Source organism: Ostrinia furnacalis, unplaced genomic scaffold, assembly GCF_004193835.3.
Source record: "Ostrinia furnacalis isolate ACB-3 unplaced genomic scaffold, ASM419383v2 OfSCF3546, whole genome shotgun sequence".
NCBI classification, from domain to species: domain Eukaryota; kingdom Metazoa; phylum Arthropoda; class Insecta; order Lepidoptera; family Crambidae; genus Ostrinia; species Ostrinia furnacalis.
In genome coordinates, this window is record NW_021133785.1 from 637,052 (window position 1) to 781,230 (window position 144,179).

Below are 144,179 nucleotides of genomic sequence, written 5' to 3' on the forward strand. Positions count from 1 at the left end.
TGCGTTTACACCAAACAGTAGCCAATAGCAATGATTAGTCTCGGAGGCTATTGTAAGACTTTGTCTTTGAAAGGGATGAATTGAAATGTGTTCTTTTTGTACTTTCTTTGTTTTACGGGTGTCCCAGTTCTTAATTGTATATTTGACAGTTGAAACAATTGGTTTATTTTTGTTTTTGATACTCTATTACTTTGCACCTACTTGTGTATTTTCCAACTAAAGTCCGAGTAATAATACATGTTATATTATTATTATGTAGATACCTATATGTTACTGCTTAAAGAAATTGTTTTTACTGCAAATTCGGGTCATTTCCATCGTTTCCCTTTACGCAATTTCCATAATTAACTAATCCCGGGAATGAAAATGTTAACCTCCCAGCCAAATCATTAAGAAACAAAACTTTTGTTATTTTTTGTTCAAACTAATTTCTAAGAACTTCATAAAAGCCAATTCTACACTATCTAGCTTACAAAAGAAAAACTCGTATAATTGTTCTAATATAGCAATTCCACAGCCCAAAGCCAAGCTTGCTTATAAGCCCACCCTGTATAACCCAAAACGTCGTAACTGCATGTAAAAACTCCGCACGAAAAACCTTTTCGGTTGCACCGCCACGTCGCTTACGCCATTCTCATTTTCCCGCCCATAAAGAACGCGGCGCGAACAATTTGTTTTAGCCAATCAGACGTAGCGTAGTTTTTCGAAGCCAATGGGGGTTGGAGATAAGGGCTAAATTCGCTCGCGAAAAGCGCCCGGAGTTTTCCGCTTGCTCCCGCAGCGTTTACGCCATTTTGGACCGTATTATATTGTATAATCAGCCATCATGGAAAGCTGCGGCGATCCATGAGTGGTGTTCTGCAGCGAAGGGACTTAGCTCGCTGTGTTTTGTTCTATGCGTGCGAGAGAGATGCTGATATGGTTTTGTTTAGGACAGAAAAGGAGGAAAATACATGGCGGTTAAGACTTTATAGAATTGGAGGTGGGTAGAGTAATTTTCCAGCTTTTATTCGAGGCAGCGCGGCTCTACAATGTAACGGAGCCTGGATAATGTGCGTTTAGAACTAAAATGTTTCACTACGTACCCCTTTTTATTGGGTACTCATAATGTACATTCTTGTGTTTAGTGGTGTCATGAGTTACAATAATAGGATCGGAAACGTAGTTTGGCTCAGAAGCAGCCTCTTTATAGGCCATTTTTGCAGGAATTTCTATATATTTTCAGGGGATTCTTGAATAAGTTCATTAAATTAGTAAAATGTCGAATGAGTTGTAATATAAATGCTCAAATGCAGATTCATTTTATGAAAAACGTGCTGAAATAATTGCATATAAATGTTCTTTATTTCTTTTTCTTTTTACTTAGTTATGAGACTTGTCATATTTGTCAGATGTTCACAAATAGGAAATCCTTTAAAGGTATGCTTTTCATGTGCTTACCAGTTAGTTAGTTTTGCTTAACTATGTTAACTATAAACATTCTATTAACGATTTGCTAAAGTCAAGTAAAAAAAGTGTATTTCTGTTATAAATTGTCTATTTTGTGTGGTGTAAAATAAAGTCTCTATCTATCTACCTCTTCATATGTTGCAGCATTATTTTCGCCAAACATTTCGTAACATTTTAAACCCAACGCGCAAATAACGTTCTCTCGCCGTTTAACAAGAATAATAAACAAGCCCGGCTCGCTGATGGCCGTTTATCCGCGCCCAACGCCGTGGTTCGCGGGCATAGACAATTTAATTGTCTGTGGGCAAGTCTGCGCAAGGAGTATTTATCCGTTGTATGTAGTAATATTCTGGTTTATTTTGTAGATAAAACTGTAACCCCCTTACTAATAAAAGTTACACGTTCGTTGAACACTTTTTTAAAGAGTCGTTTAGTATGGAATTTAAACTCGTAGCTAAAAAAGAATTTTTTTTAGTAGTGGAGTGCAGACTACAGATTCATTCTTGAACGTCGTTTTAGAATTCTTTCATCACAAAATAGGGGCAATATTTCGCATTTCATCTGCAATAATTGTCATTTTAGTGTCGCAGCATAAATTCCTAAAATTCATTTCAAATTTTACGACTGGCCAGAAAGAAATTGTTCTAATTTCTACTAAAAATTTCTTCCCTTTCATGCTCCCTCATAAAAGTTTTATAACGCAGGCATAATGACGATTAAACAAAGCCGCAGCCGTGAAAAAAAAACAAAAGCGCGGGAAACATTTTGACGTTTCTTTTTTTTATGGTTGCGTCCGAATCGGTCTGTAATTGTTCAAAAAGGTTTTTAGCCTGAGAGTAATAATGGGTGGTATCCCGCTGGTCCACCTTGTTATGGGGCTACCAGTAGCAAATGATTAGTTTCGGTCGCCATTCTGAAATGTAAATAATCTTGTATGGGGTTCTAAAGACTTGTTTATGGTGTAGGTGACGATGACGAAACATATTTGTCACGGACAGAGTCACTGTAAATAGTTTGACAGAAGCTTTTTAACATCTTTCTTGGGTCTGGACATGTTGAAGAAATTATGGAAATTTTTATAGAGTTTTTGTCGTTGTGTGGTACAATAAAATGAGTCATAAACCTTTTCAAATGCTCACTTTTGCAGAATGTTGTTCAAAAAGTTTCTCTGGTTTTCTTTGCTGGAATATCTGCAACGAAATACAAACAAAGCTGTAAGGAGGAAACCCTCGGAAATAAACTATACATTAAGCAGTTTTCCCAACGGACCGACGCCATATTTTCCCGGGAAAAAATGGAGGGGATGGCGGGATGATCGCGCCGGTATATCCGTGATCCGCCGCGGAACGACTGCGTTGGCCACAAGTTTAGATTTTGTAGGAATTATTCCGATAAAAATAAACAAAACAAAAACAGCTCAACATTTAATTTGTTAATAGAAAAATGCTTTTGGCGCATTTCTGCAGCGGGAAAATAGTTTTTGACTACAAGACTACTAAGCAGCTTCTCCCTAACGTTGTAGCTCAGTCGTCAGTCATAGTTTAGTTAGAGTCCTGGCTCTATTTCTTATTCTGGTATCTTGCTTTGGGTGAGAGGGATGAATAAATTTGATATTCTATATATATTTTTTTAATTCAAATTCTAAGTCCCAATGTTACTGGCCAGTCTGTCTTTTTACTCATAGGCTGGGTTAGCTAACTTTATCTTTAACAAACGTCAAAAGTCACGGTTAAAATAATATAGTGGTGCAACTCAGCCTTAAACTACCGAATTTCTCCTTCTCGTCCGCATAACCGTTGAGAGTGGACGTGCTATTCGTTTCGCTGGCGAAATCCTGTGGACCGCGCGCGCGATTTTGCTGCTTATGGCTCAGTATACGTACACACATTTCAACTAAAGTTCCGCGAGTGCATTGTGAGTGGTTGTGACTAAGCAAGCACGGTCACCTCGCAGCGGCCGCGCGGGACGCCCCGCTGCACCCCCGCTACGATAAGAGACAGCTGACATAATTGCCTTCTTGCTCCGGCGCCGCGTCTCGCGATCGCGCTCGGCCCCGCTCGGCGCTCGCTCGCTGTGTGCTCGCTGCTACAGCTGTCTGCTTTGGCTCCGCCCACCACACAACCGGTTCGCTAAGTTATCGAATCATCATGGATTGCGCCGCTTGTCAGTCAACTATAAAAGACTGCGATTGCTTGGAATGCAACTTTTGCTCATCATCATATCATGGCTTGTGTGTTGGTATATCACCGTCCGATCTTAAGAAGCTTACTCACGACGCTAAAGCGGGCTGGCTGTGTCCGGAATGTCGCAATAGAAAACCGCGAGGTGACAACACAAATACGCCGGTCCGCCCGACAACACCGCATTGCGCGGGCGCTAGCGCGAATGTAACTTTAACCCGAGGGTCGCGGGGCAACTCTAAAAAGCCGGGCGCGGCGGCGGCGGCGGCGGCGCCCTCATCGACGGGCTGCTCCGGCTCGTGCGTATCTCGCTCTGAGCTGCGTACCATTATGCGTGAGGAGCTTCAAGGATTAATTGTGAAGGAGTGCGTCAAGGAGCTAAGGGTGGACATAAACCGAGAATTAAAGGCGTTTAGGGCAGGGCCGGATTAAGCTTCTCGGGGCCCTTAGGCACAGCTCGTTTCGGGCCCCCCCTTTTTCATACCACAACAACGCAATTTGGAAATGTATACTGTCTACATTACGAAATAGAATGAAGGTACCATCATCATCAACAACAGGCTTCAGTCATCACATTACAAAGGTATACGCCCCTAGTCCTTCAGTGAAAAGACTTTCGCCACAATCTACAGGACGAAGTATCGGAGTCATTTAAAAATGAAACAAAGAATAGGAAAATCTTGCATATTTTTATAAAACTAACATAAACATTAAAAAATTAAAATGTACATTATAGTCATGTAAACCAAAGCAGTAATGCCAACCAGGCCAGTAGAGTAAGACATGAAAATCAATCAAATCGGAAATAATTGTTACAAAAGGTTTTATTGTTTTAACTAGCTTTTGCCCGCGACTTCACCCGCGTGAAATTTCCTTTGTCACCGATCGTCATATATTATAGCATATGTTATTCTGGGTTTAAAACAATATAACTTTAAAGTTTCATAAAAATCCATTGAGTAGTTTTTGCGTGAAAGAGTAACAAACATCCAGACATCCAAACTTTCGCATTTATAATATTAGTACTCGTAGGATGGCTTCATTTGTTGCTCTTTAAGACTATCCTAGGTTTTCGACTTTGACGGAGGTGTGCTTAAGTGGTGGGAAATTTTTGCGGTTTTACGGATATACCGTGTAAAGGACTTGCAGTATCGAAAACTGATCTTCATGACGATTGAAGGGCATTTAATTCTGCATTGAATAATACCAAATTCATATATTTTGGACAAACCGTTCCCGTGCCTATCTTCGACAAAGTAGAAAATATGGTATCCTTCATCCAATATGGTATCCTTCCGTTTGGCCAAATTACTTTTCGCCAAATTTCACTTCGCAAACAACTTATCGCCAAAGTTTCATTTCCCAAATGAACTTTTAGCAACTGTACTTTTCGCAACTAATTCATTTGGTCAAATTATCATTTGGCAAAATTTCCCTTGGCAAATGTTTACATAGCAAATGTTTTATTTTGCCAAATATTATATCCCAAATAATATGTGCATCTTAATTAATTAAAAATCATACATTTTAATTACAAAATGAAGATAAATTCATAAATGGACTGCATGCAATAGTCCGTGATCTTACAAAACTCGACGAAATAGGACCTCACTGTACCTCTAGCATGAACAACTTTCGTCTTCGAATCGTTTGCGTATTCGACAAAATTCGATACTCAACCTTCGAATTAAACGACAACGTGACAATAATTTTGATTCTCAAAATAAGTTTCATGCAACCATTTCTCATACTAAGTTCACTTTACGACACGTTCATAGGGGCGCTGTTGTAGTTTTCGTACTAAATCTTTTGATGGCGATTCGAATACGCAAACGATTCGAACTCGAAAGGTTTTCGTGCTAGCCGTACTTTTCGTGCTAGCCGTATTGTACTAATCTGAGGTACTAATTTAGAAAAGGGTCTACTATACTAAGTCACATGCATTGTGGCCCCGCTTGTATTATTTCACCACAAACTGATATTGAAACCGCAATTTCAATCACATTACTTAAATTGAGTTTTAGATGAAATCATTTGTAAGTGGGTATTAATTACGTGTAAATGGGCATTAATTACCTACTCTATCTTAAGACGCCAACTTGGCTCATGAAGTGTGAAACGTAGGTTGATGGCCTTCATAACAGAATATAGTGTTATTAATCAATTATTTATTAAGATGTATTAAATTTTTACAGATTAATAACTTACAATCTTACACAAGTTATCGAATCATCATGGATTGCGCCGCTTGTCAGTCAACTATAAAAGACTGCGATTGCTTGGAATGCAACTTTTGCTCATCATCATATCATGGCTTGTGTGTTGGTATATCGCCGTCCGATCTTAAGAAGCTTACTCGCGACGCTAAAGCGGGCTGGCTGTGTCCGGAATGTCGCAACAGAAAACCGCGAGGTGACAACACAAATACGCCGGTCCGCCCGACAACACCGCATTGCGCGGGCGCTAGCGCGAATGTAACTTTAACCCGAGGGTCGCGGGGCAACTCTAAAAAGCCGGGCGCGGCGGCGGCGGCGGCGGCGGCGGCGGCGGCGGCGCCCTCATCAACGGGCTGCTCCGGCTCGTGCGTATCTCGCTCTGAGCTGCGTACCATTATGCGTGAGGAGCTTCAAGGATTTGTGAAGGAGTGCGTCAAGGAGCTGAGGGAGGACATAAACCGAGAATTAAAGGCGTTTAGGGATGAGGTAGTTTCTTTAAAGGAATCAGTCAATTTCATGAGTGAGTCTTTTGATAAACTGACATCCGATGTAAACACTTGCAAAACTAAAATAGAAAATATAATCAAGGAGAAAGATTCACTTCGAAACGATATTAATGTCATCACCAATCGTTTTAATCAACTTGAACAGATTTCCCGGGCTACAAATCTCGAAATACAATGCGTTCCTGAGCGAAAATCTGAAAACCTGCTTTCACTAATTAAACAACTGGGTAAAACAGTATCCTGTCCTGTAAACGAGTCTGAAGTCTTTTATTGCTCGCGCATTGCAAAAAGGAATCCGGATAGCAACAGACCCCGCTCAATCCTAATAAAACTCAACAACCCTCGCATGCGTGACACGCTCTTGGCTGCCACAATAAAATATAATAAAAATCACCCTCAAGACAGACTGAACACGGGACACCTCGGCATCGACTCCGAGAGGAGAACAGCTATTTTTGTTACCGAAAATCTTACGCCGGATAATAAGGTTCTTCATGCGGCGGCGCGTGCGCGGGCTAAAGAGCTCCAATATAAACATGTGTGGGTTCGTGGAGGTCGCATTTATATGCGAAAAACGGACACATCGGAGTACGTTCTGGTGCGCAACTCTATGACATTGGAAGCTCTAACATAGAATAAGTTACAATTAACTTACAATTTATCTTATTTTAAGTGTACTATTTTTAAGGCTCAAAATTCTTCAAGTTAAAAATTTATTTTCAAAACGTACGAGGTCTTCGTACAAAGACTTCAGATTTTTACAAAAATGTTTTATGTTTCGATTACGATGTGATTGTCCTGTGCGAGACTTGGCTAAGTAGTACTATTTTCGATGGGGAGCTGTTTAGTGACCAGTATGTTGTGTACAGGCGCGACCGAGAGACCAGCAAATTTCATTCCGGGAAGATTGGTGGCGGGGTACTAATTGCGGTTTCTAAGCGCATTTGTTCTCGTAGGTTACCCCATTATGAAAGTGGCTGTGAGGATTTGTGGGTGGAACTAGATACAAACGGTAAGAGCAACTGCATGAATAGGTTGTTGTTGTGTGGAGTTTATCTCCCTCCACCCATTCAGAAACATATTCTGGAGCATTATGCCGATAATACGAGTCGTGTGTTGGGATCTAATACTAGGGCTCTAATTTTGGGCGACTTCAATTTAAGTAACATAGCATGGAACAATAATGATACTTCTTTGTCACCTAATTATATAGCAAATAGCGCATTGGACAATATCTTATTAGATTTTATAGCGTTTAACAACTTCACACAGCATAATAATGTACAAAATCATAAAGGTAAAATTTTAGACCTCATTCTCTCTAATGTTGCCCTCAAGGTTAAACAAAGTGACCAGCTCTTAAGTATCCTAGACCCGTACCACCCACCCTTAGAGTTATCTGTCCCATTTAGCGATCCCCCTAGGTTGCCGCACGTCATCCCAAACCACAGATTTAACTTCTACAAAGCTGATTATGAGAAAATAATAGCCGATCTGAGCTCTGTGTCCTGGGAATACGAGCTGGCATCTTGTTCCACTATAGATTCAATGGTGGAGCTATTCTATAGTTTAATAAGAAACTCAATTACCAAAAATGTCCCAAAATTAAAGCCACCTTCAAAAAAATTTCCGGTCTGGTATAGTAAGGAACTTATTCGTCTTTTGAACAATAAACACAAGCTGCGAATTCGATACCGTAAATATAAAAATCCGTTAGATGACCTTGCGCTGTGCACACTCAAGAAAAGATGCTCGGAGCTGATAGAGATATGTTATAAAAAATATATCCAGAATTTGGAGCTATCGCTGGCTGAAAATCCAAAACTGTTCTGGACACATCTGAAAAATAAGAAACGAAACAGTAATGCCTATCCAGCAACCATGACTTTTGGCGATAATAGGGCTGAAAATGGTGACAGCATTAGTAACCTCTTTGCCTCATTTTTCTCATCTGTCTATAAAACTAGCTCCATCGTGCAGACAGGCAGTGATGATAAAATTATCACCACAAATTACCTAAGTAGCATCCAGTTTTCACAGGAAGATGTGCATAGAACTCTAAAGGCCCTAGATCGAACGAAGGGAGCCGGACCAGATGGTGTGCCCCCCCTATATGCGATAAAGTGCAGCAAAGTATTGTCATTGCCTTTATCAATCATTTTCAACTCCTCTCTAAGGGCAGNCCTGGGCCGGGTCATTGGACGGGATTCTACGTGCTCACCGGACCAGGCTTTAGATCGATCGTTTCATCCACGAAGACGCGCCACACCATTCTTCTGCTAATGAGTGTTATCGGTACACTCTAAATTATCCATAAGTGCACACGCACACTACAATAATGACGCTCGGATCAAACTTCTCGCACCCCGTGCTTCCCTCGACAAAAAATTGGTTGGGCGCGTCTTCGTACATGAAACGATCTATACTATCGACTGAAGAGGACGAGGGTTGACCGCCGGATTCGGCGACATCATCAATTTGGTAGCACTATTTTCTCGCGCGGCATTATTATTTAATTGCGGTGTGATGTCGATCCAAGAGTAAATAGGTAAATCCGAAGCGAGTGCAACTCACCATGCAGATTGTTGGTCTCGGCAGCGTCGACGCGGAGGTCGTACAGCTCCCACTCCGGCCGGTAGTAGTACTGCTTCAGCGTCTTGTACCACGGCAGCGGCTGCTTGCCGCGCGTGCGGTTCAGGATATCCTAAGCATTACACTTTCAGTTTAGGTATGTCAAGTGAGGGTAACAAAAAACATTTATAGATAATCGTTATTATCGTGACTTATATTTGCTTATGGTAAGTTATGGTCTTGTCACCTATTCGCGTTCAAACTTCGTTTGTAGATAGTGAACGCGAGTAAGGCTCTAGTTTTGACAACGCCTGCAAGCAAAGAATATGAATAGTACCTGGAAGGTGGGCGAGACGTAGAGGTCCTGGTCGATGGGGAAGGGCATGGCGAAGTTGAGGTTGTGCACGAGCTTGTGGCGGCGCGTGCGCACGCCGCGCATCGGGTAGTACATCGTCACCTCGTGGTGCGTCTGCGACAGGAACACCGCCTCGTCCGCCGACGGCGCGGGCTCTGCCGACCAGCCAATACATTATTATCTAGCAGAGACTACTTATAGGGTTATGAAGAGATCAAAATAAGGTAGGAATTGTGAAAATGTTAACGAATAATTATTGAGACTGACCCTTCTCCAATATAGGCAGCAAACTCTTCGGCTGGTCGGGCCCCCAGATCTCGTTGCTTTGCACCTCGTCTCTTGCGATCCCGAACCAGTCCAGCACCGTGGGCATGAGGTCCAGCAGGCTGACCATGGCGCCCGAGGCCTGGTTGCGGCGCGCCGTGGCCTCCGGGGACACCATGATCAGCGGCTCCCTGACCCCGGGGTCGTAGAAGTTGGTCCGCCCGGAGGGGAACGGTATGCCGTTGTCTGAAGTGTATATGATGAGCGTGTCGTCGCCGTGCCCGGCAGCTTCTAACTCCTTCAGGATAAGAGCGACGCCTGGTATAGGACGTTGATTCAGCATTAGATCAATGGTAAAGAGAACTACTTATTCTAACAAAGTGCTAATAGCTGGTACTTACCCTGATCCAGCCTAGACATCGTGGTGTACTGTGCCGCCACATCTCTCCTGGCCGCTTCCGTGTCCTGTAGGCATAATGTGAATATCACTTATTCACTACCTTAGTAGCATTAATTTCTAGGTCCGCTGTGAAATCAACTTTCTATTTTAACAAACATTTTATTCAAAGATTATTGGGTCTAAGTGCAATGGTTTTTAAATCTTTACGTTTTTAATTACTTTATGTACCTACCTGTATATGGAAGGGCAGCTGCACCTCGTCCCACTGGTAGTACCAGGGCTTCCAGTCGGGGATGAGCCCCATGCCCGGCTCGCCCGAGCCGAAGCGCTCGCAGAAGGGCCCGTACTGCGGCTCGCCGTGGCCGCAGCGGTGCGGGTCGTGGAAACCCACGTAGAGAAAGAAAGGCCTAAGAAGATAGACGTTACTTTTAAGATAAAAATGGAGGCACATACCTAATTTCCTACGGCATTTTTGTTGTACATTTTAAACTTGTGGGTAGGAGCACATTGACAAAATAGATTAAAAGACAAAAAAACTGACTTGTTTTTGGCATTGGCGTCAGCCAGGAACTCCCTGGCGAGCAGCTTGATGTGCGTGATGTTGCGGCCGACCTGGTCGATGTGGTTGTTCTCCTCAGTCTGCTCGTAGTCGAAGCGGTACACGTCGGCGGGGCCCACGTGCTTCTTGCCGATGATGCCTATGATGCATTCGTTCAATTCAAGTTCTTGCATATGTCAGACATACACAATAAAAGACAAAAGCTAGTGAAACAATAGCTACCGGTCATAACGCCGTGCTCGCGCAGCACGGCGGGCAGGCTGGACACGTTGTCGAAGGAGGAGAAGTGGTGCACGCCGTGGTGCAGCCCGTACATGCCATTCTGGTGGCTCGGGGTCCCCGTGAGCAGCGCCGCACGGCTTCGAAAATTACCGCAAATTATTATTTTATGAACCTTCTAAAACTAAATGCTTACTTTACTGCTGACCAAGTAATATAATTATTATCACAGGAGGCTAAATGTAGGTAGGCATTTTTAGTTTCTACGCCATGTATTATACGATACCTTGGCGAACAGCTGCTTACGGATGTAAATGCGTTGTTGAATATCACGCCCCTTCGTGCCAGGCCGTCTATATTCGGAGTCTGGCATATTTTGTTCATATATGCTCCGATTTCAAAGCCACCATCATCCGCTGTAAATACAACCAAAAAATACAAATTTTAAACTACCCATCTACTTCCAATAAAATTAATTAATCTGAGCTACTTACAACACACCTCTTTACAGCCCACCCAATGAACCAAAAATTAAATTACGAATTACGCGAACTTGTACAAAACTACAAACTACCCACCACAACTCCGCAAGTTTAGTCACAAGCATTTCTCTATGGTCACAAGTAAAAATGCATAATTTTTTTTCTTTAAAGACGTCACAAAATAATGTTTTAGAATGAAAGAAATAAAATATTTTTATTACAATTCGATACGATATGAATAGTATGTAAAATAATTTACTTAGGACAAAACGGAACGGTAGAAGACAAACAAAAAAAAACTGTGAAAGAACTGTCAAAATGATAACATTGACGTGAACTGACGTCGCCAAAAAAACCAACCGGATTTTCTAGCGATAAAGCTTTGATAACAGAATAAAAGTGTCAATAATTACGTATACGTACCTAATAATAACAACACATTTTTTGCCTTATTCGATAGTACTGTTTCTGTAACTATAATCAAAATCAAAAATAAAACAGTGGCCGGTGCTCGAGCCATGTTGTTAGCAGTGTTTTGAACTTTTGATTCAACGAGTGACGTGTCGGCGTGAAGTGTTGGCACTGCCGAGCTGAGTGCCGCTGCCCCTGCCAGTGTCGGTGCTCCAGTTATTGACCGCTCCCACTTTGCCTCCAAAATTCAAATAACGCCGCGAATTACAAAGTTATTGAAGATGTCGAGCCGGAAAAACGTGTTATTTTTGTTCGATGTGGATGGTACGCTGACCAAGCCTCGCCAAGTGATCTCAGAGGATTTAAAGTCATTTATACTTGAGCAAGTAAAAGCCCGAGTGGCGGTGGGCCTCGTAAGCGGGTCTGATTATGTCAAAATTGTAGAGCAAATGAGTGGAGAGCAAGTGACTAATCAGTTTGACTACGTATTTTGCGAAAATGGCGTGATGCAATACAGAAATGGGGAACTGAAGAGCACCCAGAGCATTCTCAAACATGTAGGTGAAACAAGATTACAAAAGCTTATAAACTTTGCTCTTGGTTATATGTCTAAACTAGAATTGCCTGCAAAAAGAGGCAATTTTATTGAATTCCGGTCTAGCATGATAAACATCTGCCCCGTGGGCCGGTCTTGCTCACAAGTAGAAAGGGATCAATTTTCAAAGTATGACATAGAGCATAAAGTGAGGCAAACATTTGTGGATGCACTGAAACAGCAGTTCCCTGACTATGGCTTGACATTTGCCCTCGGGGGGCAGATAAGTGTAGATGTGTTCCCCACAGGATGGGACAAAACGTATTGCCTGGATCATGTGGCTGATGCAAACTATGATGAAATACACTTCTTTGGTGACAAAACTGACATTGGGGGAAACGATTATGAAATCTACAACGATGCAAGAACTATTGGGCACAAAGTTACCTCTCCTGATGACACCAAAGAACAATTAAGAAAGTGTCTTAATATTGCATAAATGAGTTAAATAAATGCTTATTGTAAGAGCTTCATACAAAGAATAATAATATTGATAAGGATTGTCTAATTTCACAATGCTGGTTAGTGTGTTTAGTTCAATGGAGTTAACAAATAATATATAAATATGTAAATGTACAATTCTAATGTAAATACTTGTGTAGGTGTAACCTACTGTCTACAATACTTTACTATCAAGATAAGGAAACAAGTTTTTATATTACTAAGTCATTATTTATTATGCATTTTATATTAAATATTAATAAAGTATATTAAAGTAAAAAAATATTTTTAAACCCTCATACAGAAAATGGCATCCAAAAATATCAAAATATAAATTGGAACAATTTTATAACAACATTGTGATAAGATTACCACATAACAACAGCCACAGAAACCATTTTAATATTATCTACACAGGCCTATCTTATTACATAATGTTGATGTGTACAGTAGTAGTAATAATAAGGCAACCCTGGTTCCTCAGTAACCCTCATAAACAGGTTTCCTTTTTTCTATAAAAGAGATCATCCCCTCCTGTCTATCCTTGGTTGGAATGTTGACCTCATAGAACTTCTGCTCCACCTCATAACCGTCTTTGATCGTGAGCTGGATGCCCTCATTAATAGCTTGCTTGGCACACCGCAGTGCTATAGGTGCATTAGGAATGATCTCCCTCGCTAAACTGAGTGCCTTTTCAAAAGCAGCATTATTGTTGCTGTTCTGTGGCACAACATGGTTCACTAACCCTGAAATTATGATAAAATATGCAAATTAAACTTACAAAAATGTACTTCATGTATGCTTAATATGCAAATAAATAAATATTCAAATACTTCTTTTCAGCTAGACATTAAAATGATAACTTACCATATTCTTTTGCTTCTTTGCCATTAACTACTCTCGATGTAAATATTAATTCTTTGGCAATATTGAGATGGACAGTTCTGGGTAACCTTTGAGTGCCACCTGCACCAGGAATGAGTCCCCTGCCGGTCTCCACGAGGCCCAGCTTGGCAGTGTCGGCCGCCACCCGGATGTCGCAGGCCAGCGCCAGCTCCAGCCCGCCCCCTACGGCGACTCCTTCTACTGCTGCGATGGTGGGCATTGGGAGATCTTCCACTTCAATGAAAGTGCCTCGAAGGCCACGCACAAATGATGCCACCTCCTCATCGGACATTTTGAACCTCTCCTTCAAATTTGCACCTAGTCGAATAAGATTAAATTAGTATGATAGTAAATAAGTCACAATGTTTAGGTCTCTCTATCACTAACTTCCAATAACTCACCAGCACAAAATATCCCTGGTACAAAACTGTGCAGTATAACGACAGATATCTTAGTATCCTCGCGTAGCAATTGATTCACTTCCTTCATAGCCTTGATCAAGTCGAACCCTAAGGCGTTCCGGTCCTTGGGACTGTTGAGGCCGTAGACGGCGATGCCGCGGTCGGCCCCGGTCAGCTTTTGGAATACCACAAGCCCCGTGCTATCCAGCTGCGGCGTGGATTGCGTAGCCAGTAACCGAGCACTTACATTTTTTACCAAAACTCCTAAGCGAGGTAATCTAGAGGACAACATTTTTGTTGATTTTTTACCTCTGCCTTAATTATTTTTAATCAGTGTAGTATATCGACAAGGCTTCTCAAGAATAATCTTATCAGTACCTAGTCAACAGCAGGCAAGCAAAGGCAAGATAACAAACAACTTCACACAAAAAGATACTTAAAAATTAAGTAAACAAACTTCAGCTGAGTGTGCGGCACACAAACACACACATTCATATATTTTTGACAGTTTAGTTTGACAAGCAAGCCATGTTTTTTCTTCTGAGGCCAAGGTAACCTTACCTATACTGCATTCAATTCCTTTGAAAATATAGTTCCAAAATACTTGACTGTCCTGTCGATGACATTGACAGTGGGGCGCCACCGTCAATACCGGATCGCTGGTTCCGATTTTTGCCATGTTGGAAACCATATAGTTGAACGATGGTAGCGCCCCCCTGTCATTGAGTTTGGTGGGACAGTTCAACGTGGGTCATCTATACTTTAGTTGGTTCTCGATGTTTTGTTTTTTTTGACGTGAAGTCGTGAATTGTCAAAAAAATAACCAAACAAAACTTGCTACAAATCAAATAAATCGATTTTAATTACTGAATACTAGTCATTATCAGTTCATATTCGTAAGAAATAATGGAAGAAAGCAAGCGCAGTGCAGCAGATCTCCAAGAAAACTGTTCGAAATATCAACAACCAATAGACCAAGTGATAGAAGACTCTGTGAGGATACAATGCATATTTCCATTAGATTTGTAACTTAATTCGTAATTAATGATTATTTTCACAATGTTCTTTTACAGTTAAAAAAACAAGTTTATCTGTGCAAACTAGACCCAGAAAGTGGTGTAACTCTTCATGTTCACCTTTTCAAGAACGTTCGGAATGTCGAAGATATACGGATGAACATATTGAAAGGTACCTGGAAATGTGCAATAATAAAGCCCGCCCTAATATTAGACCCATTGCAAATTGCCGTTGCTGCCAATAAAGCGGTGATCTCAGAGCAGCGCAATGCAATGACTACCAGAAATGTGTACACTGAAGTATTGTTCAACTTGTCTATCACCAAAAACATTGGACAGAGTCTGAACAAGTTTGGAATAGAGAAAGATACTGACATGCTAGTGTGCTTCTTGATAGCATCGGAAGACAACAGTGCTGAAATCTTATCAAAAATTGAGGGTGAAAGATGTCCTATTAGCAGCCTTATTGAATTTAGGGACTTAAGGAAAATAAAAAATGTGTACAAGTTTAATGGTTTAAAATGTGATGTTGATTTGCAAGAGATGTTAAACATTATTATTAGTAGAATGGTTACTAAAAATATAGTCTCATATTAAACAAAATAAATTAGTTATTTTATTTCTCAAACTTTTTATTAGAATTATAAAACTTAGGCTCGAGTTGCACCACCTTAAGAGCGTTTACGCCGTTTGGCGCAAAAACAGTACTTTTTCAACTCGTTACAATCATTAACCAGTAATACTACAAATATGTTATAGGCATAAATAGTTAGGCAATTTCGTCGTCTAAATAGTTAATTGAGAAAATATTGCGATTAGTTTAGCATTTAAGAATTCTATCCAGATAAGTCCACACAGGTTTTGTAAATTTCCACTTTAGTGTCAGTTTACAAGCTGAAATTTTTATAAAAATACTGTGAAAACGATTTAACAAACATATATATCCTATAGCATAGATCCTTGGGAAAATAGTTATCTGAGAAAATTTTTAGATTTAAGCATTTTACACTAAGAAATCACAAATTAAAAGAACGTGAAATACCCAAAAATCTAAGTGATTTTTTCACCAATATTCTTCCTTTATTCAACACAAAAATAGCTTAATACGCGATAAAGTTTTTCTGTGACAGACAAAATTCCACGCGGGCGAAGCCGCGGGCGGAAAGCTAGTTGTTTATAAACCAGATTAACATAATTATAGGCTATAATTTATGACGATACTAGCTTTCCGCCCGCGGCTTCGCCCGCGTGGAATTTTGTCTGTCACAGAAAAACTTTATCGCGCGCGTCCCTGTTTCAAAAACCGGGATAAAAACTATCCTATGTTCTTTCCCGGGACTCAAACTATCTCTATGCCAAATTTCATCAAAATCGGTTGCGAGGTTTAAGCGGGAAAGCGTAACAGACAGACAGACAGACAGACAGACAGAGTTACTTTCGCATTTATAATATTAAGTTGGGATGTGACAAATAAATTTCAATAAATAAATAAGACGTGTCTAAAAGCGCAATCTATCGTCATTAGTTAAAATCTACAGCGCTGGACAAACTACTGTTTTTGACGTTCGTGAATATTCATGCGGGGGAAGCCGTGAAACGCCATCTATCAACATGATATCAAACAACAGATTTTACGAACTAAGAAGTAAAACGAGGTCCACGCGTACGAATCTATATACAACGTGTCCCAAAATTCAAGGATAAGCCGGCGCCGCAGTTTGGACATAGTCATGACTACTTTAGGAAAAATAAGAAAAAAAATCTATCTCAATTATTTTTTAAGTTACACAATAAATTATGAAATTAGTCGAAAATTGACACCCCTTATGATATTTTACATTACCACGCCCACAATTTTTCAAATACTTCTGTTTTTTTGTTTGTATCGGCAACTTAAGTAGTGCTGCTGTCCACTGCAATTCTTAAAACCCTCATAATCCTTGCAGTTTTTACACAAAAGTTAATCAAAATATGATATTTCCTTAAAATTTTGAACGATTTTTACTTTCACTCCACTTTGACTCGTCGTTTTGTAAAAAAACAGTATGAACACTACTGCGGCAAGTTTTTTATAAAGTTGACGCAACTATCCAAGATTCCAAAATGGTATAATACTCTAAGAAAACTAGTCGCAAAAAAGATATGCGTACCATTTTTACAAGCATTTCGCTTGTTAGTTATTATGGGATAAATCTTGCAATTAAATTTAAAACCAGTTCTCCTTAACCAATTGAGCTGAAATTTGGTATACTTATGTAAGTACGATGACATTGCAATATTATGGTATCATTGAGCTGGATAGAGTGTGGAGGTGGCCATAGGAACTTCTAAACGAAATGGCGGAATCGCATTTAGTTTGGGTTCGTTGGATATCTTTTCGAGCACTTTAGTTCTAGATGATGTCCAGGGTCCTGATGATGAAGTCAAGAGGTGGCCAGGAGCTGGCCAAAGGAACTCCTAATCGAAATGGCGGAAGAATATCGAGTTTGGGTTCGTTGGATTTGACTTCCCGAGCACTTGGACCATGAGATTGAGAAACAACTAAAAAGTGTAATAGTGTATGAAGTCAATTATAATTTTCAAACGAAGTCAATCTTGTTTTTAAAAAAGTTTTTTTTTATTACAACTTTATTTTAAACTTTTTAGTTGTTTCTCAATCTCATGGCCCAAGTGCTCGGGAAGACAAATCCAATGAACCCAAACTCGATAAGCTTCCGCCGTTTCGTTTATAAGTTCCTATGGCCACTTCCAAACTCCATCCAGCTCAATGATACCATAATATTGCATTTTCATCGTACTTACATAAGTATACCAAATTTCAGCTCAATTGGTTGAGGAGAACTGGTTTTAAATTTAGTTGCAAGATNTAGTGCTGCTGTCCACTCCAATTCTTAAAACCCCCAGAATCCTTGCAGTTTTTACACAAAAGTTAATCAAAATATGATATTTCCTTAAAATTTTGAACGATTTTTACTTTCACTCCACTTTGACTCGTCGTTTTGTAAAAAAAAAGTATGAACACTACTGCGGCAAGTTTTTTATAAAGTTGACGCAACTATCCAAAATTCCAAAATGGTATAATACTCTAAGAAAACTAGTCGCAAAAAAGATATGCGTACCATTTTTACAAGCACTTCGCTTGTTAGTTAGTGTGGGACAAATCTTGCAACTGAATTTAAGACCAGTTCTCCTCAACCGATTGAGCTGAAATTTGGTTACATTGTGTAAGTACGATGACGATGCATTATTATGGTACCATTGAGCTGGATGGAGTCTGGAGGTGACCATAGGAACTTCTTAACGAAACGGCGGAATCGCATCTAGTTTGGGTTCGTTGGATTTGTCTTTTCGAGCACTTTAGTGCTAGATGATATCCAGGATCCTGATAATGAGTCAAGAGGTGGCCAGGAGCTGGCCAAAGGAACTCCTAAACGAAATGTCGGAAGCTTATCGAATTTAGGTTCGTTGGATTTGACTTCCCGAGCACTTGGACCATAAAATTGAGAAACAACTAAAAAGTATAAAATAAAGTTATAATAAAAAAAACTTTTTTAAAAACAAGCATTAATGCGAAATTTTAAGAAAGAATTTAACGATAAAAATAAATGTATGCAAGATTCAAATAATTTCGAAAGCTTGTAGCGCAAACAGAAAAAAAGAGGAATAAATTCCATGCGCGATTATAACTTTATTTTAAACTTTTTAGTTGTTTCTCAATCTCATGGCCTAAGTGCCCGGGAAGACAAATCCAACGAACCCAAATTCGATAAGCTTCCGCTGTTTCGTTTAGGAGTTCCTATGGCCAGCTCCTGGCCACCTCTTGACTTCATCATCAGCACTCTGGACATCATCTAGCACTAAAGTGCACGAAAAGACAAATCCAACGAACCTAAACTAGATGAAATTCCGCCGTTTCGTTTAGAAGTTCCTATGGCCACCTCCAGACTCCATCCAGCTCAATGATACCATAATATTGCATTGTCATCGTACTTACATAAGTATACCAAATTTCAGCTCAATTGGTTGAGGAGAACTGGTTTAAAATTCAGTTGCAAGATTTATCCCATACTAACTAACAAGCGAAGTGCTTGTAAAAATGGTACGCATATCTTTTTTGCGACTAGTTTTCTTAGAGTATTATACCATTTTGGAATCTTGGATAGTTGCGTCAACTTTATAAAAAACTTGCCGCAGTAGTGTTTGTACGTTTTTTTTACAAAACGACGAGTCAAAGTTGAGTGAAAGTAAAAATCGTTTAAAATTTTAAAGAAATATCATATTTTGATTAACTTTTGTGTAAAAATTGCAAGGATTCTGGGGGTTTTAAGGATTGGGGTGGACAGCAACACTACTTAGGTTGCCGATACAAACAAAAAAACAGAAGTACTTGAAAAATTGTGGCCGTGGTAATGTAAAATATCATAAGGGGTGTCAATTTTCGACGAATTTCATTATTTGTTGTGTAACTTAAAAAATAATTGAGATAGATTTTTTTTCTTATTTTTCCTAAAGTACCCATGACTATGTCCGCCCTGTGGCGCCGAGTTATCGTTGAATTTTGGGACACGTTGTATTTATATATAGATTATAATTTGTGCTTACTGTGTCCAATAAAGTCTATTTCTTTCTTTCTTTCTTTCTATCGATGATTTTAAATACATGCATCGAGTATTNCTCTTAACTTTAATGGTAACTAGGTATGACATTAACCGGTGTTTTTGTATGAAGTTTGACAGATTTTTGACATTTGTTAATGTTAAAGTAAGATGGTGCAATCCAGCCTAATAAGTTTGGTCCCAATGATAAATGTTTTGGTAGCAAAGTAAACACTGCAATGTTTATCATATTTTATTTTAACAACAACAATTATTATGTAAAATGTACATTTAAATTACACAGTAGGTATGTAAAAGCAAAACTAAATCCATTGATAGATAAGTGCCATAATGTGCACAAAAATGATCAAGTTTGTTCATAATTACATTAACACACTGTTACATGATTACATCAATTTATTTTTAGCCACAGTATTTTGACACTGCAGTCACAAATTGTATGGGTGTTTAATTCATTGGGTTAAAACCTTAATAATTTTATTTTTGTTCATATGAACAATACCTAACCAATTACTAATAATTACAGACTATTCATAATGTTAAATGCTCATTGTATCACTTAAACTAGACAGGTATAATAGCTGCATTTCATCATAATTGAAAATGTACATGTTCTGATTGATCATCATAATAATTAAAAGTTGAAAATAATTTCTTCGGTTATACTCATGCACCTACTTTCTACCTAATTATAAATAAAAACAAATAAAATACAGTGAACACAAAATTGGCCACTTAAATATAATGAACGAAACCCTATTTAAATTAAAATGGCATCTAATATTTATTAAGTCTTAGGAACTTTCAGTAAATCAGCAATCACAAAAAATATTTCAAACAAAAAAATATTGTTTTCTTGTACAAAAACTAAGTACCTTTTTAGTTTTTACAGCTGGTGTGTTTTATTACACGGTGGTTACTTTAGCAATCTTTGAGATAAAAAATCTCAAATTGAACCTTAACTAGGAATATGTTTGCTGCCGCCTCGCCGCGGCGCGGGCGAGCAGGCGACGTGTCCCGACCTAGCACCGTTTGAACACTTCATTGATGGCATGTGCTAGTTTTACGTAGTCCTATTCTAATTAGTATACGCTCACACCATCTGTATTTTGTAACGATACGTATTGCGTGACAATGTTAAAAATCTTGAGTAGTACAATAAAGTGTAGTGATTACTCGGAAGCGTTTCTAGTCTGAAAATTCTGCAATGTCAAATTCATGTTTCAAGATGCTGTAGCATCATGAAATTCATAACTTTAATACACAGATATAAAATATTATATTTTTAACATTGGTCGCGCAAGCAAGTGCAAGTTAACTCATCTCATCGGTCGACGTAATAAGCGTCGAGTATAATACACTGCGAAATAAATAATCATAAATATTGTACAGTCGACAGCATATCAGCATATATACATTTTTGCTGCAAAATAGGCCATATCATTGTAACGACATAAGACGCATGCCAGTGTTTAGCTCGATGTGCTGTCGTTTGTACCACTGGTAAAGTACACAGCAGTGTCGGTTAGATCACTATTTGAAAAGTACATACTTAAAGCGATATATTTGTGAATATTATTGTATAACATAGGTTTTTGGCTATATTAGCAATGATATTTGCATTGTCAGCGTCCCCTCGGAGTTCGAGGGCACAGTACATCGATGGATCCGTGTGAGCGCGACCGCCGCGCTGAAGGCGAAACGTAGCAGCCGTCCGAACGATCGACGCACCACCGTCGGCCCACCTCACATCCTCAGAGCGGAGGAACGGTCTCGCTCACGGGCGATCACGTCAGTGTCAATTCTGTCAACGAAGTCGCGCGGAGTCACGCGCCAGTATACGGTAGCACCAAACGTGACGTGCACGCTCGCCTCCACAAACGTCACCGGGCTCCCTGTCGCCGATCTATAGCGTTCTAGTGACAAAACGAAAGTATAAAAAATCATTAAAGAGTTCGCGAGTCAAAATAATTGTAATTGATCAACGACAGGCGATACAGGCGTCCGCCCCACCCAGCCAGGCCTCCGGCGGAGTGCGGGGGCTGCGGGCGCGGGGAGCCACGAGCACGTTCAGGGGCGGGGCCTCGCGCCCGCTGCCGCCCGCGCGGAGCTGCGGGGAGAACATCAAACGTCAGCATCGCAATAGGAACTTTTGACAATTTGGTAGGGTATAGCTCGTTTCATCTACGAAGACGCGCCCCACCATCTGTTAAGAGTTAGTTTAAAGTTCGTTCTTTGTTCTATTACTAGATGGCACCACCTGTAATGTTTGTGTTTGTTTACATAGTTTTACCAATAGATGACACTTGTATTTTATATGCAAAATATTAGCCCGCGGTGTCCAGATTTTTTGCCCGGCCGGACGCAATAAAGCATTGAATTCAGTTGACCTCAAGACAGTGTTTCATTCACTAGTAGTTAGTAGTACCCAGTCAGTGGTAGGTAGGAGTGAGTGATAGCGCCTAGGAAGTGCGCAGGGTGAGGGAATTCCACCCTCCTCTATGGGAGGGTTAAACACCATCCTTCCGCTAATGTTTGAGTGTTATCGGTACACGCTAAATCATTCATGAGTGCACACGCACACTACAATAATGACGCTCGGATCGCTCGGATCAAAATCCCCGCACCCGCGCTTCCCTCGACCAAAGATTGTTGGGGCGCATCTTCGTGGATGAAACGACGTATGATGCAGGGTCATTGTCGCTTTGTACCTGGGCTGCAGCGCTCACTGGTGGAAGGGCAGCGGCAGCGCGAGGCTGTAGAGCGAGGGTCACCGGCGCGCCTCCGCCACGTACACGCACACGGACGAGTCCTTGGAGCCCACGCCCAGCGCCACCCTGTGCGACCCACCGTTCACATTACTTCATAAAATATAAGGCATGATTCAATTACATATTAAGAGTATCCTAATGAAAAAGGGATATTATAAGGTAGATGATTATTTATTAGACAAAAATGTATGGAATTAAAACTGCCTAGCTTACACCAGTACATGTAAGCAATATAATCTTGTAAAATCTATAAATAGAGGCTGACAATAGTGACTAAGTTTCTTGCGCTGCTTCTTCTCAGCTCTGACCCATGTTACTGGCTCGAAGTAGTGGTAGACGTGTAAACTAAAGTGTGCTCTTTGTCTACTTGCGTAATTAAACAATGAGGGCTATCGTTTTAGCGCTCACCAGTTAGCGCCACTGTAGAGTAAGGTCCTGTCACTTGCTAGTAGCGAAGACAGTGGCACCAACTGGTGAGCGCTTAAGTGGTAGGAGGACTATCGCATTTGCACTCATCAAGATGGCTCTACTGTATAGTAAGGTCCTGTCAATCGCCAGGGGTGCCAACTGTTAAGTATAAAAACGATAGCCCTCATTAGAATGTTTCCCATTGGCGCGTCACGTGCGAAGTATGGGGAAAGAGCTACGCACCGGAGCGGGTGGAAGGCGAGGCAGGCGACGGGCCCGATGCGCGCGCCCATGAAGCCCTCGTGGTGCTTGATGCTGTTCAGCAGCCCGCCCTTCAGGTCGAAGATGCTGATGCACTGGTTCACCGACCCGCTGCGCACACATCACAAGTTTACATTTTATGGGAAATAATGGGATTAAGAAGTTCAAAAGGTGTGAGTAATTACTTTAATGTATACGTAAACGACTAAAGGTCTTTAAATTCATTCAAAATCGTGTATTATTAAACATATTGCTGTATCGTGTTTTGGCGGCTTATAAAAAGAACATAAATTAATCGATGATGTCATGAATTTTTGTAATTTGATTTGACATGGTAAACTTAATTTATGACATGCATCTTTATGTAAAAGATAGTTCCAATCCATGTATAGAAGTTGGACTAAGTGCTGCCCTGAATAAAACCAAACTTAGGTAGGTTAGGTATTTTGTTCCTCAGGCCAACACTAATCTGTAAACTGGAGCGCACTAAAATCTATCCATGGAGTTAAATTATGTATGCGTTATGGACCTTTCTTTAAGCATGCATATTTCTGGTGATGAATAATTGGATTGATGTATGTATGGAGCGTGCACTGACCAGGCCATGACGTCGGCGAGCGGGTGCACGTCGGCGGCGGCCAGCGGGCCGGGCGCGCGCGCCGAGCACACGCACGCCGCCAGCTTGCGCGCGTCGTACACGCGCACGAAGCCTGAAGAGCTGCGGGGAAACAAACTCTATTACCTCTGCCGTTGGACTCATTTTACTTTGCGAGTTGAATCTGGGGCCACAACCCTAACGTTAAAGTTTAGTTAAGCATGGAATAATTTCTTACTCAAACGAATGGACAGATTCGAGTTTGCGAAGTTCCCTGACCAAATTAGGGACAATTAACACGTTCGTTTGTGTTTTAGGGATTACATTCTAGAGTTTCTAAGTAGGGGAACGATAATAAATTTATCAGGATCAATAATATCAGCTTCGTTAATATCCAGCGAATCCAGCGATATTTACTATTCTGGTGCAAGTTAGAAAACGTCGACGTGCGTCGAAGCATTCTCACGGCTGCCAACTTCTGTGTGGCTAGGATCTAAAGTATCATAATAAAAGTTAACCAGAAAACTATTCCCACCTCCCGTTCCCACCGCTGCAACTCCTGTGTAGCCTGTGTAGTAGTAAATTCTACAGCTTGACCGTCAATATAAACTCAACCAGCGAAGGTCAAGTTTTACCTTATGGCGACAAGATCGGTGTAGTAAAAGTTAGGGAGTGCTCCCGCTGCCGGCGCCAGTCGCTCATTCGGTAACCAGTGCCGGTCGCTGATTCGGTTGCCGTCTACCGGTTGGCGCTAACTAATGAGGAGCGTAGCAAAGCAGGCTGTAGCGCGCTCGTCCCAGCCGAGGACAGTACGAACTATTCCCACCTCTCGTTCCCACTGCTGCAACTCCTGTGTAACCAAGATTTACAGCTATACCGCCAATAAAAACTCAACCAGTGAAGGTCAAGTTTTACCTTGTGGCGACAAGATCAGTGTAGTAAAAGTTAGGGAGTGCCTACGCTGCCGGCGCCAGTCGCTCATTCGGTAACCGGTGCCGGTCGCTCATTCGGTAAGCGGTGCCGGTCGCTGATTCGGTTGCCGTCTACCGGTAGCGGCGCTAACCAGTGAGGAGCTTAGCAAAGCAGGCTGTAGCGCGCTCGTCCCAGCGAGGACAGCACGACCGGAGCAGCGGCGCGACTGACCAGACGGTGACTGACTAGACGCACGGGCGCGGCGTGGTGCTGCAGGCTGTAGCGCGCTCGTCCAGCGAGGACAGCACGACCGGAGCAGCGGCGCGACTGACCAGACGGTGACTGACTAGACGCACGGGCGCGGCGTGGTGCTGCAGGCTGTAGCGCGCTCGTCCAGCGAGGACAGCACGACCGGAGCAGCGGCGCGACTGACCAGACGGTGACTGACTAGACGCACGGGCGCGGCGTGGTGCTGCAGGCTGTAGCGCGCTCGTCCAGCGAGGACAGCACGACCGGAGCAGCGGCGCGACTGACCAGACGGTGACTGACTAGACGCACGGGCGCGGCGTGGTGCTGCAGGCTGTAGCGCGCTCGTCCAGCGAGGACAGCACGACCGGAGCAGCGGCGCGACTGACCAGACGGTGACTGACTAGACGCACGGGCGCGGCGTGGTGCTGCAGGCTGTAGCGCGCTCGTCCAGCGAGGACAGCACGACCGGAGCAGCGGCGCGACTGACCAGACGGTGACTGACTAGACGCACGGGCGCGGCGTGGTGCTGCAGGCTGTAGCGCGCTCGTCCAGCGAGGACAGCACGACCGGAGCAGCGGCGCGACTGACCAGACGGTGACTGACTAGACGCACGGGCGCGGCGTGGTGCTGCAGGCTGTAGCGCGCTCGTCCAGCGAGGACAGCACGAGCGGAGCAGCGGCGCGACTGACCAGACGGTGACGAGCGCGTGGCGGTCGTGCCTGGCGGCGGCGGCCAGCACGGGCGCGGCGTGGTGCTGCAGGCTGTAGGCGGGCGCGGCGGGCGCGCGCTCGTCCCAGGCGCGCACGCTGCCGTCCGCGAAGCCGCACACCAGCTCGTGCGCCGCCCCCCCGGACCCGCCGCCGCTGCCGTCGCTGCCGCGCCACAGTGACGTCACGCCCGCTTCGCACTCTGTAGGAACGATAGCGTTAATTAGCGACATCCAGATGTGAGACGCACTCGGACTCGCGAATCATGGCGAGTTATTTGAAGTGGTTTCGAGTGTCGTCAAACAGCGCGAAGAGCTCGAACTGAAGCGTCTTTGAGTATTCAACAAAAACTAACAAGGTATGGCTTTCAATCGCACGTTAATCCTCACGAGTCAGCTCAAGTCACGGCTACATTAGAAGAGACATTGCCATGCTAGGCCAGTTATTAACTAAAAACGCAGTAAAGACAGTGTCGACAAAGTGACATTTCAATTGCAAGATGTTGGCACCAGCATGCGTGTGACGTCACGGTACTCACGCGTGTCGATGTGCGCCTGCAGCAGCTCGACGTGCGCGTCCCACAGGCGCACGGCGGGCGCGGGCCCGGCCAGCGCCAGCGAGCGGCGCCGCCCGCACCAGCGCAGCAGCGTGGGCGGCGGCGTGGCGCTGTAGCCCGCGCTCGCACTGCTGCCGGAGCCCGTCGACATCACGCCGCCCGCCACCACTGCCACGCAAAACGATACTTTTGAAACGACCCATTGGTTACATCGCAGCGACAAAGTGCAAACCACTAACATTATAATCAGCGAGTGGAAAAACAGGCTCGAACAAAACTCATCAATAAAATGTTAATTTTGTCCTGTTATCTTTACTGACGTATGAGTGGTTCGCCCTTAACGACGCAGGTGACAAAAGATGCGCTCGATACGGCCGTTATAAAACTATGTACATGTAAAATTCTAACACCAATCTACACCAAAAAAAAAATTTACGATATAATTAAGCATTGATAAAATATTACAATAGCTATCGGAAATAATACAGAACTGAAATACGAATATCCCATGACAGTTTACATAAATGAACGATAACACAACAAGCGAACACGAAAATTAGTATGAGGGTGATTATGATCATGCAAATGAAGACATAAGCCAAATGATAATGAACACAGAAAATGCAAGCATTCTGAGGGCCGAAGTAGACGATATGTACTTTTGTCATTCTTCGAACGTAGCACGGGAGTGCCTCGCCCCGCTTTAACTCCGGCTCAGTACAACTGTGAATCTACTATTAACGAAATTCTAATCTGAAGCCGTTTGATCAGTTCCAACTCTTTAACCTTGCACTGTGTTGGAACAAATGTATCGGCAATGAGTGTCAAACATCGGTTCAAACATTCGTCTACTCCAGCCCCGTGGTTCGGGCAGCCGCATACTGCTACGAGGCGGCATGAAAGATGCGAGATGTAGGCGCGACTCACTGTCGGCGCCGGCGTGCCGCTGGCGCGCGCCGAGCCGCTCGTCGGCCGAGATGAACTGCTCCGACACCAGCTGCGCCAGACCTGCGCGCCACACACTACAGGCCCGGCCGCCCCGAGCTCCGAACACGAGGCGCGTTGTACGGGATGACGACACCGATCACGATCGCGACATAATACTTAGTCTGTTCGCCGAGAGTTGATAAATATTACGAAATGTCTTGCAATAGCGATTGTCGCTTAATTATCGCATTCTGTATGGCGGGCGTCGTTTGTCACAACGCGCACTGAGTACCATGGTACGAGCCACGCAGCTATCGTCAAGCGCCCCGGCCAGCCGGCGGGCCGCAATGTGTGAAACGGAATAGATTTATTTTGCATAAGACCGAAATGAATGGTATGACAGTGGGTAGCAACATTGGGATACACTATAAGCCACTTGATAATAATGAAATACTTTTTATTATTATCCAACACATGGACGCCACGTGTTTGATCCGTATCCCCACGTATGCCCTAACCGGAATAAATTGGTTTTCCGAATAAAATAAAATAAATAAAAATAATTCCCGTAAATTTAAAAGAGATAATAATGATAATCTACCAACTTTTTCATTATATCGACAAAAATAATTAGCGGGCCGCAATTTATAATGAGTTTAGAACCTCTGATATTTAATTTTTTTTATCAACTCTCGGCGAACAGACTTTAGTTACGGTTGATTCATTGGTGGTGTCGTCATCACATTATGTGCCCGGTGTTCGCAGCTCTAAGCGAAATTGTAGTGCAAAGATGGTGTACAACCGCGTCCATAGGCCCTCGATTATGTTGCGAATCCATTTAACTGGGTGAACGATTTGTTGGTCATTGGCTAAATGGCAAAAAATGGTCCACAAAAAGCACAGAGAAGTCCCACTTGACCAAACCAGACCATCCACATGGTTGACGCCGGGAAACTTTTTTTCCTACACAACTTTGTGAAGTAATTCTGATTTTTTTAAATGTCTAATATAGAAAATACATTAATTTAGTTATTTTTCAGGCGGGTGGCCAGAATTTTATTAAGATGTGAAAATAAGTAAACAGTAGTCATATGTTCTGTTTTTTATGTACGTTCAATACGACTGTTACACACAAAAATGATAATAATGTTCCATGAGTTTCATGCAGTAATGCCTGTTACATACACAATGACGCGGGGCGCTTTTTTGGTTAGACAACAATTCAAAAGCAATATGATGAATTTGAAGATTGTGGAATGTAATTGACTGAATTTCTCAAACATAGAGATGATGCGGGCGGGAGGAATATTTTTTTGGGAAGACAGACAAACAAATTGAGATAACATTATTTTAAATTGCTATTCAACAATGTAAGGTAGTCGTTATTAGATGTGCAATATGATTCCCGTTGCCAGTAATGTCTTTCTTAACAAAAGAGTAATAGTCTAAGATCCCGCTATACAAGGACCTTCACCGAGATGCTTATTTGATGAAACATATTTTATATTCAATATAACATGTCAATAATTATATTGCTTAAGGGTTGCCTAATAAATTTCAGTCCAGGATATGATTAATTAATCATTAAAAAAAGTTTTATTTTTAAATATTTCATCGGTTTGATTATTAAACAAACTCCATACCAATCGAAAGTATGAAGCCCATAGAATATGCAAACGTTAGGTTGCCTATTCTTTTCCAGTCATAACTCTCGGGTTGCCAGGTATAAACAGGTAAATTGATAGAGCATTTTGCATCGGTCTGATAATTTAATCAAATATAAATGAAAATAAAGATTATTTCATTATGAACACGGTGCAGGAGGCGTCATCCAAATTTTTGACCGGAAGTCGTTATTTCCACTTTCGACATTTTTGGACCAAATCTCCGAAAGCATGGCAACACTGGAGAAATTTCTTCACCCAAGCGACACCTCTTGACAAGACACACAAACGCCTCATACAACTCGTCTTTCCCAAATGTTGCCAACTACTCGAAAAATGTCACCTTTCAGTTTTAATTTCACTTTACAAAATTCGACAACCGTCATTCAGGACTGATTTTTCGCAGGCAACCCTATACCACCGTGTTCATAATGAAATAATCTTTATTTTCATTTATATTTGATTAAATTATCAGACCGATGCAAAATGCTCTATCAATTTACCTGTTTATACCTGGCAACCCGAGAGTTATGACTGGAAAAGAATAGGCAACCTAACGTTTGCATATTCTATGGGCTTCATACTTTCGATTGGTATGGAGTTTGTTTAATAATCAAACCGATGAAATATTTAAAAATAAAACTTTTTTTAATGATTAATTAATCATATCCTGGACTGAAATTTATTAGGCAACCCTTAAGCAATATAATTATTGACATGTTAAATTGAATATAAAATATGTTTCATCAAATAAGCATCTCGGTGAAGGTCCTTGTATAGCGGGATCTTATACTATAATATGAAAAAAATATTGAAGAAAGTCAACGATAATATGGTTCAACAAAAACGTTTGCTCAAGTATAGTGAACTCTTAGGCTGAGTTGCACCACCTAACTTTGACCGTAAATATGACGATAACCGGTGTATTTTGTATGGAGTTTGACAGATTTTTGACGTTTGTCAAAGTTGAAGTAAGATGGTGCAATTCCCACCCTTATTGATGTGGAATCATTCAAGTATATTTTATTTTACATTTTAATTATCCAACTTCAAAAAACAGGTCCTCATGTCGGTTGTTTTTTTGTGTTCAAAGAAGTCTTTTAGAAACCAATTTGTAAAATTATTTTAAAAATTGAAAACATAATATTTCTAGGTTGGTCCCATATTGAAATGTTGAAGGTTAGCAGTTGTCGTGTGTAGTAGCAGAGTAAATACAAATGAGTAGGTCATCTTCAAAAAACGCACCGAGCGCGGTTTGTATGTGAGCGCTCCAATATACGTATGCGGCGCGCACGCACACACTGACAAAATTCGGCGCAACCACTGCTAATCCCCGCTAAATTTTGTCAGTGCGTGCGTGCGCGCCGCATACGTGTTGGCGCGCTCACATACAAACCGCGCCCGTGCGTTTCTATGAAGATGAGCTACTCATTAGTATTTACTCTGGTAGTAGTGTGGTGGTGTGGTGTGTGCGGTACGTACTGATGAGCGGCTGCGCGGGCGGCGGGCGGTAGTCGGGCTGCGGCCGCACGTCCAGCGCGCGCCACGCCGCCACCAGCGTCGGCTCCGTTGTGCTGCTCGACGGCCTGCCACCACAACACCTCGTCAGCCAGTTACATAGGTGATGTGTGTACGGCCATTAATGGACTATGACAATGAGTCCAATAGACAGAATTCCAGGCGGGCTAGGATGCGCGCAGTGATAAAATCTTATCAATGACTTTAGACGACAAACGTATGGGCTAATGGGCTTATAGCGTAAAATCGATAAAATGGCGCGATAAAAGCTTATCGCAGCGCGCATCCTAAGCCTCAGGCCAAAATATTATTATGTAAGGCAGTCGAGGCCACGTTACAACCGACAGTAGACAGACATGTGCCTGCCATTAATCTTTCACCTCAATTTTTTTTATCATTTTTATAATTTTGGCTGCTTTTTCTAATTTCATTCTAGATGGCTGCATGACCTAATAACACGTACACGCCCATAAAGCATACTTCGTGGGTTCAATCCTCACGCTCGGTACTTTTAGGGTTCCGTAGCCAAATGGCATAAAACGGAACCCTTATAGATTCGTCATGTCTGTCTGCCCGTCCGTATGTCACAGCCATTTTTTGGAAGTGTAATTGTATGAAATGTGAAAGAAGCTTCCCGACCTGTAGACGGCGAGGTTGCCCTTGTGCGAGGCGACGGCCAGCAGCGCGTGGTCGTGCGCGTTGAGGTAGGCCAGCGCGCTGATGCGGCCCCACGCGCGCGCCCACGCGCCCACGCACAGCTTGGCCGCCGTGCCCCAGTCCCAGATGCTGCCGATAACAACACACATTAATAATATGTAAAGCCTGCTCCGTGAGCACGTAGAATCCCGTCCAATGAACCCAAGCTACCCGTCCTTATCGCTCGCGCGTAATTATATTGCTGTCGCGACTGTGCGACGCGCGCCCGCAGTGAGTGTGCGAGCGCGACAGCAACATAATTACGTGCGAGCGACAAGGATGGGCAGCTTGGGGTCATTGGACGGGATTCTACGTGCTCACGGACCAGTCTTTACTACATATTCTTCGCGGAGGTATTTAATAAATGTGTACTCAATGTTGTCAACAATATGGTGTAATTTAGCTTGTCTCAGTGCCGATCATAGAGATCTAGAGAGATGCCAATGCTGAGTTCGAAACCCAGTGTCGTATTTGAAATTCACACACCACAAGTACATCATGCACACATCGCATTGAGTGCGAATATTCGTTCGCATACCAGTTTGTTAGTAATGAACGTACAGCACCACTACATACACAGTGATGTGCGATTGAATGTATGATTGAATGTGCTCATTATCCACTGCGGTGTCAGTATTCAATGTTCGAATAATCTTTGGTACTACGCAAGCAATGTAAAGTGTTTACACATATAACGTCGCTGCTGTCATCATTGCTGTCGCGAGCAATGTGTTCTGTTTTTGGGCAAATCCCTGCAACACCTTTTCACATCTCCCTTTAGATTCTGTGGTACCGATGCAATAGGACTGACTGTAGCTAATGTGTCGCCATCTAGCGTGCATCGCCTTCGTCTCGCCTGTTCCCAGCCGCCGCAGCGCTAGACACAGAGTGCGGCCAGTGCTCGCTCACCCGAAGTTGTCCTTGGAGGCGACGGCGGCGTGCTGCTCGTAGGGGTGGAACAGCACGCAGGCGGGCGGCGCGAGTGGAAGCCTGTCTCCAGCCGCCGCGGCGCTAGACACAGAGTGCGGCCAGTGCTCGCTCACCCGAAGTTGTCCTTGGAGGCGACGGCGGCGTGCTGCTCGTAGGGGTGGAACAGCACGCAGGCGGGCGGCAGCGCGCAGCGCGAGTGGAACGCCTGGGTCTCCAGCCGGCCGCAGCGCGCGCCGCGCAGCGCTAAGGATAGAATACAAATTGGAGCAGGATTAGAAGAATAAATCGAAACCGACCTAGATAATACCGATTCTACTTTTAATTGAGAAAATTTAAAATAATTATGACGAAAGCATTTTGGATCGCTACATCTTCAATAAAGACTTTTATGCAACTAATATCCTAAACTGCATCTAGACTTAACATCAGGTGCGATTGTGGTCAAATACCTGCCTTGTTATGCATAAAAAAAATGTTAAATGAGTCAAAAGCGTTCAATGGAGGCAATATTACGAAGCTAGCCGCCACTAATGTACCCCCTCCCCCTTACTACTGTGTCACGTAACCTTCGCACTCCGACTCCTGCTGCGCTAGCGTGTGTTGGTTACCTCGTGCCTCGTGGCGCAGGCTGCGGCCGCGTCGCTCGCCGCGTTACCTCGTGCCTCGTGGCGCAGGCTGCGGTCGCGTCGCTCGCCGCGTTACCTCGTGCCTCGTGGCGCAGGCTGCGGCCGCGTCGCTCGCCGCGTTACCTCGTGCCTCGTGGCGCAGGCTGCGGTTGCGCGCGCACCGCCACACGCGCTCGTGGTGCGCGCGTGCCTCGGGGTCGCGCAGGCAGGCGGCCGCGTCGCTCGCCGCGTTACCTCGTGCCTCGTGGCGCAGGCTGCGGCCGCGTCGCTCGCCGCGTTACCTCGTGCCTCGTGGCGCAGGCTGCGGTTGCGCGCGCACCGCCACACGCGCTCGTGGTGCGCGCGCGCCTCGGGGTCGCGCAGGCAGGCGGCCGCGTCGCTCGCCGCGTTACCTCGTGCCTCGTGGCGCAGGCTGCGGTTGCGCGCGCACCGCCACACGCGCTCGTGGTGCGCGCGCGCCTCGGGGTCGCGCAGGCAGGCGGCCGCGTCGCTCGCCGCGTTACCTCGTGCCTCGTGGCGCAGGCTGCGGTTGCGCGCGCACCGCCACACGCGCTCGTGGTGCGCGCGCGCCTCGGGGTCGCGCAGGCAGGCGGCCGCGTCGCTCTGCCCGAACGTGGCCGCCGCCCACTCCACGAACGCCGTCTGCACTATCGCCGCCTTCTTGGCCGGTTGACCTGCACGCGATCGATGTTTGAAAGGTATACGATACAATTAAGTGGTACCTACGTGGTACAAAATTATGAATATGTTTCTAAACATAAAAAGTAAACAATAACTTACACAAAATAAATACTAAAGCCCGGTCTCCGAGCACGTAGAATTTTGTCCAATTGTGCTCGCACACTCGCTGCGGCCGCCCGTCGCACAATCGCGATAGCAACATAATTACGCGCGAGCGATAAGCATGGGTAGCTTGGGGTCGTTGGACGAAATTCTACGTGCTCAGCGACCAGACTATAGTAATGTGTGAGTGCATAAAATGATAAGTAATTTGAATGAAAAAAAATACTCACTAGAATTAGACGAGGTAGAATCGCGATCGCGAGTGGACTCGCGGTCTCGCTGAGCGACCGAATCTTCGGATATGGTATGTGGGAGGCCGGTCTTGGCGCGCCGGGATCCTACACAAAAATTTAATTGAAATTAAATTGACATTTAATTAAATTTAATTGACATTAATTTAATTATATATTGAATTTTAACGATATTTGGTTGGATAATCACTTTTTAACCTCATATTTTTACTTACATAAACATGAACATGAGATTTTTTATCTTGACAAATTAAAATAATCGGCCCGCCTAATGAAAGTACCTGGGTGCGGCAGCGTGCGTACATCGCTAGCATGCGCAAGCGGCGAGGGCCGCGTGTTGGGCGACGGCGGCAGGGACGCGCTGCTGCCCGCGCCGCTGCTGCTACGCAGCGGGGACTCCACCTCGCGCCCCACCGTGTCCGCCTGCGGAACCATACGCAATGAGGGCTATCGTTTTAGTGCTCACCAGTTGGCGCCACTGTAGAGTAAGGTCCTGTCACTTGCTAGTCGCGAAGACAGTGGCGCCAACTTGTGAGCGCTAAAGTGGTAGGAGGACTATCGCATTTGCACTCATCAAGATGGCGCCACTGTAGAGTAAGGTCCTGTCAATCGCCAGGGGTGCCAACTGTTAAGTATAAAAACGATAGCCCTCATTACATTACCAACCCACACATCAACGGAGTTGAACGAATGCACCTTAGATTAAAACAAAGAAGGAAGAAGGCATAAGCACCTCGAAAACGTGCCAAGAATATCCCAGAACAATTTTTGACAGGGCAGAATCGGTCTGACTTACGAAATACACGCGCGCAGAGCCTTCTTCTGTATTTAAAAAGTACGAACAATGTAAGAACTATAAAAGTTTACGGCAAAATACAATAAAAGATACAATGAGGGTTTTCGCGTATGAAAAATCCGCCAGATGGCAATACGTAGACGCAAGGTCCAAATGCTGCATGATTGGTTAATTTTGACATGACATTGACAGATATGTCAAAATCCACCAATCACGCAGCAGTCAGATCCCACATCCACGTCCCGCCATCTAGCGGATCTTTCATACGCGAAACCCCTCATTTCCACTCATTAACACTGACATTCGCTATGTTGTCAAGGCTTTGTTTTTACGTAAGCGTATGCTGTATCGTTCCCTTTTTATTATTTAATTTATTTAGTTATATTTTGTTTGGAAATAAATCATAATCTACGGAATGCAGTAATCAATTCCGCAATGTGATGAGGCTGTAAGGCTGTAAAGAGTGAGGGTGTGACCTGGTTGGCGATGTAGGCGATGATGTCGGCGGCCATCTGCCCCACCTGCGGGTGCGGCTCGCGCGACATGGCGCACAGCGTGCTCCACAGCTTCATGTACACCGACCCGAAGCCTGCGCACGAGGGACAAGGGACAACGAATTTAGTAACACTTTGGTGTCGAACTTCATGAGAAGACAGAAATGTGATCAGAACCACAGAATAATAATAAGTACTACATACAGAAGTTTTACTTCGCGAAGGTATTTAAAAAAATGTATGCTCAATGTCATTAACAATATAGTGTAATTTAGCCTGTCTCAAGAGCAAGCACCATTTTGTTGACAAACGTCAGTGATCGGCACTGCGCCGAAGCTATAGGGCTGACTTCGGTAAAATGATGTGACGTGAGGTGCCAAACTGCGGAAAATGGCGGAGGAAATACATGATTTAGCATGAATTATCATGAATAATTTTAACTACTTATTTATCTCTCAGTGTCTTGAGGCAACTTAAAAAAGTACATTCCGTGTTGTTATTATTATTATTTAGGCAGTTAAATACTGCACAGTATTTAGTACACCATTTTCTTTATTTTCTTCCATCATACACAAGAATACGCGTGCGTAAGTCAATGTTCGCTCGTATGTGAGGCCTTGTCAAATATTATCCTTTAGGTGGGCCATCGTGCGTGTTTTGTTTTCGATGTAAACTCGCGGAGATGAACAGGCCTGTCAGAACTGCGAGTTGACGCGAGCGAGAGTGAGATTAGGTACAGTCAGCGTCAAATAGTTTGTGACACCCAAAGTAGGTAGCCAAAAAGTTCGCAACACGTCATTTTTACGATCTTCTTCTTTTCGTGTTGACAACAAACTTATAGCCTGACCAGGAACATAAAAACCCTCGCCATGTTGCGGAAATCTAATGGTACTAATTTCTTTTAATGGCAACAATAACTAAAAACTTCATTGACATGTCACCTTGCATGTCAGTCTATTGCTGTCAAAGTGTAAACAAACTTTATTTTAAATGTGCGCAATTGATTTTGTGCATGAAATTGCTAAAATCTTTTTATAGTCGTGAAAGAAAAGTGGTTCACAATGTGTTAAAGTATTTGTCGAAGAGAAATACCTACCAAGGGTTCGGACAATATTTTCATTGAATAATGTTTCCAACAAAGGTTGTCAAATTGACTGACATGTTTATCGTATAGTACAGTCCACTATGAAAATTAGCTGTGGTTTGTTTCAACTACCGATTTTAAAGTTTTTTGTCACTTTCTAAGTGTTGAATTTTATGGAATTGGGAAAGAAGTACTGAGTTTGAAGCGTTCATGAGCAGACATTGCAGTTGAATATTTAAGTTCTGAATTTGATTATTGATGAATAATAAAATAAATCCTACTAGCTCGATTGATGGTTTCATTTAATTTATTTAAACCAGGTTCCTATAATAATATGTTTTCGTTAATTTATGACAATATTAAATTAGCCCGTAATCCTGAATCCTGATACATAAAGTTAGCCTATTAATTTAACACAGGTACGACTGTACTCAGTGTTGCACTATCAAATGCAATTGATGCGCCTCTATGCCAGGGTTTTTATGTTCCTGGTCAGGCTATACACAGTGTCAGCCCAAAACTCCGCCACAAGAGTGGCGTTGTCAATAGCACTCATTTTTACAATGGAATAAGGAAGGTTGTGTTGTCAAGGTTTTGGCCACTTTGGGTGTCGCGAACTACACTCAACATCAAATAAATCGCACCTCCCGCAACAAGCACTTACAAACGTATGCATCCCCACTTCCCACCAATATTAGCACCATTTAAAAGCCTAGTTCTAAGCTTCATTTCATTAAAGGAAAGGTTTTAACCCCAAAAATGTGTCTTTAGAAGGATCCAGTCACTTCTTCAAAAAATAGGCTATTACGCTTGAGCCAACTTTTATGGCTGTAAAACTGTTAAGTTGGGATTAATCGGTATCCATCTGTTAAAGAGGACACGTGTGATCATTATTTGGTTTTATAACCATAAAATTTGGTCTAATTGATCCCAGAGGTGAGCCCAAAGTGAGGTCTCTTTTCAAGTCACATTTATGGTTTAAGATAATCATTTATTTAGAAATTAAATGTGTTTTTCTTTAAGGATATTTATTGGGCTTTCAAATAACACCAATATTGTTGGGGCACTATGGTTGTGTCAGAAGAAAATCTTTAAAGTTCGCGTCGCGGAAGGTGCGGTTTATTTGATGTTGAGTGTATTTGTCGCTGTCTGTACAAAGTAGTTGTGTGATGTTTACCGATGGAGGGCAGCACGCACGCAGGCACGGAGGAGCGCGGCGAGCGCGTGCCCAGTGCCAGAGCATCCACGGCACGATCCAAGTCCATAGTCCGCTCCGGCCGCCGCGGGCGGGTGCCTTTGCTGTACACACCAAATAAAGTAAAAAATCGTATTCAGGATAATTAGCTGTATCGATAAGATCCGAACTTTTTAGATTATCTTACTTGAAATTTCTTCTGTCACGTTCCTGGAGATATACAGCTATGAAATACTGCTCGAACGAGAGAACCAACCACTGCAAGGCTGTAACAAAATATAATTTATAAAATCTGCCTTCCCGTTCAGGGGGCTTAGTGCGAGTTTACATCAAACGTTATCGCTAGCGACTTTTTCTTTTCAAGCACTAAATCTTCGTAGATTTTTTGACGCATTGGCTAGCAACTACGTCCAATGAAACACACATTAAATAAATAAATATCCTTGGACATTTTAAACTGCGCTTTTAGCCCCAAACTAAGCAAAGCTTGTACTATGGGTACTACATAACGGATATAAATATACTTACTTTTTTTTTTGTAAATTCATACTTATTATACATAGAAAACACCCAGTCTAATACAAACAAATATGTTCATGCACACAAATGTTTGTACTGTGCGGGAATCCAACCCGCTACCTCCGGAATAGTAGTCCGTTTCGAACCACTACACCAAACGGCCGACTTAAGCACAGTTCTTCATTTCAAATTTAAAAAATCAGAATAATAACTCACCGGCTAATATCTCCATGCGCACGAGCGCGGAGGCGTCGGCGGCGGCGCGCGCGGCCAGCTGCACGCCCACCTGCTGCTCCAGCGCGTTGCCGTGCTCCGTGCGCGCGCCGTGCCACAGCACGAACGAGCCCAGCGCGAACGCGCACGCCGCGCGCACCTGCAACGAGCCGAAGGTTAGCGGGGCACGCCAGGCTTCCGGCAATCGCTCGTAAGTACCTGCCGCTTACTGAGCGTTCGAAAGCAAAGTGAGAGGAATGCGACACGGACACGAAATCATAAAATAAAATTTTTGTATTTTATTTCATCGAACCGACCTTTGCGTTTTTTCACACCGGCGACACGTCATCGATCGTGCATCGTGCATGGGAATCGCTTCGTGACCTCGGGCGCGTCATCTTGTGGGGCAATGACGAATTTGTCACGCAGTAATCTGTACGCACCTTGGGCGCGTATTTGTCGTCTCGTAGGGCGGTGGTCTGTTACGTAGTAAGTCTTGAGCCGCGTCGTAGGCGCGCCACAGCCGGCCCGGCGCCGCGTCCGTCAGCCGGCAGTGCCGGGGCTGCCACAGGGGCCTCACCTCGGGCGCGTGGTCGAGCAGCAGCGGGTACAGCTTCTCGTGCGCGAGGTCGCGCGCGCCGGCCCAGCGCGCCGCGTCGTAGGCGCGCCACAGCCGGCCCGGCGCCGCGTCCGTCAGCCGGCAGTGCCGGGGCTGCCACAGGGGCCTCACCTCGGGCGCGTGGTCGAGCAGCAGCGGGTACAGCTTCTCGTGCGCGAGGTCGCGCGCGCCGGCCCAGCGCGCCGCGTCGTAGGCGCGCCACAGCCGGCCCAGCGCTATGCACGCCCACTGCCGCAGCGCCGGCGACGAGTCCGTCAGCTGCTCCAGGCAGATTGAGATCATGGATCCCTGCGGGCAGACAAACTGTTTACACGGGGGTTAATACTTCAGAAATACGCACACGAGTTACAAAAAGTACGCACACGACTTAAAATTAAAGCATACAAAAAAGAGGATAATATCCACTCTGCACCCTATAGCAAGACGTAAGTTGTGCTATGTACCTGTAAAGCTGCCTCTTGTCCTGCGGGATAATTGTCCACGATCCCTGCGAGCACATAAGCTGCTAGCGTTCTGTGTTCGCTCTGCGAACAAAAGACAATTGAAATAAGTATGTACACAATTTATTAATTACATTTTACGGTGAAGGTGTATACTTACGTCGACTGTGGGATCCGCGAGCACGGACAAGAAGTATTTGTGACCTTTCGCGTTCACCAGGTCGACCTGACAGCTCTGCAACCAAATTATTCATTTATTTTAGGTATAAGGATAAATTGTTGTGGCGTCTACATAAGTAAGGCGGTTATCACACTGCGCCGCGCTCCGCCGCGGAGCGCGGGGCGACAGATTTAATCATTGTATGCAAGTACCTCAGTTTGTATAGAAAACACGCGCGGCACTTCACACTGACAACGCGTCCGCGCGCGTGATTTTTTATATGAAATCACGCGCTCCGCGACGGAGCGCGGCGCAGTGTGATAACCGCCTAACGTAATACAAGTCGTTGTCGTGACAAATTATTTTGACATGTGGGATTGCGTAATGTTGTGTGGCAAGTGGATGGATACTGTGTAGTGTGGTGTAGTGTCGGGCACGCACCGGGTCCACGGCGACGATCTTGGCCCAGATGTAGACCATGGAGGCGCGCAGGTCGTGCGCGGAGGCCTGCAGCAGCTTCAGCATGTAGGGGAAGATGCCGACGGCCAGCACGGCGCGCGCCGCCCACGCGCCCAGCGCCAGGAAGCATAGTGTAGTGTGGTAGTGTAGTGTCGGCACGCACCGGGTCCACGGCGACGATCTTGGCCCAGATGTAGACCATGGAGGCGCGCAGGTCGTGCGCGGAGGCCTGCAGCAGCTTCAGCATGTAGGGGAAGATGCCGACGGCCAGCACGGCGCGCGCCGCCCACGCGCCCAGCGCCAGGAAGCGGCACAGCAGGCGCAGCGCGCGCACGCGGTGCAGCGTGCTCAGCAGCACCTGCAGCACCATCGGCAGCTGCGACGGCGGGCTGCGCGACGGCGAGCCTGCGACATCCCAACCCTTGCCTTAATTCATTGTTTACACTACATTTTGCCGCAGCACTAGTTGCTAATATAGATTTACACTTTTACAGATTGCGGTATAAATTTTCAGGTGCAACGCGACTGAATAACGAACGAAGATCAGCTGTTTGAAAAATCCCAATAATTTTTTTTATAGCTAGTTCAAACGAAGCTGTAACGTAAGCGGCGCGCAATTGCGTTTTTGCGTAAAAGCTGACAGAAAGCAGCTTAATTCCAAACGCAAGTCAAACGCTTCACGAACATTTGTCGTTTTATTAATTTTATTTCCAAAGATAAGGTGTTCCGATTTTTATTGGAAAGTGCATAAATGATGTCGCATTGCACATCATCATCATCTCAGCCATAGGCCGTCCACTGCTGAACATAGGCCTCAAAAGCATTGGGCGTTTCATGTTGCCCGGTTGGTAGCAGCCTCATCAATTGCACATCAGTTACAATGAAATAAAGCGCAAATGTATTGGAGACAATAAAAATTAGCGCAATCTGGACCCAAGTCTACCGCATAACTTAGTGCCTGAGGTATGAATGGGAGTGGCACAGAAGGGTGTTTTAGTGACTTCAAACGTCAGCGAGACTAGATGCGTTTCAGATTTGTGTGTCAGCGTGTGCTCCCACGCCGCCCACAGCGGGGCCGGCGGGCCTGCAGGTGTGACGTCACGCGCACTCACCGAGCTCCAGCCACACCTGGAAGGCGGTGAGCTGGTCGCGGAAGAAGGGCGAGTGGCGGTAGTCGGCGGGCGCGCGCTCGTCCAGCAGCGCCGGCAGCTGCGCCAGCGCCAGGTCCAGCGTGTGCTCCCACGCCGCCCACAGCGGGTGCCGCGCCAGCGACGGCAGCGCCGGCATCGACACTGGTGTGCAGTTGTACGACCTGCGCACGACAACCATATAACTAGCATAGGCGCAAACTCGATGCCCCCACGCGCCTAGCAATGATACTGCGTGTATAGCCTGACCAGGAACATAAAAACCCTGGCATAGAGGCGCTTCAATTGCATTTGATAGTGCAACACTGAGTACAGTCGTACATGTGTTAAATTAATAGGCTAAATTTATGTACCAGGATTCAGGATTACGGGCTAATTTGATATTTTCATAAATTAACGAAAAATATTATTGAAGGAAACCTGGTTTAAATAAATTAAATGAAACCATCAATCGAGCTAGTAGGATTTATTTTATTATTCATCAATAATCAAATTCAGAACTTGAATATTCAACTGCAATGTCTGCTCATGAACGCTTCAAACTCGGTACTTCTTTCCCAATTCCATAAAATTCAAAGCTAAGAAAGTGACAAAAACATTAAAATAGGTAGTTGAAACAGACTACAGCTAATTTTCATAGTGGACTGTACTATACGATAAACATGTCAGTCAATTTGACAACCTTTGTCGGAAGCATTATTCAATGAAAATATTGTCCGAATGCTTAGTATTTCTCTTCGACAAATACATTAACACATCGTGAACCACTTTTCTTTCACGACTATAAAAATATTTTAGCAATTTTATTCACAAAATCAATTGCAAACATTTAAAATAAAGTTTTGTTTACACTTTGACAACAATAGACTGACATGCAAGGTGACATGTCAATGAAGTTTTCAGTTACTGTTGCCATTAAAAGAAATTAGTACCATTAGTTTTCCGCAACATGGCGAGGGTTTTTATGTTCCTGGTCAGGCTATACAAGACATAATTATTTTTAGACACGCAGCATCACTGTTAGTTCGCGCGCGAATTCAATGCAGACTTTTTGACACATTCAGCTTCTGAAGCTCTGTACCAATGTGCAGAGCTTTAGGCGCTGAATGTGACGAACATCCTATGTCTCAATAGGCATACGAATTCATACGATGTTCGTCAGAGGTGCATATAAATATCGAACATTCCGGGCACATTGCGTGTATAGCAAAATGAATGTACACAAGCGTACTTCGAGAGATGACTTTTTACGGCCGGTTCACACATGTCTCCGTTTTACTGTTCCGATTTATCGTGTACGTTTTTTGTATGTATTACTGTATACAGAATACTGTGTCATGTGTAAGTCGCTCATACAACTACATACGCCATCGACGAAAAAAAACGTACACGATAAAACTGAACAGTAAAACAGAGACATGTGTGAACCGGCCGTTAGGTGCAAAACTCGAATTAGTCACAGTTAAGAATAGCTGTCCAGAGAAGTCGAGTAGCAGGCTTGTGTAGGTCATGACATCTGCTCGCATACCTCATGACGCGGTCGGCGAGCAGGAAGTTGCGGCACAGGCTGGCGGTGAGCAGGTCGGCGCGGAACAGCTGCTGGAACAGCTCGGCGGGCAGCGAGCTCCAGGCGATGGTGTGGGTGATGGTATCTGCTCGCATACCTCATGACGCGGTCGGCGAGCAGGAAGTTGCGGCACAGGCTGGCGGTGAGCAGGTCGGCGCGGAACAGCTGCTGGAACAGCTCGGCGGGCAGCGAGCTCCAGGCGATGGTGTGGGTGATGGTATCTGCTCGCATACCTCATGACGCGGTCGGCGAGCAGGAAGTTGCGGCACAGGCTGGCGGTGAGCAGGTCGGCGCGGAACAGCTGCTGGAACAGCTCGGCGGGCAGCGAGCTCCAGGCGATGGTGTGGGTGATGGTATCTGCTCGCATACCTCATGACGCGGTCGGCGAGCAGGAAGTTGCGGCACAGGCTGGCGGTGAGCAGGTCGGCGCGGAACAGCTGCTGGAACAGCTCGGCGGGCAGCGAGCTCCAGGCGATGGTGTCGGTGATGGCCGTGAAGATCCAGTTCAGCTCGCCCAGCATCGTGCGCCGGTCCGTCACCTGCCCGGGGATCCTGCGCATAGGGACAAGGAAATAGATCAAAGAATTTGTAGGGAGTCAAGCGTTGCGCGCGGCAGAGTGCAACCTGCTACGGCAGACGCAGTTCCGCGCGCATCTCCCGTGATTCGGCCAGTTATAACCGCAAGGTTGGCATGGCCATGGGTGGTGGTGGGTTGCCCGGGGATCCTGACCAAATACGTGAACATGATGATGAATGATCTACACTTAAATTACGCATTGTTTAGTGCCTAAAGAAGAAAGTACCCTACTTTTCCTACCCTATCCACTATCCATCCTAAGTTTTTAGCGCTACTTCTTCTTAGGGCTGGACCATTTTAAGTCCCGAAGCAGTGTGAGGGTTAATACTGGGACTTGTAAAATGTATTTAAAAGACCACTTGCAAAAATAAAATTAGTTTGATGACCTATGGATTCTGTTAATTTGTTGTTTTTGAGTCATCTTAAAAATGTAGAATGTTCTAAGTGGCAGCTGGTTTTAACTATTGAAAGACCGAAAAGCCTCGGCAAATGTAGTGTGGGCACTGGGCATCCTACATGAACTACTCGATGGACCGTACCTAAACGCTCTTTAGGATCGGTCGTGCTTTGTTTATTTATTTATTTAGAAAAACAAGGTTGTAGAGTTCGTTGCGAGCTGTAAACTGTATTCAACCGGGTTTAGACAGGTGTGCCGCGTAATGGAATGTGTCGTGTAATGTAACACGAATTCTACATGTGGACGGCACTACGAGGGTCGAGCATTACTTGTAAAGTGCTGTCCATACTATTTCCATTACATTACAGGATAACCGTCTGGAGCCGGTTGAATAACGCTGGTGTTTCTCACTTGTCGATGAGCTCGTTGACGATGTGCGGCGTGACGCGCGTGCGCGTGCGCAGCACGAACCACTTCATGGCCATCTTGACGGGCGTGGTGAGGCACGCCGTGAACAGGTCGGCGGGCAGCTCGGGGTTCATGGGCAGGCTCTGGCCCGCCGCGCACGCGCCCAGCTGGATGCAGTTGCGGTACGACACCGGCGCCGGCGCCGGGCCCTCGCCTGCGCCGCGCGAACTCAGCGCCGCCTGCCGGAGAAACGAAGCTTCATTCGTTCCTTTTTGACATTCTATTGGAGAGAATCGGACGGATTGCACACCTCCACCCCAAAATTGTTTTACAATTAATTAACGTGTGTCCAATGTGTCAATATACGCAATTTGAAATTTACCAAGTGTTTTCATGAACATACTCAATAGTTTATTGCTTCCATAATGTTTACAAAAGGTGACATTGGTAAGGTAAGATACAATTATTATTACTTATTGTTTGTGTTGACGTAAGTTAATGAGGGTTTTCGCGAATGGAAAATCCGCCCGATGGCATTACGTAGACGCGAGGTCCAAATGCTGCATGATTGGTTATTTTTGACATGACATTGACAGATATATCGAAATCCACCAATCACGCAGCAGTCAGACCCCACATCCACGTCCCGCCATCTAGCGGATCTATCATTCGCGAAAACCCTCATTAGAATGAGGATGTTTCTTGGGTAAAAAAAGCAAGAAAGTTTAAAAGACGAGGCCCGTGACGTCAAGGTGTGCTTAAAAGTGTAGCACGTTATGACATCACGCGAATCTTCAACGCACTGTAATTTCGTAATTACTTGTTGACGGTACTAATGGTGAAAAACGCTGTTTTAGCGTTCTCTCACGTGATCTGCGCGAGAAAATATAATGCTTTGCGGACCATTATTTCACCATCTAGGTAAATTGTATATTTGGGTATGAGAATACATTGATTGTTTTTAATATGTCCGATTCTAAATCTCAAGAGCACGAAGTAATGAAGTTATTTGTTAAAAAATCTATGTTGTCTATGTATCTATTAATAACCAATATCATAATTAAAGCAGAATAGTAATAACCGAGTATACAAAACACGTTAAATAACTTTAGTGATTTGTTATAATAGTAGTAACTGACCTCATACTCGCGCTCGTGCTGGTCGGCGAACTGCTTGAAGTTGTCGACGATGACGCCGGCGTTGGCGCAGTCGTAAACGTACAGCGACGGCGCGCCCATCCACGTCTGCAGGTCGTACATCGACAGCGGGATGTACTGCGTGTAGGCCTGCCCAACAACAACAACACTGTTACAGCCCGCGCGTATGGTTCAAGCGTGGTACAAATACAAAAGGTCTTCCCCATTATAACAAACAGGCACTGCGAGCAGTGCGCAGCAAAGTAGTAAAGCAAATATACGAAACAAGTGTGCACAAGGGCGCCTTCAAATTGACGCGTGAGGAAACGCTGCAGTGGCAGCACTGCGGCGCGCTTGCAACAAAGTTGCGCTTCTAGAAATTGAATACTAGTAAGTTCTTCCTCTTCCTATCGCTTTCTCACGCGTCTTAATTTGAAGGCGAATTGAAATTGAAGGTCCGTAACTAAACTACGTTGTACCTACCAAAGTTTAATGACAAGGCATTTAATCCTCACAGTTGAAAATTATTTTATTACTTGTAAAGTCGATAGCTCATCAAACCATGTTTTGCCTTTTCGCGTCGCAGTTCAAGCGCATTCACAGGCCTGGTTTCCTTCGTCTTGGTGGAAACCGGGCCTTCATGATAGCGAAAATACATTATCCGATATTATGGACACGTGATTAAGAAAGAAAGAAAGAAAATACATTTATTTGGCACACTAGAACAACAAGTAACCGGCTAACCGGCGCCGGGTACCCGGTCGTGAAATGTATGGGCATGCCGGATTAATTACGCCGGAACATGTGAAAGCTACGTACCATGCCCATACACTTCACCACCGGATACCCGGCGCCGGTTAGCCGGCAACCGGGACGTGTGAAAAGGGCCTATAGGAGGGCAGGCTCACCCGGTTGAAGACCCATATCTCGCCCTGCACGGTGGGCTTGGGCACGCCGTGGCCGTTGTAGTGGAATAGCACCCGCTCGTCCTTGGCGTTGCGCCGCAGCGAGCAGCATAGCTTCTTCACCTGCCAACAACATGAATAACCTTTTAAAAACACTGTTGGGAAAAGAAAGTGTTTTTCAAAAGCGAAGTGTTTTCCATTTTGGAATGACAATCTAACATGCAAACTCTGTGCAAGCACACTTTTTCAATTTCCATAGTCAGACAGTACGTCATAATTCGTCAGTTAAACTGCGAAAATAAAAGGTTAAGGCTGGCTTGCACCATCTTACTTTAACTTCGAGCAAATGTCAAGAATCTGTCAAACTACACCGGATATTGTTATAGTCAATGTTAAAAGTTGTGTTTGTATGTATAAATTAATAATATCATTCATTCTCACAAACTTTCATATTATAAGTAGGAGAAATATTCCTCAAAAACTTATAATATTGAAACACTGTCATGGCCACTATCGTAATTAATACATCTAAACCGAAAACACCTGTTATCTATCTCAAATATTCAGAAGTAGACCCAACTTCCATCAGTCACTTTAGTCAGCGTGTCAGATAGCCCTATCCCAAATAAGAGTGCGAATTCGCGATAAGTAGCTCGTCTGCGCCGCGCCAAGGTCAGCCCGCGGCGCGGTCGGCCGCGCCTGCTCCTAATTTATGCTCATTAAGCATTAATATAGCAATATAGNCAAAAGCTGAAAATCAGTGTAACCCTTTTGAGGGTAGTGTTTATACTGAGCTCTTTGCTTTTTGCATCGCTGCGGCACACATCACTCTGACGCAGGGAACTATTTGAAACGCTAGTCATCTTTATCTTATGTTGTTTTGTCACTTAGTGTGTTTCTTGACTAACTAACTTTATTTCGATATTGAATTGAATTTCAATAGCAACTATACATAATGTGTGTGTAAAATCATTAAAAAAAAGTGTGTTACAACAAATAAANACTGTCACAAACACCATTGGTGGAGAAAACTGGGTACCCCTAACACGAGACCAAAGCGAATCAAATATCACAGATAAATATACACATTCCTATAGTGAAGTATTGAAGAATGGTAATAAACCACGAGGTTCAGGCACCTACAACATAACAGGAAATCAAAATCCTCATATAACCCAATCGGGTCAAACCAGTAACCAAACACATAGTGAGTATGAGATCACTCTACTAGAAACAATTAATAGACAAGCTCTAAAAATTGACTTACTGTTACAACAAATGGGGACCCTAATAAACCTCATAACTACACTAGTCAGCAAGACGAAATGACTTCTATTCGTATTGGAGCATGGAATGCAAATGGACTAGCTCCAGTTAAAAACGATCTAAAAATAATATTAGAAACGAACAAAATAGATATTATGTTAATCTCTGAAACACACCTTAATGATAAAAAAATGTTTAAACTACAAAATTATGAAGTGCACTGTACCAACCACCCGGATGGCACCTGTCATGGAGGGACAGCAATCTTAATTAAAAATCACATCAAACATCACATTCATAGTAGGGTCATGGAGGATTACCTACAAGCTACTACAATCACACTGGAGGATAAGAATGGTTGCATAAATGTAAGTGCGGTTTATTGTCCACCACGGTTCAATACTAAGGAGGAAATATTCAGAGAATATTTTAAAGATCTTGGAAATAGATTCATCTGTGGAGGAGACTGGAACAGTAAACACACACACTGGGGGTCACGATTGACAACCACCCGAGGCAGGGAGCTGAAGAGATGTATGGACAACCTCGGAATATCATCATTATCTACTGGTGAGCCTACCTACTGGCCATCAGATCCGAATAAGATTCCTGATCTGTTGGACTTTTTCATCATAAAGGGCTTTTCCGACAACTATCTAGACATTGAAAGCTGCTGGGACACAACCTCTGATCACTCGCCTATAATATGCACCCTGAGCAGAACAATAATATACAGAGAAACACAGACAAGACTTTATAACCACAGAACCGATTGGGTGCTATTTGCCGATTATTTGGAGGCGGAAACAGAATTGAAAATAAAATTAAAAACTGAAGCTGACATAGATGATGCAACATTCTATATAACCAACCTAATACAGGAAGTTGCATGGCGATGTACACCACAATTGAAAACCATAAGTAAAACTACTAACATACCTCTGCAAATACGAGAAAAACTTGTGGAGAAAAGAAGACTTAGAAGAGTCTGGCAGCTGAGCAGACATTCGTATGATAGAAGACTCTATGAAAAAGCAGCTAAAGAACTGAGGGAAATGATAACAGAGAATGAGAACTATACATTTGAACAGAAACTGTCATCTTTATCTGCTAAAAGGTGTGATGATTACTCTTTATGGAAATTCACAAAGCAGTTCAAGAGACCACAACAATCAGTACCACCATTGAGAGCTCAGTCGGGAGCTTGGGCCAAAACTCCTAAAGAGAAAGCCGAGATCTTTGCTCAACATTTAAGTCAAGTGTTTGTACCAAACTCTTCAACAAGGAGTGATTTCGAAAAGGAGGTAAATGAATATCTCGAGAGCGATCAGCAGCTATCACCACCTATAAAACTTATAACACCAAGAGAACTACAAAGAGCAATAAGAATGTTGAGCAACAAAAAGGCTCCAGGATTTGACTTAATCACTGGTGAAATCCTTAAACATCTACCCAGAAAACCAGTCGTCTTCCTGACTATGCTGTTCAATGCCATAATGAGAATACAATACTTTCCTAGATTGTGGGGCGTCTCTCAAATATGCATGTTGCTGAAACCTGGAAAGGTGCCCACAGATCCGAGCTCATATAGGCCAATTAGTCTTTTGCCAGTACTATCAAAGTTATTTGAGAAAATATTCTTGCAAAGACTTAAACCAATATTAGAAGAAGAAGCCATAATACCAGATCACCAATTTGGGTTCAGGGAGCGACATAGCACAGTGGAACAAGTACATCGTATAGTGAACAAGATAAGACAATCACTGGAGCAGAAAGAATACTGTGCTGCGGTGTTCCTGGACATCCAGCAGGCATTCGATAGGGTTTGGCACAAAGGTCTTTTGTATAAGCTAAAAAGTTTTCTACCTAATTCATATTATATGGTGCTTAAGTCCTACCTACAAGACAGAAAGTTCCAAGTTAAATTTGGCGAAGAAGTATCCGTTCTGTATGATATTGGGGCGTCTGTGCCACAGGGATCTGTGCTCGGTCCTGTGCTATATTCTATATACACAGCGGACCTACCATGCAATACAGATGTAGTAACAGCGACATATGCAGATGACACCGCATGTCTTGCAAGTCATAAAGATCCGGCTTTGGCATCAGAAAAACTACAAAATCACCTGTATGAAATTGACGAATGGCTGGAAAAGTGGAGAATAAAGCCAAATGTTACTAAATCTCTACAAATAACGTTCACACTCCGCAAAGGAGACTGCCCAGCTGTAACGTTACGGGGGCAACAACTGCCTACAGAAAATTGTGTAAGATACCTGGGACTCCATCTAGACCGGAGGTTAACCTGGGCAACCCATATAAAAACAAAGAGAAAAGAAGCAGATTTACAATTTAAGAAGTTCTACTGGCTGATTGGGAGACAATCATCCCTCAGTTTAAACAACAAAATGCTGGTCTATAAATGCATAATAAAGCCTATATGGACTTATGGGATTCAACTCTGGGGATCTGCCAGTAATTCCAACCTTGAAATCCTCCAAAGGTTTCAGAATAAAACACTGAGGGCAATCTCAAATTCACCATGGTTCGCTAGAAATGTAGAGATACACGAGTACTTGGAGATGCCGACAGTCAGGGAGGAGGTGAGCAAATACTGTACCAAATATAAGGAAAGGCTAAAACATCACACAAACCAACTTGCTAGAGAAATTGTGGAACAAACCCACAAGACCACCACAAGACTGAAAAGATGGCAAATATTACAGTTGGACCAAAGATGCTAGTGGCTTGGACTGAATATTGGAAGGCTGGACTAGATTGCTACGTGAATTAGTAAAAACCGAGGGAGAGAATTTACTGGAATACCCCTCCTCATGAACACAAACAAAAAAGCAAGACAAAACATCTGATTATGACCTAAGTCGATTGCAGATATAAAAAGGGGGAAAAAAAAAAAAAAAAAAAAAATTAAGCATTAATGCATGTCCACCACTAATTAACTTATTCATCTTTTCACTTTGAACTTTAGGCGCACACTTGACGTCAAAGTCGCGAAATCCAAAATATTGAAATTGTCGGCCACAGCCTGTCGTCGTGACTAGTCGCTCATTCCAAGTTTTAATTGATACCATAATTACTTAAAGATGTTCTTTGACCGTAAAGTATGAAAATGAAAAAGTAACTAATAAGTAGTATTTTACAATGTAAGTAATTTATGTTAAGAGAGAATATGAGAAGACAAAATCAGTCAATTACAACTGCATGTATGTATGTATGTAAAACTGTAAATAAAAAAGTATTATACATTAAATAGAATATCAGTCTGCACATTTTTGTTGCAAAAGTACACATATACCTACCTACAATAAGGCGATTATCACACGGCACTGCGTTCTGGCGCAGGACGTATGCATAAGACGACGGTACCCGGTGCTATGTAAAAATTGCCTAATAACAAGACAATGTATAGTTAACATATCAAAAAATGTCATCACCCACCTCGTCACTGGTGGGGTCGAGGGACTGCTTGTAGCGGGCGCGCGGCTGCCAACGCTCGTACTGCAGCTGCAGCGAGTGCCCGATGCTCTCCAACGCTTTGCTCGGTGAAAGTGAGTTGGGGTCTGTTCAAAACCGCAGAATATTGTTGAAACAAGTAAACTTTAAGATGTTTAACCATTTTCATTAATGGTAGCAGTGTCAGTTGTTATTGCTCTTTTGTACTTACTACATTTTTTTTTTTCAATATTTGCACGACTAATTAAGTCAACATGTGGACATGCCAATTATTATCTTGTAAAACCATGTAAAAGCAAATAAATATTTCTGATTTCAGCACTAAGAACTGTCATAAAATAGTAAGAATAGAGAATAGAAGTACAAAATTTTTAATTGCTGATGGTATTCTTCCATATTAATTTTTCTTACCAAAAAAGACAAGGCAAAGCCAAAGGCAGGTAATTCAAGCTTACCTATCCAACACTCGAGCCGGGCACATGGCTGCGTCTTCACGATGTCTGGGGGATCTACTCCCACATTCAGGCACAGAACTAGTGCCACACAGTGTGTCTTGTACTGAAATGAGACCTTGTATTAACTTATAAGTTACATTTTAGAATTAGGTGTTTTTTGGCTTTATTAAACTTTGTAAGTTACGATCTAATAATCTAATTGAATTCAAATTAGTTGAGATAGTTACCACACCTATAAAAAAACATAAGTAAAAATACAATTTTTTACTGGTGAAGTTTTTACAACAAACATTACTTCACCATTCACCAATATTTTGCTACAGATATTTATCTCTAAAATTATTGTTGATACAGCAATGACAATCAAAATAAATCGTGTGACGTGCGACTGAATCTCGTAAACGAAAAAGAAGGTATAGATACACAATACTTTTACAATATATTATTGGGCATGAAATTTTACATAATTTTTTTGTTTTTGTATGGTAACAGCTATAAAATATCGTAAAAAATTCCACCCATGTGCGTTTGTTTTCATCACACCGCCCGATACGCAGTTACGGCTTCGCCCGTTTTCGAGCTCCGCGATAGCCTCTCACCTTTTCTTTCACCCTCCACGAGTGCTCCACGCGCTCGGCTCCTTTTATCACCTCAAGATGCCGGGGTTTATCGAAACTCAGGGGCAAATCCCAGTCATCTACGTCCGAAGAAGATTCACTGTCACTTTGTCCACTGTTCTTCTCCTCATCTTTTACGGCAAGATAAGGAGGCATGTCTGTCATTTTCTCTCTACACTTTCTCACAAAGTAGTCAGTTTCTCTTGTTCAACGTTTCAGGACACAACACGAAAACATTTTTAAAACCTCGTAAAATACGAAATCATGTGCGCGTCCATTTTTCAACACCACATGGGAATAAACAATAAATTAAGTTTCATTTCATGCATTATATGTTATGTGTTATCATTTTGGAATAAGTGGTTTTGAGAAACAAATACAGAAAAAATATTTTAAGAAATATCCGGTTTAAAATCATATCAATAAATAATATTCTTTTAATACCGAAATTGATTTTCAGCCGATTGTTTTGCTTCGAAAAATAACAATGTGTGTAAAGGAACACATTATATAAATTTTGTCTATGGTTGCATTGGATACCGCTGCTTTGGCCGTATGGATATGTATCCAAAGCCGTAAAACCTATATAGAAAAAAAAAAAAAAAGATACCGCTGCTGCACCACGAATGAGCTGCACTGTATGAACCATAGTATGAACTGCTGCAAGATTTTTTTCATTTTCATCTACTACCTACATTCTCTCTCTCCTCCACCAAATTTTAATTTAATATGGAATAAATAAACTATGAGCACTAGACTCGGACTGAAGGCTATCGTTTTACCTAGCGCTCACCAGTTGGCGCTACTGTAGAGTAAGGGTTTATTCCCGAAATCCCGACACTCTTGATTTGAGTAGGTACGATACGAGTAATTTTAGGGTTCCGTAGTCCTGACAAGGAACCCTTATAATTTTAAGGAGTGGCGACAACGGGAATAAACCGACTGGAGGAATATCGCCGCATTTAAAGCTAGTCTGAAACTGCCTTTATTCCCACAAGTTATTCCTACTCATTAGATAAATAGAGTAATACATTCGGTAATTGAAATCAAAAATATGCTTCATAGGCCAGTAGAATTAAACACAAAAATTGATTAAATCGGAAATAATTCCTACAAAAGATTTTTTGCTTTAATGGCTTCATTGGTTGCCCATTAAGACTCTCCTAAGTTTTCGACTTCGACCAGAGAGCAGAAATAACGCTCTCTGACTTCGACGGAGTTGTGCTTAAGTGGTGGGAGCCCCCGAAAGGGGCGCTTTTTCGGTTTTCCGGTTATACCGCGTAAAGGACTTACCCTATCGAAAAGTGGTCTTCATGACGGTTAAAGGGCACTTAATCTTGCATTGAATAAGACCAAATTCATATGTTTTGGACAAACCGTTCTCGCGCTAAAGTTCGGCATAGTAGAAAATATACGTATAATTAATGACCCTCTCCACGTCCAATGGCTTGTTCCCACATGCTTCCAAGCCTTGTAAAGGGTCGCCTTAACCAGTGTAACCCTAACAAGGCTCACGAGTTTGATTCGCTTATCCTTGTTCGTCCCAGCCGTCCCTTAACTGCGGTTGCTGCACCTCTTCCTGGCACTCTCCTGAACGACTCTGTGTTACCTAATGTGGCTGCCCCTCTTCCTTGTACCCTCCTGTACCATTTCATTGCTTAGCCATATGCCTGGTCCAAGGTTTGACGCCACAAAATCAACTTCGTACGAGTGAAAATAGTTTAAATACTATTTCCCGTGCTTGCAACATTTTTCTTTACTGCTTCGCCTCTATTAGTCGTAGAGTGATTGTATATATCCTATAGCCTTCCTCAATGTATGAGCTATTCAACACAAAAATAATGATTTCAATCAAACTAGTAATTCTTAAGATTAGCGCGTTCAAACAAACAAACAAAAAACTCTTCAGCGTTTTAATATGAACTTGTTGTTGTTGATTTTTGGCGTAGAACCTTAGACCAGGCATACGGCTAGGCAACGTAGTCATGCAGGAGGATACAAGGAAGAGGGGCAGCCACAGTAGGTAACACAGAGTCGTTCAGGTGAGTGCCAGGAAGAGGTGCAGCAACCGCAGTTAAGGAACGGCTGGGACGAACAAGGATAGGCGCATCAAGCTCGTAAGCCTTGATAGGGTTACACTGGTTGAGGTGGCCCTTTTCAAGACTTGGAAGCCTGTGGGTAACAAACCATTGGACATGGAGAGGGTCATTAATTATACGTATATTTTCTACTTTGCCGAACTTTAGCGCGAGAACGGTTTGTCCAAAACATATGAATTTGGTCTTATTCAATGCAGGATTAAGTGCCCTTCAACCGTCATGAAGACCACTTTTTGATAGGGTAAGTCCTTTACGCGGTATAACCGGAAAACCGAAAATATGCCCCTTTCGGGGGCCCCCACCACTTAAGCACAACTCCGTCGAAATCGAAAACTTAGGAGAGTCTTAATGGGCAACCAATGAAGCCATTAAAACAATAAAATCTTTTGTAGGAATTATTTCCGAATTAAAAGCTAATTCTACTGGACTATCATGAATTAATTAAAACAATAAGAGCTAACCCGCGAATAATTAACACTCTTGATCACCGCACACCCACTTCCTCCTTTGGGCCAGGAGCTGGGTATAGATATGGCAATACAATTTGATAATTTATTCATTAGTAGATAACTCTATTTCTCATTAAATGTAACGAGTATGTAAATAAAGGGCAGATAAAAACGATAGCTATGTAAATTATTATAGGGTTTTAATGATATTACCAGGAAAATAATACAAGCCACTTCATTACAAAAGCACCACAAAGTGATAACATTAAAAAGAACAATAATAATTGGCTGCTGATTAATACATACAGAATAGAATATTAACATTGCTTATTATATTATGTATAGGTATTTATTGTTTACATGGAAAAATATTGTTTAGAATTATATACAGTTACTATCTAATTCTATGCATACAATGATGAGTTGAGCTTTATAAAATATTGCTAGAAAGTGTCACATTTTGACGGCACTGCACACAGTGCAAGTGTTGCACTGCACACCGTCAGGGAGGCACTCTATGTGGAACGAATGTCGGCAATTATACACCTTCAAGTCGGAAGCATTCGACAAGTCTTTTATGATGATACGGCCTTGACACACGCAGCACAAGAAGTCATCTGTGACAGATATACCTCTCTGTTGGCCTATGATCAACTTTTCATGCAAGTCAAAGTAATTTCTCAGGGTAATAATCTTGCAAGCGTCCTGTACTGAGAGTTGAAGATGGTAGTCACACATCATTTTCGCAAGGGACTCCTTTAAGTCTTTTATTTCACACCCCGGCTGTATATTTTGTATTAGCATTCTAGGGTCAACATAATTTCCTATCCTCTTTAAGAGTAATGTAACATATTCTGGCTTGTTCACCGTTTGTTTGATAAGATCAGTCCACAGCTCCTTATCATTATGCTCTTGACAGAAGTTTATGGCCTGGTTTATATCATTCAACTGCTCTATTATTATTTGCAAAGCTTCTCTCGTATTCCCAATACGACCCAGAAGGAAAACCATTTCTGGATAAAAATTGTTACTCTGACAAACATCTAGTGCCTCTTGTATCGGATAACTGTCGCTGCATTTCAAGAATGGCAAAAGTTTATTTCTTGCATATTTAGCATACAGCCTCACTAATTTCCCATGATACCTCCCGTTGGGCTCAATCTTGCTGTAGGCGTCCAAGTACTTGTAGAGGAACATGTCGTGGCTGTCCAGCTGCCGCTCCACCACCTCCACCGGCACCTGCAGCTGCAGCGACACGACGGTCTTGTCCAGGAGAACGGAAATGGCTTTATCACAGTCTAGAGTCATCAAATCAAGGATTTTATCATGGATAACATCATACATATTGTGTTTGGTTATCAATGTGAATACATCTTTGTGTTGCAGTTTAAGGTATGTGTTCAGTGCTTTGTCATACTTCTTCTGATAGCAGTAAAGTAAAGCTAAAGCTTCTAAATAAATATTTTTGTCAGACTCTGGAGCATTTGTTTCTTTCAACCACAGTATATGGTCAAGTACAGTCTTGATTATCACACTGGTATTATACAGTTCTGGATTCCATTCTTTAACCAGTTTAAGGAATCCAGGGGGATCCACTTTCAAATATTCATAGAATATGAGTTCATAGATGTGTTTACTCAAAGCTTGCTCTGGGTTCTTGGGCACATAAGGACTGATGGTTCTAAGTTGATTGACTTCTGCAAACTTCATCAATTGAGATTCCCAAAGCGATTTATCTGACTTGCAAATTCTAGCACACAATATGGCAGCTTCTTCAAACAAATGCTCAGATAGTAAGTGGTCCAGGTATTGCTCACCAACCTTGACCACTGAGTGCTTGGAAGTCTTCCCACCAACTTCTTCTAGAACTGTGATAGCTTTCTCAAACCTGCCGTGCTCAGTCAGCCAGTTCACCCTGTCATCAATGTCATATGGGCTGGCAATCACTATGTCTTTTGGTGAGACAATAAAGAACCTGTTTTCTTCAATGAGCATATCTAAGTAATAGTCATTGCAGGAATATTCTTCATAGCCTCGTATGTTCAAACTATCAGTGGATACTTCACAAAACTCACAGTCTCTGTAATCTGCTACTGATAATACAGGTCTTTGGGCTTTTTTGGTTTTGGGGTCACATTCTTTTGGCACTCCTAGTAATACAAGTTGGTCATCCAGTGGTCCCAGGCCACTAATGAAGTAGTCAGTCTGAAATGTGTGTACTGGATCCACAAGATATTCCGTCACATCTCTTGTTTGCAGTTCCAACTGACTTCTTTTTCTTATAACACATATTCTAATGGTGTCTACCCAGCCAATCATTAATGTTTTGGGAGCTGACCAAAGGAGGTTACATCGGTAATCTTCAATGGACCTATTTGGGCTTTTTTCCCATTGAATAAGGCCAAGAGAACACCTTGCCACCAGATCGTAAACTCTTACTCCGACTTCACTGGCCCAGGCAACGAACCGGTCGTGCCAGGCCATGGCCTGGACGTATCCTTCACATTCACACAGGACTGTACTTCTTAGGCGATTCAAAAAGGTCTTCTCATACAGTGTCAACTTATTGTCACCTGAAAATAACAACATTTTCATATTAAGACGACGTAGTAACAAGGAAATTAAATAAAAATTAACAATTACCTTATGTGTCATAATGAGTAACAGTAAAATATTGTACAAATAATATTTAGTACGAAAATATCTTGTCTATTAGAATTTTGAAAACTATAGTGCTGTTAAATTAGGTACTATGTAATATAACAATACCTGTCAGGAACCTTCGCCCAGATCCAGACTTGAAGTAATAGGGGTCTAGGGCCACAGACTTCACTACCCTGCTCAGTGACAGGCTGTGAGTGTTGTCGTTGGAGTACAGGCCGTAGACGAGCACTTTGCCGTCGTCGGAGCAGCTCGCGATGTAGTCCCCGTTCACGTCCACGGAGATCTTGTTGACGGCGATCGCGTGAGCCTGCAGCTCCATGTCCTTCCCGTCCTGGGAGATGGGCACTGTGTTACCTTCGTGGTCCAGCAAGTGAATCACCCCCCACTGGGTGCCCAGGCAAATAAACTTCGTGTGCACACAGATACAGCTCACGGCATCTTTCATGAGGATATTCTGAACATCGTTGCCCATTCTATCGTATTTGAGTTTGGGCTCCTCATCAGGAGGCAGGCTATCACAACTTTCTACATTGAGGGCCATAGTTTTTGCTATATCACATTAACGCAATTAACGAAATCGAGAACACTGCATTTTACGTCTAATAAACACAAAATACAAAATAAATGTATCACTTTTTCCTTTTTGTTCCTATTTATTTTGATGACTTTGACATTTTGTTTTAATATATTGGCAACAACAGGCTAAGAAATATACAAAGTTCAAAATATTATTGTCTTTGGTATATTACGTAGAGAAAAAAAAAGTGCAATTGGCGGGAATTTTTAAAGAAACTTTGTAGCACTTACTTGAAGTCACTTGTTACAAGTTTGCGAATGCAAAATTATTTATCAAAATGAATAGTTCCTTCGACATAAATATCTACAAGAACAAACTGTCTTTGTTTGGTCAGAAGGTTTTGCGCGGTTTGGTGGAACAATGGCATGAAGGTAAGTTTAATAGGTTTCTTTAAATTCACATACGTACAGAATCAATTATTTTTAACTTCAAACTGAAGTGAAATATCTTTGTTTAGAAAAGGCGAGTATTTACAAAGGACATCATCGAAATGAGGTTATGCAGTCTAACCAAGCATTTAGGTAGGTAAAACTTACATGTAGTAAGTTATATTTAAAACTAATAATAACTACTGACTTTAACGACATTAACCTATCTACAAAGTAAAAGTAATAAAATAAATATTAACTTTGTTAATGTCTGGTTTATTTTATTTATTTAAAGACTTTATTGCACACACAACAATGTTCTGTACAAAAAGGCGAGCTTAATGCCATACGTCATTCTCTACCAGCTGAGTTTAGATATTTTTAGTCTGAATATCTTATAGTATTTAGGATTAAGGAATAGGTATATTGCAGGGATTCAAACAAAAGAGTCAAGAATTCAAACTACCAAAATGATTCGTTTGATTCATTTGAACAAACCGCCATTTCATACCATAGAAAAAAGTGCACATTGAAATTCCTTGAAAAAGAGAACCCGATTGCTTCTACTCCGTTTGAATTGTTGAACTACAAAGCAACGGTCGAGAAAAACGACACTATTCTTAGCAGGGACAATCTAGTGATGTCAGCAGTCGAATTTAATAATCATTCTACTCATACTTATTTCGATGGACAACCTGGATTGAAAATAATAACCGATCAGAATACTGTGGAAAAACGAGTGGACGCAATTCCAGTAGTAGATCTAGAGTCTCCTCGTGTATCGCCAATTAATATAAAAGACGTATCATGGAGTAATATGTTTGATACAGATTTATTTCAGGATAGCATTGATCAACTTCATAATAATGAAAGCAGTAAAGAATGCTTGACAGCTATTGGAGACAAGGAAGAAGTTATTTTGGTTGAACCAGAGACAGTCGTGGAAACATTTAAAAAACCTAACATCAAACGGAAGAAATCCGATAACTTAACTAAACCCAAACCTAAGAAAGAGAAAAAGCTTGCCGCATCTAATACCAAGAATATTAAAATTTCTAGAGAAGAAAACTTTAAGAAAGTGGTTAAGAATTGGTTAAACGACGTTGAAAGTAATTCGTTACTCAATATTGCTGAACCAGATACTACAGAGCCGATTCTAATAAACGATAAGGAAGAAAGTGACAAAGTTGTTCATCCTAAAATTAGTATATCCAAAGAAAAAACAAAGAAAAGGGTTGTTCAAGCACAGTTAGCGAATAAAGAGGGGAAGATGAAGTTCCGAAAACCAACAAATGAAAATGCCAATGACGACAAAGAAGATACTGCTATTGATGATAAGCGAGGCAAAGACTTCAAAGAGGTAATAAAAGAAAAAAAGAAGAGCAAGTTTGTGGCTCCAATAAAATCTCAAACTCCTGTTAAAGATCAGACTTACGAAATTCTCAGCTTAGATTCAAATAACTTGGAAATACACGCTAACACATTGACTGACATAGCAAATACTGACGTTTTCCTGGTGATAACTTATAGGTAAAGGATAATAAAGTAAGTTTATGTATTACTGACGCTCTTACAGCAATTCTAACTGAACCTTTATTAAACTATGCTTTCAGAAACGGTTTCTGCCAGTTGAACTGTAACTACACCGAAGATTCTTGTGTTTCCGAAGGGATACTAATTCATGCGAATGATGTCTTCTTCTTTTTTAAAACTTTTGATTCGATTCACTTACGGTTTGTATAATCAATAATTTCATACCTGCTGTTTGTCATTGGATTTATGTACGCCCCGGTATAAGTTGTGTAAGGCATCAATATTTTTTCAGAACGTTACTAGCAAAAGTTTTGGAAGCTAATACGATCGTCTGTTTTGATGGCAAGAGTGCTTTAATTTTCTTGTCTCTCCTGGATATCAATGTGAAGCCTTTAGCAATATGTGACACAAAGGTGAATACCTAAGTACCTACCTACTCAACCAAAATGCATTTGTTAATATTTATTGCCTAAATGAGTTTGAATGCATGAATAACCTTGGGCTGGTTACTTTTCTTTAGACACATAATATTTTTTCAGATTGGAGGAGCTCTCTTAGACCCCGACAATCCGCCCGAGTCGTTCGCGGACTTGCAGAAGCTGGTGTCTCACGCAGCCGAGTACACCATCGCCACCGACTGCGCCCTGCAGAAGGCAGCCTGGTACACGACGCTGCTGAGAGAAACCACTTCTAAGCTCAGAGATTTGCTGATCGAACACTCCTTGACGAATATCTTTGATAACGTGGAAATGCGATTATTGCCCATTATTGCGGGTAATTAACAATTTTTGAGAAAAAAACTTTTTTATCCTGTACGTAATTTTTATATACCCGATGTACGTAATTATATTGATATACGTTATGTTCAGGTATATTACTGTTAAGTCCACAAAACGTACGTCAGAAGGTTGGAACAGTAAAACATGTGATTTCTTTAAAGGTGTATTTGCGACTAAAATAAAACAGGCGGGCTCAGCCGCCGACACATACAAGGAACAGTATAACTATTGTTTTCTATTGTTAATTGTATTGGGCAATGATGTGGGAACGCAGGGCGCTACTCAATACGCTCTGTTCATTCATGGAGTTAATTTATTACTCTGATTAATGTGTACCTACATNAGTTGTCTCAGACTGAAATAAAATATTCAACTTATGATAGGGAATTGTTAGCTGTTTACATGGCCATCAAATATTTTAAGAATTTGTTGGAAGGTCGCGTCCTAACAATTTTTACTGACCATAAACCACTAGTATATGCGTTTTCTAAACTCAATAATAATGATAAGGAAAGTCCTAGACGAGTTAGACATCTTTCATATATTAGCGAGTTTACTACCGATATTCGCTATATTAGCGGACCGAATAACGTAGTGGCAGACGCATTATCACGTATAGAGACAGTAGATTGCAGGGCCGGATCTACCTATGGGCTGATTGGGCTGCAGCCCAGGGCCCCGGGGTTACAAGGGGCCCCCAGATCCCGCTAAAAAGTAGGCCATAATTTGAAAAAAAAAATAGTTGTCTGTAAAATCGGTTTACGGACGATATTTTTACGTGACAACGTCATAAGAAAATATTGATTAAAAATTGCATACTTTTATGTATGAATGTAGTTGAGGGGGAAATACGTGTAAAAGGTTGTTTTCATGCTGTTTTTCATTAATTTTTTAAAGTTAATAATGGCAACCCTGAGATCAATGAACCAATGTATGTGCGCGTCTATGGAACGGAACGGGGATTTCCCTGTATTTTTATCTAGTCGCAGAAAGATTTAAAAGGGACACGTTAAATGTTGCGTTGGATAAGCTAACTATGGACTTAAATAAAAGAAGCCAAGTCTATGAAATATGTAGCAAAATTTTAATTTTTTAATGGATTTGCAAGACAAAAATATCAAAAACATAGATTTGTAAAGTGCACGTCATATTATTGATTACTATCCAGATGACGTAGACGAGCATTTAGTGAATGAGTGCATTCAATTAAAATCATACGTACTCCAATCTAAGCTAGAGTCTTACAACTCTTGCAGTGACATTTTTATGATCATGTATGAAAATAAACTAATTGACGTGTTCCCTAATTGCTATACCATTGTAAAGATTTTTTTAACTTTACCAATAACTAGCTGTGAAGCAGAACGCTCTTTCTCAAAGATGTCCTATACAGTGTGAGTCACGATAAAGTGTACATATGAAATTAGATGAAACTAGACCTATTTTTATCGACAAAAAAGAGGTCAAAATTTTTTTTAGTTTTTTTTTTTATTTTTTATAGCTAGAATTTTTTTTCTTCCAATTACTTATTGTAAAGAAAACGTAATTACTTTTAAACTAAGAGGTATATCCTGATAAAATAAAAACAGTAATAATGCTAAATAACAGGCGATACTAAAAAAATATATAAAATACTCAGAAAATGCCAACAAATGATAAAAAATGATAATTTTTGAAAAAAATCTACTTCTAAATTCGTGTTTTTTTGATTATTTGATAAATTTCTCAAAATCCCCCTATAACAGGTAGTTTTTATTACTTTGTATTATTCTCTATCGTATCACCTTTGTAAAACCAAAAATCACATGTCTCTATCCCTGTCACAACGTTTGCAATAATCGTTTGAACTAAGCTAACGCTTCGTTAACAACGAAACTGAAAATGGCTCTAGATTTGTAATTTTGATAAAGACAAGTTAGATTTCAAATAAAAACAAAAGATTTCGAAGTAAAATAAGCATTTAAGTTTAAATTAAAATTGTCCCTACCTGTAGCGGAGAATAATGTTGTGGTAGGCCTTTGTTCAACCTATCATAGCAAATGTTGTGATAGGGATAGAGACATGCGATTTTTGGTTTTACAAAGCTAATACGATAGAGAATAATACAAAGTAATAAAAACCACCTGTTATAGTGTCATTTTTTGGAGAAATTTATCAAATAACCAAAAAAACACGAATTTAAAAGCAGATTTTTTTCAATAAGTATCTTTTTTTTTTGTTAACATTTTCTGAGTATTTTATGTATTTTTTTAGTATCGTTTATTATTTAGCATTAACCTTTAACTATGGACGTGAAAAAATAATCACACTCCCATGGACGTCGGGTCTCACAGACCCCTATCTAAAATTCTTCTTTTTTTCATATCTGAACCAATTTGAATTTATTAAAGAGTTGCGATATATCTAATAACTATTAATAAAGGATTTAGTAGTAAATGTTAATCAACTTTTAACCATCATTTAATTATTTTTTGCAAATTTAAATAACTTAGACATTTTTCAGTGTTCATTGACTTGCCATCACATATCGATACCTCTGGGCTCAAAGGTCGTAAAGGACAAAGTACGACTTTTCAGGAGAAGCAAAAAACGTTTTTTTATTTTTTTATTCGATAGTAACTTTTTTGTTTTTAGAGCTATTAAAATATGACCTAGGAAGAAAGTGCTTAGAATTCACAGCATTTTCCGAGGAGGTATTGAAAAACTGGACTAGAGCTATATTTACTNAAAATATTCAACTTATGATAGGGAATTGTTAGCTGTTTACATGGCCATCAAATATTTTAAGAATTTGTTGGAAGGTCGCGTCCTAACAATTTTTACTGACCATAAACCACTAGTATATGCGTTNTTTCATGTGAATTTCAGCTTGATACGTTCACGCGTTCTTGAGATAAAGGGTCTTGACAGATGGACGGACGGACAACAAAGTGATCCTATAAGGGTTCCGTTTTTTTCCTTTTGAGGTACGGAACCCTAAAAATTGAGAATTTACTTATAAACTACAGGTTTGTACGGAACCCTCGATGCGCGAGTCCGGGTCGCACCTTCCCGGTATTTTTTTTTTGGATGAATATTTGAATATGAATATTTTCCGTTCCCAGGTTCTGCCTTTTTGACGCGTTTCCTATTCCGAATAAAAACAAAAGTTAAAATTGCAGGAGTAATTTATTTTTGCCATTTTACAATCCTTCCTTTGCCGTGTGTTTAAACACTGACAACTCTGACATCATTTTTTTTTTTGTATATGTCATACTGAATAAACATAAATATTGTTTTCTTTCTTTCTTTATTTCAATACTGCCTACCTAGAAAAAGTAACATTTGTGACAGTTTTTATTTCCAATGTGCTTGCCACAACATAGTACAAAAAGACGTCAGAGCGAAGCGAATTCGGAATTACATCTGTCACTTTTGTAACTTTGTCTAGGGGGCTGGTGATCGTGCATGGTACCTACATGGACTGATACAGGGCAGTAGACATCTCATCATCATCATCATCATTTCAGCCATAGGACGTCCACTGCTGAACATAGGCCTCCCCCAATGCTTTCCATGTTGATTGTTGTTGAATGTAGACATCTGTCATGGTCTAAATCATCCTCCAAGATAATCTCTCTCAGACTCTGTTCAGAGTATCAGCTTGGTTCCCTGTTCACGACCATAGTGGGCACAATTTCACAAAATTTAACACTAGTACTTACTTAGGTCATGTTCTAACAACATCTCTTATTTTCAACAAAACATTTACAGAACTGTAGAAAAGTTTTTAGTGATGCTCCTTCGTTAGCGCGGCTATCGATGTATCATCATTATTAGTAGGTACGCCTATTATTTTACGATGTAGCTTATACCGACATTTTCCTTTCGATTTTCTCAAACCAAACAAGAGAAACAAAACTAGATCAAAATATATTCTAGAAATCCATAATTTTGGAGTCAGTGCCATTGAATAGGTCAACATTATGATTAATCTAATGTATGGACGCAAAGGCACCTCCAACAAAACACGGTGGCATCAGTAGTAGGTATTTTGCAATGAAAATTGTCACTCTAATCACTGAGCTACAGAAACAAAACAAACACTGCAGAACTGTTTGCAAAACGAAAATAAAACAAAGAAAAATTACGCAATCTCAGGAAATGGATTTTCTCAAGTGAAAAATCATGTTCGTTATCACAATGCATTCTATTATTTAAGTTGAATAGAATATCGACAATTTAAAATTTCCTCTCGAGTAGCATCACTATTTTCCATTCCGTTGCTTTTTATGGAACAGACAAAATCTAGCTCAGAATTTTCAGGGAATGCTTGTTACATTTCAGAGAACTCTTTTACAAAAAGGTCGATCCAGATCGTTTGCATTTCGGCTGGAATTGCTGAAGTATGTTCAAGTTTTTAAGGGTTCTTAAAAATGCTTGTTTGTTTTTTAAATATTACATTTGAGAGGTCTCATGACTTTGACTTCTCTAAAGTTCCATCATAGAGTAGGTAGGTACCTAAAACCATTTTAGTTTTTCTATTTCAGCTTATCATCATCATCTTCATTTAGACATGCTTTTATAGATTTTAGCTATAAAATAAATTAGTCCCTGAAAACACACCTTTTGTACAAAGGCCGCTTGTAAACATCCGTTTTTTTGACCGGACAACGGCCCGATTTTTTCACCGGATTTAGCGGTGGTGTATGGTTTATAATGAACGTGTGCACATGCATCGGACATAGGTCCGGCGAGAAAATTGACAGCAAACAAAGGATATCCGTTTTTTGACGGTCCGTCGTCCGGTGAAAAAACGGATGTCTACAAACGGCCTAAGCGAGAAAATACGAAAAAAAATTGTAGCGGAGACTGTTTTGTTAAAAAGAATATATGACAGTGAATGTTTGTTGTAATAAGTTTAAATTAACTTTTAAAAATTTTGCGTTGCTTTTAGAATACATAATACAGTTCTCGAGTGGCGTAGTGTAGGCAAGTCTCCCACTCGGTGGACCGACGATTTAGAAAAAAAATAGCTGGAAGGACCTGGATGCGGATTGCGCTGAATCTGTCTTTTGGGAAGGCTTTTGCCCAGCAGTGGGCGTCATTTCGTTGAAACTAATAAATGAACGAACAAATTCTAAGAATACTAAGGTATCCCGAAAACTATTTTGTTTGGAAAAAGCCTCTTGTTTGAGACCCTTATCTAATAAAGGCCCATATAAATTCCAAATACAGCCTATCGACAGTTCTGTCTGAATGCCTACTTCAACTTCTTTCTACCCTCAAGTAAGTCTAAACATCCTAAGTATTCATCCGCCAATTAGTTTTAGACCTTAGGCACTGATTACAAGATTCCAATTCATTCCACTACGAACACACTTAAAGCAAATTACCTCAGGGCAAAACGAAGGTGATTTTAAGACTGATTTTCGACCGTATACCTGTTGAAATAGGGATGAAATTGATTAGCTTGGATAGTGGTGTGCTTAGACCGACCTTGTCCCGTTTTGCAATTGTCCCACTTTTGATTATACTTTTTGAAACAACTTCGTTAAGCGTTGTTGCTCAAAGTAAGTAAAAAGGGTTAATGTACAAAGTTTTTAATGTTTTTGGGAATATTTTGATATTTTCTGTTTGGCTCTCTTTCTTTTGTTCTATAATTTATAGATTGCATCACCTCATTGCATTAATTAACTCTTTAAGATCATCAAATTAACAAGTTATCTGTATGGCTATCCATATAATCCTATAGTACTACATAGGAAAGTAGGTAAACGCTTCGCAAGATTTTTCTCAATTACTTCAGGTTCATTTCCAATTAAAGTCAACGAAACCCACAATGAATTTTGATTATTCAGAACACTATTACTATAGATGCTATTGTTTAGTATGTTGGCGTTTTTCGGTTAGTATAGTCGGTACACCTACCACGATGAGGTTTTTATTAAGTATGTCAAACCAGAAGGGTAGGCCTTCTGGTAGGAAGAGCCCCATTTAATCCAATAATTCTCTCGCGGCTAATAGGCAATTTCATACATTTCTTGACGATAAAAAAAAATATGGTCCGTGGTTACAATACTAACGGGACAAAAATAAATTAAGGCGCACCGAACATAGACATCCCACTAGGTGGACCGACGATCTGGTGAAGGTCGCGGGAGGTGCCTGAATGCGAGCGGCGCAGAACCGGTCTTTGTAGAAATCCTTGCGAGAGGCCTTTGTCCAGCAGTGGACGTCTTTCGGCTGAATGGAACGAAAATACCTAGACATCGGGACAGGTCCGTCCCATTCGTCCCACGCACGTCTCTACGAGAAGTCTTGAGATGAAGAGCCTATTGATTTTCACTCGCTTTCCCAATTTTATTAGAATCGAGGGTTTTTGATACAATGGCTCTATGCCGGCGAACCGTTAGAGGGCGCTCGAGTTGGCTAGCTTTTATTTTGCGAAACTCCGTTAAAATCATTTTAAAATGAAGAGCACTTGAAGCTGCAGGTATTTTGAAATTTTCTCGGATACACACGGGAATTTTCTAAATTCCAAAGAAACAAAATTGTTCCAACAATAAGATTTATCGCACTACTAGCTTTTGCCCGCGGCTTCACCCGCGTGAAATTTCTTTTGTCACAGATCGTCATAAATTATAACTTATATGTTATTCTGGGTTATAAACAATAATACTGTAAAGTTTCATCAAAATCCGTTCAGTAGTTTTTGCGTGAAAGAGTAACAGACATCCAAACTTTCGCATTTATAATATTAGTAGGATAGTAGGATTTAACATAGAAGTAAAATACAAATGTTGCTGATGTTGATGCTTGGTGTTTCTTTGCGAGATCTAATCAGAAATGAGGAAATCCGTAAACGAACTAAAGTCGCTGACATAGCCCGACGGATTAGCAAGCTGAAGTGGCAATGGGCAGGGCACATAGTGCGCAGAACTGACGGCCGATGGGGCAGCAAGGTTCTGGAATGGAGGCCGCGTACCGGAAGGCGCAGCGTGGGACGTCCACCTACAAGGTGGACCGACGACATCGTAAAGGTAGCAGGGAAGCGCTGGATGCAGGCCGCTACCAATCGATCAACGTGGAAAGCATTAGGGGAGGCCTATGTTCAGCAGTGGACGTCCTATGGCTGACATGATGATGATGATGATGATGAAAATACAAATAAAAATAATATTGGTTTCCCATAAAATAAGTAGCCGGTGAGCGCTACATACAATACAAAGAAGTATGTGTATAAACATAATATCTGGATATTTTCTATCCATACTTTATTTAATTTTCTAAAGCGGAACGGTTTATTTGTCCATTTGGTTGAATACGCTAATCTCATGAACTACCAGTTCAAATTCATTTTTCTTTATTGAATGAATGAGAAGAAGTGGAGCATCAACTATGTAGTAATGTTGCAAAAACGGGAAAAAATAATCAAACGATTTTCACGTGTGCCAACGAGTAACAGCTAGTTTTGCACCACCTTATTTTAACCGTGACTATAACTATAACCGGCGTTTTTTGTATGAAGTTTAACAGACTTGTTACGTTTGTTAAAGTTGAAATAAGATGGGGCAACCCGTCAAATACTCACAGCTGTAGATCAATAGCATACCTTTTAGAGTAGGCGCACACCGTTGATTTTTCGTCGGCCAATAGTTTAGTCGGGCAGTTGATCAGTATGGGCATGTATGGGAGTGCGCACACTACGCCGATTCGATTAAGCCGATTCTTCATACAAATTGAAATCGGGCACAACTATCGGCCAACTAAAAATCAACGGTGTGCGCCTACTCTAAAACTGTCAAATGTTTTTCTAGAACAAATTTTTCCTTCCTGAATCTCTCCCAAAATTGTCTGCCTAATTAGAGAAGGCACTTAACGAAAGTCGTGCGCATAGCAGGATCCTGCACTTTAGAACTTGCTGTAATAAGCCCCAATTATGGCAATCCACTTACTCATATTAATGTAATAGGCCATTAAATGTATGCTTTCGACAAATTGAATTAAGGAGGAACGTGTAAGTAGAGGGTATTATGATTTTGATGAAAGACAGCTCTTTTCAAGAACATTCATAATGGAAAACTTCTTATTATAGATCGTTTCATCCACGAAGACGCGCCCCACCATTCTTCCGCTAATTTTTGAGTGTTATCGGTAGACGCTAAATTATCCATGTGCGCACACCCACGCACACTACAATAATTACGCTCGGATTGCTCGGTCGGATCAAACTCCCCGCACCCCGCGCTTCCCTCGGCCATTTGGTGGGGCGCGTCTTCGTGGATGAAACGATCTATATGTTATCTGTTTTTGTAACCAAATATTTTTATCTCATCATCATCATTTCACCCGAATGACGTCCACTGCTGGACAAATGCTTCCCCCAAGGATTTCCACAAAGACTGGTCCTGCGCCGCCCGCATCCAGACACCTCCCGCTACCTTCACCAGATCGTCGGTTTACCTAGTGGGAGGCTTGCCCACACTACGTCTTCCGGCTCGTGGTCGCCACTCGAGAACTTTTCTGCCCCAGCGGCCATCAGCTCTGTGAGCTATGTGCTCCGCCCAATGCCACTTGTTATGGGGCTATGTCATTTACTTTAGTTCTCTTGCGGATCTCCTCGTTTCTGATTCGATCACGCAGGGAAACTCTGAGCATAGCACGCTCCATCGCCCTTTGGGTGACATTGAGCCAAATAAAAACTAATAAATATGTATACGATGACATTGTGTTATGAAAGAGATGCTTATTACGAAACTTGTGACTGGCCTGATATTATTGTCTTACATGTTGAGACATATTTCAGTTTATGTATCAGCTAAAAAGTCTTACCTGAAACAAAAAAACAACAAATTAATTCCATGCAAATCAAACTTTGTAAATAATATTTTAACATTTTTTCATAAGGTCCTCATTTAAGCTCTCACATCCCTTCAATCTAAAGAAGATTTTCCACAATTTACAATATACTAATAGGTACTAAAGTCTACAGTAAATATTCCGTGATTTTTGTGCGAGTTTATTCATTTCCATTTTCTTCGGATCCCTGAAAGATCTTGATACTTTATCGCTATATTCCGAAAGCTGGGCATGTTGTATCTTGATCACGCTGCCAATCGGAAAGACTCGAGAGCTTAAAGGAAAAATAAAGTGAATAACCACTATTCAGGTTTGAGTCATAACATTCTTGGTATTTTTTACTATAGCATTTTTACTTATTTAGATAGTCGTTCCAATCTGCCTGTGCACAAAAAAGAAGAAAATAAGCTGTTGACAGTCTGTCTGTACTTATATCCCGAATTCTGCCTGTCCTAGTGTCCTATATTATGTAGTAACAAAGATGATGATGATCCATCCGACCGATTTCGGCCATGGCGACCACTCCGACTCCTAGCTGTCTTGGCGGCGCTGGTGTGCCCGAAGATGGCTTACGTAGCCTATTTTCGCGGTAAAATCCCTCACATTGAGGGCATCTGAGCACGCCGCCAACATAGTTATAGTGAATGGCGGCAGATGGACGGGCCTTCAAGTCATCGCGCTTCGCGTCGAGTTCAGTCGTACGCTGCACCTCGAACTCGTGGACTTGCGTTTTCACAATCTCCCGCCATTCTGGACGTTGTGCTGCCAAACCTTCCCACAGAGAGTAACAAAGAAAAAATGTGTATTATATCCATTGCCATTCCCATAATTACAAGCTTTGCTTACCTACTTTGAAACTAGCTGTGGCGGAGTGTAAAATTACATCCGTGTCCTATCTGGCAGCCGAACCCTGTATGACCAGTTTAAACGAATAGGCGTTTGTCCACCACTGAGATGCGGAGGCGTAGCACTAAATTAATTAATCTATGCAAAGAACTTTGACTCCGCGACTCTCGGAACTCGAAAAATATCCTGAAGAGATCAAAGAGTTTACATTCACCATCGGAAACGAGTTGGGAACTGCTGGCCACAATTGAAAACTACTTGTCCCGGAGGACACAACGGGGGCGGGAAACTTTTAAATTTCGTTTCACGAAAATTCAGCTGAAGGAAAACCGGTTTTTCAAATTTTTGATGCATTTATCATACAAATAGAAATATGTATAGTGGAGTTAGATTTTTCAAACGATCTTATGCGTTTGAAATCTCAAATGAAACAGAAACAATCAACATCGTAGAATATTATTGTTGTTTAGTTCGTTTCAATCAAATCAAATCAAAAGAAGTCCACTGCTGGACAAAATGTTGACCCAATGATTTATGGAACGACTGGTCTTGTGCTGCCCGCTAAGTAACTGTTTCTTTATTTAATTTTGTTTTTATTTTTTTAGTTAGTTAACTTACTATACTACTGACATCAAACCCTATACTTTTGCTTCTTCCCTTCAAACTCACTACAATTGGCTACATTATCAACCGGTGAATAATCCACCATGCCCAGCAGTTGATTTCATGCTTAAACTGGCAATATCATCGTTTTTTTTAATACAAAGATGTTTATACAAAACTTTATCAGCCATCTGTTTGTGGTATTTCATTACGGGTTAAATGCACTCTGCATTTTCATTCCAAACAATTAGGGGTTCCGTAATCCAAATTAGAGAGCTATCTTATCGCAGCCAACGTAAACTCTACGTACAAAAACCGTGTTATCTTTTGTAGAGAGCTTAACGGGATTACAACTATAATAAGAACGGTATACAGTAGGTTCTATTAGAGGCTGGTAGATCTGTTCTCATAAATAAAACACTGAATACTCAACTTTCACACTATATGGCCTTATTTTGAATACAATTTATCACATAGCATCAAAAGGGGAGTCGTCTCCGCGCGTCCATCTATTCTCACGTTTGATCCTAGTTTGACATTGACGTATTGTCAATGTCACACTATGACAACAGCTCATTGGCCACAAGATTTTAGAATTTTCACAATTAACAGTTCTTTCTTGTATAGCATGACTTGAAAAAGTAGAAGACACACCCAAAAATCTTTTGAAGCTACTGCATCTCTTTCTAATAATTACAACGCAAATTGTCGCCTCTAATTAACTAAGAGCCCTAAGGCCTCCCCAATTTCAGTTATGCGTGAAGTTTCCTACTAACACGTAAACATAATATCCCAACCTTTGGAAAGGTCACATCTTGGATATGATACCAGTATCATCAATATTAGATAGCAAAAGGAAATAAAAATGATCTATGGAGCCAAATTCTGTGCCTCTTTGAATGGCAGACAGCGTTTACAGAACAATATTAAACCTAGAAAAGAGTGATTTACCTACGTAAATAAAATGCAGTCAGAGAAATAAAACCAAATTAAGGTACCTTTATTAATAAATAAATTATAAGTAGAGATTATATAAAGACAAACATGATTTGAATGCTTTAACTACCTGCTTGCATCAATTATTTTAAACCTTTCTTTTCGTATCCACAATATTTGAGTGTGACTCATCTGAAAATCTAACCCAAAGCTATCTAACTACTGAAAGGCATGCAGATAGATGTTATGACGTAAGCATCCGCTAAGAAAGGATTTTACAGAACTCCACTTACTCCACCCCTAAGGGGGTAAAACGGGATCCACGCGTACGAAGTCGCGGATGGCCGCTAGTTAAAAATAAGACCCGTATGTCCTTAACAATTTGGTTGCCTAACCCACATTTTAATGAAAAGCACGTGTAAGCTCAAACAAGTATAACGGGATGTCGCATGTAATCAACTTAATCAAGTAAAATCTAGGCCAGGCCAATCTTCAGGCCTTGCCAAATTACATTAATAGCATAACTTGCTTACGACATGCACGGTTCATTAAGCACAACAGTATGACAACTTACAAAGTTGTAAAAGTGGGACTTTTCTAACATTTTCTATTTGTTTATACAGGATGTCCCAAAAGAGTGTGCCAAACTAATGGATGAATGATAGATAGATGATCATCTTCTAGTCTATCATCTCCTTAAGTTTGGCATGCTGTATAATGCACCCTGTATATTGTCTGATAGATTTAAAACAATCGTAAAATTGTTCTGAGAAGAATTATGGTAGATCAACCTCACTGACCCGTCTGGCCAGCGTGAGATGTTTAGGCCAAATGCTCCATTTGTTTCTGGTAAATGAGAGAGGGTCGTGCTCCTGCAGTGGAGAATAAATGACCTGATGATCAGGGTAGAAGGAGAATTAAGCGAAAAACAGTTCTATTTTCGGCTCTACGAACACATTTTTACATCATAATATACATTAACTTACTCGGTTCATAAGGCATATCTCAGCCGTCAGCGAAAATATTTACTTTTCTGTGAATGCACGCTGAAATATTCATGGTTCCAGCGAGTAATATTAATAATTTTAACAATGGCCTGTTAGTTTACTTTACATGCATCACCCCTGAACTCGACGAGCGTATTTTTGTCTAAAAATCACCAGACAATAAAAACATCAAGGCAATTTTATACCAAGTGAATGCCCCAACGCGCTCACCTTATTTCGTTAGCAAAATACACGACTGGCGGGATACATCAGAAAAAGGATGGATATTACATTTTTAGAGAGGATTATGATAAAAATCCTGCTTAATTGGACGTAACATAAATGCGAAAGCCTTGGCTTACGTTATAAATCGCAAGCTCTATTATTTGGATGACGCTAATGATCTGAATCTGAACGCGTGGGTAGGTATCAAAAACATTTCGGAGAAAAGCACGTATCTTTAGATTCGCTCTATTTTTCAGAATTGCTTATTTGCTTTCAGTACATAACGTTTTTGTTATAATATAAGGAACAACGACCTTCATTGGCCTGCTTTTGTTTAGCAAAAACAGAGATTCGGGTACAGCAGTGGCCTAACATGGAAATATCTTAAATCGTAGTGAATTATGAAATGAAAACCTCTAGCAGAATATAAATATTTGTACTGTGACTAATTTGGCTAAACAGCAAATTTTGGCGCTCAATATAATTATGTTATAGTTTTAAGATCATTATCTTTACCCAAATTGAACAAGTTAATATTTGAATTTGAATGAGAGACTATTCCCATTTATCCATAGAGCTATTCCAACCTGTTGTTATGGCTATTCACCGAAGGTAGCTTAGCCAAATGGTTGGGGCTACACCCACCTGTCGTTACCATCACTAAAGTTGCGAAATATCGGAATAACAAATTTGTGAATTTATTTCACAAATTGCTAATAGTCCCGTTAGCCCCTCGTACTAAGCTAAATATGCTTGTATCTCGAGTGAACTCACCACAATAGTCTATTTACAGTTTGGCCACCAATGAAACTAAGCTAGTGAAGGTTGAGCAGCCCTTGGGAAAAGCTGACTATCCCTGACTGACATGTATGACTCGATTGTCGTAACGAACGAACTTTGTAAACCTTGCAGGTTTGTACGGAACCCTCGGTGAGCGAGTCCGACTCGCACTTGGCCGGTTTTTTTGTATGAAGTTTAACAGACTTGTTACGTTTGTTAAAGTTGAAATAAGATGGGGCAACCCGTCAAATACTCAAAGCTGTAGATCAATAGCATACCTTTTAAACTGTCAAATGTTTTTCTAGAACAAATTTTTCCTTCCTGAATCTCTCTCCCAAAATTGTCTGCCTAATTAGAGAAGGCACTTAACGAAAGTCGTGCGCATAGCAGGATCCTGCACTTTAGAACTTGCTCTAATAAGCCCCAATTATGGCAATCCACTTACTCATATTAATGTAATAGGCCATTAAATGTATGCTTTCGACAAATTGAATTAGGGAGGAACGTGTAGAGGGTATTATGACTTTGTTGAAAGACAGCTATCTTTAGAAATATACATTTTGTATGTATTCTTGTTCTCTGTAACGACCAAATACTTATGTAACTACTAAACAAGCTGTGCAGGGTTTCTGCGGGTTCAAAATACGGGAGAATTCCCACCTCTCGTTCCCACCGCTGCAACTCCTGTGAAGCCGGGATCTACAGCTTGACCGCCAATAAAAACTCAACCAGTGAAGGTAAAATTTGTCCCGGGGAAAGTTAAACTATCATTGGACCCGCAACGAAATTAATCAGAAGAACATAGGAGAGTTCGAAGTTAAGGTTCGACTTTCCATTGCAAAACGGATGACAGGTGGTGGTTCTTAACCTTTAAGAATAGATATGCACCATTGACAATAAATTCCAAGATCCCAGATAGTCAATATTATCCAAAAGAACTACTTAACCTTCACAGAATGGGTTTAATTGGCAGCCATGCTGTAGATCCTGGCTCATATCCTGCTACGACTGAGTTACACATGGGGTGGACATGAAAGGTAGGATCTTATAAGAAAATAGAAATTAGTCCTAGAAATTAGTCTGCCATAGTAATATTAATGCGTTGAAGCCTGGTAGGGGTATAGGGAAACAGGAATGTGTTATGGTAGAGGAGCTTAAAGACCGTAGCACATTTATCAACCCGGAAAGGGATCGTAACCGTATCAACTCGAGGCGGTCAGTATTCTTTGTATGAAACTCCATACTTCTAGGCACACTTATCCGCACCGTAACGTAAAGCAATGAGGGCTATCGTTTTTATACTTAACAGTTGGCACCCCTGGCGATTGACAGGACCTTACTCTACAGTGGGGCCATCTTGATGAGTGCAAATGCGATAGTCCTCCTACCACTTTAGCGCTCACCAGTTGGTGCCACTGTCTTCGCTACTAGCAAGTGACAGGACCTTACTCTACAGTGGCGCTAACTGGTGAGTGCTAAAACGATAGCCCTCATTGACAGCGCGCGAAAGGCGATGACAGCTCGCAAAAGGCGACCGTGTTGATCCATTTCCGAGGTAATATGTCTGCTATGACCATAATATACGTCTTGTTGTAACTGACCTGATACTGTCTCCTACACGTTGAGACACATTTCAGTTTATCATCAGCCAAAAAGTCTTACCTGAAACAAAAAGATAACAAATTAATTCCATGCAAATCAAACTTTGTAAATAATATTTTAACATTTGTTCATAAGGTCGTCATTTAAGCTCTCACAGCTCTCCCTTCAATCTAAAAGGAAGATTTTCCACAATTTACAATATACTAATAGGTACTAAAGTCTACAGTAAACATTCCGTGATTTTTGTTTGAGTTTATTCATTTCAATTTTCTTCGGAATACTTCGGATCCCTGAAAGATCTTGATACTTTATCGCTATATTCCGAAAGCTGGGCATGTTGTATCTTGATCACGCTGCCAATCGGGGAGACTCGAAAGCTTTAAAGAAAAATAAAGTGAATAACCACTATTCAGGCTTTCGTTCATAAAATTCTTGGTATTTTATTACAGCGTTTTTTTTTGTTTTATTAAAAAAGGTAGTTATTATTTAGTTATCTAGATAATATATTATACTCAGATGTTCGATAGCAACAACATAAATCTTCCAAAAAAGATGACAATAAATTCTTGTTTCTGTGGAGGTATACACGACAATTCATAAAACTAAAAACTGTGGCATTTTATAATGTATGTAGTTGTAATAGGCTATAATTGTATTGTTTTTTTTTTAATTATTTTTTAATTTTTATTGTAATTGTTATTTTTATTTTAATGTGAATTTTAATTAATTTAAATTTATTTTATAATATTTTTTTTGCCCCTGCGTACAAGGCACCCACTAAAAACCAGTGTCTTGGCACTTGGCAGTAAAATGTCAACTGTCAAGATAATACTGAGTGAGGGGGTGACCTCTTTGGCAACATTTTTTTTTCCTCCGCCTCGTTGTTTTTTGTGCTTTTTAGTTGTCAAATAAATCTTTTTTCTTTCTTTCTTTCTAACAGTGCTAGTTTTGTGATTTTGCCACAATGGCACAAAACACATCCAACTGCTGTTGACTATATTATATCTGGACCACTGCTTGATCTAGCTAGTGGATGGCATACAGAGTTATATGTATGTATTTACGAAGAAGTACTTAATACATTTTATACTCGTCTGCATAACCAAAGTAAAAGCTTTACGAAGTTGGGAACTAGATGACGTAGTGTCAAATATCTTAGATATAACAATAATTCAAGCCTATAATCTCATGCGCCGCAAGTGGAACTGGATTGGCCACACTCTCCGAAGGGATCCCGATCACATCCCCAAGTAGGCTCTGGATTGGAACCCCCAAGGAAAACGCAAACGTGGTCGCCCCAAGCAAACTTGGCGGCGCACTGTGGCAGACGAGGCGAAGAAAATCGGCAAGACTTGGAGCGAGATCAAACACATAGCTCAAGACCGAACGCGATGGACTGTTGTGGACGCCCTCTGCCCCATCGGAACTCCAAAAATATCCTGAAGAGATCAAAGAGTTTACATTCACCATCGGAAACGAGTTGGGAACTGCTGGCCACAATTGAAAACTACTTGTCCCGGAGGACACAACGGGGGCGAGAAACTTTTAAATTTCGTTTCACGAAACTTCAGCTGAAGGAAAACCGGTTTTTCAAATTTTTGATGTACACTTATCATACAAATAGAAAGGAATGCAGGTAGAAGTCGCATTATTCAACTAAGTATTTTATGCGTTTGAAATCGCAAATGAAACAGAAACAATCTACATCGTAAGAATATTATTGTTGTTTAGTTAGTTTCAATCTTCAATGATTTCCAGAACAACCTTTTTTATCCACAACGAGGAAGCTCTTGGCCTGTATCTCACGGTCACCTGATAGTAAGTGACGATCAGGCCGAAGGAATCAACAATCAAATTCAACCGGAACCCTCAACCACGGAGGAACTGGCTATCTTACCTCTAACTGCCGGAACACAACAATGCTGTTAACATTTTTGTTATGGCGACAGACTTAGGTAAGATGATGGTGGACCAACCAAACCGAACAGAAAAATCTGCCCCCACTGGGAATCGAACCCGGGACCTCTGCGTCTGAAGCAGGTGGTCTTACCACTAGACCACAGAGGCGGTGACTGGTCTTGTGCTGCTCACTAAGTAACTGTTTCTATATTATTATTTTTTTAGTACAACCAAGGTATACTTACTACTGAGATGAAACCCTGTACTTTTACTCCCTCCCTTCAAACCGTAGTTGGCTACATTATCAACCGGTGAATAATCCACCATGGCCAGCAGTTGATTTAATTCTTACACTGGCATCATCGTTTTTTCAATACAAAGATGTTTATACAAAACTTTATCTGCCATCTGTTTGTGGTATTTCATTACGGGTTAAATGCACTCTACATTTTCATCCCAAACAATTAGAGGTTCCGTAATCCAAATTAGAGAGCTATCTTATCGTAGCCAACGTAAACTCTACGTACAAAAACCGTGTTATCTTTTGTAGAGAGCTTAACGGGATTACAACTATAATAAGAACGGTATACAGTAGGCTCTATTAGAGGCTGGTAGATTTGTTCTCATAAATAAAATTTTCACACTATTTTATTTATGAGAACAAAACAATTATATATTTAAACACTGAATACTCAATTTTCACACTATATGGCCTTATTTTAAATACAATTTATCACATAGCATCAAAAGGGGAGTCGTCTCCGCGCGTCCCTCTATTCTCACGTTTGATCCTAGTTTGACATTGACGTATTGTCAATGTCACACTATGACAACAGCTCATTGGCCACAAGATTTTAGAATTTTCACAATTAACAGTTCTTTCTTGTATAGCATGACTTGAAAACGTAGAAGACACACCCAAAAAAAGTTTACTTGGCGCAACAGTGGTTCATCTCGAAAGTTTTATAAATTGAGTTGGACCCTTATTTATTTCGATCGGGGAAATATCATGGAGTAAAAAAAAGATACAGAAGCAAGATATCGTAAGAAAAACTCTTGCTCCATTTTGGAAATAATTAAAAAGCTTGAAGATATTATTGAAGAATTTTTAACCGTTCAATGTATTTTGAAGCTACTGCATCTCTTTCTAATAATTACAACGCAAATTGTCGCCTCTAATTAACTAAGAGCCCTAAGGCCTCCCCAATTTCAGTTATGCTTGAAGTTTCCTACTAACACGTAAACATAATATCCCAACCTTTGGAAAGGTCACATCTTGGATATGATACCAGTATATTAGTAATATTAGATAGCGAAAGGAAATAAAAATGATATATGGAGCTAAATTCTGTGCCTCTTTGAATGGCAGACAGCGTTTACAGAACAAATCAAACCTAGAAAAAAAGTGATTTTTCTACGTAAATTCAATCAGAGAAATAAAAACAAACTTTAAAAAAGAAATTATAAGTAGAGATTATACTAAAGACAAACGTCATGATTTGAATGCTTTAACTACCTGCTTGCATCAATTATTTTAATCCTTTTAAAATTTGTTGAAAATAGTAGTGACTGATGAGTTCCTCGCAAATAATCTTTCTTTTCGGATCCACAATAATTGAGTGTGACTCATCTAAAAATCTAAACCAAAGCTATCTCACTAATGAAATTTGGCATGCAGGTAGATGTTATAACGTAGGCATCCGCTAAGTAAGGATTTAACGGAACTCCACCCCTAAGGGGTAAAACAGGATCCACGCGTACGAAGTCGCGGATGGCTGCTAGTTAAAAATAAGACCCGTATGTCCTTAACAATTTGGTTGCCTAACCCACATTTAATGAAACGCACGTGTAAGCTCAAACAAGTATAACGGGATGTCGCAAGTTCGTTCGTTCTTTCGTTTCAGCCAAATGACGTCCACTGCTGGACAAAGGCCTCCCCCAAGGTTTTCCACAATGAACGGTCCTGCGCTGCCCGCATCCAGGCTCTTCCCGCGATGTCGCAAGTAATCAACTTAATCAAGTAAAATCTAGGCCAGGCCAATCTTCAGGCCTTGCCAAATTACAGTAGTAGCATAACTTGCTTACGACATGCACGGTACATTAAACACAATAGTGTAACATCTTACAAAGTTGTAAAAGTGGGACTTTTCTAACATTTTCTATTTGTTTATACAGGATGTCCCAAAAGAGTGTGCCAAACTAATGGATGAATGATAGATAGATGATCATCTTCTAGTCTATCGTCTCCTTAAGTTTGGCATGCTGTATAATGCACCCTGTATATTGTCTGATAGATTTAAAACAATCGTAAAATTGTTCTGAGGAGAATAAGGTAGATCAGCCTCACTGGCCCGTCTGGCAGCGTGAGATGTTTAGGCCAAATGCTCCATTTGTTTCTGGTAAATTAGAGAGGATTGTGTTCCTGCAGTGGAGAATAAATGACCTGATGATCAGGGTAGAAGGAGAATTAAGCGAAAAACAGCTCAATTTTCGGCTCTACGAACACATTTTTACATCATAATATACATTAACTTACTCGGTTCATAAGGCATATCTCAGCAGTCAGCGAAAATATTTACTTTTCTGTGAATGCATGCTAAATATTCATGGTTCCATTAGGCCATTGCCAAAAATTATTAATATTACTCGCTATTAATAATTTTTGGCAATGGCCTATTAGTTTACATGCATCACCCCTGAACTCGACGAGCGTATTTTTGTCAAAAAATCACCAGACAATAAAAACATCAAGGCAATATTATACCAAGTGAATGCTCCAACGCGCTCACCTTATTTCGTTAGCAAAATACACGACTGGCGGGATACATCAGAAAAAGGATGGATATTACATTTTTAGAGAGGATTATGATAAAAATCCTGCTTAATTGGACGTAACACAAACGCGAAAGCCTTAGCTTACGTTATAAATCGCGAGCTCTATTATTTGGATGACGCTAATGATCTGAATCTGAACGCGTGGGTAGGTATCAAAAACATTTCGGAGAAAAGCACGTATCTTTAGATTCGCTCTATTTTTCAGAATTGCTTATTTGCTTTCAGTACATAACGTTTTTGTTATAATATAAGGAACAACGACCTTCATTGGCCTGCTTTTGTTTAGCAAAAACAGAGATTCGGGTACAGCAGTGGCCTAACATGGAAATATCTTAAATCGTAGTGAATTATGAAATGAAAACCTCTAGCAGAATATAAATATTTGTACTGTGACTAATTTGGCTAAACAGCAAATTTTGGCGCTCAATATAATTATGTTATAGTTTTAAGATCATTATCTTTACTCAAATTGAACAAGTCAAAATTTTAAATTGAATGAGAGACTATTTCCATTTATCCATAGAGCAATTCCAACCTGTTGTTATGGCTATTTACCGAAGGTAGCCTAACCAAAGGGTTGGGGCTACACCCACCTGTCGTTACCATCACTAAAGTTGCGAAATATCGGAATAACAAATTTGTGAATTTATTTCACAAATTGCTAATAGTCCCGTTAGCCCCTCGTACTAAGCTAAATATGTTTGTATCTCGAGTGAACACACCACAATAGTCTATTTACAGTTTGGCCACCAATGAAACTAAGCTAGTGAAGGTTGAGCAGCCCTTGGGAAAAGCTGACTATCCCTGACTGACATGTTTACATGTTACATAAAGCAATTCCTAGAACGGAGTATCGTCACCAACTAAACTATAACTTTCCCCAATTCACTTCTGCTTTACTTTAACACACATAACTTTGAAGGACTTGCCAAAATACGTCCCACAGTAAAGCCATCTAATTAGAAAATCCCAAATGTAAAATTCCCAGAACAATTTGAACAACTAGAACAGATTCTAGAATCTAATTATGCTACAAGATGTTTCACGCAAACCCTGTGGAGTTTCCAAACAGAATTAGTTTAACTGGAGATATAATTAAAGTAAGTTAATCGAGTAGATAAAGTTGTCGCTTGAGTTGATTGCAGGTCCTCATCAACGTTTCACGGGGGAAAAACAGCACTATAAATATATTATTTTGAAGGGAAAGTGACCACTTTGTCGTTTCACCTTATAAAATTTAAGTAAAAATGCATAAGGTACTTTATGACAATAGCAACACCTATTTGAAACTAACAAAGCATTGATTACAAGTATAAAAATACAAACCAGGCGATGTGGAAATCATTGGTGGAGGCCTATGTTCAGCAGTGGACGTCTTGTGGCTGAAATGATGACGATAATGATGAAAAAAAAATCGTTTACTTGTAATGGGTCAAGTAGCCAGCCAGCAAGACAAATTACCTTTAAAAATCTTTCCTCGCCTTCTCCAACTTTTCAATAGATTTTTTGGAATTTGAAAAATACTGTCCTTATAATGCAAAATGATAGTCTGATGAGTAAGTTTTAAGCCCATGTATGTCTATGTAATTTCCACTATTACAGATTGTCACTTAGTATGCAATAAGTAAAGATTTGAATTTGAATTTGAAAATAAAATTAATAAAGGTAATGTGACGAAGGCATAGTAAGCTGGACACTAACTTCTAGAAACATTTGTAACTAGCTTAAGTTGATAAAAAAATATGGTGACGTTAAAATAAATAAAGGTAGGTACATTATAATTACTCATAGAAGACGGTTTGAGCGTAGGTATTTTTCCAAAATCTATTAAAAGCTTTGAAATTGCCCTGTACGCAATTAAACGTTGAATAGAAAACCAACCACGTTTCTATGAAAACAACAAAACTGAAACCAGCTATCTGAACAAGAATTTCCCAGAAAGGTGTAATAAAATTATCCCAAATCATAATAAAATGATTACCAAACGGTTTCATTTACCGCTTTTAACGGCAGATGGAAATTCATACGAGAATCCTCGCAATACCGGTTACCATAATACACTGGATATCGAACCCATTAAGGATTTGACACACTGGATGCGATCTGCGGTCAGGTCAAAGGGAACGCAGGCTGCATCTTCATCATTATTTCAGCCATAGGACGTCCACTGCTGAACATAAGCCTCCCCCAATGACTTCCATGTTGACCGGTTGGTAGCGGCCTGCATCCAGCGCCTTCTTGCTACCTTCATGTACATGATGTCGTCGGTCCACCTTGTGGGTGGACGTCCAACACTGCGTTTTCCGGTCCGCGGCCGCCACTCCAGAACCTTGGCAGCCCGCCCGCATCATGTAGGAACAACTTTATAGTCAAGGCAATGATCTGCGGTCCGGGCAAGTCAATCTGTCAGCGGTGGTGACAAAGCAATCTGTCAGTGGTGCAGTTTGCGTTCTTAGCTCGTACCCGCACGGTCAGATCGCAACAATACAAAATGTACAGAGACCGACAATTTTGTGTGATTCATACATAATGCAGGCTGCGTTCACTTTGGCCTGACCGCAGACCGCAGAACGCATTTAGTGTGGCACACCCTTAACCCACTGGATATCGAAACCTTTAGATAGATAGATAGATAGATAGATAGATAAATGGTTTATTTGCAAAACACATTGACACACAAGAAGCAAAACGTAAGATTAATAAACACAGGAGTAGCAGGAAAGATATAGTACATTACAAAGAGAAAGAAAGAAAATCCTGCGCGCTAAGGTATAAGTGTGCCGCAGCGATGCAAAAAAGCAGAGAGCTCAGTGTAGACACTGCTCTGAAATGAGCAGAACACTGATTTTCAGCTCTTGCTTGAAAAAAAAGAAGGAAAAGAAAGAAGGAAGACGCACGTGTATGGTAGAGAATAAGGTGGTGAAAATGTTGTAATATTGTAAACCTACATAAATATCAGAAATTAGGGAAATATAATAACTATAACTATTGTCCTTATATGGTTTATACATACATATACCATCAGTCTATGAAAAGGAGTATGAGACTTAATAGTGTAAAATGGAGAATCTTTACTGTAATATTCAAATTATTCCGCGCCACCGTTCTTTATTAAAACGTGGAAGGATATGAAAATGTAATTTATATTTTATCCCGAACAACTGGGAAAATATCAGGGTCGAAAAAGGTACAGGATTCAGTGATCGTGCCAGATAGGGCGAGGTGAAAGGGCGTTCACTATTCATGATTTTTAGGGTTCCGTACCCAGTGGGACCCTACTTAGCTTCACTGTTGTTCTATCTATCCGTCCATCAACAGGCTGTGCTATAAACTGTAGGAGATACCTAAAAAGTTCTCATAGAATGTGTATTTTTATTGCCGCTATAAAAAATGTATTAAAGAAATAAAAATTACGGGTAGCTCCCTTTCAATTGACGTGTATTTTGGACGTTTTTGTCAGCTTTTTATAATGGCTGGTAGCATGAAATGTTCACAGACTATGTTTTACAATTTACTCTATAACAATAAGCTTTAAAAATTTAAAAAGCGTAAAATTAACAAGAAATGTAGGATTTTAAAGTGTTTCCTATGCAATGTTTTCAGTAATGGTAATACGGAACCCATCATTTAAAAGTCTTAGTCGTCCTTGGCACTTAGCTGGACGGTGAACTTACGAGACAATTCATTAGTGTACAACGCTTATTTATCACCCAAGGTCATTGTACTCTTTTAATACGGAGATAGGTATTCTTATTATTTCTCAGTCCCTCACTGATGTGGATCGCGACCACAGATAGTGTTCCTCCATAGACTGCGGTCATAAGCTATAGGTATAGTCAGCTTGAAATAGTTCGTGAACCCAAAGTGGCCAAAAAGTTGGCCTTATTGCTGGTAGGGCAAAAAAAGAATGAGACAGGTATAGGCTCCTTAAGAGCATTTGACGATTTGTAAGTACTAATTTAATTAGTCAATACAAATAAAGATAATTTTGATTTTGATTTTTTATTCCTTGTTACAATGTGTTGCGAACTTTTTGACGTTGACTGTATTGCGTTCGATTCCCAAAATTATACGAAGACTGCAAGCCTTGGAGCTAAGTCATAATGTAAGAAGCGACATATTAAGTACTAGCGGCCGCCCGCGACTTCATACGCGTGGACCCCGTTTTACCCCCTTAGGAGTTTCATTTTGGAACCTCCCATCTTAGTGAGCACCTACGTTCTAAATGGAACCCCCATGCAAAATTTGAGACTACTAGCACTTGTCCATTCTGAGATTTCGTGATGAGTGAGTCAGTCAGTGACCTTTTTTACAGATATAAGTTACTGAAACAAATATAGAAGAATAGGCTTAGTAATACCTATAAAAGAAATAGCATAATGCATTTTTCCCCTATCCAAATAAATAAGGGTCCAACTCAATTCATAAAATTTTCGAGTTGAGCCACTTTTGCCCCAACCGATATCTTGTATGGAAGGATCACAATCCACAATCCGCCGTGCATTTTAACCCCAACCGATATTAGGGTGGCATCCATGAATTTTGATGAGGTATACATAAAGTTTTTGTGTCAAATTTTTACCACCGATTTTTATTTTTACCCTCTCAGGTATTCACTTGATAATGTGTAATCATCATCATGATAATGCCGTACTGCAGCTGAATAATTCAAATGTTATTGTGTAATTGATATTTTACTATCAGTAGTGCAGTGAAAAAAAAATCAAGGAGTCAAATTGGAATTCAGAAAGTAGTAAAGAAATTAGAATCGTTTTTGTTCTGCCTCAAGTTGTTGAAAAGTAGTTGTAAATATTTCAACATAATTTTCTTTTAAATATACCATTTAAAGAACTTCAATGCCTGCCGTCACGAATTAATATTATGTCAGTTACAGACAACAATGAATCAATATCCTCTGGTCAAATACCGTCTGCAAAACGATGACAAATTGAAAATTTCCAATTTCTGTAAAGATTCTTTGAATCCGAAAATATAATCTTTCTTTACCTTATCTAAGTAGATGTCCAAGTCATTTCAACGAATTTTCCCAGACACTATTATAGGTCTGAAATCCCGACGGATTTCTGATCCCAAATTGTTCTGAAAATTCTACTTTCGCTTGTCTCGGTTTTTGTCATGGGCTTAGGTTAGGTTAGGTTAGGTTAGGTTAGGTTAGGTTATCATTACCTTCTGCCAATAGACACAAGGTTTTCCAAATAGTGATACAAAATCTGACATCAATAGCTGCGTCCTTGCCTACAAACTTATCCATGTCAATCTACATACAGTTAGCGTCAAATATTTCGTGACACCCACAGTAGCCAAAAAGTTTGCAATGGTCTTTATTATAATGAGGGCTATCGTTTTTATACCTAACAGTTGGCACCCCTGGCGATTGACAGGACCTTACTCTACAGTGGCGCCATCCTGATGAGTGCAAATGCGATAGTCTTCCTACCACTTTAGCGCTCACAAGTTGGCGCCACTGTCTTCGCTACTAGCAAGTGACAGGACCTTACTCTACAGTGGCGCCATCCTGATGAGTGCAAATGCGATAGTCTTCCTACCACTTTAGCGCTCACAAGTTGGCGCCACTGTCTTCGCGACTAGCAAGTGACAGGACCTTACTCTACAGTGGCGCCAACTGGTGACCGCTAAAACGATAGCCCTCATTGGTTGTGCTGTCAACTTTTTGACCACTTTGGGTGTCACGAACTATTTGACGCTACCTCTACCTCAGACCCCATACAGCTATACTATTTTAATTTTAATCTCTTGAATGCTTTCAATAAATATTGATTTAGCACAAAAAATTGATTTCAAAATGTTTTAACCGCCTCTGTGGTCTAGTGGTAAGACCACCTGCTTCAGACGCAGAGGTCCCGGGTTCGATTCCCAGTGGATTTTTCTGTTCGGTTTGGTTGGTGGTAGGGCTTGTTCTAAGTCCGCCTGGCTAGCTGCCACCATCTTACCTAAGTCTGTCGCCATAACAACAATGTTAACAGCATTGTTGTGTTCCGGCAGTTAGAGGTAAGATAGCCAGTTTCTCCGTGGTTGAGGATTCCGGGTGAAGCTCGCTTCCACCTTCAGCCTGATTGTTACTTACCATCAGAGATACTGGCCAAAAGCTTCCTCGTTGTGGATTTTAAAAAAAATGTTACATCAAGAAATAACTGTGGCTTTCTGTGCATTGCGGTTCACCATTTTTGAATAGGTTAAAGTATGTTCTCTATTTATAGTACTAATAAATCAACAGACAAGATATTTGATCAAAATATTGTGAACTTTAAATATATCTAAAATTTAAGGTTGAAGACAGAAGGTTTATTTTTACAGACTCTAATTATTATCAAAATAAAACTTCAGAACGGTGAAAATATTAAAAATGAAGAAAATAGGATCATTTGATTTTAAATTAAGAGTGTCTATCATTGTAAATCAATGTAAAATAATAAAATTACCAAATAGTGTTACAGTGACAGGATATTATTATTTGGTAAAAACATGTTTCTTTAAAAAGATAAAATGAAGCTGTGTAAAACACAGTTGTCCAATGATTTCCAACTGACAATTAATTGGAAAGCTGTCATCTGTCGACATTGGACATTCAAAATGGCCGCTAATCGACGTAAATCCCTTTCCATCGAAATTTCCGTAATCAGACTTTCAGGGGCTGCATTAAAAGGTATTATTATAAACGTTCATAATACAGATGAATGATTAAAAATTATCGGGGAAAATGTTGCTATTTTCCCTTTAAACGTTGAAAAATAAAATCCGTAATATTTACACTTCCGAAAAACATCTATGCTTAAAATGAAAACGAGTAGATAGTAAAAACCTTACTTTTAAAGGTTTGGAAAGTACTTAACTGGTGTATAAAATAGAAGAAAGAAGAATTAAGTAACAAGAAAAAATGTGTGTGTTGTCGGCCGTTTGGTGTTGCGTTTCATCCAAATGACGTCCACTGCTGGACAAAGGCCTCCTCCAAGGTTTTCCACAATGCACGGTCCTGCGCTGCCCGCATCCAGGCTCTTCCCGCGACCTTTACCAGATCGTCGGTCCACCTAGCAGGCCTGCCCACGCTACGTCTTCCAGCCCGTGGTCGCCACTCGAGAACTTTTCTGCCCCAACGGCCATCGTCTCTACGAGCTATGTGCCCCGCCCACTGCCACTTGATTTTCGCAATTCTGCGAGATATGTCGGTCACTTTGGTTCTCCTGCGGATCTCCTCATTTCTGATTCAATCACGCAGGAAAAGATAAAATGTATTCTACCTTTTTTTTTAATAGTCTAATCTATAAAACTACCAATATTTATGTCACTAGGTATACGTTTTTGCATCGCAATATTAGTAGAATTTCGAAAACATCATACGTACGAATTGCGTAGCATAGCATTTGGTAATAATTTTGTTTATTACAAGCTTGCAAAGTGTTATAACTTAGAAAAATACATCTACAACCATCGAAATAGTTTATCACGAGAACAAGCCCAATGTTTACACACCAGCAACCCGAGCTAGAAAAATGTGTGCTGGAGTGGAAACAGAATCATTTGGCGATTTCCACTCGCCTGAACCACTCGAAAAGGGTTTTTATGAATAACATTACCCCGTTTTATATTAACCTGTCGGGCGTTGAATAATGCTACGTCAATCTCGTAGCTTTGGGTTGGTTTGGATATTTGTGTTTTGGGGAAAAAATTAGTGCATTGGTATCCACAATTGGTTCTGTTTTTTGCCCTATAGCTGGGTAAAGAGGAAGACTGACACTTTTCTAGCTTAAAATGCGGGAGTGAAATAGCTACTTAATTTGTTTAAATGTTACATTATCGATGATTCCATTATGGATCCACCACTTTCCATCAAAATAGCCATTAGTTTCAGAGCATATTCAATGCAGACAAACAGTCAAATCTTTCCTCTTAATAATATTAACTGAAAAAGTGATGATATATTAGCATTAAGTGCACATGAATTTTAAAATATTATGGTCTGTCAGGGCACAGTCTTAGAGACTTAAACTTTAAATCATTAATTGCGAGATTACAACTTCGAAAATGACTAATAAAGCAAAGTTCGTTCATCAAAGACTTTATGGACTTCATCTAATTAATCAATAACCTCAGAGAAATTAGTTTGTTTTAAACTCGAACTTAATTCGGTATTCGAGCAAGCGATCAAATCCGATTAGTATTCCGATCGAAGCGTAATCTCTTCGATTCATAGCCAAGGTGACTTGTAAAAACAAATTAAGGGTCCGAAGAATTTTTAATTTTTTCATGGAACTAAGGGTAAGGCCACGTTGGGAAAGATCGAGCAGAAAACGGCTGGAACCGAGACCCATGTTAAACTACTACTACTAAATACCTACTTAAAACCATTTTTTAAATTAATTTAAAAAAAATGTGAGGCGGTTTGAAAGCTTCCACTATAACCATCCTGAACATTGTAAACTTCAACTTGCTGTCAACCAGCGCAATCTAAGTAACCTACGCGTCCTTATCGGACGTTGCGAAAAAAAACAAATACCATCCTTATTTTAACAAGGAAAAAGGTCTTTCTCAAGACCCATTGATTTCTTTCGGAATTCCTTGTTAGCGAACCGAGGGGACTTTATTAGAGACTGAATTATCGTCCAGGACACGCGGGGGGAATTTTTATTCAGCTACAAATGGATTCGGGATCAGATGGCAAGTTGGATATTTGAGGGTTTGGTTATGAAGCGGATTAACAGCTGAGAGAACTATCGTTAATTGGTATTAAATGAAATTAAAAACAATCAAATGCAACTAAAAACTATTTTCGTAAATCATAATTTTATTATGGTTTAACTATGCAAAAATAAATATTTATACGATCACCTTTGTCAACTCATTTTTTTAACTTAGGTAACTATTCAATTATTTTTATTTTTCAAGTAAATACTATTCGTTTTCAGCCAAATGACGTCCACTGCTGGACAAAGGCCTCCCCCAAGGTTTTCCACAATGAACGGTCCTGCGCTGCCCGCATCCAGGCTCTTCCCGCGACCTTCACCAGATCGTCGGCCTGCCCACGCTACGTCTTCTACTACTACTAAATACTATTCATAAAAGTTAAATGTGATGCTAAATCTTTAGGGACTAAATTACTTTACAAACTCTTTAATAATTTTACGGGAGCTTTTTATCACTTTAACATTATGCTTAATGATTAATATTCAACTCAAAAATCTAGAAGAAGCTCTAGAAATCTTTATGTAATGTACATTATTAACCACTCCATTTCCAAGTAATATAAGTGTGTTTGCATTACAAACGAGAATAGCTAATTACTTTGCTGTACAATTCCAAATTATAATTAACGTCAAGCAAGTAATTAGTCTTAAAACAAACTCTTTATTGTTTCGTTTACGAATATTTTATTCAGCGCACAACTCTACGGCCAATAAGGCTCAGTCGCTACAAGACTACCTGAATCGGCTTTAACTCTAGGCCTGCTGTAAACGTGTGGGCTTATTCCCAAAGGTCCACCACAGTACCCTAATTCACGTATTATGTAATAGTCAAAATGTCGTTGAAGTTTTGTTACGTGAAAATAAAAATAGCATTTTTTTAGTTTGGACTCGGTGGGAAAGAAGAACAATAGAATCGTAGACCTATGGGAATAAACCAACGTTGTGATGTGCTACGAAGCGCAGGCCGGACAAAAGTAGGTGGTCGCACTACAACTACTATGTTATTGTGAAAAATCATGTTTAATTTAATTGTGATGAACTTACTCGTTCGGAATCGGTCGAAAGTCAATGGTCACCGCAGAATAACAGCGTCATGTTCTGCGTTTTATTTACTACTCCAGAGCATGACACATGCTGAGCGGTGGCCAATTTTGGTTCTAACTTGTACTTGCTTTTTGTTATCTGTGAGTTATATTTTAAGTTGGGAACCAAATAAATGTTTTTCTTTCTTTCTTTATTCTTTCAAAATAGCAGAAACGCGCTGCACGCAGGCCGCTGCCGACCGGGCAACATGGAAAGCATTGGGGGAGGCCTATGTTCAGCAGTGGACATCCTATGGCTAAGATGATTATGATGATGATGATGATAAACTTACTCGTAAAACAGGCATAATTAGCTAATGTATTTTCCCCAATCCAAGTAAATAAGGGCTCAACTCAATTTATACAATTTTCGAGATGAACTACTTTTGCCCCAACTATTAGTTTAATAAACATAATTTTCTTGGATTTCTTCTCCGAATTGAGCATTGCCACCGTATAAATATAAGACTGTGAACTCCATTAGGTTATAATCAAACCGTCTAAAATAAATCTACTATTATTTAGTTTACCCCAACGTCAACATTAACCAGATTTTTTATTTTAACAATGCCGTTTTATTTTTACCGGTTTTTAAACAACAATATTATAATTTTCCCTTTTCATCAATCGTTTGAAATAATCAAGGAAACAAGCGGTAAACAACGAAGGGCTCATTTAGATTGATTCATAACCCTTTGAGGGCTGTTATGGTTTTTATAATTAAAACAAGGCAAAACATAGGAAACGTTTTTGGCGGCGTAATCGCGGCTTGTTTACCAAAGTGCGTTCGGGTGGGACTGGGTTGGTCTTCAGTTGCAGCGTTGCAACAATCATTGAAGCAGTTAAGGATTTTAGACGACAAGCTCAACGTTTGTCGCTATAAACGATAAGATTTTATCGTGGTGCGCATCCTCCCTCGTCTCAAACCAACATTTAATTATATCCTTAAAATTCCAGGCAACTGAAAAAAAACTTTGAACTGACTTCAAAGTCAAGATTTATTAATTATTTTGTACTATTCATCAGGTCTTTAAGGGAGGCCTTTGTCCAGCAGTGGACGTCTTTCGGCTGAAACGAACGAACGAATTCATCAGGCACTTAATATTATGCACATTAACTGAATTTTCATTTATAAATCAGCTTAGATGCGAACATTATCTAACAAAGCACACATCCAACACTTGCAACTAAATGTTGTAATTTATGTAAAAGATAAAACCCTATAGGCTTATTTGACATGAGCACAGATATCAACACGAATACTAATAATTCGTGCACTAAAATTTCCTGATATTATTAAATAACCCTCCTTTGTGTGCAGTAGTCGGGGGAAAACAAACCTGAAGTTCGCTAAAATATCGTTTTGTTAAGCGCTCCATCAATGCCCATCGCTTACGTCAATCATAACGTCATTATTCACATCAGCTAATCGCCATCATCGGAGCCCCACCCTGCTGTGTCACGCTGTGTCGGCAATGGTACAGTCAGCTAAATTCCGTTTTGTCCGGTACACTCAGCGAAATTATGTTTTTGCGGAACCTTCGCTTGGGGCCGTCTTAATAGATGTTTGTACGAAACAAACATGTGTTTTGTGTATGTGAGGGGTGGTGGATGAAAGTACATAATTACCTACGACAGAAGAAGTGTACATAAGTACACGTGTAGTAAGTAAATATGTTATTTATTACTCGCTAATGACTATGCAAAGAGTTTTCTGAAACTAATAATAATTGTCATTTATTTTAAGAGCTGTGGATTTTGTCATAAAGTCTCTACATTAAAAACAATGTAAATCTGTATTACTGATATTATAAATGCAAAGATAACCCTGGCTGTGTAAATACATACGGATAGTTCGAATTTTGTTAAGTTAAATAGGTACTAAATTAAGTCGCATGTAGCATGTAGTCGGGTCTCAGAAACAAATATATACCATTCGAAAAAACTAAGAAAAACTGTATATTTAACTCGATTTACGTATTTTGTCAGTTACCACAATGGAACCTGCAACTGACGATATTTATTTGTGAGAAAAGGTCGATAAAGCTTTTCTGTTCCATGCGGGCAAAAACGTACAATTAAATAATAATTATATTGCCTGACAATAAGACCTTGTATTCGCTCGTGTAGCTAGACAACTAAGAATTTGTATCAGGTAAAATACTTAGAAGTAATTTCAGCCTTTACCTCCGAACTGTCGAAGGGTTTCCAGACCAGGATTAATATTTGAAGCCTCCACTATGCCGGTATAATTCCGAACCAATAGCTCCTCGGCATCCAATCACTTCTTGAAAGGAGAACTAAATTGCAAAACGTTATTAGAATGGCTTTGAAATATTTCAGTAATGCTCACTATGAAATATATTGAAGTTTAATAACGAATAATGATGGATTCTTCGTACAATAAAGGCAAATTAATTGTCTCGATTAGGATAATTAGCGAGAAAGCAACTTAATTGCTTTCGAATGAAATGAATTCGTTTGAACTTATAGCAAATTGCAAAAATAAGACACGTAGAAGGTACTCCATATAAGATTTCCAAGAAGAGAAATACATTCATTGTACCTACTTATTTAGCACATGTCCTGGAAAAACATACAAAATAAATAAGGATGATAATTGTGTGAAGGTATCGTAAAGAAATAGATTTGCTGACGCCCGCATTCACAAATATTACTATGAGGTCTCACATCTCGAGTGGACGCACAGGGCACAGCACAGGGTGACACACAAACCCCACGTACCAACGTTTAAATCGGTCCAGTAGTTTCAAAGCTTATTCAATACAAACAAACAATCAAATCTATCCTGTTTATAATTATCAAGACCGTTATTTATTAGATAGATCCTCCATAGAATGTAATGTTCCTTTTTCCTAACCAAGTGCGAATTCAAACCTGTCCATGCAACATTCTTCAAAGAAATCGCCCAGATATGAAATCGTTTGTAGTCGACTCAACAGTAACCTACTAGTCACAATTCTTATCACGGAACAAATCTAGCAGATCCCCCCTCCCCCCACATTATGGCGGTCGTTATTTACCCCCCACCAAACGGGTACATCCTCAATCTTGTCCACGTTACCCGCTTTGTGGCGATTGATTTCTTTCTTGTGTAAGTGTGGCGAGAAACATGTGAGGATGCACGTGACTGAATGACAAACTTGTGAGATGTTGGATGATGCCAGTTTTCTTACGAAATATGCCATTTTCCTTACAAAATAGGCTAGATGACAAAATTTCAATTATTTGTCCGTCAGACAGATAGGTAGGTAATTAGAAAATATTAGAGTCATATTTTTTATTTGTTTTTCCTAATTAAATAATAACAGTGCTACATCGAGTTGAAATGGCGCGTTACGTCACGATTGCGTAGAATTTTTACTCAAAAGTGACATCACGCGATATTAATTAATCGACGACGACGATCTACAAACAATATCGCGAACTAAAAGCGCACAGCGCCATCTCTTATCAAAATAATGTTATCAACTTGTACTTTCTGTTCAGTGCTTGACACAAAGCGCCATCTCTTATCAAAATAACGTAATCAACTTGTATTTTCTGTTTAGTGCTTGACACATAGCGCCATCTCTTAACAAAATAACATAATCAACTTGTACTTTCTGTTCAGTGCTTGACACATCTATCGTAGGGGATACAAAATATTTGATTGGCAGTCGCCGTTCAAGGAAAATGTCCGGGGAAATTACCTACCCTATAGCGCAACAATGGCCGTCTCCCCGAATTATTGTGGCACGATGAGACGGCATATATTATTATCTTGGTTTGGATTATTTTTTTCACTACCAAAAGCCTAAGGAGAAGAATTTGTTTGGAAACGATGTAACCTCCCTTGTTAACGAATGATATGAACTCCCTATCATAATGTAGTAATGTATAAAATCATTAGGGGAGGCCTATGTTCAGCAGTGGACATCCTATGGCTGAAATGATGATGATGATAATGATCATAATGTAAAGCCATTTTATAAACGTGCGTATAGAATAATTCGCCCTATCTGTTAAAGCTTAGTTTTGAAACAGTTTTAGTTAAAATTAGTTTTTAAAACTAAAAATTACATCAACAAAAGTGTAAGCCTTTAATTTAATCAGTCATCATAGATAGGTATTTCGATGGACGTTTAAACGTCCCATACTCCGATCTATGTTTAAGTTCTGCAAAGTTGGGCCTTGTAATGCTACTTCAAATTCGGACTGTATTTGATAAATCCCAAATATTAATAATGGTTTAGTGAATCACCCAGGTGAACCAAGTGGGTCTTTTAGTGTCCTCATTTCACCTCAGAACCTTTTCACCCACTTTCATTTTCCAGGAGAATCGACTAAAGCATTCGCTTTTGTTCACTAGGAATTAATCACCCAGGTGAATAGATGCGACTTTGTTCATTGATCAAATGGACAAGCCAATTCGAAATAATGATCTGTTTCACATCACAACATTACACCCTGTATTTCAGTCAAGGTCGCCAAACATCGCAAATCAGACCGCAATAAGTGGTCCACGTCCCATGCCTCTAGGGAGCCGTTGGGCGCGCGGTGTAGCGAATATTACATACTTCTGCTTTACTTTTCCACTGTATCAAGGATAGTACTGTGGTATCTTGGGTAGTTGTAATAAACAAGAATTTGCAACGAAATATTACTTTGCCTTTGCACGAAACAGCTGGCTGATCAACGTTAACGCTTTGGTATCTAAGGTAGTATTAGGTGTCATTTTTAACAATAATTATAGTCTCGCTACACCTAATGGAAGATTTAAAGACTAAATATGCCAATGATATCAATCTTATCCGAACTGTACCTATGGTACTTTAGAGTATCTAAACAAGGTATTCTGAAGAAGAAGGAGAGGGGGCCAGACGTCCAGTGAGGAAAACCTTAAACAAGATACACTAACAACTTAAGCAAGGGCCATGTAGATATAGGAAAATAATAGCTGATGTTCTGACCAAAATATCAGTAGCCTTATTCACGTAACAAAACTGCAACGACAACAAAAAGCTGAATGCGATCCTATCGAGTAATCGTTCTATCGAAATGACCCTTGTGAATACGGATTTAGAACTGTTTTTCAATGGGACGACTTCTGAACGTCAGCGAGATCTTGACTGTCAAAATACGTGAATTAGGCCACAGGGGAAGATTAGGCCCATGCCTAGGCATGGAGTAGACTGAATTACCTAGACTTATGATGGTGTCAGAATTAAAGCCCTAGTTATCTAATTAAGGAACAGGTATAGCATAACATCATCATGATGATCTGATAGAAGAAATGGAAGAAATTCAATGGCGTAACTAAAATATGCGTTTCTTTAAAAGATTTTGACTGCATTTTCATAAACAGGAACCTAATGCCAAAGATAATACAGCTAGTCCAAAACATTTATATTAAAGCCTCCGTATAACTATACTGTGACAATATTGCGACCATGTCCGTCCGCTCTGGGGAGCGATTGGCGCGTGCGGTGTTGTGGATACACTTTTGCTCTGCGATATATGTATACAGGGTGACTGGAACTGAACCCGCCATAGCTAATACGCGTATAGAGGAGGTTATTTGCTAATTATTGAACCCTACTTTCTATGACTAAAGTTTTATAGTTTAGAAGATATGTCAATTTTTATACTATTTTCTATTTTTTTAATTTTTTTTTCTCGCATGATTTTAACCTATTTTTTTATTTAATACTAATATCGAATAAACCTTTAGTCAAATAAAATAAATTTCAGATCTAGATAATGATTCAATAACTAGTTACGAGCCGTCAAAGTTAAACAAAAGTACAAACAACGATAAAAAATTCAAGTTCGAATTCGATTTAAAAAAAAACTAATGGTGATAATGGATTGCCAATGATCTTAAAAATATCTCTACCTTCTCTTCTTTCCAATGATATATCACACGTAGTAATTAGATATTGAAATTGATTTAAAATTCAAAGTTTATGGAAGAAAATGGAGTAATAATACGAAAATTATCCATACAAAGTTTCTTCAAACATCTCATATTTTCTGCTATATTCCTTTTCATAACTTTTTTTGTGTTTTTTTTAAAATTAATTTAAAAACAATAATTAAATTATGATGAAAAGAGTTTAAAAAAATTCAAAGTAAACTTTGTATGGATAATTTTTGTATTATTACTCCATTTTCTTCTATAAACTTTGAATTTTTGACAAATTTCAGTATCAAATNCGGCGTAATCGCGGCTTGTTTACCAAAGTGCGTTCGGGTGGGACGGGGTAGGGCCTCAGTTGCAGCGTTGCAACTTTATTATCGGAGCATTTAACGATTTAGACTCGCTATTAGACAAGCTTATCAATTTGCAATGGAGGAAATAAACCTTAATGTCGAACTCCTCCTATGTTCTTCTGATTAATTTCGTTGCGGGTCCAATGACAGTTTAACTTTCCCCTGGGACAAACTTGACCTTCATTGGTTGGGTTTCTTATGGCGGTCAAGCTGTAGATCCTGGCTACACAGGAGTTGCAGCGGTGGGAACGAGAAGTGGGAATAGTCCCGTAAGCTCATCAATTTGTCATATAAAACTTTCAATAAGATTTTATCGTGTGGCGCATAATATGGACATTTTTTAAGCAGAACAAGGCAAGGTGATGTAATCTAGGATGGTACACATCGGCCATGTAAGTGCCTATAACCAATAATGTAAGGACATTGTAATTATTTTCCTTAATATCATATACGCATAGAGCTTGTTAAATTAGAAGCCAAGATTTTTTAATAATAATCCATAATTTCATTCATAATTCTGATTATACCTAATAATAATCAGCTTAACTTGTAGATAGGTATGATAAAATACCTGCCCAAAGTACCTATCACATAAAAAAATGTGTTAGAAATTAAGTTATCCTGAAAATTAATAGGCCACCAATGTCGGTATCGGACTGGCCGATTTGAGGGTCAGTGGTATGCTGGATTATAATTGTAGTGAACCCGTAAGCACCTATCTACCTACCTAATTCACTGATATATTGTCAAAAAAATATCGCTCGTATTGCTAACCCTAAGTTATATTGACAAAAAATATCGCTCGTATTGCTAAGCGCTCCATCAATGCCCATCGCTTACGTCAATCATAACGTCATTATTCACATCAGCTAATCGCCATCATCAGAGTCCCGCCCTGCTGTGTCACGCTGTGTCGGCAATGGTACAGTCAGCTAAATTCCGTTTTGTCCGGTACACTCAGCGAAATTATGTTTTTGCGGAACCTTCGCTTGGGGCCGTCTTAATAGATGTTTGTACGAAACAAACATGTGTTTTGTGTATGTGAGGGGTATTGGATGAAAGTACATAATTACCTACGACAGAAGAAGTGTACATAAGTACACGTGTAGTAAGTAAATATATTATTTATTACTCGCTAATGACTGTGCAAAGAGTTTTCTGAAACTAATAATAATTGACATTTATTTTAAGAGCTGTGGATTTTGTCATAAAGTCTCTACATTAAAAACAATGTAAATCTGTATTACTGATATTATAAATGCAAAGATAACCCTGGCTGTGTAAATACATACGGATAGATCGAATTTTGTAAAGTTAAATAGGTACTAAATAAAGTCGAATGTAGCATGTAATCGGGTCTCAGAAACAAATATATACCATTCGAAAAAACTAAGGAAAACTGTATATTTAACTCGATTTACGTATTTTGTCAGTTACCACAATGGAACCTGCAACTGACGATATTTATTTGTGAGAAAAGGTCGATAAAGCTTTTCTGTTCCATGCGGGCAAAACGTACAATTAAATAATAATTATATTGCCTGACAATAAGACCTTGTATTCGCTCGTGTAGCTAGACAACTAAGAATTTGTATCAGGTAAAATACTTAGAAGTAATTTCAGCCTTTACCTCCGAACTGTCGAAGTGTTTCCAGACCAGGATTAATATTTGAAGCCTCCACTATGCCGGTATAATTCCGAACCAATAGCTCCTCGGCATCCAATCATTTCTTGAAAGGGGAACTAAATTGCAAAACGTTATTAGAATGGCTTTGACATATTTCAGTAATGCTCACTATGAAATATATTGAAGTTTAATAACGAATAATGATGGATTCTTCGTACAATAAAGCCCAATTAATTGTCTCGATTAGGATAATTAGCGAGAAAGCAACTTAATTGCTTTCGAATGAAATGAATTCGTTTGAACTGATAGCAATTAATTGCAAAAATAAGGCACGTAGATGCTACTCCATATAAGATTTCGTGGAAGACGATCATACATTCCTTTTATTTACCATGTCCTGGAAAAACAAATAACAGCTAGGGACTGGAATTCGCTGCCTGCTGCTGTCTCTCCCGAAGACTATAAACCGGGCCTTTTCAAGGCGAGAGTGAATAGGCACTTACAGGGCAGATATTTTATGTACCATCCTAAACTGCATCCCACTTAACACCAGGTGCGATTGTGGTCAAATACCTGCCTTGTAATGGATAAAAAAAATAAGGATGATACTGCGTGAAGCCATCTTAAAGAAATAGATTGACATATTCCATGCATGGTGTGACAACGATGGACAGACTCGATCTTATCAAGGTATAGGCATTGGCTGAACTTCACATTGCTATTAAAATATTTTTTGCATTCAACTCCTAATCCTAAACTAGATGATCCGGCGAACTTTGTACCATCTATATTCATCAGGGATATTGGAGTATTCTAATGGTGAAATAATTTTTCAAACAAACAATCAAATCTTTCCCTGTTTATAATTATCAAGACCGTTATTTATTAGATAGATCCTCCATAGAATGTAATGTTCCTTTTTCCTAACCAAGTGCGAATTCAAACCTGTCCATGCAACATTCTTTCAAGAAATTGCCGATATGAAATCGTTTGTACTCAACTCGACAGTAACCTACTAGTCGCAATTCTTATCACGGAACAAATCTAGCAGATCCCCCCTCCCCCCACATTATGGCGGTCGTTATTTACCCCCCACCAAACGGGTACATCCTCAATCTTGTCCACGTTACCCGCTTTGTGGCGATTGATTTCTTTCTTGTGTAAGTGTGGCGAGAAATATGTGAGGAGGATGCACGTGACTGAGTGACAAGCTTGTGAGATGTTTGATGACAGTTTTCTTACAAAATTGGTGTCACACATCTCACTATACTTCATTAACAATCGTCCTCATTAGTGAGCGCGTATAAAAAATACATGAAAATTTTAGTCCTTGAAATTTTCCGCTAGGGGCGCTGTACAATCCGTCATACATTTAATGTCATTTTTTACGCGCTCACTAATGACGACTTTTGATGTAAACTTACACTAAGCCCTCAGAGCATTCTCGGTAGTTACCGCTAGGATGTCCCAAAGTGGTGGTAGAGCAAGCCTACCTGCTTAGGACGTGTAAGAATGAAAAGAAAAACCCTGAAAAGAGTCTAAGTACTAATAAAGAATCACAATTTGAGTCAGTGTCAAGAACAGAAGTTTTGCACAAAATCATTTTAGTGAATAAGATTTAAAGTAGTTATATGACTCCCTGTGTAGATAATGTGTAATCACTTTTAATCTGGCTTAGTGAAATCCAGAAACAATCAGCAGCGCGACGATCTACAAACAATATTGCTAACTAAAAGCGCACAGCGCCATCTCTTATCAAAATAACGTAATCAACTTGTACTTTCTGTTCAGTGCTTGACACATAGCGCCATCTCTTATCAAAATAACGTAATCAACTTGTATTTTCTGTTTAGTGCTTGACACATAGCGCCATCTCTTGTCAAAATAACATAATCAACTTGTACTTTCTGTTCAGTGCTTGACACATCTATCGTAGGGGATACAAAATATTTGATTGGCAGTCGCCGTTCAAGGAAAATGTCCGGGGAAATTACCTACCCTATAGCGCAACAATGGCCGTCTCCCCGAATTATTGTGGCACGATGAGACGGCATATATTATTATCTTGGTTTGGATTATTTTTTTCACTACCAAAAGCCTAAGGAGAAGAATTTGTTTGATAACGATGTAACCTCCCTTGTTAACGAATGATAATATGAACTTCCCTATTATAATGTAGTAATGTATAAAATCATTAGGGGAGGTCTATGTTCAGCAGTGGACGTCCTATAGCTGAAATGATGATGACGATGATCACAATGTAAAAAAAACTATTTTATAACGACGAATATAGAATAATTCGCCCTTTCTGTTAAATCTTAGTTTTGAAACAGAGTTTTTTAGTTAGTTTTTAAAACTAAAAATTACATCAACAAAAGTGTAAGCCTTTAATTTAATCAGTCATCATAGGCATTTCGTTTCAATGGACGTTTAAACGTCCCATCACATAACATAGTAGGTTTCAGTTCTGCAAAGTTGGGTCTTGGAAAGCTACTTCAAATTCGGACTTTATTTGATAAATCCCAAATAATGGTTTATTGAATCACCCAGGTGAATAAAGTGGGTTTTTAGTGTCCTCATTTTCACCTCGGAACCTTTTTACCCGGTTTCATTTTCCAGGTGAATTATGTCGACTAAAACAGTCGCCTTTGTTCACCTAGGAATTAATTGACGCAGGTGAACAGAGGGCCTAGTGTGAGTTTTTTTGTGAGCGCGTCAAAAAATTACATTAAATGTATGACGGATTGTACAGTGCCCCTAGCGGGAAACTTTCAAAAACCAAAATTTTCATACATTTTTTAAACGCGCTCAATAGTGAGCGCGTTTGATGTAAACTCACACTCAACCCACAGATGCGACTTTTTTCATTGATCAAGTGGACAAGCCAATTCGAAATAATGATCTGTTTCACATTACAACTTATTAACACACCCTGTATTAATAAGTTGTAATGGTCAAGGTCACCAAACATCGCAAATCAGATCGCAATAAGTGGTCCACGTCTCCTGTCTCTAGGGAGCCGTTGGGCGCGCGATGTAGCGAATATTACATACTTTTGCTATACTTTTCCACTGTATCAAGGATAATATTGTGGTGTCTTGGGTAGTTGTAATAAACAAGAATTTGCAACTAAATATTGCTTTTTTTTGCACTAAACAGCTGGCTGATCAACTAAATCTAAGGTAGTATTAGGTGACATTTGCAACAATAATTATAGTCTTGCTGCACATAGTGGAAGATTAGAAGTTCCAATGGCACATTAGAGTAAAAAATATCAGGGTTTCTACTCAAAAACATAACCACTCGGTTAGGAACCCTATATCAACAAAGCATGAAGTTTGCTATCAGTCTGCACAAGTAAAGAGTGGGAAGCCCTCCAGCAAGATAAACCAATGACCTCTACCAGACCCTTACTTATGGGCCTGATAGACTTAGGAAAAGAAAAGCTGATGGTCTGACCAAAAGAAGACTAAAAAAGACTTATGGTGATGTGTCAGACTTAAAGCTTTAGTTATCTAAATAAGGAACAGGTATAGCATAACATCATGATGATCTGAAGGATGAAACCAGAGTAATTCAATGGCCCAACAAAAAATATTCGGTATTTTAAAAGATTTTGACTGCATTTTCATAAAGTAGAACCTTCCTGATGTCAAGGGTAATACAGACAAAGTCCCGGCTAACAGTAGTCCAAAACATTTCTATTAAAACCTCCGTATAACTATACTGTGACAATATTGCGACCATGTCCGTCCGCTCTGGGGAGCGATTGGCGCGTGCGGTGTTGTGGATACACTTTTGCTCTGCGATATATGTACTCACTCACATCACCATCAATGCTAGCGAGGACAGTGGTTTGAATATACTACCACCGGTGACGAATCTCGTGCGATACGATAGTTTGCTCGACAACCCACTCCCTAAGAGTTCTCACTCCTCTAAATTGTAATAAATAACTTGTTAACTTAAATCTATCTTTTATTTCTCTAAACTTAACTTCTAATCTAAATTCAAATATGTCACTGCTCCTAAAGCCAATAGCCGTGACAGTACATAAAACCGTAATGACACGGATATATTGGTGTACATAGCGAGGGGAACGAAAATAATGTGACAGTTTCGGGACTATTACAATTTTATTAAGTTTTATTGCATTATAATATTGTCCTAAAAATATTTTTTTCAATCGCATTAGAAAATTATTGCATTATTCTCATAAAGTAGTTATTGCTTTAAGAAATAAACCTTTGTACGTTGCCTGAATGTTTAAGATATTCTAAAAAGGTGGAAAGGACCTCATAAAGGTGACAGGAAGGCGTTGGATGCAGGCCACTACCAACCGGTCAAAATGGAATCATTGGGGGAAAATGTTCAGCAGTGGACGTCCTGTGCCTGAAATGAATCTGATGATGATAATTAAAAAGGTGCTAGATTGATTATTAGTATGTACCTAATTTAACAATGTAATGACGTGAACAAGTGACAGAAACAAAACAAAATTCGAACAAAAGAAATTGTCCATCCCAAATTTATATGCCCCACAATTTACAAATTAGCCAAATTACAATTCAAATTCCTCATTACTGTGCCAAAAATGCCGGCCTACATAAACCGTAATGTACAGTCGCGGAATGAAAAGGTTCGTCACCTTAGTGTCGGTTTTCGCTTGCACTAGGTACTGTAAGAGTCAAACCTGCCAACATAACAGTGCAAGAAACAGTGCTGCTAACATTTAAATAAATATGACGTTTGCTAACGAAATAAGGTTTTGCTTCTTTATTTTTCTATCCCATCAGTGCAATGCAATGATGACATTGACCAATTGACAATAGTTTTTTTTTTATTTTATAACAAATAATAATGGCAGGTTGAACCAACAAGAAGGTTTTAGTTTATCAATCATAATAATCTTCTTGACAAGATAAATCGTCAAACAACTTTGATCTGAATAATTTTGAACTTTACTGACGAACAGTTAAAGATTATTTTCTCTAACTCGAGATTATTGTGTAACATAGTTTCATAAGGTAATATGTGCTCGCGATTCATTGAAGGAATCAATTTGAAAACTGACGAACCTTTTTATTCTGTGACTGTACATATGTAAAAATGTAAATCGTACACCAGAACATAATGAAGAACATTCACGAGCGAACATTTCTTTTCCGGGAAAAAATTAAACATTGTCAGAAGTAAAAATAACATCTCATTACAAGAATTACTGATATCCTCCCCCTCGAGGAAAACATGGTGAAATGCATTTTCCTAGGGAGATATGACAACTGATAAGGCGGGACTTTTTCACAAGGACTGTCTTAATAAATGGGGGAAAGGTCTATTTAGAAGCGGACGCGGTAAACAAGGTTATTTTGGATTTTTTTTGTGATTTTTACTTCGTCGTTTCAGACAGAAACTCCACTGCTGGATAAAGGTCTCACTTTGGTAATCTTGCGCTGCTGGCATTAAAATGCTTCCCGCAACCTTCACCAGATCAACGGTCCACCGAAGCAGGCCGCCTGGCTATCCAAGTTGCTGTTGTTAATGCTCGCCGTGATAAACTTCTATCGATGATTTTAGACAGGTGAGTTTTTTTTTGCAATGGTGAAGAAGAACACATTAAAAATGTTTTCTATTTCAAGCTTGGACACAAAATCTTATAACTTAACCCCGACGCCCTCTACCGAGAAATTGTCAACATAAACACGTTCCTTCGGATTCTGCTAAAGGGATAACGCAATTTGCGCGCGTCGTTATGCCGTTCGGTTCCCGCGCGGGACATGTATCGTTGTATATCTCATTGTTTGCAGCCTTGGAGCTATTGATCTATTTATATGGCATATATTTGGCAAATATACTTGTATATATATAACTTGGCGCAAACTTGGCGGCGCACTTTCATCTAGGGGATATAGGACCTTAAGTAAGTAGTAAGCATATTATTCCGTGGAACACTCCCAAAGTTTGCATACAAATAAGATAATTGCAATCCAAATAACGTTCCAATTCATCGTTTTGGATCTAAAGATAGTTAACTTTCCCCTCGGACAAACTTCTTGATCTATGGCTATGATGGCTACACAAGAGCTACAATAGAAACTACCAATATATCAAATCTATAAAGTACTCAGTAGAAGAGTTTTTTTGGAGTCTTTGTGACATTTTTTTATGCATGACAAGGCGGGTATTTGACCACAATCGCACCTGGTGTTAAGTGAGATGCAGTCTAGGATGGTACATATCTGCCCTGTATGTGCCTATTTACTCTCGCCTTGAAAGTCCCGGATTATAGTGTTTAGGAAAGACAGCAGCAGGCAGCGTATTCCAGTCCTGTTCGCATTATAACATAGCAAAATTACTACTCAGTAGAGTTTATTTGGAGTCACCAAAACCCACCATGCGAAGCCTGGGCACAAACTTATGCTATGCATGTACTCGCATGAGTAAATACTTCGGTACTTCCCTACTCCAGAACAATGCCTTTGATGGTGGATCGTGATTAGTTTCATACAGGGTGTCTTGAAAATTAAAGACTTGAATACTGATAGCCTTCAAAAATCACACAATGTCTATAAAAATTAAAAGTCCCATCTTCGAAACACGAGATCTAGATTTTTTATCAATTTTGGTTTAATTTTATATCATATGAATTACCATTTCTATTTGTGACTTTTTAAAGTTTCGAAATGAGCAACACCTACAGCATTTAATTTTAATATCTCCATAATCCAAAATGGATCTACGACTTTCGTAGGCTTGAAGCTTTAGGCAATCCCTACTGAAAAGTGATTAGTGAGAAGAAGCAGTGCAAGAAACTGCATTTATTTAGCCTTAATTTTTGGGACACCCTGTATTCAGGACGTTGCTCGGATGGAATTTCAGAAGACCCAATCGTGTCATGATGACCCTGTTAGGGTAACATAAATTTTTCTGCCGGTAAGTTTATTGAAGCACCTGAAGAACAAGATAATAAAATTATTTATTTATGCTAGGAAAATTATTACAATGTAAACTGCACACTGAATGCAAACTACTGCAGTGATGAAGAAAGATTGACTACAGTGAACTTACGAGACCTCTAATGCAATATTTCTTCTCTAAATCCCAGCATTTTCTTATCGACACTGCAATACAGGATGCAGACAGGATGCAGAGGTGGAAATAAATTCAGGAAAATGTGGAGATATTGATAAAACTGACAAGGTTGACGTGATTTCAAATAAAGGTCAATCTGTCACTTTTGCCAGCCAGTTATTTACTGAAGTTGAAAGAATAAGTTCGGAATTACCTATGACGAATGTGAATGTCATAGACATCTTAATATTATAAATGCGAAAGTAACCCTGTCTGTCTGTTTGTCTGTCTGCCTGTCTGTCTGTCTGCCTCACTTTCACGCCTAAACCACTAAACCGATTTTGATGAAAACAGGCACAGAGATAGTTTGAGTCCCGGGGAAGGACATAGGATAGTTTTTATCCCGGTTTTTAAAACAGGGACGCGCGCAATATTCTATGACAGACAAAATTCGACGCGGGCGAAGCCGCGGGCGGTAAGCTAGTAGAGGAATATAGGAACATAGAATATAAAATAATTTAAACAATTAGATTTTTGTTAAAATGCTCTTTCTTTGATTATTTTGTATCAGCGCAACCTTTTTTTGTCCAGTAGATATTTTCACCAATTTTATCACAAGTTCGACGCACAAAAAAACCCTTGCAAAGGGAATCCGTGCAATTTTTTACCTGCCCAATAATATACAGGTGTAAAACCTGTCGACTAGATGTTAACCCTCTATCGCCTTAACCCTAATACAATTTACGATGGGCCTATTGGACCGTCGAATAAAATCGATTGTAGCACCCGCCCGAAGGGTTAACTATGGTATCATAATTTGATAGCAAATTGAAGGGATCTAATAACAAAGGGATTATTATTAACCAGCTTTCTGTCCAAGGTTTTACCTATTCTGTATTCTGAGGGTATTTGGACATAATTTAATGACAGATCGTAAATGAATCTTCTGCAGGACTATTTGCTTTTGAAGTCAGCTCTTCTAAAATAACATATACTCGTACACTAGTCTGCAAAACAAAGTATCGCTTTTAAAATTGCAATAACTTTACAGAAAACATACTTTCGCGATATACGTTTGATGAAACGTTTTTTTATTTTAAATGTCAAACACTAGGTACTTGTATAGTTTAGAAAACAAATAAATTTCAAAAGTATGATATTTAGTTTTGCAGGCCAGTGTATTTTAATTTTCTGCGATCTGGAGCGTAAACTAGGGCTACCCTGCAATCCTACATACTATGTAGTTCTGAACTTCTGATATAGATATAAGTAGGTGTTTTTATGCCAAAAAAGTTATTTAACAATATTTTGTTTTACTAGTCTAGAATATACAGCTGGATCTAATCAAAACCAACCAGTGTGCTTACCATGAGTTTACGTTAGATGTGCTCGCTAGCGAGTACGTCAAAAAAATCTATGAAGATTTTATTTCTTGAAAGTAGCCGCTAGGGGCGTTACACAAATATGTCATACATTTAATGACATTTTTTTACGCAGTCGCTAGCGAGTTAGCACACCTAACGTACCTATACTCATGGTAAGCAAGCACACAGAACTTTAAATGACACGAGGGTAACTTTTAGATCGTATTTATCAGTCAATAAGAATTATTCTCTAGTGATTCTCAGCAACAATTCTCAAGTGTCTTTAGGCTACTTTTCACTAACGATTATCGCAATCTGCCTCCAGTCGACAGCTGAGCCCTCCCAAGGGCATCTCATTACTTTCCATAAAAAAGTAATCAACACAATTCGTTGTAATCTCCATGCGAAAATTTCTAATTTACCTTCAAAGCAAAGAGGCACGTACTTAATCATTCTAAAAACGAAACCAATAAAAAATTTGCAATAAAGCAATCCCCAGTTGTAATACAAGATAAATGAGACATCAGAACGCCATGTTTAAAAAGACAAACTTTTTAGGGTTCCGCTTCGTTTGGATCGAACCGACACCTACATATAATTTAAGTAACACTTATGCCCGTTTTCACCATCAAACCCTAATTTTTAAGTGACCCCTATGATAAAACATTATATGAATTTTGTTTTCATAAGGGTCATTTAAAAAAATTAGGGATTGATGGTGAAAACGGGCATGAGACTTATAAAAGAGCTTTTACAATATTATTGCACTAAGTAATACTAGGACGAATAAAAGAGCTTTTTAAAAGTAGGCTTTACAATGTATGTGTGCAAAATAAATGAATTGGAATTTATGGATAGATTGGCTTGCAATTTCTTTCTCACTAACATCATTTCATTTAATAATATTTGAATGAAATAACACTAAGAAAATACTAACATTTTCCCCACGTTATAAGAATATTTCTATGATAATCTATGATGAACTATTGAGTTATAGAATACATATCTGACCCAATTCCCAACAAAACTTGTAATTATTTCCAATAATTAGGAATAAACAAAAACCAAAGTTAACTAAACTAAGCAAAACTTGAACTTCGAGACTGAATAGCAAATCAACTTCAAGGAACACCTGGTAGCATCAGAATTCCCAAGAAAACTTAGTAAACATAAAACAAAGTTTATCTTTTGGTCCAATAAACCATAACAATCAGGCGCACACTAGGCGACACGCGACAGCGACAGGCGACTTAGACGCAACGACAGGCTGCGGTCGACAATTATTTCATATTTTGTTCAAAGCTTCGCACACTTAGTATATAAGTAAAATAAAAGCGAAAAGACACCGACTGATTGACTGACTGACTCACTCACTCATCACGAAATCTCAAAAACTGGTGGTTCCTTTTAGAACGTAGGTGCTCACTAAGACGGGATTTGCAAAATTCAACCTCTAAGGGGGTAAAACGGGATCCACGCGTACGAAGTCGCGGGCGGTCGCTAGTATTATGAAATTGACTAGATTATGTGTCTAGTCGCCGAGCTGTCGCTGTCGCGTGTCGCCTAGTGTGCGCCTATACTTAAATTAATTACGTATCTTTTGCTAATTAAGCTAAGAATCTCTCAATGAGAGGCTAGGTCTCACAGGACAAAAAGTTTCTAAGTATGCCTTTCAGAATAATTGAAAGGGGCTTGATCTTTGGAGTTTCTCTGAAATTACGTTAAAATGCCTATTAAAATATGTTTAATTAAACATTTTCAGGATTCTGGAAATTTTAGTATATCAGTAACAAGAGGCTTCTTTCTCTTTATAGGTTTCCTTCCTCCAAATATGAAGGAATAAACTTTTGTACCTACTGAAAATTCAGTAAATAATTTTACTAAATATACGCTAATTAGGTACACCTACTTTAATTATTATTGCTATAATATGTACTCAGAATATATTAATTCTGGATTTTCATTTACCCGTACCCGTATACAAAAACCATTTTTATCACCCGCTTAAGAATAAAAGCTTTCTAATAGTGAATGATTCAGTAATATAGTAATTTTACTAGATCCTTTTTTATACGGAACCCCTAAACAGTTGTTTTCATTTGTTTCGTCGTTCGCGAGTGTGCCACAATCGCGCGAACTTTCGACATCGAATTTTTTCGTCTCCAAAACGCAATCCATTATCTCAGCAAACTCTTTATTATACGAAACTTATTTGTCCGAGTAAAGTCGCGAAAAACTGGGTTTATTTCGCATTCCTTGTAAAGAAAATGTAAAAGAGATTTGGATTTAAATTACACGTTTAATCTTATATTTTTGTGAATCGTGTTTAAGTCCTGAAATAACTTAGTTGAATTATTAAGTAGACTTCAGATGGCTGGCGCTTGGCCTACTGGTATTTTCTTAAGAAATGATTCTCAAACAATTCAATTCATACCCTATAGGTCCAGTTTTGCAATAAAAGTAGCCTATATCTCTTAATAAATCTAATTTATTTAGTGCTTTATCTGTAGGTTACATCTATCTCTATACCAAACTTATCCAATTTCTCAATCCAAAAAGAACAAATTAATTTGGTTTAGAAAACGTATCATACAGAATGACGAATTACTTTCACATTCATAATACTAGCATGGACATTGGACATTATTTAGCTTCACAGGATATGAGTGGATAATTCGAGCACACGAGTATTATAATGATAATGATATTATCCACATAACGACTAGTGGTTTGAAGATGCAAAGCTTATGAATCTCTAGAGTACACTCTCCATAGAGTCTATAAAACCCGAATACCGGTATAATATTACGAGTAAATGTGTATTCAACTTTGTGAGGATGGATAGATGGATGTTTGTTATTCTTTCATGCAAAAACTATTAAACTTTGATGGAATTTTAACTAGAGATAGTTTATGATCCAGGGAAAGACTTTGGACAGTTTTTATGCAGATTTTTAAAGGAATACATGTGCGATAATGTATCTATTTCAAAAGCCTATTTGCAGAAAATAAATGACTTTTTCTGACTTGTGTAACTAACCGAAATTAATGTGGGGAACCATGGTCAAAAGTTAGATCATTGAACAACTTGAAACAACGATTCGTTCGTTTCAGCCAAATGACGTCCACTACTGGACAAAGGCCTCGTTCAAGGATTTCCATAATGGTCCTGCGCTGCCCGCATCCGGGTACTTCCCGCGACCTCCACCAGATCGTCGGTCCACCTAGTGGGAGGCCCACACTACGTCTTCCGGCCCGTGGTCGCCATTCGAGAACTTTTCTGCCCCAGCGGCCATCAGCTCTACGAGCTATGTGTCCCGCCACTTGACCTTCTCATTTCTGATTCGATCACGCAGGGAAACAACGATTATCGCATTCCAAAAGAACAAACGCTATATCTCTCAATACAGTCCGGGCAATTACAGGAGAGCTCCTCAAAATAATGGCCGACGTCAAACTACAGCGAAGTTTTCCGATAAAACACCCTTGTTTGTTGGCGTAACTGAGAGAAAAAATAACAAGCGGACCGCCGCTTAGCTGTCATGTTTTCAGTGTGGTTAGGGTGGCCATAGTTTGGGTTGTGTAAAGACAAACAAATCAAATAAAAGATAAGATTTTCGTGATGAGATTTTCGTCGTAAATCTTTGATATAAAATCCAAGCCTTTTGATTGATTCTTTAAAACTAATTAATTTCATTGTCTCGATAAGATACATTTAATCAAACCTTGCCGACTTTGCTTAATTAATCAGAACATATTAAAGTAAAATACACTACTGCAAAGTCGTTCTTCTACTTCTAATACATTTACGATTGTCTGTTCTTATCATCAATTTTGCACTGAATGGAATGGACCCTTTTCTTCGCAGGCCTGGTATTTTTTTGCCAGTCCAATACAATATGTTGGGTTTTATTGCAGGTCAAGCTTGTACCTAGATCGTAGCTACACAGACAAGCCTTTCCAAGACGACAGTGAATAGGCACTTGGCAGATATGTACCATCCTAGACTGCATCCCACTCAACATCAGGTGCGATTGTGGTCAAATACCGGTCTTGTTATGCATAAAAAAACATAATGTGTTGAGTTTTATTGGCAGTAAACGTGTGGATCCTGAAAGATAGGTAGAGACGTGAAAAGTAAGAAGAGAACATAACTGAGTTCATAATTGAGATGAAATCTAATCCGGGCCTATCACCTTTAATCCGGGCCTTTTCAAGGCGAGTCTGAATAGGCACTTACAGGGTAGGTATGTACCATCCTAGGTGCGATTGCACTCAAATACCTGCCTTATTCTGCATAAAGAAAATTATCAGCCCAAATAAAATATATTTTTTATGCTAGACAAGGCATTTGACCGCAATCGCACCTGGTGTTAAGTGATATGCAGTCTAGGATGGTACATAATAATCTGCCCTGTAAGTGCCTAGTCACTCTCGCCTTGAAAACGCCTGGATTATAGAGTTCAGGAAATGCAGCAGCAGGCAGCCTGTTCGCATTATAAACAAGTCGTCGTAACGCTTAGTGCAAGCTAGTAGAATGTCGACAATGTGGGGATGGTACGCTTGCTAAATAATATCGATATGGCCACCCTAATGTTGCGTAACGAAAGGTCCGAGTTTCCAGCTCGTTTTTGCTGTTCCGGCCATTATTTAAGGGTACGTAAGCACAATTGCTAATAATTCGCTACAAGGAAGTATTAGCAAAAATGTGTAATAAGTTTATTACCCAAATAAACAGACGATTTACAACCTTGCGATAAATCTTTTTGAGGTTAAAAGAGTAGAAAATAAATACAATTATCATCATCAGATCATTCAGTCTCCACTGCAGGAGCAAGACGATACGATGTCTTCGTGGACCACTTGGAATGCCTCCAGGGACCACCCACCAGTGATCCGCGGACCACCGGTTAAGAACCACTGGTCTACACTCGCCTCGCTGGCCAGACTGGTTGAGAAACCCTGATGTTCGCATATTTTACTCTTAGGCGATTATCACACTGCACCGCGCTCCGCCGCGATCCGTGATTACATTTATAACGAATCCCGCGCGCAGACGCGTTGTCAGTGTGTTGTGCCGCGCGTGTTTTCTATAAACTGAGGTACTTGCATACAATGATTAAATCTGTGGTCCCGCGTACCGCGGCGGAGCGCGGTGCAGTGTGATAATCGCCTTATGTCAGTTTTCGACATCAATCCCTAATTTTTAGGTGACCTCTCAATTTGACTCATAACCTATCACCCAAGTAACATTTTACTCCATTTAAGAGTTCACATTTAATTCCAATGTGTACTTAAAGCATTAGTACAGTTCACTCGTGATGTATAAGCTGTATTATTGCAATTAATTACACCTATACCTGTCTAAGGGACTTATAGGAGTGTAGACTAGTGTAGAGTTATACTTTTATACGATTGTTGGTGTTATAATACTCTAACAACTATCCTTTAGTCAGCCGTCTGACTAAGAGCATTATAGGAGGGTAGAGATACGGCAACCGCTGTTTAACGGCCTACTTGTACGATGTTATAGAGCTAGCATTTTAATAGAACACACGTGGTAATTTATAAAGCCAAAGGCTGTTATGTTTACTTGTTTTAGACTGTTATACAGCTAGTAGCTGTAGTAGGACTTGTTTGTGTTAATAAAATAACCTTTTTTTACTATCTGTACAAAAGTGTTTCAATGGTTCGCATGTGCACTGTAGGCTGTTAAAAGGACTATATGTGTTGTCCATTAACATCAATAGCAGTTTATTTGTCCACAAGTACTACTCTTATTTGCTTTAAGCTGAAAATGAATGTGAATGTGATATTCTATTACACTTTTCCCCAAGCCTGTTTTTAGTTGTATTTATGGTGGTTCTGTACATGATGCAGAGGAAAATATTATGCCTGAACCTGAAAGTTCCCTTCAAAATATACAGATATCAGAGTGTGATGATTGCAGTTCTAGTGATAGTGAATACAATTTTGATTTAGACAATTATTTAACCTTTAGCAAAAAAATAAGAACATGGGCTATTGAAAATCGTATTCCTCATTCCGCTTTGAATAAATTGTCAGGCATAATAAACGAATTTAAACCGGGAACACTACCGTCTGATGCTTTAGGTATTCATACTTGACTATTAGTACCTGGGCTAGGCGATTTAACGGACATTAATAATTTTTATTGCGGATCTCTAAAATTTCAGTATTTGAAAGAATTAAAGATACACAATTGACCTGAACTAGGTACATCTTAAAGCTGTACATAAGTTCACATTAGAATAAATTTATAGACATTAGCGCTGTAGTGGTACAAATGTGGAACTTAATATAGATAACAGCATTCTAACAGAACACATGTGAACCTAATATACGCTCACCGCATTAAATTGGAGTTATAACAGTTCACATAGCCGTATTTCATTTCCACCATTTTGTTCTACATAACCTAAAATATTTACCAAATAAATCTCCAAAATTAATGCAGATTTATCACAAAATTCGCAGATAGAGCGATTGAGTTTTGGTTTCATGTTATAATTAATTACCGTAGTATAATTATAATGCCAATACAATATCAAAAACTGAAAATTGTAGATTTCCTCTCAGCCAGTTTTAAATATTTTAAAATGAATATCGCGTTTTTACAGAGGCGCGTAAATATTTTAGCTGTAAATATGTATACATTTCACGATAAAGTTGCATTCCCAATGGCATTAACATTATTAAGTATTTAAAACCCGTGTTATTATTTGCATAAATGATTATATTATCCGCCCGATATATTTCCTCTTGGCACTCTACAAATACCAAACTAATATTAAAATGTGGAAATAATTTAGGACACACGTGAACTTTATGTAGCATTGGAGTACTTTTGTCGGACTTTATAACTTTGAAAGCTGTGCATTTAGCCACTTGTTACTCTTTATTGTCCTCACGTACGTTGTATGGTTCACACTGCGTCCCATATAGTGCCGTAAGTCAGCCTTAAGTACGATGTTACTACTTAAACTGCTATTATAATGCTATTATACTGCTAATGTACAGCCATAGTGAACTTAAGGCTGTCTAATTTGTGCCCAAACTGGTTCTATAAAAGCATTATAGCAAGCTATACAGCTCGTATACAGCTGACATACACAGCTTGTGGAGTACATGTGAACGACTATTGAACTCTTAAATGGAGTAAAATGTTACTTGGGCAGAGACTTTATGAGAAATAGTGAAAACATATTCTAAAATCAGAAATTCTAGAAGCTCATACTTTATACACAAACTATGAACAGCCTATCCAAACAAATTGGTCTGAAACTAATCAGACATTATTTTAACATCAGATTTGAATGTAGATAGTACCAATATTATTTTCGGCTTAAAATCCAACAAAAACTATACTCAAAAGAGTTTCTCTGTTTGTTTGAACGCGCTTATCGCAGGAACTACCGATCCGATTTGAAAATTTATTTTTGTGTTGGATAGCCCATTTATCGAGGAATACTTTAGGTTATAATAATATAACACCACCCTACAGCCAATAGGGGCGGAGCAGTAAAGAAAAATGTTGCAAAAACGGGAAATATTATTCAAACTAATTTCACGCACACGAAGTTGCGGGAACAGCTCTAGTTGTTTATACATCTGAATAACATAGGCTATAATTTATAATCATCTGTGACAAACTAAATGTCGCACGGGCGAAGCCGTGGACAAAAGCTAGTTACAATGTTTTAAAGTGAGTCGTTTGTTTTCAAAGCGTTTAATACCTTAAGTGTGGGTATTAAACAAAAACAAAATCATCAATTACAAAGCACTTCGAGTAATTTAAAGCCCTCTTCTTCGCCCTCCTGCCCAAGTATGACTCATTGAAATTCCCTGGTTTGTTTGGGTTTTACTTACTTATTTATTACTAGCAGCCGCCCGCGACTTCGTACGCGTGGATCCCGTTTTACCCCCTTCATCTACTTTACGCAGTTTAGATTTTTTCATACCAGTGTTTTTTCCCGCTAACTCCCGTTCCCGTGGGAATTTTGCAATATCCTGTTGTAACTAAGCTTTAAGTTTACTAAGATACCTGCATGCCAATTTTCAAGCGTCTAACTTAAGCGGTTTAGATTTTTCATACAAAAGGATTTTCCCGCTAATTCCCGTTCCCTTGGGAATTCCTAAGTATACTATAACCTGCCCAGGAGTATGAAGAATAATTGTACCAAGTTTCGTTAAAATCCGTCGAGTAGTTTATGTTTCTATAAGGAACATACAGACAGACAGACAGACAAAAAATTTACTGATTGCATTTTTGGCATCAGTATCGATCACTAATCACCCCCTGATAGTTATTTTGAAAATATATTTCATGTACAGAATTGACATCTCTACAGATTTATTATAAGTATAGATGACCGTAAATTAAATAATAAATATCATATTACTTAGTGGTTCGTTTATATTTTACTAGCTTTTCGGCTGCGGCTTCGCCCGCGTGTTTGTCTGTTAAAAACGAGGATAAAAACTATCATATGTCCTTTCCCGGGACTCAAACTATCACTATGCCTTTCAGCAATATCGGTTCAGTGGTTTAGGCGTGAAAACGACACAGACAGACAGACAGACAAAGTTACTTTCGCATTTATAATATTAGTAGGGATTTTAACTTATATTTGGACAATTTCACACAACGCCATCCAGCCCCAAAGCAATTAATATGCTTGTATTTCTTTAGATGAATTTTATAGAAAAACAGTTACAAATTACATAAATAGTTTATCAGTTACCTTTTTTGATATTGGCCAGCAAATCTCTTCACAATATTTATAACTGCCAACGTGGCTAGGCGGTCTTATGGCTAAAAAGCGATCCCTTCTAAACAACCTGAGGAGTTAAGATCTGTGTGAAATAAAACTTAAAGACTATTAACCGTGCCAGAGTTTTTTTTGTCATGGTCGATATTTTATTTTTATTTCACTACGTTTTATCACACAAAAAACACCAGTTTTTAACACTAAAGTATTCTGAAATAACAAACGTAAGCTCTAAAACAGAGTATAGCTAGAAACATTTTCTTTTTACTACTAAAAACAATAAGTGCCACAGACAGACACCCACTCACTTTGTAATGTACAGATAATGTAATCGATCCTGCCGCCCTCTGTAGGTCAGGTCCAATATCTGTTCAATTTGATACCAATTAACAACTTGACGGCTATTCCAAAAGTAATTTAATTTAATTTTGTCAACATTAATGTAATGTTTTCCCTTGCGTTTACTTTGATGCAGGTTCAATAGAGATAACACCGGTCAACAAAAAAAAATTTTTTTTTTGCGCATGGATTTTACTTATTATATTCTGATTATATAAGCAAATTTATATAAAAAAGTGCGATTACAAATCGAAAATATTTGCTTTTTAAGAAGTTATAGGGATTTGAATTTTCCATCTTCATAGTAGAATGTCTCTAAAGATGCACGTCACATTCTCATTGGGATATATTTATAAATAATTATGGGGGCTTATTCGCAAGAACAAGGGGCACGCTTTCATCAAAATATAGTGGGATTTGAGAGACGACGTTACCAAGGCCAGTATACTGAAAGCATGATAGGGTTAGATTTTTATGAAAAAAATCTTCTATGGAACATGACAGGAAATTAGAACTTTTCATTTTTAATAAATATTTTGACTCTATTTTAATTTTTCTCTTGTGAGAATGAATCTTAAATGGATGTTTGGTATGTTTTAATAATTATAAAGAATGAAAGAAAGAAAGAAAAAAATATATTTGGCAACAAATTAAATCATCTCTATGTTCATGTTTCATCATTCATTGATATGAATTTTTCTATTTTTTACACATAAAAGCAAATTCAGAACAATTTTTTGTTGTTATTCTTGTTTCTAGGTTATGAAGCAATAAAAATAAGCTATGCATAACCCGTGCGCAAAAATACTGTAGACAGTTGTAATCTATTTTAATAAACATTATTTTAATTAATTGAATAGAAGATATCTCAATTATTATTGTCCATAGCTTACTTAGGTAAGTCTGTTTATTTGCCTGTAACATCTTTTCTTTTCTTGATTCTGCGCTGCCAGCATACAGGCATTTACCAGATCGTCTGTCCACCTAGTAGGGTGCCTGTGTAAACTACGTCTTCCAGCCCGGTCTTCCAGTCTTACCACTAAAGTCCGGTCGCCGAGCAGATAGAATTTCATCCAATGACCTCAGCAATAACACGCGAGCGATAAGGATGGGTAGCTTAGGGTCATTGGGCGGAATCCTGTATGCTCGGCGACCGGACTATTAAAGAATTAAAATTCTAAGGAGAATAATATTGCCTCATCTTGCAAGAAAAACGAAGCACCCTGTATAAGACAAACATTGTTCCTCTGATAGCTAATAAATTCAAGGGACGATCTCCCCGGAATACTTAATCGTGGCAATACTATAAACTCGACTGAAACGACTACGTCAGCGCCTAGTGGCGTAAGGTGGAGTAGGTTAACCTTTAGTTGTACGATGAATTAGCAGATTTGAAACTAAAAACCGGCCAAATGCAAGATTTATTAAATTAAAATTATTATTTTTTATTTAAGTTATTAGTATGAAAGATTACGCGGTAATAAAACTACTTACTAGATCTCGTTCAAAACAATTTTCGTTGGTAGTTTTTATAGTAATATGTACATCACATGTTTTTTTAGATTTTTCATTTTCTTATTTTAGAAGTTAGAGGGGGGGTGAACCAACTTTTTTCCACTTTGGAAGCGTCTGTCACGCAAACTATTTGGTTTAGAAAAAAAGAATTATAGAAACCTCGATATCATTTTTGAAGACCTATCCATAGATACCCCACATGTAGGGTAAACCGTATAGCTATTGCCCACTTAAAGATTTCAAACTCATTGAGATGAAAAATTAAAGAAAGNTGTGTTTGATGAAAAAATTTTTTTTTGAGTTTCAGTTCTAAGTATGGGGAGCCCCCAATATTTATTATTATTATTTTATTTTTGCATCAAAATCTTAATGCGGTTCACAGAATACATCTACTTACCAAGTTTCAACAGTATAGCTCTTATAGTTTCGGAAAAAAATGGCTGTGACATACGGACGGACAGACATGACGAATCTATAAGGGTTCCGTTTTTGCCATTTGGCTACGGAACCCTAAAAAGATGTCACAGTATGGCTGGTTTTAGAGTCACGCTGACGTACGCTGACCGTCAGCGCTGACAGCCGAAATGTATGAAGCGTCGGCGCCGAGCGATCAGCGAGCGGTCAGCGCGATTCTAAAACCAGCCTATTTAGCTTGACGACAGCACCCATTTTTGTTGTAAATGTCCTTCTATCACAACTGCATAAGAACCCACAGTATTTACCTTGACGCGCCGTCGTCTGTACAATAACAAAAAAATACCATCACGGCAAACTAAAGTTCGTTTTCCCCCGTCTGATTTCAAAAATTAAGGTTTGACCATCAGATTATTGCAATCCTTTCGTACTACCCGAGTTTTACGTTTCAATTTTTTCATATTTGATCGTCAATATCTTCTTGATTTTTTTTTCTTTTCATTACTGATTAACCAAAATATTTTGTTTCTTTTATTCAAAGTATTTACGGATTATTTACTACCCTCCTGTGCGACTTCATAACCGCAATCATTGGTGCTTACTAAAAACGTTTAATTATTAGGAATCTGAATATGACAGCTAACTCAACGAGCATTCTATTTAGTGCCAATCTTATGTAAAGTTATATGTAAATTAAGCCAAGTAATTAGAATTAGAGAACCTACTGTTTAAAGTTTACTTATGTACAGACATTCAGCGTTTCGTTAATAACTCAGAGCTTGATTAATTTCGAAGGGATACCTACTTCTGTATGAATTAGAAGCACATAGTTGTTGCTGTATATAAATACGCGTGTATTAGAAAGAAAGAAAGAAAGTAGTAGTATTACAGTTTATTATTATAGTTAAGCAGTTTATACGTCAGTATAGTTCCCACCATATTTTGAACTTTATTTCCTTGTCTTAAGGTCCACAACCAATGAAAAATTATCACTTGTTATTCGCGTTAAAGGCTTAAACAACACTAGCATACAACACACATGCTATAAAATCTAGAGTCGCAAACTATGGAGTAGCACTACTGCGAGCTAATATACAGATAGCGCCATCTATTGGCGTCGCCAGTTTTATCTCTCGCAATTCAACAAATATCAGACGATATCATAAAGGTAGCAGGAGGGCTCTGGATGCCGGCCGCTACCAACCGGGCGACATAGAAAGCATTGGGGGAGGCCTATGTTCAGCAGTGGACATCCTATGGCTGAGATGATGATGATAATTCAAACAACTATAAGTCAATATAAAACTATCAAGCAACAAAGCTTATGTGGTATTTCGTAAAAATGACACGTTATACCCATGATTCTCTATTAAAAACAAAATATTTGATTTTTTAAACCTTTGAAAATACAATCGAAGCCATAAATTCTTCATAAAACTAAATAAGGCGAAGAACTCCAGTTCCACTCTTTCATTCAACTTAATAACTCATTCGCTTGAACTTCTCGCTATGAGAGGGTAATGGTGTGCACTTTGAGTCTTTAGCTTGTTAAAGAATGCGACAGAGTTAGTTTGTTATAGCTCACCTGAAGCTCAGAGAGCTTCGAACTAATCTATATATCTATTATCTATCTATTATATAAAAGGAAGTCGTGTTAGTTACTCCACTTATAACTCAAGAACGGCTGAACCGATTTAGCTGAAAATTGTCAGGGAGGTAGTTTAGAGCCAGGAGAAGGACATAGGATACTTTTTATCCCGTTATTTATTGCCATTAAGGCGGAACAAAGTTCGCCGGGTCAGCTAGTATTGGCTAAAAGAGCAGTAAATGTTAAACAAACTACAATGAAATGAAGTAAGTAGGCACTTTTATTAAAGCCTAAATCCGGGCGTTTTCAGGGCGAGAGTGAATAGGCACTTACAGGGCAGATATGTACCATCCTAGACTGCATCCCACTTAACACCAGGTGCGATTGCTGTCAAATACCTGCCTTGTCTAGCATAAAAAAACGCATTTTTGTATTTTATATTAATTTCATCATCAACTTCAAGTCACTAAGCCTCCACTGCAGAAGCATGCCCCACTGTAATTTGATAAATTGAAATGAAGGAATTGACCTACAGTCCCCACGCTGTCCAAACAGCTGGAGAGGCCTGAAGATCGAAATTAGCCTATGTTCAGCAGAGGACGTCCTATGGCTGAGATGATGATGATGATAATGATGACATCCACGGAAAAAAGGTGATAATTATCTCTTTGTAATAGTAACAATAAGTAACATAGAAATTCGTCTCAAAATGAAATCTATAGTTTTTTTACGTCAAAAGGTACATTTACATGATAATCCCAAATCAACCAAGTCACTATTATCCCTCTATCTTCAACTAAGTATCCATCGGAATCCATTTAAACGAGGCCCCCAAATTATCCCTCAGATAAAAAGGCACCGCCACTCAATCGCTCCAACTTTACAACTCATTCCGCGGAATTGCCCAATCTCGCTGCAAAAGTCGACAATGGCGCCTTGTAAAGGACGAAGCACACTTATCAACCCGGAAACGGATCGCAACGGTATCAACTCGAGGCGGTCAGTATTCTTTGTATGAAACTCCGTACTGGTACTGCAACGCGCACTTATCCGCACCGTAACATAAACGCCTCGCCTCACAGATGACAGCGCGGCGAAAAGCTAAACGGTTTTAGTCCCACGATTCTGAAACGTCAAGTGGCAAAAATCATAAACTAACAACCCAGTACAAGCCTAGACGCAGACCACCGACTTTTAGTTGGCCGATAGTTAGTCCCGATTCTAATTTGTATGAAGAATTGGCCGATACCAAATCGGTGTAATGTGCGCACTTTCATACATCTCCATACTGATTAACAGGCCGATCCAACAATCGGTCAACTAAAAATCTGTGGTCTGGCCTAGGCTAAGCGCCCTCTTGTAAATTACATAATTTTATCGTTGTCCGACGTGGCAAAAATCAGAACTAATAATACAGTACTCTTGACACTGTCATAGCTGAGTCGTTTCATTGTTGGACTTTTATACGCAATACGGTACCGGGTTGATAAGTGTGCTATGCCCTAAAGTCGACAATGGCGCCCAACTTGTAACTTACCTCCGGATTAATGTACGCTGGGGCACCGAAGCGTTAACCTGAAAACAATAAAGCAAGTTTTAGGATTGTGCCTTTTTTGTAATAATATAACGTCAAAATTAAAGTATTCAGTGATTCTTTTTTTTGGGTTTTTTTTAACGTTTCTGCTTTTTGAAACGGTATAAGCTCTATGTGAATGCCTAAGATGAAGTTGTATTGTAAAGCTTTAGTTGATCAAAATCGTTCGGAATGTATTTGGAAACATCATAATTAATATTGTAGCCAAAAAATAGAATATAACTTTAATACCTAAAATGCTCTTTAGTTTATTAAATAACAATGTGAAATTTTCACCTGAAAAATTCATAAAATTTACATTCAAAATGTTATGCTCCCGTTCATGGCATATTGTTTTTGACCAATTTTATGGAAAAATATAATACAATTTTATGCGATGAATCTTCACCAGTTATTTATCTCAAAATCACCTTCCCAAATTATTCTATTCAGCCTGAAAAACCTTAAATCAAGCCAAATACTCTTATATTGACCTTCGTAACATAACAAGGCGTTCTCTAATAAAACCGTTGATTCTCAAAGCCGTAATAAAATCTTCCGAGATTGCTTCCCGTATCCAAAGGCGCTACACTTATCGCTACTAAAGTAATATGAAAATTTTCTGAAGAAAGCCTTTTATATGAGGCAAGTTGGAGCGAGGTCTTGGTGTGGGCTCAGTAGCTGCGGGGGGCTATTTTGTAAGTATACATTGATTTTACATAGTAGCATTATATGGATTTAATTTTAATTTAGTTGAAATAAATTAGAAACCTGCCCGCTAGAAAATTGACCCCGTAAATATAATAGACATCAAAAATATTTCTTTTGGATCACTCTTTGTTTTGATGAAAACCACATTAAAATCCGTTGCCTTAAATTTAATAAGAGTTAACCTACTCGTAAGTTAAATTTTGTATTATTCTCATATTTTTTACGTGTTTAAGAACATGTATCTACTATGATGATATGATTTCCATGTAGGCTTTCAATTTACAAATCGCGTTTTTTATAACCAAAACCTACCGTGTCTAAACTTTATTGAAACACCGAGGTTAGCAAGATTTCTTCAGGTGCCCACTCAAACAAAAAGTCACTTATTTATATTTCGCTAAGTGAAATATTTCTGTTTTACTTTCGTATAAATCAATTTTGCGGCTATTGACTTCAAGTCGTTCTTTTGATGTATTATTACATTAAAGTTTGTAATTACAATGAAATCTCCAGTCGTGATTGCTAATCAGTAATATTGATTCAGTATCTGCAATGATGTTGGAATCAATATAAATGTTTTTGAAAGAAGAAACGCGCGCAATAAAGTCTTCTAGAGGGCAAAATTCACGTGGAGCAAAAACTAGCTCAAAAATATTTATCTATCGTTGAAATTATGCACCTCTCTGTTATTAATAAACTCCAGTAACAAAATCCTCCCAGACTTTTCAAGGCGAGAGTGAATAGGCACTTACAAGGCAGGTATGTAGGTACCGTCCTAGTCAGCATCTCACTTAACATCAGATGCGATTGCGGTCAACCTGCCTTGTTCTACACAAAAAAAAAATAACTCGCTGTGACTGAGGCCCCATCCTATTCCGCAAACTTGGCAAGTTAGTACACATTGCTTTGTCCCCATGCTCGGCGGTTGTGCGCAAATTGGTTCGATTGTTTAATACTTCTGAAAGGAACGTGTTTCAGCCACGTATGTCATTGACACAAAACTGCTTTTGATAGCTGCTACCTTGTTAATTTGTATCGTCGTAGTAATATTTAATTACTACGACGATACAAATTAACTAGGTTTAAAATTATAAGCCTTGTAGACTAAGAGCTGGTGAACGCCAGATCTACGTCATTTTAAAACCACCAGCTATAAAAGTTGAAAGTTTGTCAGCATATACCTACTCCCAATATAGGATAGAATGTTGGTGAATCATGAAGTTTGGGTCATCGTGGCTTTGGCAGCTATCCTAAAAAAACTGTCTGGCAAAGAGTTGGATTTTATGGAAATCCTTGGGGGAGGCCTTTGTCCAGCAGTCGACGTCTTTCGGCTGAAATTAACGAACGTGGTCATAATCTACTCAGCCGGAACCACACGGTTAAATAACGGAAAATAACTGAATTAACACTAAAAAAATGTTTCTTACATAAAAAAGTGACTTGTGAACTGAGTGCTAACCTATAACCAAACCAGGTTTAGCTCACTACAAAATAGTTAGTTTAATTTACACAAGATTTTGTTCCTTATAACCATAGTACCTAGTTTGTAGTAACCTCCAGTTCACAAGTCACTATTTTTGTGTAAGCAGTTCGTTCGTTCGTTTCAGCCAAATGACGTCCACTGCTGGACAAAGGCCTCCCCAAAGGTTTTCCACAATGAACGGTCCTGCGCTGCCCGCATCCAGGCTCTTCCCGCGACCTTTACCAGATCGTCGGTCCACCTAGTAGGAGGACTGCCCACGCTACGTCTTCCAGCCCGTGGTCGCCACTCGAGAACTTTCCTGCCCCAACGGCCAACGTCTCTACGAGCTATGTGCCCCGCCCACTGCCACTTGATTTTAGCAATTCTGCGAGCTATTTCGGTTACTTTGGTTTGTGTAAGCAGTAACCAAACCATTTTTTTTTTCAGTGTATCCGCTGCAACTGAGGCCCCACCCGCCCTCGGAAACTTGTTGTAGCTTACAACGCATTGCTTTGTCTCTTGTGCGTCGGTTTGTCCGCGAATTGGAACTCAACTTTCGCCAACTCTGATTTTGTTTCTAAGCTTTGGCTGTAAACAAAGATTGGAAATATTAATTAATTAGAGAAAACAAGCGGTTACAGACGGAGTTGGAGTAAACTGTTTTGGTTATGGTTTACGTCTAAATGGGTTTTTGTTTATTAATATAACTCGTTACTTAAGAAGCTAGTTTAATTACTAGCGATTTGTGGATTAAAGTCAATAATAAAACAACACTAGATTACGTTACGTGTATTATCTATACTTAATATTATAAATGCAAAAGTAACCCTGTCTGTCTGTCTTGCTTTCACGCCTAAGCCACTGAACCGATTTTGATGAAATTTGACATAGAGATATTTTGAGTCCCCAGAAAGGAGATAGGATAGTTTTTATCCCGGTTTTTGAAACACGCGCGATAAAGTTTTCTGTGACACAAAATTCAACGCGGGCGAAGCCGCGGGCGGAGAGCTAGTCTACTATAAATCTTGAACTCAACTAATAAAATAGTTTTAACCAAAAATTACATGACCTAGAGATCCCACGACCTTTTTTCTAGCAGTATAAAGAACTGAGAGAAGAATAAAGAAGACACATTTACATTTTAATTAATACAACTTAAATGGAAGGTACTGCTTGTAGATTTTTAATTAACAATAGGCATTTAGAAAACGTTATTCTTTAAAAACGAACGGAATGACAGTATAAGAGGGTGATAGAGGATTTTTTGGCCTTACTTACAGCTGACATCAAAAGAAAACTACACCATAACCGAGGAAACAGAGAGTAAGTAGGTATAAACTTCACAAGTAGATAATGACTTCTTATTTCAGAAAAAAAACAGTTAAAACAATAGTTGAAATAAGAAACATATCTCTACTATCTACTATTGAGCTTATACCCATTACAATCCTTATTCACAGTACAATTCCAACACCCTTCAGTTAAACTCACAAATAATAAATAGTAAATAGGCATACATTTTCCGTGTAAAAGGGACTCTTCCGTGAATAGGCGCTTACAAATTCAAAACTAAAGCGCCTATTTCAAAAGGTGTCGCTCTGTACGCAAACTGTGTGATATCGCGTATTCACTACTTCTATGTACTCAAATATACATTTTAATTGCAAAATAGTACACATAAGCAATACGTAAGAAAGAAAGAAAGAAGAAAGAAAGAAAGAATAATTTATTTGGCACAAAAAAAGAAACAATAAATCAGGACATTAAAATGGAAATAAAAAAAAAATAAAAATAACAATAATAATACATAATAAAGATTCAATGTCAGTGTCAAAAAAAAAAGAATAAAAAATTAAATCAATTTAAATTAAAACAATATTAATTAATAATAATAAAATAAAATAAATCATAAATAAAATTTGAAATTAAATGTCAAAATTAATAAATTAACAAAATGAAAATGTACCGTGTAGTAATTAAATAAATTAATAAAATAAAAACGGAACTTATCCTTAAAGTAAAACATACAAACAAATAGTTGCATCTATAGCCATTGCATTATCAGCTGTGCACAGAATTCTTCATTTACATTTGGTCTGTTATATGTGCTATCGTGTGTACATCTTTAGTACAACAAAACATACTTTAAACAGCTATGGTGCTCTATCTTTAAGGGCTGATTTTTAACCGTCGGATATCTTTTATTGGAAAGGTTATTCAATTATTGAAAAATCTGCCCTTAGTAAGATAAATAATACATCTTTAATTTTTTTTCATAGCGCTAGATATCTAGTCCCAAACTCAGCATAGCTTATACGTACTATGTACCCGCCAAAGAATATAAACTACCTATCATTATTAAATAGTTACTACTAGATAAAATCAAAATCATAAATATTTATTCAGTTTAGACCACAAGTGGCACTTATGAACGTCAAAATGTAAATAATAAAAAAAGAAATGGTAGCCCTTATGGGGCACTTTACATGTCTCCTTATCTTTTGGGCCCTACCAGCGCTTCGAGACAAACATTATGGCAAGTGCTGAGAAGAAACGCCGGAACAAACTCAGTCACCACTTATTGCCAGGAATTATCTAACGGTAAGAATAGCCAAAGAAGAACGGTCACGCCCCATACAAAAAAAACCCAGACCCGACAGAAACGAGACATACCTCAGTTTTTTTGTCATGTCTTAATTAGTTAAATTATATATTTTTTATATTCGAAATCTATGTATAACACCAAAATATTACCCTTTGTTTTTGTTTAGGCGTTATACAAAAACTAATACAAAATGCTTATTTATCACCAAAATTGGTAAATGTATGTACCTAAATGTCTATTACAGCTGCTATGGAATGTATCTAGGTGACCTGGAGATACAACCGGATTATACAGGGTGGTTATACATATGGAACGATAAGTGATCTCACTCGATTATTTCTAAACTATACAAGATATCGAAAAACTAGTTACTGATTCTGAAAGTGCTTCACGAGCTCTTTCAAATGGTACCAATAATAGGGTACAGATTATGGAAGCTGGTAACATTGAATATTTGGTTTTTGTAACTTATTATTTTTTCCACCCTGTATAATCCGGCTGTATCTCCAGGTCACCTAGATACATTCCATAGCAGCTGTAATAGACATTTAGGTACATACATTTACCAATTTTGGTGATAAAAAGGCATTTTGTATTAGGTTTTGTATAACGCCTAAACAAAAACAAAGGGTAATATTTTGGTGTTATACATAGATTTAAAAAATAAAAAATATATAATTTAACTAATTAAGACATAACAAAAAAACTGAGGTATGTCTCGTTTCTGTCGGGCCTGGGTCACAGATGACCGTTCTTCTTTAAGTACATTAAATATGTGCAGACTGAACTGACCACGCATCCTTGTCATCTTTTCATACTTTTCTTTTATTTTATTTTCTTACTAAGGGTGTATTCGACCTAACAAGAGTAAATATTAATCTCAGAATAAATCGTCAGTTTTGTATTTGTGTTCAGTGTAAATATGCTTTTTTAAAGCCTACTTGCATAAATAAATAAGTTTTATGAGGTTTTTTTTTTCATAAAATTAAATTTCCTATACTGAAACTGTCAATGTGCCAGTTATACCAGGAGTAGGTCTCGGATAAAAGTTTGGTCGAATTGGGCCTAAGGAAAGCACAATACTAACTCATATTTTAGATTTTTAAGCGCTTGAAAAAACTACAGTATTTTCCCAAATTTTTTACGAGTAGATTAGCATGATATCTCAAAACCTATTGTCCCGTTCAAACAGCAAGGTAACAAGCATTATGGCAACAAATTAATTAAATTCAAACTGTCTGCCACGCATAATGTTTTGTCAACATACCCCCCTAAAACGTACCCCACTCCAGAGCATATTTACCCACTGTCCGCGGTAGACAGGGGCAAAGCGGCCGAGTGTAAACGCAAACATATCCGAGTTGACAACTTGTTCGGCCCTCCCCTTCGCTTGACCTTCTAATCTTAAAACATCATAATGTGTGGTGTTATTAGAGTGTTTACAACTAAATAATCACTTGTCTGGAGTTCATGATTAGGCCTGATTAGGCTATGATGTCTCACAGTGCACGTGGACGCACAGGGTGACACACGAACCATGAATCACAGAGCTCTATTCAACGCTGTGCGTTCGATTTGTTGCTTCACTTAAGCAAAAATTGTTTGTAAATACGGGCGTAAGTCACCAGTTATCAGCAAATTTTCTGAATTATACAACGTTTTAAAGATCTTGTGGGTGGATGTCCTACGCTGTGCTTTCCAGAACCTTGCTGCCTCATTGGCCGTCAGTTCTGCGTATTATGTGCCCTTCCCTCATAAAGGTAGCAGGAAGGCGCTGGATGCAGGCCGCTACCAACCGGCCATTAAGGAAATCATTGGGGAAGGCTATGTTATAGCAGTGGACGTTCTATTCTTATAGGCTAGGCTTAACTGAAGAATAAGTTTGGTACATTGACAGTTTCAGTATAGGAAATGTGTCAAAATGATACATAAGTTATTCTTCAGTTATATGCCAGTAGAATTAAATACAAAAATTCATGATATCAGAAATAATTCCTACAAAAGATTTTATTGCTTTAATGGCTTCGTTATCGGACGATTGAAATCAGCCCTAGATAATAATTTCTGTTCAAACCCAAGAAAGGGACATTGGACATCCTTACATCATTTTTGTTAAATCCCAAGAAGTTAAAACTAAAGTCCTTTCTAGAATGTACCGATCCTCTAGAATCCGCAGTCGACTTGCACCGTTAAATCAAAACTAACTTTTTAATTCCTCGCTTTACACTTTAGGAAGGCTGAATGGTTTTAGTTTCCTTAGGTGAAGTTGGACTAAAAGTTTCTAAGCGCGAAGCAAAAGGAAGCGAAATGAAGAATAGCTTAATAGTTTAGTGAGAGCTTTGACGTGGTTTTGAATTGATACGAGTATAATGTTTTTAATAAAGAATAAGTTGATAAGTTGGATAATAATGTTATGGATTCCGAAGTATTTCCAACACTCAAGTGTTTCTTGTGACGTTTTATGTCTAGACATCCGTTTCAATTGGTTCTTATTTTTCATCGTATAACTGTGTTAGGGCTTGTCTCCACGAGACATAACGTTTTTTGCAGGTACTGTTTTTTGCAGGATCCCGTTTAGTAGTTCAAGTGTTTACTATTAACATTCACAAAACAGCTTCTCTCAATCAGATAAAAAAGGAAGGTATGGTAAGCTCACAAAAGTTCTCAGAGCTTTTAGGCTCTCTGGTAGTTAGTAATATTATTATAATAATGTAAAGTTCTACAAAGCGAAAAAGTCAATGTCAAAGGTCACAAAATGACAAATTAAATTACAAACACCTTCCCTCGCCCTCACCAGGACGAACCGCATTACAATATGTTCCTCCCACCTTAGACTCGGTTATTCCAAAGTTGTGAGCACAACTTCAATTTATCTATAGTTAGTTAATCAAAACCAAGTTTCGAGACTTGGCTAACAATGTAACTGTTGCCGAGGGGTCAGAGTCGTTTCGCCAGGGCTGTCAGCGACAGATATGTCAGATTAAATGACGTTTGGAGCTGTTTGGTTTGGAATTCGGGAAATGTCAAAAGTTATTGAATGTTTTGGAAATAACAAGTGGAAGTTACATTGTAGAAAATTAATTGACTTACATTTAGATTGAAAGATGTCATTAAATTATAATAAATAATCTGGGCAGGCCTTCCTAGGTGGACCAAATATCTGGAGAGCACCTGAATGCGGATAACGCACGACCGGTCGTTGTGGAAATGCTTGGAGGTAGCCTTAATCCAGCAGTAGACGTCATTTGGCTAAAACAAAAGAAGTAAATTATAGATTCTCTCCCTCTGCTATGAGTTTCTTTTTCGTCAGGAAATGCATGGAACTGCATACCCACTGGTCTGGGAACCAGTCGAATTATGACGCTCTCCCTGCCAGATGGGCAGGGCCTACTCGCTAAAACTTGTCAGTGTCATCCAAAGTCTTTGGGACGGAACTACGAGTTATTGTCCGAGCTAGACGGCCTAGACATTCTTTCGCCTAAGTCTGTGGCTCGCTGTTTGAGCAAGCGACGACTGGCTTCAGGGGAGTAGTCGTCCCACGTCCTTCTGCAAGGAGTTGGTTGACCCGATCGAGTCAGTTATTTTCTTTGCTTCGCTTAATTGAAAAAGGAATTTTTTCTCAAATTGACGCTTGTATGTTATAGTCGGTCATATAAACTGCCGTTTACATCAATTCTCCTTGTGTAATTAAGTTTTGACACCACCACAAGTCTGGTTCCATGACAAGTGTCAACCCTACCACCGACCGCGACTACAAATTTAGTTATACGCATTAATATGGAACTGTTGTACTTTATGTTGATTCGGAGATACGGCATCGATTTGTGTTAACTCCGTCGTTTAAATACCACGGAACCGATGTGTAAGATATGCGAATGTTGCTACACTTTAATATAAAATCAACCGCCTCTGTGATCTAGTGGTAAGACCAACCGGGTTCGATTCCCAGTGGGCACAGATTTCGGTTTGGTTGGTGGTAGGGCTTGTTCCAAGTCCACCGTAAGTCCTAGCTATCACCATCTTACCTAATTCTGTCGCCATAACAACAATGTTAACAGCAATATTGTGTTCCGGCAGTTTGAGGTAAGATAGCCAGTTCTGCCAGGAGAGTTGCAAGCCAAGAGCATCCCCATGTTGGTTAATATAATAATAAAGACCTAAGATTCGATTCTAATATAAAGAAACATTCTTACCGCCTGCATAGTTGAACTTATTTACTAGACAGCTTAGAACGGGCAAAAATAGCAAAAGCCCCTCAAAAATTCCTTCCATTATATTTTCAAATTTCGCTCCAACCCGTGAGCGTTATTTGAAATTGGGTTTTGCAAAAGGATTTGGGGTATAAGGCAATGAATCAAAGTTGATCGTCGTAATATCAATTATAATAAAACATTACAGCCCATATTTGGCGGCGCGGGGGCTTATTACTGGGTTTAAATTCATCTAGAGTATTTGGCCTGAAAGATCCTTCGTGGAAGCCTTCTGGAAATTGGATTGGATTCGGGAAATTTAGGATTTCATTCGTTGGAATATTCGAAATTGAAATATTAGCGCAGGCAATTATTTTTTGTTGAAATATGAGTTATAAATGTTAACGTTCATTAAAGTTTATATGTTTTTAAATTGCATTTCCTGTAACTTTCAATGTATGTAATGTAACAATGAAATATCTATTTATAATAAAATCGCAAGCTCGTTTAAATAACATTATTGTTTATGTTTACATAATTAGGTGCTCATATTATGATGTGCTTTTGGTTTATTGGAAAACGTCGTAAGAGATAAATGGTATCTCTTAATAATACTACAATAATATTTCTTTTAGACTAAATAAGATGTCTAACATTTTTAAACACATCATGCAAAGAGGCAGGCATAAACCTTGAATATAGGATAACACTCCATAAACAAATATTTTTCAAAACAACCTTTCTTCTTTCTACCATTTCCCAATTGTTAAACCATATGCAAATAAATAATGATTTGGATATGATTTCCCGTATCCTTCATTATAAATACTAATACTGTGATTAGTTCGTGTGTCACCCTGTGCGTCCACCCGCACTGTGAGAATCGTGAGACTGCTATAGGTATTTTTCCCATAGTTTTATTCCATCACTCCGTTACTTCAACACGTCAATAAAACCGTTTTCTGCTAATAATCTGTTGAATTTCGCACGCAGCTCAGATATTTGACACGTCATCAAACCTCTATGACAAGACATTATGGGAAGTAGATAGAAAGTTATGTAGGTACCCCTAGGTACAATTCATTTCTAATTGTATAAATGACTTTGAATGTTAGTAAGAACTTGTTTATTTTCTCATAACATCTCTTTATTTTGTCACAATATCCCTAAGAAACAAATATACTCAGAATTAATAATTTAAAATCTTTACTTCATAAGATCTGAAAACTATCACAATTAAGTAGGTTACTTACAGCTTTCCTACAACTCATTTCGTCATCATCATCATGTAGTAATTTACTCAGGATCGGCGTGTTCCTGCAGTGTAGTTCCTTTCCAATTTACGAGAGGCGCAAATGAAGGATTGGCCTACACTTCTCACACTGGCCAGACGGTTTGAAGAGGCCTGATATTAAAATTTAATATATTTCTCCGGAAAACGCAGCGTGGAACATCCACCCACAAGCACTGACGACATCATAAAGGTAGCAGGAAGGCGCTGGACGCAGGCCGCTACCATCCGGGTAACATGGAAAGCATTGGGGGAGGGCTATGTTCAGCAGTGGACGTCCTATGGCTGAGATGACGATGATTATTTCTCCTTTCCTCACTCATTTCTAATGGTAAAATCATTATTTATGCGAGGAAAAACCCCGAGTAATCTGATTTATAACTTTTTAAAACCTGTCTCTGATAAGACAAAGCTATAAAAGCGTTATCTCTCCAAAAGCACATCATGAGTTCATTGATTAAGCAAATTTATATTCTAGTGGCCGTGAGCTTCGTTGTCATAAAAACAAACAGCCTAGCGACCTTGTCCTAACTTTAGGACAGTGGTCCTCAAACATTCTTGTAACTAGCGTGCCAATTTTTCCGTTGGGGAATTAGAACTGAATTCCATTTACTATGTATGTGTTGTTTATTTGGGGATGATAACATATTGTTGAATCAATGAAAGTAAAAAATAGGTGACGCTACATTTGAATCACGGCATGATTTGGACAAATTAATAGAATATCATTAAAGAGAGCAAATCGAGCAAGAATAATTTAAACTTTTTATTTCATTGACAATAACCTTTTCTAGCAGAGTTCAACTATAAAAATGTGATCAACTAAAAACGGATATAATATGTTGGAGCAATTTTCATAAGTATGTAAGTACCTATCTTTCATTATTGCAAAAATAAAAATGTTACCACCACACGCATAACAATAAAAAAAATTACCTTGACTTATTTAGGAAAAAAGAGCAGAAAAAAGCCTACATTCTACTAAAGAACTCGAATTTTGAACTTGGATGAAAACTCAATCCTTTATGGGTCAGCATCATAATAAAAACTTTGGGAACCACTGCATAAAACTCCGTCGCACTGCGGTCAAAATCTCTGGCAAATGTAAATTTATAATTTTTGCATAATCCCCAGAATTCAACGTAAGCCGCGGAAATTTTTTCCGGAAAGCCATACTTGAAAAATGACCCACTAAGCTCCATTTTATCCTTTACGGCTATTTCAGTTACAAAATAATGTGAGATTGAATTCCCGTGCTCGGGAATTAAAAGAGCCACAGAGTAAAAAGATAACACTCTTAACTGGGTGACGTGGAAGGTCATCAAGGTTATCTCGCACCAGCTGCAGGTCTTCATCAACCGCTGCCTTCGCCGAATTCTCGGCATATACTGGCCCGAGAAAATCTCCAACGTCGAGCTATTGGAACGCTGCCACGAAATTGCAGATCAAGCGCCGCAAGTGGAACTGGATTGGCCACACTCTCCGAAGGGACCCCGATCACATCTCTAAGCAGGCTCTGGATTGGAATCCCCAAGGAAAACGCAAATGTGGTCGACCCAGGCAAACTTGGCGGCGCACTGTAGCGGACGAGGCGAAGAAGATCGGCAAGACCTGGAGCGAGATCAAGCGAGAAGCTCAAGACCGAACGAGATGGAGGACTGTTGTGGACGCCTTCTGCCCCATCTAGGGGACATAGGACCATAGGACCATAAGTCAAATCAAGTCTTAACTGGGGCTAAGTAAGAGCTTAAAGTACTTCAAGTTGTTCCGTGGGAAGTTTAAAGTTGCTGTTAATTTGTTAGGTCTACTAATTTAGGGAAGAAAGCGTCCTCAATTATAATTTAATTAGGCTAACAAATTGTAGATTATTTTTAGTGTGTAGGTATATTCCAAACTAGCTTTTGACCGCGTCTTGTCGGTTTTGATTGCGATCTGTCACAAGAAAAGTATTTTTTTGTCAATTTCACACAGCGTCTAGCTAGCCCCAAAGTAAGCAACTTGTACATATGCTTGTGTTATGGGTACTAGCTTAACGATTGCATCCCCGTTTTTCCCCTTTAGGGGTTGAATCTTATAAAATTATTTCATAGCAATCATTCCTTTTGTTTTCTTATTTCTAATCTTATTCCTCTAACCTCATTGCTACCCTTGCTAGATACAAACGAAAATACATCATGTTTGTTGAAAAATGACCCTTATCTTAAGTACACAAGATCTCATAGTGTAGAACTTGATGTACAAGTAAAGGTATTTGTACCAAAATACTTAACGAAATATTTCAATTCCAACTTATTCCGCAGAAATTATTCCGAAAGGTAATATAATTCCAATTCCAATTCGTGGTCTTTCCACAAAATTACCCTGAACAGGAAGCGAATTATACAATTTGAGTAAACGATCTCCTGTCTATTTAGATTATGAAATTAAAAACTTCCCTTTTCAACGGGAGCGGTGGCTGACACAGTGTAGAATAAACAGCTGAAAGTTAAATAACAATGAAACTTTTAAAACTTGACTTACTTTTGGGTCAAGTTAAATATTGGAAAAGTGACTCATCGAGCTATAAACAGTGTGACTTCTTATAATGTGATTATATGGGAGTTATAACAAATATCTATAAACGCGAAAGGTCAATGACTGACTGACTGACTCACTCACTCACTCATCACGAAATCTCAGAAACTACAAGTGCTAGGAGTCTCAAATTTTGCATGGGGGTTCCGTTTAGACCGTAGGTGCTCACTAAGACGTTCCTTATACGGTGTAGACATCCGCTAAGAACGAATTTTACGAAACTCCACCCTTATATGGGTAATAAAATAAAATAAAATAAAATAAAATAAAACGGGATCCACGCGTACGAAGTAGCGGGCGGCCGCTAGTATCTTATAAATTTTCATGCAGGTCACTGAAAAACTGTCTAACAGATATGAAAAAAAGTTAATTGTTACTTAAATCTTCAAGATTAGGTAATTACTTAATTATTTATGTAGATGATTTATTTTATGTTTGAACTATGGTGTATATGGGCGACGGTAATCACTTACTATCAGGTGATCCGTCTGCTCGTTTGCCTCCTATCACATAAAAAATAAAAAAAAGAACTGAACATAAACAAAAATTACGCACTTAATTAAATATTTCTAGGTAAATACGGTAATAAACAAGTCAGAATTATCTCTTAGTCTTGACCTGTTATTGAGAAGTACATCTTATCATCTGTTCTGCACTCTCGGCTAACACAGATACCTACTTCGTCTGCAATTAAGTTGTTTATATTGACGTTTATGGCAGAACAATTCGATAAAAAGTTCATGTAGTCATGTACCTTGTTCGTGCTGCTACATTATAGCCTATTTTGTTTTTTACTAGCTTTCCGCCCGCGGCTTCGCCCGCGTGGAATTTTGTCTGTCACAGATAAACAATATCGCGCGCGTATTTGCTCACCGTTTAGACCTACCCTGGACTACGACAAACATTTTAAAACCAAAATCAGCTCAATCGGCCCAGCCGTTCTCGAGTTTTAATCAGACTAACGAACATCAATTCATTTTTATTTATACATAGATAGATAGATAATATAATTAACTTCTATACTACCAAGTAAACCGAATTGTAATGGAGTTACTATTGTTACCCAACAATAAACCAGTATTGTATTCCCATAAACCAAGTGTCATAAAACTAATTTTATTTTTGCAAGTAGCCTTTTAAAAAACACAATTTTAAGGCTATGTTGCACCACCTAACTTAGACCGTAACTATCACGATAATCGGTGTTTTTGTATGGAGTTTGACAGATTTTTGACGTTTGTTAAATTCAAAGTAAGATGGTGCGACCCGGCCTAATTCTACTACTTATCTCATCTCTCTCATTAAGCCCTACGGACAACAACACAACTACACTAGAAATTCTACTCTCCTCATTTATGTTTGAATGAGGGCTATCGTTTTTATACTTAACAGTTGGCACCCCTGGAGATTGACAGGACCTTACTCTACAGTGGCGCCATCTTGATAAGTGCAAATGCGATAGTCCTCCTACCACTTTAGCGCTCACCAGTTGGTGCCACTGTCTTCGCTACTAGCAAGTGACAGGACCTTACTCTACAGTGGCGCTAACTGGTGAGCGCTAAAACGATAGCCCTCATTGTGTACGATACATTACGGTACATTTGCAAAAGTACTCGTAAATGTCACTTTTGTACCAATTTCTGGTGATTTTTGTCCTCTACGGACAAAAGTACAAAAGTCCCTCGTCTGCACAGGCCTTTGTTTCAACGCAGTTATTGTTCTAGTCGAGAATGAGTGGCAATAACTAATTTGTTTTCCATAATATTTCCATCTCGCACCTAAGTGCTGGAGAAATTAAAATGCGTTGTTTGTTTGCAATATTTTTTCTTCGTTTAAAAGCTCTTTCAATTAACAAGCGTTTTCGAGTTTTCTTTGTTTGTGGTTTTATTTGGAAGTCTGTTTGGAATTAAAGAGGGTATTCATAATAAACACTTGCTTTGAGCATCATTACCTAGATATTAGAACAACCGATTGTCTCACGACAAGTGGTTACATGTCAGAAAAAGCTGTGTTTCGAAAGCAGTTTTTAGCTTTTATTTTAGAACAACATATTTTAACAATTAGTTTTCATTTTGTTAATATTTTACCATTAGAAACAATACTTGACAATTGGTTGAGTTAAATACGGATCAAAAAACTTACTTGTTTATTATTAAAAAGTTTCCCTGAAGTTATATTTATTTTTATCTCACACATGTCTATTTCCATTTATTGACAGGCCAATTGGGCTGTTGGGTCAGCTACAAATAAACGGCATTATGTTGTTTTATTCCCCCGAGTAAAGAAGAACTCAAAACCACGTAACATTATAAATGCTAAACAGAATATATTATGCGTGGGCTACAAAATAAACTTCAAATGTTCCGTAATATACTTATTAAGTAAAAAAAGAAATACATCATTAGTTTTCCGATAATGGCCGGTATTCATTCCAAGAAATGAAGGCAGGCCACGTAGAGTCTAGCAATTCTGTGTTATTAATTCCTAAATAGAATTTGCGAGGAGCGTGGGTGGGGAATCCCTTAATTATATTTGTTAAAAGACGAGAGCTTGAAGTATTTCTGTATTGTAACAACCTTGGCTTTTATTATTTAGACACAGTGACTTTCAATGTTGATATTAATTAGGTTGTTAATTTGATTTCTCATGTGGTGGAAATGTGGGAAATCTTGGGCGTTCTTTTTCTCCCTTTTATAACACTAGTCTTAGATTAACGACTTTTTTTCGTGGCTCTTCAAATTGTAGTAAAAAAAACTCATAAAACTCATTTATTTATGCAAGTAGGCTTTTGAAAAGCACTTTTACACGTCCCAGTATTAACCCTACCAGTGCTTCAGGGCAATAAATGGGCCAGTGCTGTGAACACCATGTTTTCATACGAGAAAATAAGAATGGCGCTAAGGAATCATGTTTAGCCTTCTACCGCTATTACACATCATGCAGTTTTAAACTATTCCAGCCTGATAGGTATGTCTCTCTCTACTACTTTTTTTTACAAGTAGTAATAGGTATGTTTATTTTGGATGCAATTCTCAAGTTTCTGGAGACTGCAGCTTGAACTAATAACCTACTCAAGTTACTCTCAAGAAAAGGAATGAAATAAATTAAGTTCTGTGTCACACAGGGAAACCAATATCCAGTAGTGTATGGACTAAGGTCAGTCTTTAGCCTTATTCACGTAACAAAACTTCAACGACAAGAAATCGCTGAGTTGCGATCCTATCGAGTAATCGTTCTATCGAAATGACCCTTGTGTATACGGTTTTAGAACTATTTTTCAATGGAACAACGACGTAACAAAACTTCAATGACAACAAATCGCTGAGTTGTGATCCTATCGAGTAATCGTTCTATCAAAATGACCCTTGTGAATACGGATTTAGAACTGTTTTTCAATGGAAAGACGTAACAAAACTTCAATGACAACAAATCGCTGAGTTGCGATCCTATCGAGTAATCGTTCTATCGAAATGACCCTTGTGAATACGGATTTAGAACTGTTTTTCAATGGAACGACGTAACAAGACTTCAATGACAACAAATCGCTAAGTTGCGATCCTATCGAGTAATCGTTCTATCAAAATGACCCTTGTGAATACGGATTTAGAACTGTTTTTCAATGGAACGACGACGTAACAAAACTTCAATGACAACAAATCGCTGAGTGGCGATCCTATCGAGTAATCGTTCTATCGAAATGATCCTTGTGAATACGGATTTAGAACTGTTTTTCAATGGAACGACGACGTAACAAAACTTCAACGACAACAAATCACTGAGTGGCGATCCTATCGAGTAATCGTTCTATCAAAATGACCCTTGTGAATACGGATTTAGAACTGTTTTTCAATGGGACGACTTCTGAACGTCAGCGAGATCTTGACTGTCAAAATACGTGAATTAGGCCACTAATAATGGTGATTTAAAAAAAGAAGACAGAAGATGATTCGGCGTTTGTTTTTCATTCCAAAATACAAACACATTGTGCTTATTCCAGCAATAAAACTGACTGCAAGTTTGATTACTATGCGCCGTACTGTGCCGAGTACGGCAGTTAGAGCAACACCAATTTTCATAAAAACTTATAGCTCTCTAATTGCACGATGTTTCTAATTGAAACCGGCGCTCGCTCAGTTCTAATGCTTTTGCTGGCCGAAAGCTTATTGTTCTGTGTTATACGTATAGACTACTAAAAGCTCTACTTCTCGGGATATATATACTTTTATTTATCATTTTATACTTTTCATATTTTCCAACCTGTCTAGTCAGTGTGGGGAGTATACAGGGTGGAATTTTGTAATGCCACCTGAAGGGAAAGTACTCTTAATATTATAGATATAAATATTTTCTCAAAGAAAACATTCCTTTATTTTTAAAAAGAAATAGAACTGCATTCAAAGATTTCCAAAAATATGCTTGCCACATCCGGGAATCGAACCAACTAAAATTTGTAAACACCCTGTATTTTTATTACATCGATCAACTCTCTAACAACAAACTTGATATCTCAAATGTAAGGAAAACCATGAAATCAAATGAAAAGTAGTGAATTTTCTAAAATTTTTCTAAAATCTTTGAATGCAGTTCTCTTTCTTTTCCAAAATAAAGGAATGTTTTCTTTCAGTATTTTTTTCTATCTGCAGTATTAAGAGAACTTTCCCTCCAGGTAAATTAGAGAGGCTCGTGCTCCTGCAGTGAAGACTAAATGACCAGCCGATGATGATGACATTTTTGATCATCTTCTATGCTGATAAGTTAAAGATTTTTTACTTTTCACCAATGCGGAGTGGAGTGGGGAAATGTTTTGAATAACCAATTATTGGTATGTAACATTTTTCTCCGCAGTAATAAAGGACTAGCATTCCGCACGCGGCTTCGCCCGCGTGGAATTTTGTCTGCCACAGAAAATTTTTAAACCTATGTCCTTTCCCGGGACTCAAACTATCTGTGCCAAATTTCATCAAAATCGGTTCAGTGGTTTAGGCGTGAAAGCAAGACAGACAGAGTTACTTTCGCATTTATAATATTAGTACAGATAACAGTGGTAACTAAATCCACCTACCCTCGTTTTATTAACACTCGTTTGTTCCGCGCTATAAGCAAAGTTATTTCAGCCGTAATAAAAGTGAGTATAAAATCACCCCATTTTACCCTCTATTGAATATGGAGATTGCTAGTTCACCAAAAATACCAATTACGTCACTAAGATAGGCAGATTACTATTATTTATAGACGATCCTCAAAAAAAGCCTTATTTTCTTGTTAAAAAAATATCAGACGCGAAATTTAATCCTTGGTAAGTTCCTACAAAAAATGTAATAAGCGACTTTTCTCAAATTGAGAATTACTACGCACTAAGATAATCACATTTATTTTTATGTTAATGCTAAAAGCTTTCTAACGCGTTGACAACAGGGGGAATGAGCAGTAGGTTTGCAATAAACTCGTTTGTAAGAACATAATCAAAATCAAAATCAAAAATATTATATTTATTCAGTTTAGACCACAAGTGGCACTTATGAACGTCAAAATATAGTAAATAATAAAAAAAGAAAAGGTAGCCCTTAAGGGGCACTTTACATGTCTCCTTATCTTTTGGGCCCTACCAGCATACCTACAAAAACACGGAACATGATGTCATAAACACTCGTTGGGTCGTCCTAAAATGTAAAAATACTTTCATAAAGCTCGTTTTGACGCATTATTAACTCAACCGCTAGAAAATTTGTCTCCTAGTTCAATGTTCTTAAGCCACTGAAATATTTTGAACATTTTGAAATGTAGTTGTGACCAAAAAGGGAATTTCTTTATGAAAGTGCCAAGAGATAAAGTTAAATTCAAAAGTGACCTTGGCGAAATTGTGGTTTCCAAAATCAAAAAAAGAAGAAGTAGGTACTACTACCCGTTCGCCATAAAGAAGAACGGTCATCTGTGACCCAGGCCCGACAGAAACGAGACATACCTCAGTTTTTTTGTCATGTCTTAATTAGTTAAATTATATATTTTTTATATTCGAAATCTATGTATAACACCAAAATATTACCCTTTGTTTTTGTTCAGGCGTTATACAAAAACTAATACAAAATGCCTATTTATCACCAAAATTGGTAAATGTATGTACCTAAATGTCTATTATCTATTACAGCTCTATTACAGCTGCTATGGAATGTATCTAGGTGACCTGGAGATACAGCCTGGATTATAAATAAAAAATATTTTAAATATAGTTTGTTATAGTTATAGACGTGACTTACCCTTCGAGTGACGTCATATCGCCAGCAGCAAACTTAAAACGAACGGATAGTACCTGGAACGTCGCCGCGTTAGTTTTTGTTTTATTCTTTGTTGTTCTTGCTGGGTTTAAGGTACTGTTCTTATTGGAACTACTGACATTCATGTTCACTGTGTACCTTCCGAGATGAAATTATTTTAGAATCCGAATGAAATAAGCCTTGCTAATTATTATAACTCCGCTTTCAGTATTGTCGCTGTGTTCTTTCAGACTTGTTATTAAGATTTCAGAGAAAGTTAATTTTCTTGTGTTTTAACGTTGGTTTTGGTAAAATTATGGACGTTTCTTGAAATCTCTTATCTCGTTTTTCATTTGTTTACCTTTGCTAAAGTTCGTTAACGCTTTCCTTTGTTGTAGTTTACAACAGGGTAATAAATAAATAAAATAAATAAATAAATCTTTGGACAATTTCACACAGCGCCAGCTAGCCCCAAAGTAAGCAACTTAATGCTTGTGTTATGGCTGCTAGCTTAACGGATATACTACTTATATACTTTTTTTTTAAATACATAAATATTATACATAGTCACACCCAGACCCGTCACAGAAATTAAAATTCATCATTTCAATTTCTGCCCGGCCGGGAATCGAACCCGGGACCTCTCGGCATAGTAGTCCGTTCTGAACCACTACACCAAACGGCCGACAAACTAATTAAACACTACTTAGTCAATTTACACACTTTTTATGATCTTGATCTGTCAAAATGCGACCAATTTGTATGGCAAAGAAGATAGTGCGTCATCAGTTCGCAAACTCAATGAGAGCATCGTATTTGCCCTTATCCGTTGGCACTACTGTATAGTAAGGTCCTGTCATTCGCTAGTGACTAATACAGTGGTACCAACTGGTCAACGCTGAAACAGTCTGTAGGACAAAATATCGTAATGGAACTCCTAAGTGAGGTGGCATTGAAAAGGCACGGATTATAATGTTCGAGAAAGACAGCTGTAGTCAGCGAATTCCAGTCCCTAGCTGTTCGCATTATAAAAGAGTTACTCATTCACCATCATCACTATCGCTCTTTAAATGTAAAATAACCAATTTCGTTTATTAGTATGGGGCGCAAAGTAATTCAGAGTTTAATGAAAATCTCGTGCAGTTTTTCCAAGTCTTATATCCTGTTCTAGTTCTTTCCAAAGAATTTAATGCCGTCGGCTTTATTGCATTCAGAGAAGGATTTCTTGTGTTATTTCTATGTAAAGCGTTTCATGCGCAGTTAAGTTTACTTTATTAAAAACCTAGTTAGGTTTAACTCATTTCAAACCTGTCCTGTCTTTGCCCGCGGTTTCACCTGCGTGAATTTCGGGGTTAGTCACAAAAATTAATCGTCTACAAGTTCCCTTTTCAAAAAAGTGCGCGTGCCCCTCTTTAAAACCGAGATAAAAACTATCCTGTATCCCTATGTCACAATCTATCACTACACTGAATATGCTTCGTTCGTTCGTTCATTTCAACCAAATGACGTCCACTGCTGGACAAAGGCCTCTCCCAAGGCTTCTTTCCATAATGACCGGTCCTGCGCTGCCCGCATCCGAATAGGTATGTATGCTTACCACGAGGGACTAACGGGACCGATTCTTTTATTAAAAAAATCATTAAAATTTTAGACTATTATGATAACAAAGACACGAGTTAGGTACATACGTATGATATAGATCGTTTCATCCATGAAGACGCGCCCCACATTTTTGCTCGAGAGAAACGCGGGGTGCGGGGAGTTTGATCCGAGCAATCCGAGCGTCACTATTGTAGTGTGCGTGTGCACTCATGGATGATTTAGCGTGTACCGATAACACTCGAACATTAGCGGAAGAATGGTAGGGCGCGTCTTCGTGGATGAAACGATCCATAATAATCTAAATATATAAAAGGAGAAACTGACTCACTGACATATCAACGCACAGCCTAAACGGCTAAACGTAGGCACTTGAAATTTGGAAGGGACGTTGCTTAGGTACCATAGAGGTGCACTAAGAAAGGAATTCCCGAAATTCCCACGGGAACGGGAATTAGCGGGAAAATCCTTTTGTATGAAAAATCTAAACCGCTTAAGTTAGACGCTTGAAATTTGGCATGCAGGTACCTTAGTAAACTTAAAGCTTAGTTACAACAGGATATTGCAAAATTCCCACGGGAACGGAAGTTAGCGGGAAAAAACATTTGTATGAAAAAATCTAAACCGCGTAAGATAGATGAAGGGGGTAAAACGGGATCCACGCGTACGAAGTCGCGGGCGGCCGCTAGTGTTAGTATGATCATCTATCTACGTCCAACCCTTCAGTCTGGCTCACCTGGGTCACTCTGGCCTTATCTTTTAATCCACACGTGTGCATTATGTTACATTATAACATAGGTATATGAAGGTACATGGCAGCGGCTTCGTAATGGAAGGTTCACAGAAATTCCGACCACCTCGGTCAGTAGTAGAGACGTCAAGTTGGATATCAATATCGACAAATAAATCGAAAATATAATTTAAAGCACATATTAAAAGCACCTTAATGAAAAAGTTGATGATTAGTTTGGAATGTTTAACTGCCTAGCTCGCATCAATACTTATGACTATAATTTGTATATTTTAAAGACTGTAAATCTTTGAAAAAGAGGCTGACAATAGCTCTGGCCCATTTATTGTCCCGAAGTAGTGGTAGAGTTAATACTGGGACGTGTAAAAGTGCTTTTTAAAAACGTATTTGCAAAAATAAATGAGTTTTATGAGTTTTAAAATTAGATTCAATTACCTGTTTTACAGCCAATCTTAGATTTAACAAGTGTAGTGATTGTTGAACCGAAAAAAGTATTTTTGTACTCAAACCACTTTTTGCATGGGAAAACTATACTTATAAACAAAAAACACCAATTTTAAGTAGCAATGGATGTTGGTAGATTAGCCCAAATAGACGTAGCAGACAATTAAATGATAATATTATCGTTTTTTAGAACAAAATCTATATCACTACAAAATACGAGTACCATAAGCCTGAGAACAGTACCTCTGGGCTAGCTGGCTTAGGCTAAGTAAGCCCTACAAAAAAAATATAAACCATATCGACACCAGTACAGCACTAAAGCTTTTCCTTTTAATAAAGACCCCTTCCATTTTCCAAACGTAATGCCATATTTAAATTATTTGCGAGTTAATGTAGCGAAGACGCCGCTTTCGGAGTTAATAAAATTATATTTAATTTTCATTTCGACTTTTCGCAGCAAAAATACGTTAAGTTATTCTTACCTTTGTTCTTTGGAATGGCTGAAGGCGATAGGAAAATGGAAAATATCAAGCAAACGTATAAAGGTGAGTAGTAAAATAAAGTAACGAGTACCTAAACGGTTTCCTTTATATCAAACAAAATTTGCAGCAGAAAAACAGCAAAAGGAAAAGACACATGAGTTTAAACTTCATCGCTAGTTGCGGGTCCGAATTCCACTGGAGGCATTATTATCGCGAGCAAGATAATTATTTCTTGAAGGATACGACTTTCTGTCATGAAAAAAATAATTAAAGCCAAAGCACACGATGCGTTGCGGCGCCGCACCGCAATGATTTCGCCGTATCGCATGGCGCGGCGCTTGTGTGCCCGCCACAGATATTTCTATGTAGACAACGCAGCGATACCGCTCCGGCGTCGCACCGCTGCCGCAACGCATAATTGGTGAAAAAATTACGGAAACTAAGTAAATTAATACGTATACGAGTAAATGGCTACTCCAGTTAAAAACAAAACTAAATTTTTAAGTCTTGTGCTTAAACCCCAAGACTTTTTCAAATTCTACACAAGAATAAAATGAAAAAATCAACAGAAAGACTAAAGACGGAATTTAACAGCGAAATACGAGAAAAAGCCGAAACCTAAACTATTTTACAGCTAAACTTAATCTTGAAAACCTCTCAAGTTCCAAATGGAATAATTCCACAATCAATTCGATCAGAATTCGTTTTCATCTGGAATCTTTCGGCCAACTCTTCGCGAAGGTCGAATAAAACTCTTATCTCCGGCTAACCTGGAACGGTGAGGGTGACCAGCCGTTTAGATAAAATAGGACATGGCAAAGATCTTTAAAAATCTTGGACGAATAAACCACTGGACACGAAACCTACAAGATTTCTAAGGAAACACGATCAACCACTTTTTGCGGGGGGAGAGGTTTGACAATTGTCAAATAATGACATTTAGTGCTGGGAAAAGATCGTAAATTTTTATCGATAGTTATGTAAATGAATGAATGAATGAACCTAACGAGATAAATGAATTATGGATTGATTTAATATTGAAAGTTTCTTTAATTGAAAGACTATAATTAATTATTGTATCGTGTTTATTATAATGCCATTGGTAAATCATAGGTACAAATAATATTACAAATTATTCATATAGGTAGGTAACTAGGTGAAATATTTTTTGGCTGTGTTATCATTATCAAATTCGTAAAGCAATAAACAAGTAATATTCTGTTACGATCGACTGCTAACTAGCTTTTGGTCTCAACAAATGTTATAATCTGTCTCACGTCACGGACAAAAGTTTCATCAATAGCCTATTTCTATACATTTCATGAAACACAATTTGATAACATTATGACAATGTATTGCTTTGTAGCGCTTGCAGTACGGATGCACTATCTGAGAATATTTAATTCTTATCTAATGTTGTTGATATTCTTATGTTTAGGTCATTCGAGAAGACCTCCTAGTACTTATTTCAGTTTTGAAGACGTCGGTATATCCTAACTTCATTGATTCCAGAGCAATTTCGCGTTTCCGCTGTAAGCTGGATATTATCTTTGGTCGAAGATGTGTACACAGGGTACCTATCCTGTTGATGAGGGGTATTTTATACTGATTAATGTTATTAACCACATGCAAAGCTTCGTGAATTGCAACAACTATAATTAAATTTATTATCCAAGCTCTAAATAATCGCTACTAAGAGTAACTTATCATAAAAAAAAATCCAATCGCTCGACGTAATCTTGAAATTCTTAAGCCGGCGCAGAACTTCCAGAAGGTCGGGCGACCCCACGGCCACTTTGAACCGTGTTTACTTCTGCAGTTATATTTTATATTTATTCGATTCTAGAATATATTCCCAAAACGTCTGAAAGGGGTTTTAATTTGTATCACTTGGATATGATTTCTATTAGAAAGTGTTGTGAATGTGACGCTTGATGGGAAGGAAGTCAACCTAACCTAACCAACTGCGTATTTCTATACTGTGTAGCTGGAAATTGTGGCGGGAGCTCTTTGACGCGCTGTTTTCGGCGAAGAATTGCGCGCGCAGATTTTGACAGCGCGAAATACCTACTTTAGAAGAAATACCA

General features: G+C 39.3%; 7 protein-coding genes across 7 annotated transcripts; 3 read left to right on the forward strand and 4 right to left on the reverse strand.

Moving 5' to 3' along the window:
• Positions 1 to 8,848: 8,848 nt before the first annotated feature.
• Positions 8,849 to 11,743, reverse strand: Sgsh (N-sulfoglucosamine sulfohydrolase). Its single transcript, XM_028311755.1, has 9 exons — positions 11,625 to 11,743; positions 11,006 to 11,135; positions 10,723 to 10,859; positions 10,483 to 10,639; positions 10,174 to 10,348; positions 9,943 to 10,006; positions 9,545 to 9,859; positions 9,260 to 9,432; positions 8,849 to 9,055 (listed from the first exon to the last, which is right to left on the reverse strand). The coding sequence occupies exons 1-9, from the start codon at positions 11,719 to 11,721 to the stop codon at positions 8,864 to 8,866; spliced, it is 1,440 nt and encodes a 479-aa protein (XP_028167556.1). The 5' UTR covers positions 11,722 to 11,743; the 3' UTR covers positions 8,849 to 8,863.
• Pmm2 (phosphomannomutase) lies at positions 11,517 to 12,892 on the forward strand. Its single transcript, XM_028311757.1, has one exon. The coding sequence runs from the start codon at positions 11,894 to 11,896 to the stop codon at positions 12,644 to 12,646; it is 753 nt and encodes a 250-aa protein (XP_028167558.1). The 5' UTR covers positions 11,517 to 11,893; the 3' UTR covers positions 12,647 to 12,892.
• LOC114357941 (enoyl-CoA hydratase domain-containing protein 2, mitochondrial) lies at positions 12,752 to 14,399 on the reverse strand. Its single transcript, XM_028311756.1, has 3 exons — positions 13,935 to 14,399; positions 13,516 to 13,851; positions 12,752 to 13,394 (listed from the first exon to the last, which is right to left on the reverse strand). The coding sequence occupies exons 1-3, from the start codon at positions 14,224 to 14,226 to the stop codon at positions 13,129 to 13,131; spliced, it is 894 nt and encodes a 297-aa protein (XP_028167557.1). The 5' UTR covers positions 14,227 to 14,399; the 3' UTR covers positions 12,752 to 13,128.
• Positions 14,400 to 14,723: 324 nt separating this feature from the next.
• On the forward strand, positions 14,724 to 15,567 carry LOC114357943 (EKC/KEOPS complex subunit Tprkb). The gene is made up of 2 exons (XM_028311758.1): positions 14,724 to 14,927; positions 15,008 to 15,567. The coding sequence occupies exons 1-2, from the start codon at positions 14,841 to 14,843 to the stop codon at positions 15,545 to 15,547; spliced, it is 627 nt and encodes a 208-aa protein (XP_028167559.1). The 5' UTR covers positions 14,724 to 14,840; the 3' UTR covers positions 15,548 to 15,567.
• Positions 15,568 to 19,785: 4,218 nt separating this feature from the next.
• Positions 19,786 to 51,699, reverse strand: raptor (regulatory associated protein of MTOR complex 1). The gene is made up of 29 exons (XM_028311795.1): positions 51,332 to 51,699; positions 50,733 to 50,835; positions 50,263 to 50,384; positions 45,541 to 45,660; positions 44,636 to 44,782; positions 43,500 to 43,735; positions 42,484 to 42,666; positions 40,512 to 40,711; positions 39,563 to 39,804; positions 38,941 to 39,015; positions 38,784 to 38,864; positions 38,452 to 38,628; positions 37,725 to 37,881; positions 37,177 to 37,255; positions 36,972 to 37,093; positions 34,693 to 34,805; positions 33,702 to 33,843; positions 33,400 to 33,507; positions 32,890 to 33,060; positions 31,874 to 32,003; positions 30,774 to 30,920; positions 30,099 to 30,202; positions 26,953 to 27,033; positions 26,008 to 26,193; positions 25,452 to 25,671; positions 23,605 to 23,724; positions 22,989 to 23,117; positions 22,278 to 22,403; positions 19,786 to 21,676 (listed from the first exon to the last, which is right to left on the reverse strand). The coding sequence occupies exons 1-28, from the start codon at positions 51,512 to 51,514 to the stop codon at positions 22,337 to 22,339; spliced, it is 3,945 nt and encodes a 1,314-aa protein (XP_028167596.1). The 5' UTR covers positions 51,515 to 51,699; the 3' UTR covers positions 19,786 to 21,676; positions 22,278 to 22,336.
• A 2,377-nt stretch (positions 51,700 to 54,076) lies between these two features.
• Positions 54,077 to 57,233, reverse strand: lt (vacuolar protein sorting-associated protein light). Its single transcript, XM_028311778.1, has 2 exons — positions 56,667 to 57,233; positions 54,077 to 56,470 (listed from the first exon to the last, which is right to left on the reverse strand). The coding sequence occupies exons 1-2, from the start codon at positions 57,100 to 57,102 to the stop codon at positions 54,351 to 54,353; spliced, it is 2,556 nt and encodes an 851-aa protein (XP_028167579.1). The 5' UTR covers positions 57,103 to 57,233; the 3' UTR covers positions 54,077 to 54,350.
• Positions 57,234 to 57,341: 108 nt separating this feature from the next.
• Positions 57,342 to 59,997, forward strand: LOC114357956 (uncharacterized). Its single transcript, XM_028311787.1, has 6 exons — positions 57,342 to 57,509; positions 57,596 to 57,659; positions 57,939 to 59,036; positions 59,120 to 59,239; positions 59,332 to 59,452; positions 59,579 to 59,997. The coding sequence occupies exons 1-6, from the start codon at positions 57,416 to 57,418 to the stop codon at positions 59,819 to 59,821; spliced, it is 1,740 nt and encodes a 579-aa protein (XP_028167588.1). The 5' UTR covers positions 57,342 to 57,415; the 3' UTR covers positions 59,822 to 59,997.
• The last annotated feature ends 84,182 nt before the right edge of the window (positions 59,998 to 144,179 follow it).

Bases quoted from the DNA above. Each gene is read 5' to 3' on its own strand.
- raptor (XM_028311795.1), bottom strand. From the start codon at position 51,514: ATGACAGACATGCCTCCTTATCTTGCCGTAAAAGATGAGGAGAAGAAC. The intron at 40,712-42,483 runs GTATGCGAGCAG...TGTCGTGCGCAG, and splicing joins CTCGCCGACCGCGTCATGAG to GTCGTACAACTGCACACCAG. The intron at 39,016-39,562 runs GTGCGTGCCGAC...ATTTGGTTGCAG, and splicing joins AGATCGTCGCCGTGGACCCG to AGCTGTCAGGTCGACCTGGT.
- lt (XM_028311778.1), bottom strand. From the start codon at position 57,102: ATGGCCCTCAATGTAGAAAGTTGTGATAGCCTGCCTCCTGATGAGGAG. The intron at 56,471-56,666 runs GTATTGTTATAT...TGTTATTTTCAG, and splicing joins TGGGCGAAGGTTCCTGACAG to GTGACAATAAGTTGACACTG.
- LOC114357941 (XM_028311756.1), bottom strand. From the start codon at position 14,226: ATGTTGTCCTCTAGATTACCTCGCTTAGGAGTTTTGGTAAAAAATGTA. The intron at 13,852-13,934 runs GTGAGTTATTGG...TTATTCGACTAG, and splicing joins ACCAGGGATATTTTGTGCTG to GTGCAAATTTGAAGGAGAGG. The intron at 13,395-13,515 runs GTAAGTTATCAT...TCATAATTTCAG, and splicing joins CAAAGAAGCAAAAGAATATG to GGTTAGTGAACCATGTTGTG.
- Sgsh (XM_028311755.1), bottom strand. From the start codon at position 11,721: ATGGCTCGAGCACCGGCCACTGTTTTATTTTTGATTTTGATTATAGTT. The intron at 9,860-9,942 runs GTAAGTACCAGC...GTCCTATACCAG, and splicing joins GATGTCTAGGCTGGATCAGG to GCGTCGCTCTTATCCTGAAG. The intron at 9,433-9,544 runs GTCAGTCTCAAT...GCTGGTCGGCAG, and splicing joins GCTGCCTATATTGGAGAAGG to AGCCCGCGCCGTCGGCGGAC.
- Pmm2 (XM_028311757.1), top strand. From the start codon at position 11,894: ATGTCGAGCCGGAAAAACGTGTTATTTTTGTTCGATGTGGATGGTACG.
- LOC114357943 (XM_028311758.1), top strand. From the start codon at position 14,841: ATGGAAGAAAGCAAGCGCAGTGCAGCAGATCTCCAAGAAAACTGTTCG. The intron at 14,928-15,007 runs GTGAGGATACAA...GTTCTTTTACAG, and splicing joins ACCAAGTGATAGAAGACTCT to TTAAAAAAACAAGTTTATCT.
- LOC114357956 (XM_028311787.1), top strand. From the start codon at position 57,416: ATGAATAGTTCCTTCGACATAAATATCTACAAGAACAAACTGTCTTTG. The intron at 57,510-57,595 runs GTAAGTTTAATA...ATCTTTGTTTAG, and splicing joins GGTGGAACAATGGCATGAAG to AAAAGGCGAGTATTTACAAA. The intron at 59,453-59,578 runs GTGAATACCTAA...ATATTTTTTCAG, and splicing joins TAGCAATATGTGACACAAAG to ATTGGAGGAGCTCTCTTAGA.